This window comes from Gouania willdenowi, chromosome 12, assembly GCF_900634775.1.
Source record: "Gouania willdenowi chromosome 12, fGouWil2.1, whole genome shotgun sequence".
In the NCBI taxonomy this organism is placed as follows: domain Eukaryota; kingdom Metazoa; phylum Chordata; class Actinopteri; order Blenniiformes; family Gobiesocidae; genus Gouania; species Gouania willdenowi.
In genome coordinates this window covers 4773571-4887477 of record NC_041055.1, presented here as the reverse complement: position 1 = coordinate 4887477, position 113907 = coordinate 4773571, and the positions used below count along the sequence as shown (strand labels likewise).

At 37.7% G+C, this 113907-nt stretch overlaps 3 protein-coding genes and 1 long non-coding RNA gene across 4 annotated transcripts; 1 reads left to right on the top strand and 3 right to left on the bottom strand.

The window, feature by feature from the left end:
- Nucleotides 1-9485: 9485 nt before the first annotated feature.
- Nucleotides 9486-10075, bottom strand: pmchl (pro-melanin-concentrating hormone, like). Its single transcript, XM_028463153.1, has one exon. The coding sequence runs from the start codon at nt 10023-10025 to the stop codon at nt 9621-9623; it is 405 nt and encodes a 134-aa protein (XP_028318954.1). The 5' UTR covers nt 10026-10075; the 3' UTR covers nt 9486-9620.
- A 13517-nt stretch (nt 10076-23592) lies between these two features.
- On the top strand, nt 23593-37985 carry spag8 (sperm associated antigen 8). Its single transcript, XM_028463499.1, has 6 exons — nt 23593-23746; nt 25624-25783; nt 28417-28462; nt 31176-31296; nt 35759-35821; nt 37538-37985. The coding sequence occupies exons 1-6, from the start codon at nt 23675-23677 to the stop codon at nt 37619-37621; spliced, it is 546 nt and encodes a 181-aa protein (XP_028319300.1). The 5' UTR covers nt 23593-23674; the 3' UTR covers nt 37622-37985.
- A 6730-nt stretch (nt 37986-44715) lies between these two features.
- npr2 (natriuretic peptide receptor 2) lies at nt 44716-113438 on the bottom strand. Its single transcript, XM_028462698.1, has 22 exons — nt 112428-113438; nt 96382-96563; nt 91948-92061; nt 91719-91854; nt 91402-91496; nt 87957-88092; nt 87794-87878; nt 75692-75812; nt 73464-73538; nt 69933-70010; nt 66665-66769; nt 66204-66275; nt 64036-64195; nt 63781-63936; nt 60308-60476; nt 56767-56913; nt 52032-52155; nt 49430-49498; nt 49190-49364; nt 48758-48856; nt 46344-46435; nt 44716-45277 (listed from the first exon to the last, which is right to left on the bottom strand). Exons 1-22 carry the CDS (start codon nt 113188-113190, stop codon nt 45215-45217), a joined length of 3216 nt encoding a protein of 1071 aa, XP_028318499.1. The 5' UTR covers nt 113191-113438; the 3' UTR covers nt 44716-45214.
- Nucleotides 80648-82100, bottom strand: LOC114473221 (uncharacterized). Its single transcript, XR_003675232.1, has 3 exons — nt 81804-82100; nt 81681-81717; nt 80648-80718 (listed from the first exon to the last, which is right to left on the bottom strand). It is a non-coding gene; the product is annotated as an uncharacterized LOC114473221 (long non-coding RNA).
- Nucleotides 113439-113907: the final 469 nt, after the last annotated feature.

The window sequence follows — 113907 nt, the reverse complement described above, 5'->3', positions numbered from 1 at the left end:
GCCGTTTGAGGTTGTGACATCATCACACAAAGCTGTACATTTACAGTCTTGTACGGTTTTTAATTGCACCATTTCAAAATGTTCCAACTTTTTAGCTTGTGATTTTATTGTTGAGGGTTTTTTGAGGTGGCTGCTTATTAGCATGAATGCTAGCAATGCTAGCTAGTAGTAGCTATGCTGGTTCACACAGAGCAGGGGTGTCAAATTCATTTCAGTTCAGGGGCCAAATATGGACCAGTTTGATCTCAAGTGGGCCGCAGATTACAGGCGGGAAAACAATATATTTTTAAAGTAATTTGCCTTACTCTGCCCTTACACATTTAAATCATATGAAAAGTATGTAAGGCATCGTGAATATCCAAGCAATAAGTTACATATCGCCTAAATTTACTTAATTTTGTATTTATTTTGGGGAAAGTTTGTGGAAGAATTGAAGAAAACTTGGAGGATTTTGATCAAATTGACAGTTCTTTCAACAATTTGCCTTTAAAAATGACTGCCATCATGTGATATAAATATGTGAGCCCTTTGCAAATATTGTAAAGTTACATTGCATCTGTGTATTTTAATCGAATTAATTGATAATTTACATTTTACACATTGATTCTTATTTTTTTTCTGTAATGTGGTACTTTCTCCTGCGGGCCAAATCGGATGCTCTTAAGCAGGGTTTCTCAAATGGGGGTACGTGTACCCCTAGGGGTACACAATGGCACTACAGGGGGTACTTGAGCAAGAGAGAGAGGAAAATAACAAATGAAAGCATTGAAAATATGAAGTTTGATAATGTTTATTTTAGTTAAAAATGATAATCAAACTTAATATTACCATCAACTCACAAAACGATAAGAAAAACACACAAAATAAGAGAAAAAATATACTGAATAAAAAAAACAACAACAAAATACACAAAGTGACACACACACTAAGAGAGAAAAATATTCATTACCAGCAACACAACAACAAATACGCTCCAAATGAGAGAAAAATACACAAGATCATTACATAATACACAAAAATAACAGAAAAACATACACAACAACATAAGAAAAAACTAAACGACACCAAAAACAACACAAACACGCACGGAGATAGAATAATTTAAATAATACAAACAACACACAAAAACGACAACAAAAACACACATAATGAGAGAAAAATATACTGAATAATAAAAAGAACAGACAAACAACAACAAAATGACACGAAAAACACACAAAGTTATGATATAAATGATCTTGACGAGAACAGAAACTGAAAACACAGGTCAGTCTTAGTCCCACACCAGGCGGGAGTGACCAATCTGTTTCTTTCCACTTATTTACAAAATGTGATTCTTTAAAATGTGTGTTATCACTCATTCACTCCATCATTATGATCTATAGATGTTTTTAAACAGTTCTCTGAGCAAAATGTAGTCAGACAAAGTGGGTAGTTGGATGCAGAAATAAGAAAAAGGAGGTACTTGAGCCAAAAAATGTTAGAACTACTGATCTAAAGGGCCAGGATTGGCCCCCGGGCCTTCTGTTTGAAACACGTGACACAAAGGCTTTATTATTTATTGTGTAAATAAGACATTAGTGATAATTAACTAATGTGTGTTATTATGACTCTCCTATTCACGCTTCTGATCAGTTTGTCTGAGTTATCCCTGTGATGAACACGTTTTCATACTGCAGCTGATAGCTCTTCACTCAACCTAAAGACGTTAACAAACAAACGCAATTACGTTGATTTCTCATCGATGCTTTATTTCCTGCCGACATGTGCTCGTTGTTTACAGTGAATGATTTCCGGATCATGTGACTGTTGTCTCTGCGTGTGTTTAATGAGCGTTTTCCGGCGCGACTGGCCCATCATCTCACACAGATTACAATCTCCAGGGACGGGCACAGATATTGATTATATTAGTCAATAAAGGCTAGTTTCCTCCTCGACTATTATCCTAATGCACTTAGGGCAAATGTCCCAGCTAACATTGCATGCGGGCCAGGTTATAAAGTGTACCAGAGCTCCTAAATTATTCACAACGTCCTTCAGCAGCTCCACACCTACATTAGAGACAGCAGATGATGATGACGATGACCTCATCCAGCCCCTCTGAGCCATGCAGGGGCATCTGGAGACTGAATGATGGAGGACAACATCTCTGCCGGAAGAGTGAGTCCTAGCGCTCGGCCTCCGCGGGTCACTTCAGCTGCAGAGCCTGATGATTAAGAGAGACCTGGGAATAAAAAGCTTATGTAAGCACAGTTCATGGTGATGTCTGCTGTGAGAGAGCAGCCAGCAAATACAAGGGTTTCTCACAATAAGGAAACTTCAGGTCAATACCACTGTACAGTATCGCAGAGCAAAAAAGATGCTAAAGGAATCGCTAATATACGGGCTAGACGATTTCATATTTTTTCTCCGAATAAAGTTTTACCAGGTCAAAGTCACTGCTGCAAATATCAACACAGACACTTTTATTACCAACCAACAGCACAATAATAACAAGTGGATACTTTTCTATCTGGTGAAAAATTATTGTCTCCAGCAGCTTTAAAGCTGCAGTTTGTAAGGTGTTTTTTTTTTTTTGTTAATTTGGTCAAATCCACACTAACCGTTGAGCATATTGTAATCCAAAGTGATCTTAGAGGGCACTGGACCTCTGCTCCTTCTCTTGGCTCTGTATTTAAGCTTTAGAAACCCAGGAGCATGACGCAACTTTTCAGCCAATCAGAGATCTTTTTACAAACAGAGTGCTCCATGAGCTATTTTGGGGCGTTGCTATGCCACATGACCTCACAGATCACGTGATGTACGGCCCTGCACCATGATGAAAGAACAAGCCATCGCAGCAAACGTTTTGAAACCATAGGCTGTATATACTGTAGCGAGGCAGAGCGCCCACAGCGATGGTAAACTTTTGCGTGCAGATCTATTTTTCACACAATTTTATGTCATCAATAAAATAGCTCAGACTCTGAAAAACCAGCGTTGCACACTCATATTATCATGTTACAGATCAATTATGAAAAATTAGCCTTCTTACCCTGGATTTAACCACATGGAGTCCATTATGAATAAAAGCAGCTACTTCACAAATCCAGCCACCAACAAACTGGTTGTAAGCTTCCAGTCACTTGAAACTTCTAATTTGTTTCAATGTGTATGAGCTCGATGTAAAGACGAGGTAGTTCACAATGTCAGGATAACTTACTCGCGGGAAATAAGAGACATCTTCATTCCATTTGTCAACAGGAACGTTGTAGGGGCCATTCCCACTGATCAGATCCAGTTTCTCCTTCTACCGACTTCTCTCAGCTTCTGGTAGAGTGTGAAAATAATTCGTGGCCTCCGACATATTGAGGTCAAACGGAGACTGCTTTCAATAAGTCAAAATATAACACTATTATTCAAGTAAACACACCCACGGAGGTGCATCCGTATAGGGCCGCAATCTTCCAAGATGGCGCTGGGTCAATGTGCCGTCACGCCAATCGCAAGGGTCTATTGGCTGCCCAACTAAAGTTGATGCGCATTCAAGATAAAAATGTTGATAGGATTCCTGTGTTTACCTGGAAGTTTTCTTCTTCTTCTTCTTCTTCTTCTTCTTCTTCTTCTTCTTCTTCTTCTTAAGTATAATTTCTTGGAGTGACACCAGACCATAAGATCAATCTGGAAACCTCACATCCAGCAGGGACAGACATTACAGTAACACATGCTTGATTATTAACTTTTACATATTATATAGTGTTCTCTTATATAAGCACATATGTCTGATGAAAAATCCTTTCCATGACTCAGTAAATCGCAAGAGTGCAATGTTCCACAGATATTCCAGTACTGACATTAAACTTTGTGCCAGGGATCTGAAGAACTTTCCAGGTGAAGCGTGTCGCTGAGTGACACAGGCAGATTGGAAGAAGTGTTGCTTTCATCATTTTTTTCAACAGCAGTTGCTATGTGTGTGTGTGTGTGTGTGTGTGTGAAGTGTGTGTGTGCGTGTGTTGACCTTTGTCTGTGTTTTAGTGTCCGTGCTACAATAAAGTGGAGGCTGAACTTCCCAGAAATGAGACAGATCAACAGCATAGTTTGGTCACGCTGCAGTGGAATCACAGCAGTATTTATTTTGGAATAACTGCAGGATATTTAGCTTCATGCTTAGTTTGGAGCCATGCTAACACACACTCTTGCTGACAGGAACTTGCATGTTCTCCCTTGGTCTGTACATCACACGCAAATACAATTACTACAACTCCCACAATCCCTTGCTCATATTGTGCTTCTGAGCTGTTAGTGTTAGAGTTGTGTATCAAAACGATGATTTTCATCCACCTAGTCCAATTGTACTTGACAGGTCCAAAAAATTGGATTATTGTGAACATTATTGCAATTTTCTCATATAGAATGTAAATTTAAACACTCCTCCAAGCCCAAAGGTGGCAGATGCTAACACAACAAGACTGGTGTAATGTTTGAAATAGTCAGACCTTTTACCAGGAGTACAATGAGAAATACAGCTCTACATTTTAGCTCTACATTTTAAGAACTGTTGCTACTGTAGCAGGCTATTAAATGGGATTATATTAAGTCAATAATGCCACATGCAGTGGCTTCATGTGAATTGTATTATTATAATCACACTAGAAAATGAGTTAAGAGCCGCTGCTATCAACAATTGCCTGACAAAAAATGGGCTGAACAAATTTGAATGTTGTCCAGATTTTTGCCTGAATTGCAAACCACAAGCGCCTCCTTTCCTTCGATAACTTTCGACATTGTTCTCCCTGATTTGTTATAAATTTGTCAGTCAATAAAACTCCAAATGTTTTTGACGGTCTGACCGATGGTTACAGCCAAAAACACGGCGATAGTTTCTTTTCGTTCGACATTCGGGATTTGCTTTGTTTACCTGCTGAGTACCTCCAATATGGCGACTTCCAGTTTGATGATGCGCCGTGAAAACCCTGTACATGTACATAGATGATTTATGTGATGACACAGAGTGTTTAGCTAACACAGCTAATAGCATTTTGTCCAATGAGCTCTGTTTTTGTCTCTTTTCTGCCTATTTCTTTATGCCCTGAGCTTCTTGTGTTCAGACTTCACCATGTGGGACTGTTACGTCATTTAAAGTGTCTGTGAGTAATTTAATTAGCACCGTTTCACTAGTTTGGCCCCCATATGTCATGCCCCTGATTGACTTAAATGTTACAAGAATCCCGATCAAGTTCAACTAAATTACATTTTCAGATCAGGTTGCACTCATAAGGGGCATTAAGTCATTGTCGCTGCACCAAACGCTATAAAGATAAATATGACACACAAAGCATTCATGACATTAAACAAAACCGATTGATACCATGTTTATTTTATGAAAAAACAAAAAAAAATACATTTTAAAAATGATATATACAGTAAGCTTGTCTTGCTTAAACTGGCTTTAATCCTAAAACTCTTTTCAAACATCTAACGTTTACATTGCAATAAAATAATAATGCTGCAACAATGCCTTTAGGTCTCTTTGCCACACAAACATGCCGACTACAAAGTCCCACCAACCCAACCGTACATGTCTTAATGGCATGGCCCAACCACACAATGCAGAGATGTTATCTTCACAGCCCCAACAGCGCAATCACCAAAAATGTATCCAGATGTTGCCTTTACGGGTAAAAACGAGTCCTGATGAACAAACAAAAACCACCGGCGATCATTATCGACCTTTTGGTGTTTGTTATCTTCTGGCATCGGCTTCTTCAGCGACTGCAGACAATTGGAGACCTTCAATGACACAGCTGACATTCGATGCATTTAGCACCATGTTAAGTGTGAACTCTGGGCTCCAGTATCTGACCTGTGTCCGTAGAGAGACCTGAAAACACGCCGAGGTTTGGGATTTGGTCGTTAGCGTTCAGAGATGTAGACAGATGTAGACACTCGAAATGTCATACTCCGTACTATGCACTACAAACTCAATGAGTACATACTGTATAACATACTTTCCAGCAAAATCCATAGCTGTAATCAACAACATGAAAACTGTACTTGATAACAAATCTCTTCTACTACTATATAACTTACTTATTCTTTCTTACCTAAATTATGCCTTGGAAATATGGGGAAACAACTACTAATCCTTTTTTCCTACTCCAAAAAAAGGCAATAAGAATGACCACTAAAGCAGATTTCTATGCACCAACAAACCCTACATTTATTGAAAATCCATGATCTTGTTGACCTTAACACATTAGTAATGGTGTACGAGGCACATAATAATATTCTCTCTCCTCACATCCAGGAGCTATTTGAACACAGGAAAAGTCAGTATAACCTCAGAGGAACCGTCATGTTCAAAAAAGAGGTGAAAGATCAAATAAAACATTCCGGAACAGTCACAGCTTTCAAAACAATGGATAAATCTACTATAATTAAAAAATATATACCAGTAAGCTCAGGATAAATAAAGTAGCAACTAATGAAAAGACTTTAATAGATCCATAATGGATGAAATGAATTAAATGATGACATGATTCAGTTTTATAAAAAAAATAGCATAAAATAAAATGAAATTTACGTTATAATAACTATTCTATATACGTGTATTTCTCTTCTGTTGGACACTTGAAATTATTTATTATAAATCTTTGTGTTTTGTCTTGTAACCCTTGTAAACAGGGTTAGGAATAATAAGTTAGGAATAATAAGTTCAGCCTAAACCCTTTCGGTCATGCTGTGCACAAAATTATGGAAATGTTTTGTTTAATGTTTAATGGAATAAAATGAATAAAAACTACTACTATTACTACTTCTAATATAGAAGTATGATTGGGGTGATGAGCGTTCCCACTGAAGTATATGTCCAAGTTTCCCAAGATGCATTTCTAACCTACAACGACAAAAACCTGAAGCACACTGAGGCTAAATATCTTTTCTGAAATGGTGTGAAAATGCACTCTGAGTGTTTTCCTCCCTAAAGGATTGACATTCCCATCCTTATGTCTGGACACATTATCACACCCATACAGCCCCCATTCAGTCCTGAGAGGTTTCTTTTGTCCCTAATCGAAATGTTCACCACCGTACCGTTTGATAATGAAGTCAGAGACCTTCTCACTGGATATCTAACTGTTGCTCAGCTATAAATAGCTCCACACTGTCTTCCTCCGCAGGACACAAAGTGCTTTTTAATCCTTCAACTAACTGCAGCAGTTACAGTATGAGCTACAACGTCTCGGGGGAAGATATCAATAATTAAAAACTTCTACGATAGGCTTTTGAAAAATTTACAAGATTATTTCAGGTTTGATTTCAAATGTACTCTCACAGTTTTTAGTTTTTCAGCTGTGCTGGTTCTAAGCTAAGTAGAGCGTATATCAGCGTAGCAGAGCAGACATTGGCAACTGGCGGCTCAGGGGCCACATGTGGCCCTTGGTATAATTTTGTTTGGACCCCAAAACAAATACACAAAATGACTCGAAAAACACACAAATAAACTATTTTACTTTTTAAACACAGAAAACCGAAAACCACAAAAGCATATTGACTCAAAAAACACAAAATACATAAATACGACAAAAAAAAAAAACATACCAAAATGAAAACAAAATTACACAACATGACAGAAAATACACAAACCAACAACAGAAATTCAAAAATTAAATAAATTGACAACAAAAACACACAAAATGGATTAAAAAAACACATTACTGACAGTAAAATATCGGAAACAACAAACAAACAAACAAACTGTCATTTATTTTTAAAACACAGAAAACCGAAAACCACAAAAGCATATTAACTCAGAAAAACACAAAATACATAAAAATGACACCAAAAACACAAAATGAAAGAAGAAGAAAAAAGACAAAACAACAACATGATGGAAATTACACAAAACAAGAACCAAAATACTGAAAAAAATGACACCAAAAGCACCCAAAATTAGAATAAAATGACACAACAAGACAGAAAATCAAAAAATGATTCCAACAACACCTAAATCAACAACAGATACAGTATGCACAAATGGACACAAAACACATACAAAATGAATAAAAATAAATGAATAAATACCACATTAAAGAGAGTAAAATATCGGTAACGACAATAAACACAAATTGTTTGTTCTTTCCTGTGTTAATGCTCAAATTGGTCGTTATTCTTAATGCTGACATGAATGAGCACAATTTTGTGATAAATGTTTACTGTCACTTTAGTAGAGAGATTGTCGTATGCAAATAATCTGCTTATGATTTAAAAGTGATTAATCGTGCAGCTCTCGTGTAACGTCTGTTATTTACACTATATTGATTCCTGTAGCGTATTTGATGCAACTAGACTTAAAAGTCTCGCTTGTTTCCTTCTCTTCCATCAGACTTCTTCATGCTATATCTAACATTTTCATATCTAAACACAAGTTTCCTGTGACACCGTTGCTTTCTATGACTCGGTTTTTGAGAAAATGGCGTCCTTTACAAACTAGACACGCCCTCCAAAGAGCTCGCAACTTTATACAGGCCAACGAGAGACAGCAATCTGCATTTAGCTTATGATGCTAACAATTCCTACGTGAAAGGCTGCGTGTGATGTTAGACGATCGTAAAACTACCTTAAAACAGCTTTTAAGGCATTTTGTTTCATCAGTTTTGTTTGTGCCAAGCCTCGTGAAAAACAGTCACTTCAACAAAGAAGGTTATATTGAAGATTTTTAAAGACTACAAGCCAAAACATCTTGTCCGGGGACATTTTACAAAGTAATGAAATTGTCCGTTGAACGCATCTCGAGGAAGACCGTAACTCCGCTAATAATCTGAGAAATGCCACCAGTTAACCAGTTGTTAAGCTAAAGAGTTTTTCTTTAAAGCCAATATGGTTCATTATGGTGATTTTATTGACACATAACGGAAAATAATTAAAGATGCCGCTTCGTCACACACGAGAAAAAGTGAAAAAGGACCAAAGTCCAAGAGAAAAAGAGAGATTAAAAGACATATATATGTATATATATATAAATATAAATATAATACATATATATATAAAGATTATTTACTGTTCTGTAAGCCTTGAGTTTTCTGTTCTAGTTGTAATTTCTAGGAGGCAATGTTTCTCATTGAGATTTTAAGAAAGTTTAAGAAGGAGATTTTTAAGGACATATTGTTATAATGCATAATAAAGATGATTGACTGGAGTCACCACTGATTTCAGATTGTTTTTAAGTCTTTAAGTTATAAAGAGAGAAATATTTTCTTAAACCTTATTGACAATTACAAATTATTTATTTATTATGTTGTATTTTGCTGTTATAAAGTAGATTCAAGAAAATCCGGTCCAAGTTTCCTCTTTTTTGGAAATCAAAACATGGGCACCCTAGCTAAACCACGACCGTAACTTGTGAAGTGCTCTCCTTCACTCGGATTTCTGTGTTCAGGTTTTGAAAAGATGCAGATAGTTAAACTCTAAAGTGACCAAATATTAAAAAGACAAAAGCAAGGCTCAGGTTTTTTTTTATTTTCAGCAGTGAAATATATGTTAGTTATACAGCTTTGATGTTGTTTTACAGCTCAGCGTGAGACTGAAAAGGTTTTCAGCAGGTGTCCGTTGTTCAGAATCCTCTGGAAATCCACAAAACTGTCCTAGACTTCCCAGCAGGGCCGATAGACTCGTCCCACCATGCACCTCATGGTGTCCCTCTTCAGCATGGAGATGTTGAGCGCTTGTCCGGGCCCTCTGTGCTCGGTGACGTGGTCATTTTCGTTGGCCCTCCACTTGTAGAGGGGCTGTCCGGCTGAAAGCATCCGCAGGCCTCTCCACACGCTCGGATCGGTGGCGACGACGATGACCCTCGGCCCTTTCTCTTTCGTCGCCATGTCCCCGTATCCGTGGTCGTTCTCAGTTTCCTCTTCATTCAGCAGAGAGACGACGGCGTCCTGCTCCAGAGAGCCAATGTCGGTCAGGCCCATCGGCAAAGCCACCGACGGGGCAGAGTATTTGAAGAAAAGCGCAATGGCAAAAATCAGTGACACGAGCGACTGCCTCATGACTGCAATCTTGGAGAATGTGGAAGTGGATGTTGGCTCTTGTCTGAATGATGGTCTTCTCTGCTCCTCCACCTTCTCTGAGTTGGATTTATATCTTGTCAGATGTCTTTTCATATCACGTCAGATGTTGTATCATCCCTCTTTCCCCCGTTGTGCTCAGAAAATTAGTAATTACCTCTACAGATCCGTTAGTAGAGCTCTTGCAGTGTTGAAGTGTCATGTTTTGAGGCAAGTTTAATAAAAGAAAACTACAAAAATCTCCTCCACAATAGCTCCTATTGCAGACTTATCAATTAAAGAGTGGGAATTATTTGGAAAGCTACCATTGGAGAAAGCCAATAATCCTAAATGACTGCCCTTTAAAACAACATGGCCCCATGGGAAGCTTTTGTAGCGTTTGACACAGGAGAGTGGAAGCTGGAACATTGTGACGAAGATTTCCAAAAGGGTTTTAATACAAGGATTAAAGGAACGCAATGGCTAATAATGACTCTTAAGGTGTCTTTGTGGATGTGTTGGACATTAATTAAGTTGTGAATGTGGTTCCTGGGGAGAAGCAAAACAAACAATTGGATTTCAAGTGGTGAAACACAGCTGCAATCACCCCGAAATGAAAGATGTCCATCTTTTGGTTCCTGTGTATTTTGCTTTTGCAAGATCACAAAAAAGCTAAAATTGGAACAGTAGAATATGACGTGGCAGTCTTGGCCTTGACGCTCTCCGTAAAAAGATATTTGATATTTGCCAAATAAGACAAGACAAGAAAAACCCTGACAAGAGAAACTAAGATAAGATACGATAGAATAAAATACGATAAGATAATAATAAAAAACAGACAAGCTGTATTTACAGAGAAAAATGCAAATGAGAATACATACGCTGAAAATGCTATTAAATGCTTTACAGTGATCACACAATAAAATAGAATAAAATAGAATAAAGTGGTCCCACAACCCTGAAATAGAACAAGGCGATTAAATTAAATTAAATTAAATTAAATTAAATTAAATTAAATTAAATTAAATTAAATTAAATTAAATTCAATTCAATTAAATTATGCATCCATCTATCCATCGCAAGAGTGACTAAACATTTGCAGAAATTGATCAGTCAGTAATAAACTTTGAGAAATGCCAGTACAAAGCTGGATTGATTAATATTGGTATTATTATCATTTATAATAATAATAATAATAATAATAATAATAATAATAATAATAATAATAATAATAATAAATGAAAATTCAAGATTCATACAAAATCTTGTACAAAACAAGTGAACAGGTTTATATAAATTATACATAAAGGCACCTTGAATATGTTATTATTTTTTTTACAAGTGCATGGAGACACTACTGATGTTTCTTTGAACAGCAATGACTGACTCAATAATAAAGCAATTTGAAGTGCGTGAACACTTTGTTCTGGGTGTTCATAAAACAGGGTAATAATTTCCCTCACTCTCCAGTAAAAGCAGGAGTAAGGAACATTTTCCATGTTTGCCTTCACACGTTGAAAAAAAGCCCAGCGTCTAGCTGAAGGTGCCGCACAGACAGAGCTTTGTTGGAGTAAAGACGGATAGGCCGGGGCTCCTCAGAGCCAGAGTCTGAGATGTGCTGACCAGCTGACGGCGCCGGTGAACGCCAGCCCAAACAAAGCGCTTGGCTCTGGAGATGGAGGAGCAAGAGGTGAAGCGAGAGCCGCAGTTGGTAAAAAACAAACCAACGGGGACTCTCACGTCAAAGCAGCTCCCTCAGGCAAACAGCGGCGCCTCTCTTTATTACCGCATCAAGCAGCGGGGCCACATGGCACACGTGTTATTCCAGCTTGGCCAATGCCGACCCAAAATCTGACAGCGCTTAAAAGGTATTAACAAGCACAAATTGAACTATGCAGTTGGAATTCCAACATGCTTCCGACTGCCAAACAGTCCAGAGGTCTGAAAACGTAAAATCTAAAAGTGTAGGATCTCTTTACTGGAAAACACAAATATGCTTTGTTAACAAGGGCACTTATGACGCTAACTCAGAGAGCCCTGTTGTGCCAGGCCAAAGGTACGGTGGCTCTAAAAGCTCACAACGCAAAATAAAGAATCCCACAACAAAACACAAAATGCCCTGAGAACATAACACAGAATGAAGGACCCCACACTGCAACACGAAACAAAAGTACACACAAATACAAACCCCACAACACAACATGAAAACTCACAACACAATAAGAAAGTACATACAAATCAGACCCTCCAGGAAATTAAGATGTTGCGATCGCAACTATTAATGCGCGGCCCTGCAATTCTGTCCAATCTCCATGACTTTCCGCAATTTTAACCAATCTGACTAAAGATTCCGGTTAATTCGACGGCACAACGTGGCTGAGGTCCGTCTGCCTTGTGTAACTCAACTCAACTCAACTCAACTTTATTTATATAGCGCAAATTACAGCAAAGTCATCTCAGCGAAAGAAAGAAAGAACGCAACAAGATCCACATGAACAAGCATTTAGCGACAGTGGGAAGAAAAAACTTCCTCTTTTTATGGAAAGAAATCTCCAGAGGAACCAGGTTCAGAGGTGGCAGCCGTCCGCTTCGACTGGCTGGGTTAGTGAACAGAAGGGCGAACAGAAAAGGATCGGCCACACAAATGTCCCAGGCACGTTGAGCCGTGAACAATCGATCAGGAACTGCCAGCTCCAACATCAAGACACCTGAAACAGAACAAAGAGCGAGGCGGGCGAGGAGAAGGCACAGACTGCAGGAAAAACATAATACACTCGTTCCTAGTGGTTAGGTTCATATTAATATTAAACATCTGGAGGCCATCCACCAGTATGCAAGTATTACAAATGACATTTTGTCTTGTACTGGGCGCATGTAATGATCTCAGCGATCACTACAGTTGAGACACTTGCCCGCATTTAGATTATCGCAACTATACAATGTACGCTTCATTAAATGTGTAGGTTATGATGGTAACAATCTCTCGCATTGGTCTGAGATGTTGACCATTTATGTGTAATGGTCTGTGATTGTAACCCACATCAACTTCCGAAGCCGACAGCCTCCATCAGGCGCTGGGAGTCCCCCGGTGCGAGCGGAATCACCTTTTCGTCTGGTTACTGACTGTGTCACAACAGCCAAATAGCGGCAAACGTGTCTCACGAACTCTAGCGTTTAATGATCTCCTGCTGCTCTAGAAGGACTTTTAAAGAAAATAACCTGATTAAACCTCTACTATTATATATGATATTTGATAGAGCTTCATTACAGGTACCGTCTAAAACAGTAGCAGTGGCCAGTGATATTGGTGCTTGCGCCCCCTGGTGGTATCTCCACGCACACATTTACAAATTGCTGAACGCATGAGACTCTTCCGTAGCAAAAGTGTTAATAGCAAAAATCATTGATGAGATTCTCACAGGAAAAGTGTTTGTTTTTGTTTCAAAAAAATTAAACAAAATCCATATCTTGTTAAATTATTGTGAATCTGAGCTCTTTTCTGTGTTGTTCTGAAATAATTCAAAGGCAATCAGGTTTTTTTTGGCAAATTGACCAGTTTAGGCAAAGTTATAGAAAATAGTAAAGCCTCAGAATGCTGAAAATTTTACCCAGAATCAGGCATTTTATGCCGCAACAATTTCAGAAATTGTCTGCGAAATCCTGGATTAGCTGACAAATACTATGATCCTGCTAAGCCAGCGATGCTAAATGCTAAGCTAACCAAAACATGTGGGAGAGAAATTGCACCAATACGTTTACCCTTTGACCCTGTTATATGCCAGCGATGCTACATGCTAAGCTAACCAAAACATACAACAACAAATTAGCAAATTGTATATATAGTGTATATAAAGTACCGTATGTATGCGCTGTATGTATTGTGAAGAACTTTGTGACTCCTGTCTGTAAAAGGTGCTATATAAATAAATATTACTTACTTACTTACTTACTTACCGGTAAGTATGTTATTTATATGTTTACGATACTCCTTCGAATAATGCTTCGGGTTTTACTATTCTTTGTGGATTTTTACTTCCGTTGTTGGTGTTCACCAGGCTGTTTTCATGTTGTGTTGTGGCGTTTGTATTTGTGCGCACTTTTTTTTTGTGTTGCGTTGTGCCGTACGTCACTCTATGTTGTGTTGTGAGCTTCTAGGGGCACCGTACAAAAATCTCCCACTGCGATGAATAAATTAAAGTACTTTGCTCATCAGTGGATTTATATTAAGTACTCTTCCTTGGCAGTAGGTGGCAGTAGATAGCATAAAATTGAGCTGTAATCTGGGCCTTAAAAGTTAAACCCTAAAATACCCGAGCCCAACAGAATTCGGCCCGATCCATTTCAAACTCAAACCCGTTACAGCCATGGGCAAAGTTTAAGATTCTTGCCAGGGGGGGCAAAATAAAAGAAAAAAAAAATAAATATACAGACTGTCTCGAGATTCATGCCAACTGCAATGTTTGTAACATAGACAATGATTAGTAACATAATTGATAATGCTGACTTTAAAAATTTGCATTGAAGCGTTGTTTAATGTTGTAAATTCATGTAAAAATCACCTCCCTGCTTCATTTCTGCTGCAGTACCGTACAAGAACTGCTGGGTGCAGTGCCGCTTCACCATTTACATTGTGAAGAAGAATTGCGCAACAGAAGAAGAACCAACCTAAAGTGTCAGAAGTTTAGCACCATTTCACTGAAAACTTATACTACAGCAAATAGATTACACAATCTACAACAAATGAATTAATATATACTGTACATTGTGCAGTTATTTTCATAATTGTCCTTACCAGAGAATTTGCACTGCTAAGTTAACCTCTGACGCTGCAGTCGCCACCCATTTCACTAGAGCGCGCACATACGCCAGGCTGAAATCACCTGTCTTAAATGAACGTGTTGATATCCAGCCTCTTAGGACGAGGGCTCTCTGACAGACATTGTTTGGTTAAGTGACGCCTGCTAACGGAGATATCTAAGATACACTTATCCAGCTTCATAGTTTAGGATTTTAACTTAAAACACAATGATTCCTGCTTCAAGTTTGTTGTCCCTTACCTGAAAAGCTGCCATAAAAGTTACAAATTTGAAAGAAATATGAAATAGATGCTGCACAGACTGACAAAACAAGCCGTGAAAGATGATTAGGTCTACAAATTGGATTGTACTATACATCTATTAGCATGACTGCATGGACACGGATGATGAAGGCTTCTTGATGTCAGTCGTTAGAGGTGTTTTCTTTTTCTTTTTTCCAACAATGTCTTTATTATTTTTTGCTTTACAACACACAACAACAGTACAACCTCCCAGACACACACCCGTGCTTCTGCTTCTTCAAAAAGAATGTCATGTTACTGGAGTGTACAGAGACATCCATATTTCCAAGAAAAAAACAAAACAAAGGGTAACTAAAAAAATGAATATAAAACTCAAAAGGTATAGTCCCAAGTCCAATTAGTCTCATGAGTCCTCATTACGATCCACGGATAGATTCAAACGTTCCACGTAGGTGATAAATGGCCTCCATATGGATTCAAACAAGTCTCTTTACCCTTTCAGAAGATATGTAATCCGTTCCAGTGGTAGAATTGTCAACATCTGTTTGGCCCATTGACCAATACTGGGAACCCTACAGCTTTTCCAGTTCAGTGCAATCAGAAGCTTGGCTTGTAGTAAACCAATGTCAATAAGAATCCGTTCACATTTAGCGTATTTAGGATAGTTTGATAAATTCCTAAAATGAAAAAAGCAGGTTCTTGAGTGAAGCTTTTTGAGATGATGTCTTTTAAAGTTTGTGTAACTGCATTCCAAAAAGACTGAACTACCCTACATTCCCAAATGCAGTGAAAAAGTGTACCCTTTTCTTCATTACACTTTGTACAAGTATCTGGAATGTCAGGGTTGTATTTATTCAATTTAACTGGAGTGATGTAAACTCTCATTAACCACTTATATTGCATATATTCCTTAACCTTGAGTTAATAGTTTGTTTTTGGGCTTTTATACAAACAGAACGCCATTCTTCAAGAGATAGATTAATTTCTAGGTCCTTTCTCCATGCCTCTAGTTTAATAGTTGAGTTCTCTGAAGAATTTGACGCCAATAAATTATAAAATTGTGAGATTGCTCCTTTTTTCGAACTGTCTTCAGTAACTAAGACCTCTAATTTAGATTTAAATGATTTTAAAAGATTGCTTTGTTTTTTCTGAATAAAGTTTCTAAGTTGAAGATATTTAAAAAAGTATTTCCTATGTATATTATATTTATATTGAAGAGTTTCAAATGACATCATATCATCTGACCCTGCAGTGTATAAATCCTGAATTTTACCCAAACCATTTAGTGCCCATTGTTTAAACACTGCATCTGCTCTGCCTGGTTTAAATTCTTGGTTTGCCCATATCGGGCTCAGCTGTGACAGAGCAACTGGTTCTTTCATAAATTTTTTAGTATTGTACCATACTTTAACCATATTCTTAACAATTGGATTTGTGGTTTTTTTAAGTAAGTTAGCTTCTGAATCAGATAAAATATATAGAGGTAAAGATGGGCTTAAGACCCTATTTTCCATTTCTGTCCACTGGGGAGCATCCGTTGTACTGAAATAATACCTGATGGACCTAAGTTGCGCTGCCCAGTAATACCACATTATATTTGGACATTTCAGTCCTCCCTCGCCATGAGATAAATGAAGTAGGGACAGCCTTATCCTAGCTCTTTGGCTTTTCCCTATGAAGCTTAGTATTAATGTTTTAATCTTCTTAAACCAAACATTTGGAGGTGGTAAGGGAATATTCTGAAAGATGTACAGCAATTTGGGGAGTATATTCATTTTGTAAATGTTGATTCGACCAACCAGAGACATGGGTAGAGACATCCAGTTATTTCTTTAGTTACAGATTCATAATTATTTTGAACTATTAGATCCAAACTTGGGAGTATTTTAATTTCTAAATACGTAAACTGGTGGACTGAATGAAACTGTGAGGTTACTACAGGAGGTGTATCTCTCTTTTTCTTGTCCAGCAGGAGAATAGAGGATTTAGATCTATTTATAGTATAACTTGAGATATGACCAAACTCATCGATTAGTTGTAGCAAGGCGGGGATAGATTTATCTAATTGAGAGAGAAATAATATTATGTCATCCGCGTATAATGAGAGTCTATGTTCTACTTGATCAACTACAATTCCAGATATATGTGTATGTGCACGTACTGCTATGGCTAGTGGTTCCAATGCTAGAGTGAACAGGAGAGGTGAGAGGGGGCAGCCCTGCCTACACCCACGCATTATTTTAATTGGAGTAGACACATTTTTGTTTGTCAGAATTTCTGCCGTGGGATTTATATAGAGTAACTGAACCCACCTGCGGAATGTTTCTCCATATCCAAATCGTGACAATACATTGAAAAGATAAGGCCACTCAACCCTATCGAATGCCTTCTCAGCATCAAGAGAGAGGAGCGCCCCATCTGCAGCATCGTCAGAGCCATGAATAACGTTAAGGACCCTATGTACATTGTGCAGACCTTGGCGACCCAAAACAAAACCATTTTGATCTCTATGGATAACTGTCGGAAGGGAGTCTTGTAAACGCATTGCCAGCAATTTACAGAGTATTTTTAAATCTGAGTTAAGCAAACTTATTGGCCTCATATTACCACATCTATCATTAGGTTTCCCTGGTTTAGGTAAGAGAACAATTAATGCGCGAGTCATCAAGTCAGGAAGGCTACCATTATTAAATGCTTCTAGATACATTTCTAGCATCAGCTTTATTATTTCATTTAAGAATTTCTTATAAAAGTCAATTGGGAACCCATCAGGACCACCTTTCTTTCCAAGTCGCATATTGTCAATCACCCTTTTTATTTCTTCTTCACTAATATCGGCTTCCAACTGTTCATTAAAATCATCTGTAATAGTGGGAATAGATAATTTATCCAGAAATGCATTATGTAGACTAAAGTCTACACCTTCCTTAGAATCATACAGTTTTCCAAAATAATTTTTAAACTCAATATTTATTTCCTTTGGGTCCACTACAGTCATTCCATTTACATTTATTATTGAGGTAATGTTTTTTTGGGCCTCCAGTTGTCTAATTTGCCAAGCTAAGATTTTGCCAGGCTTCTCTCCTTGCTCATAAAAAGTTTGATTGAGCCTTATGATATTAGAGGTCGCCCAGTCTGCAGATTCTTTATTATACTCGGCTTCTAACAGTAACAATTCTTTTTCTGCCAATGGATTTTTATTTTTGAAAACCTGTTCCTCTAATGTTTTTATTTTCTCTTCCAATTGAATTCTTTTTTTTCGTGAATCCTTAGACTTTGATGATGTAAAAAAAATTATTTTCCCCCTTAGAACGGCCTTAAAGTGTTCATGTCAAAATCGATTTTATCTCCTACGTATTTAAGGAATTCCTTATCCTTAAGCCATTTTAGGTGCAGGCACCATCTAGGGGGGTCCGACCTAAGATCCTTATGGGAATATACAATACTACAGGGAGAGTGGTCTGATACTGTTATACTGTCGTAGTAACAGTTAATTATATTAGGTAATAACTCTGCTGAAATTAGAAAGTAATCTATGCGAGAATATGAGTTAAAAGTTTTAGAATGGCAAGAATACATTATGTCAATGGGTTTACGATGACGCCAAATATCTAGCATATTTAAGTCCTTCATAAAGTCCTGGATGACATCCCTACTTTTATGATGAGTTAAGTCAGTCCCAGTTAATCTATCTAAAGTAGGGTTCAAAACACAGTTCCAATCCCCACCAATGATGGTTTTTCCTGAGAGAGATGAAATGGTTAGAAAGAGATTTGTGAAAAATTGATCATCATCTATATTAGGCCCATAAACATTTACCAAATTGATTTTTTCATGTAAAATAAGTCCTTGAATTACTAAATATCTACCAAATTTATCCTTAATAACATTTGTGACCTGGAAAGGAACCGATTTATGAATTAAAATAATAACACCTCTTGCCCTTGACGTAAATGAGGCTGCATACAGACTTCCCTGCCACCTTCTGCTTCGTCTTCTAAAGTATGGGTCTCTTGTAAAATAAACTATTTTAGACTCCATATCTTTCAACTTGTTCATGACCTGTTTGATTTTTTTTACACCATTCAAGCCTCTGCAATTCCAGGAAGTACATTTAACTTGTGTCATTTAAACATAACGTAAACAACATGACACAAAGGAAGTGTCTGAGAGGTAAAACACACAGAACGATGGTTTGAACTAACCACACACGTAAAAAACAAACAAAACCTTTCATCCCTCATCCCAGAAAACTGGGCAACCCGTGAAAAGCGTAGCTTCCGACCACAAAAATTTCAGATCTCCGATCTGTTAAAGTAACTTTATAACGTGTAACCACCCCTCCTCCCCTGCTGCTATTAATACAATGTATCCTTTAGAGAACTTGAACTGCTCCATTAAGCTAATACAAACATATTATTACTATTATCCTAAATGTAATAAATCTAATAATTATAGACTGTAATTTTTATAAAAAATTTTGCCTGCGTGAAAGTTTCCCTGTGTGTTAACACCAGTGTTGCTGGGGGAATGATGCCGTGACTCAGCCCGAGCTGGCGCACGGTGTCAAACTGTTTGCGCTGTTTGTGCACCTCCGCAGCGACATCGTTGTAGAATCTCACCCTCTGGTTTTTGTACAATATTTCCTTCTTTATTCTTGCGGCTCTGGACACCATATCTTTCTGGCGATAATCGAGAAACCTCATAACCACTGTTCTCGGCGGTGCGTCGGCGTCTCTCTTCGGTCCCACCCGGTGACCTCTCTCCAACGCCAAAGGATTCCGGTTTAAAGTCATATCCAGCACCTCGGGTAGCCAGCTCTCCAAAAATGCACACGCGTCCGGACTCTCGGCGCCCTCAGGTAGATTCACCAGTCGGAGGTTGTTAAGTCGGGACCTCGTTTCCAAGTCAACCATTTTCTCCTCCAGCTGCTTGTTTCTTTTCCCCAGCCTTTCGACCTCGGTCTTTAACCCACTGCTATTGTCCTCCACAGCAGACAGACGTATTTCCGCGTCGTCCATTCTCTCCATACATTCAGTCATCTTCTTTTGTACATAACGTTATCAAACCTTCCCAAAACCTCTGACCCCATCTTGCGTATCTCCCCCAATATTTCTTCCTTAAACAGGTACATGGATGGGATCAGTGGGTGACGAAGTCGCCCCAGGTGCTTCACTGGTTTCTGCGTGAGTGTCGGCCCTCTCTTTAGCGGAGCTAGCTTCCTTGCTAGCGTTAGCCTTTGGCTCCGTACCTTGTGGTCCAAAGTCCGTTAATTTGGACTGTGTGGAAGACTTTGTCTTGTCTTTACTTGCCTTCGAGGTGCCAGGCATCTTAATAAATCCGAGTTGGCGTAATATAATCTAAAATGAAAGGATTTCTCAGGAGTTTTTCAGAGAGCAGGGATAAACGTGACCGTTCAGCTCGTGGCCATAACCGGAACCCTCTAGAGGTGTTTTCTGAATGTGAGATGATTGGTGTGTTGACAGAGGGAGAAGATGAAAGCCGTCACAGAAGGATTTGGGCACCACATTCATTAAGGCTCCAGTAAAAAGACGTCTCCTAAGTGGCTGCCTGCATGAGCCGTATTAAAAAGCCAACACTATTGTACCGCATCGATGTATCTGCAGAGTTGCTGGTCGTCATGGAGACGGCCAGTCAACACGTAATCACACGGCGGTGCAGAAATAGCTGCTCTGTGTGTGGCTGAGGGACAGAGGAGGTGAAAGCCCTGTGAGGAACTTCTCACTGCATCATGTCTGCACTGGACCAAAATGGAAAAGTGAATGATTTAGAGAATCTGAGTCTCATCCAGTGCAGACCACACATATGAACCACAATCCCACAGCAGGAATGACAGGAATCCTTTACTAAGGACGGACAATACACCAACCACACTCCGTAGTAATGTAATCCTTTAGGACACAGATTCCCAACAAGGCAGAGATCACAATGGGTGACCCAAGGGCCGTGTTATCAAAACTCATGTCAGACTCAGCATTAACAATAATACAAAAAAATGTTGTGTCAAGTGTTGTCTTTTTGTTTGTTTTTGGAGTTCTTTTGTGTATTTATGTTGTAATTTTGTATGTTTTCTGAGTCATATTGTGTATTTTTGGCCATTTTGTGTGTATTTCTTTTGTCATTTTGCATGTCTTCTGAGTCATATTATGTTTTTTTTTTCTCATTTGATTTAGTTTTTCATTTTGTTTTGGAGATAATTAGGCATTTTTCATGACATTCTTTATGTTTTGGAAGAGTTTTGTGTTTTTTCATCCCATTTTGAGTATTTAGGGTTTTTTGTGTCTTTTTTCTGCCAGTTTGTGTATTTTTGTTGTCGTTTTCTATGTTTTCTGAGTCATATTGTGTATTATGTATGTATTTCTTTCTTTGTTTTTTTTACATTATTGGCGTTATTGACATTGTTTATTATGTTTTTGTCTTGTCATTTCAATAATTTTTCTTTTATGTAGTGTTTTTTCTTGTCATTATTAGTGTTTGTATTTCTTTTTGTGTTTTTTTTGTGTTCTTTTCTGTCTTTGTTGTCATTTTCTATGTTTTCTGAGTCATATTGTGTATTATGTATGTATTTCTTTCTTGGTTGTTTTACATTATTGGCGTTATTGACATTGTTTATTATGTTTTTATCTTGTCATTTCAATAATTTTTCTTTTATGTAGTGTTTTTTCTTGTCATTATTAGTGTTTGTATTTCTTTTTGTGTTTTTTTTGTGTTCTTTTCTGTCTTTGTTGTCATTTTGTATGTTTTCGGAGTCATATTGTGTATTGTTGGTCATTTTATGTGTATTTCGTACTTATATGTTATCTTAGTCATATTATATCTTTTTTGGTCACTTGGTATATTTTTGTAGATGTTTAGTGTGTCTTTTGAGTCAATGGTGTATTTTTCTTGACGCTCTATGTTTTGGAAGCATGTTGTGTCTTCGTCTTGTCATTTTAAGTATTTTTATTTTATGTTGTGTTTTTACTTTGCTATTTTGAGTATTTATTTTTGTTTTTGTGTTTTTTCTGTCATTGTGTAGACTTTTGCTGTTTTGCGTGTTTTTGGAGTTATTTTGTGTAATTGTTCTGTCATTTTGTGTATTTTGTTTTGTGTTTTTCAGAGACATTTTGTGTGTTTTGAGTATTTTTTTTGTATTGTGTTGTTTTGTTTGTTTCTGGAGTCTTTTTTATATTGTATTGTTTTTTGAGACATTTTGTGTATTTTTCTTGACATTGTTTTGTGCTTTGGAGACATAATTATTATTTTTTTGTTAGTTTTTTGTGTACTTTTCTGTCATGTTGTGTATCTTGTTTTTTGTTTTGTCTGTTTTTTAAGACATTTTGTGTAATTCTTCTTGACTTTTTTATGCTTTGGATACATTTTTTGTGTATTTTGTTTTTGTTTTATTTTTTTTGAAGTCATTTTGTGAATTTGTTTGGTGGGCCGAACAAAATTAGACCGAGGGCTGCGTGTGGCTCACAGGCCAATGCCAATGCCGATGTCTGATCTAGATACTAAAGAGAATCTAGGAGAGCTTGCTGACACATATAAACAGCACATAACAGTCTATTGTGAGGCTCATACCTTTGGTGATGTTCTCACTATGTTTACAAAAGGTTCTTTGATTACAGTGAGTTTTTTCACACCCAATGCTGCTGCGTAATGATGAGTAGAGCCTTGTTCATTTCAACACCGTGACAAAGTCGACAGTTTTGCATCCAAAAAACACGGCGTGTGTTTCTGAGCGCTCTAAACCCTCTGGACGTCTGACAGAGAAAACTCAGTGTGTTTCTGTGGTTCACAACCACAGTAACAAGCACCAGGTGGTACATTTAGCAAGGCTTGCATTGATGTGAATAAATGTTATGTAATTCTTGACAAACAAGAAGTTCAACAAGGTTATTGGGCAAAGATAATAGATTTCTCTCTGCTGAATCATGTGGGCAGTATTTAAGCTCTCTTATGAACATGTGGAGTAGAAAAAAAAATTAAATTCTCTGTTTAGATAAAGAGCTGGTTGGATAATGGCTCAGTGAAAGTGTACAACTCAAAATAAATGAATAAATAAAGAGATTGAACTAATTTTACTTGACCCAAAGGTTGGCACTACATGGGGTACTTGAGAGAGAGTGGAAAAACAAAACAACACAAAAAAAAAACAAAAGAAAGCATTACAAATATGGTTGTTTTTTTTTTTAAGTTGAAAAAGATAATTCTCTATCTATCTATCTATCTATCTATCTATCTATCTAACTATCTATCTATCTATCTATCTATCTATCTATCTATCTATCTATCTATCTATCTATCTATCTATCTATCTATCTATCTATCTATCTATCTATCTATCTATCTATCTATCTATCTATCTATCTATCTATCTACCTATCTATCTATCTATCTTTTTGTCATTTAAATTAATAATGTATTTTATTTTTTTAACTTTCTTCCTGGTGTCATGGCAGCACTTCCGCCACCTCGCCCGTTGCTAGGCAACAGACAAACTCGGGGTCAGAGCGGCTGCTCTGGTTTCTCACGTTTTTTCCACCTCAGTGTTTAGTTGTGTTTTAGTTGCGTTTTTCTTGCCAAAACTATGGATGAACAACGGGCTGCTGTGGAAAACACAGCGGGAACACGTTTGTTGGTGAAAGTGGAAGCTTTAGAGGTAAGCTGGAGTGTTCAAAAACGGCAACACGTGACATAAGTAGCTAGCAACTGAGAAGCTAATAAATTACATAAGAATCTATTTAAACCAACAATAAAAATCCATTTACCTGTTTTTGTAGATTTTTCTATAGTTTTTTCATCTTTTGGGAGGCGTTTGAAATAAATAAATGAATAAATAATTAGTTTATTATTTTATGCATTTTTTACTTGAAGTTCATGGGGTTTTTTTTAAAATTCAGAAATCATTATTTATTTATTTATTTCACTTTTACTGTGCTGTACTGTATGAATTTATGGAGCCCCAGACATGAATTTTATATTTTGTGACTACAGAACACTAATTGGTGACCGCAAATTACCAATTTACAAAGTTTTGGCCACAAAATACTAATTTGCCCAAAATACTAATTTGTGGCCACGAAATACTACGGTAATTTGTGACTAGGGGTGGGAACAATAACGTTTATCTCACGATATGACGATACTGCGATTATTGATGCATTGGTCAGAAATCAATCTATGATAATCTATGACATAACAATAAAAAAAAAAAGATTAAGTGGAAAAATACAATTTTTTTTTTATATCTCTGAAAGACAATAAATTGAAAAAGTGTCCTATGAACAGTGACACTATTTTAGTGCAACATTTCTGTAAATAAGTGTCAACATACCAATGTAAATGAATAAGTATCTCCAATAGTGCTTTCTGTAAACAAAAAATAGGGTTTTTCTTACCAGTGACACCATTATAGTGCAATATTCCAGTAAACAATATATTGGTTCCTTCAACAAACAGTGACAACATTTATGTGAAGACGTAACTGCACATTTTAGTGAAAAAGCAGAAAAGGTTTTGGAAAAAAAAAATAGCGCGAGCATATCGATAATTGATCGTGCGAAAAAACATCGTGATATATCGCCGTATCAAGATATTGTCACACTCCTATTTGTGACCACGAATTAGTATTATTTTTTACCATGTCATGTCTGGGGCTCCGTATGAATTAATTTATTATTTTCATCCTTTTTTTTTTTTTTGTTCTACTGCGACGAGCAACAAAAATGTACTTGTATACCTAATATAGTGACAATACATTTTTTTTTTTTACTTCCTCTAGATGACAACTTCACTGGTTACTTTTTATTTTTAAATGCATTCATTTTAGTTATCCTGACTATTTGAAACAACATGTAATTCCTTTCAGATCTTCCTGTAATGTGAGACACACATCTTAAACATTCTTTATCGTTCCTAGGACCAGAAAAGGAATGATGGAATGATCTTCTTACCTCTATCCGCTCTATAACCGCCCTTAATGTGTTTAAAAATGCTCTTGTGCAATACCTTCAAAATGCATGTAACTGTTTTTGAGTTTTCTTGCTCATACCTTACATTTGTTAGTTTATTTCTTAAATGTTGTTGAAACTTATATGACCTTTGACAGTTGAGGGCCCTGTGTGTTTGTGTGTATGGGATTAGTGTTTCTGTGTGTGAGAGGTATGTAACATACTGTAATGTTTGCCTCTATGTATTATTGTTTGTATTGTGTGAAATGCATGTACAGCTGCTTCTGTCTCGTGCATCTCTCTTTTGTTTGTGGACCCCTTGAAAACGAGATGGTTCATCCTATAATTTCATAAAGAACTGTTGGAATTATGTGCAGTTAAAAACCCACCTATTCACACAGGCACTTAACTAAAATGCCTTCTTTGAGTTATTTCAAAAAGTGCTACATAAAACTGATGTATTATTATTATTGTTATTATTATTATTATTATTATTATTTAGTTGTTATGTTTCCTTTGTGTGCTTTTCATAAAAAGTGGCTAGGAAGCTGTGTCTCCTGTAACAAATGAACTCTTTTCTGCCTAGAAAACGCATTCATCTGCTGATGAGGAGGACAAGCAGCGTCACATCCAGAGACACGAGCACAAAGGGATCTTCACGTTTGATCCCGAGTCAAAAATGGAGAATCTCACTACGACGAGGGAAGATTTTGCTGCTCCTAAAAAGCTGGGGGTGAGGACTCGAGGTAAAGAACCAAGTGTAGTTTTGAAATGATTTTTGTTGACAAAGCCACATTGGACCTAAATTAACGTGGACTGCTGCTGTCATGATGAGGTTGTATATCCCAGGGATTCTCAACCTTGGGGTCGTGACACACTGGTAGGGGGTCGCCAGATGCCTTCAGGAAACTTAAAATATAAATTGAATAACAATTTGAGCACATTTTTGCTTATTTTGACCGTTTTTCTACAACTACACCAAACTGGCCATATTTTAAATTGCCCATGTTACGCTAAATCAACTCTTCTATGCGTTAAACATAATAAAGTTCTATTAGGGCTTCATACACATGCCCTAAGTGTTTTTTTAGTGATTCCATCAATGGTTAGTTAGAGGATGATTTGCTCCTTTCTTACTGCAGGGTGAGCACAAACACCTCGCTCCAATTTGATGACGCATTCCCACTTTGATGACAAATTTGACTCGGCACTGAGCTGGAGAAGCCGCGCCTCCAGGAAGCTCTCTGCCGTGATTGACATGTAAACAGACACGCCTACGACTGTGAGCATTTCAGCGTCCTTCACGCAGTGCTATATATGTATTTTCTACAGTCTTTGTATGTACCGGCGAACGCCCCGCCCCCACGCTCTGTCTCGTGTTTATTAAGCAGCATGAGCTCAGCTACGGAGTGGGTGGGAGGAGGGCGGGCCATCCTTTTTTCCCTGTTTCATGTGTATTTTTGCCAATTTAACCACATTCACGATTTGTCTAGCCCATTATTTGCCAGTTTAATCTAATTGTTCCTACTTTTTTATGTCTCTTATTAACACCTTGAACCCTTTTTACCACTTTTTCTGTCCATTTTTGTTCGCTCTAATTTAGGGCTGGGCGATATGGCCTTTTATAAATACCGCGATATTTTTAGGCCATGTCACGATACACGATATATATCTCGATATTTTGCATTACCCTTGAATTAACACTTTGATGCACAAAATCACACCAGTATGATGATTCTATATGTCTACATTAAAACATTCTTGATCATACTGCATTAATATATGCCAATTTTAAACTTTCATGCAAAAAAGGGGAAATCACAACTAAGTCAAAGTTGACATAACTGTATTTATTAAACAGTGAGTGGCTCAAACATAAAATTGTCAACACGTTCTGTGCAAAATTGTCACAGAGACATTTCAAAACAAGACATTAGTGCAGGATGCAACTCACATGGCATTTCAAAACACAAAATTAAGTGCACTTTTTGTACATAATGCCACTACAATAATTTAAAACAAATAGTGCCCTTTTGTGCATGTTGTCATTAAGATGACATTTCAAAACAACACTAAATTTAAGTGCACCTTTTGTGCATAATGCCACTAAGATATTTAAAAAAAAAAAAAGTCCGCGAGTTTAACGGTATGGTCATTTTCAACACCGCACAGACTACAAGCTGCGATATATCGAGTATATTCGATATATCGCCCAGCCCTACTCTAATTTGCCACTTTTAACCAATGTCTGAGGTTTTCAGGCCGGTGTCATAGTCTGAGTTTGTAATCATCCTAAGATTGTAAAACAATCTAAGTACGCAGCAGTCACGTCCTGGGATTGTACCCGTGCTGGAATTGCCATGCGTAAATTGTCATACTGAGATACAATGATATCTTAGTTGTAGTTCAGAATGATATTGTGTTTTAAGAAGTGTAATAATGTTTTTTAAATATGTCAGCAATTTATTTGTCAGTGAAGTGCATTTTATGCCAAAAATTTACTTTGAACATTTACTTTGAAATTGAATGAACAATCTCAGCACAGCAGAAGTAGCAAAAATTCTTTTTCCGGTAGTGCGTGTCAGTACGTGACACCGAGCTACTGGACTCACTTTGTTGTTGTTGTGTGTACACTAGTTAAAAACACTGTGATGTGCCACCCCTAAATGTGCAGAGATTGACTCCAGTTTTGGTAACAGATGCTTACAATGTCAATGTGAACAAGGCAAAAAGCGATCTGGCAAAATCTGATGAAAATTAATTTTGTGAACCACTTCAACGTGTATTTGGAGCACTTCTACAGCACAGAAATATGAAATAATTAACAATCGCCAACTCGATTAACCATATTAAGAATGTTTGGCATGAGTTTTGTGAAGTTTTTCAGATGAAATAGAGAAAGGTAAACTAAGGCGGAATAAATAAACTCTGAAACGGATTTGGGAAATTTTAAAACCCAAATTTGGAGGCTCCAGGAAAACTAGTTAGAGCCAGAATATCAACTAAAACCATATTAAATATCATTTTCGGATATACCCATTTCTGTGTTATTGGTTTTCCCTGATTGAATATGAATTACTGACAAACTAAACGTCCTAAAATCATGCCAAAAACTCATAATCGGGATTAATTAAGACAATGTTTGTAGATTGAAGGTGATATCCATGATTCCCATCCATTTTTATTTGTTTTGGGTCACTTACCCATGGAATAATGTGGCGATGTCAACAAAAAGTGTAGTCTTGTAAAATGAGATATTTTAATATACTATCACCTTATTAACATTTTGTTATTCACAATACATGTCTTAAATTTGGGATGTTTTTTTGCCATTCATTCTAAGTTTGTCTCATTTTTTTCTTCTGATTTCACGTTCCAGGCATCAGAGCAGAGCTTCTGGAAAAACAGATGGCCCAGATTAGTTGGTAAATCAAGGAGGAACTCTCCGAGTGGTTTGCTTATGGAAACATCGTTATCCCATCATGCCTTTGAGGGAATTGGTGGAAAAACTGTTTTGGTTTACTGGGAAGTCCGTTTAACTGCAGCATTACGGCTCCTATTTGGGGATCTTTAGGTGTATAACAGCGTACATGGTCACTTTTTGTTGTTTTTGATTGACAGATCAGATTGTTGTTCAATATTGGAAGATTTTCTGTATCCGTGTAAGACGAACAATCCTGCTTACATATATTTTTGACGTGGTGCAAAAAGGATCGTGTCTGCTTATGGTGACTAGGTTTCTCAGTAAATACACAAATCATGGCACAGATTTTCTGTTGCATCAGTGATAGGAGCTAAAGAGTGATGTTTTGCAGATCTCTCATGTAGTATATATGAAATAAGAGTTATCAATTATCATGAAATTGTTTAATCTATCCAGAAGGTGGCAGTACAACGCATTCAAGTCTAATAAACAGCTGGTTGAGGTTGTATGCAGCTGTGATATTTGTTTAGTTTAAATACAAAAGGCTGATTAATATTGGCCAGATTTTGACCAGTTTATGGCAAACATGTCAAACTTAAAGCTTAGGGCCAAATCCGGCCCTTTAGAGGATCCTGTTTGGCCCACAGGAGAAAGTAAAAATGACAGAGAAAACATGAATCCTTGTGTAAATTACCAAACCAATCTGTTGTAGATATCTCAGCTTCTTCAAATACACACATTCAAAGAAACCTGTGCTTATATCACATGATGGCAAACATCTTTAATCTTAAATTGTTAAAATAAATCTGAAAGTTCTCCTCAAATAATTCCTGAAATAGTTCCTAAATTGAATCGAAATGGAAGTGCACGTTCATGTGGGAATTCTTTTATGTTTTTCTGTATCCTTTGTGTGTCTTTTTTCTGTCATTTTGTGTAGTTTTTGTATTTGTTTTTGTGTTATTTTGGAGTCATTTTGTGTATTTTATTTTGTTTTGTGTGAGGCATTTTGTGTGTATAGAGAGTTTTTTTGTATTTTGTTTGTTTCTGGGGTTACTAAAAGTATTTTTCTGTCATGTTGTGTATTTAGTTTTTGTTTTGTGTGATTTTAGAGACATTGTGTGTTTTTTTTCATGTAATTTTGTATCTTTTGTTTTTTTTTGGTGAAAAACAGGGTTTTTATTCATGAGGAAGGGTGTGCCCCCTAGCAACTGTGGTTGATCACACCCGAGTTCAAGTTGTGTAGCCACACCCAGCCACACCTGTTCTCAATCTAGAAATCACTTAAATAGGACAAAGTGAAGTAGACCAAAAGATCCTAAAAAGCTATAGACATCATGCCGAGATCCAAAGACATTCAGGAACAAAAGAGAAAAAAAGTAATATAAATCTATCAGTCTGGGAAAGGTTATGAAGCCATTTCTAAAGTTTTGGACTCCAGTGAACCACCGTGAGAGACATTATCCACAAATGGTGAAAACACGGAACAGTAGTGAACTTTCCCAGGAGTGGCCGGCCAAAATCCCCCAAGAGCACAGCGACGACTCATCCAAGAGGTGACAAAAGACCCCCCAACAACATCTAAAGAACTGCAGGCACCACTTGCCTCAGTTAAGGTTAGTGTTCATGACTCCACCATAACAAAGAGACAGGACAGAGTTCCACGACCAAAACCACTGCTGAGCAAAAAGAACATTAAGGCTCGTCTCATTTTTGCCAGAAAACATCTTGGTGATCACCAAAACTTTTGGGAAAATTTTCTGTGGACTGACGAGACAAAAGTTGAACTTTTTGGAAGGTCTGTGTCCCATTACATAACACCGAGTTTTAGAAAAAGACGTCATACCACCAGTAAAATATGGTGGTAGCAGTGTGATGGTGTTGGGCTGTTTTTCTGCTTCAGAACCAGGAAGACTTGCTGTGATCAATGGAAGCATGAATTCTGCTTCTACCAAAAATCCTGAAGGAGAATGTCCAAATGTCCATCTGTTTGTGACCTCAAGCTGAAGCAAACTTGGGTTCTACAACAGGACAATGATCCAAAACACACCAGCAAGTCCACCTCTGAATGGCTGAAGAAAAACTAAATGAAGACTTTGTAGTGGTCTAGTCAAAGTCCTGACCTCAATCCTATTGAGATGCTGTGGCATGACCTTAAAAATGTGGTTCATGCTGGAAAAGCCTCCAATGTGGCTGAATTACAACAATTCTGCAAAGATGAGTGGGTCAGAATTCCTTCACAGCGTTGGAAAACAGTCATTACAACTTATCGCAAACGCATGATTACAGTAGTTGCTGCTAAGGGGGGTCCACCAGTTATTTGTTTTAGGGGGCAAACACTTATTCACACAGGGCCATGTAGCTTTGGATTTTTTTCTTCCTCATTAATAAAACCCTTCATTTAAAAACTACGTTTTGTGTTTACTTGTGTTATCTTTCACTAATGTTTAAATGTGGTTGATCTGTAACATTTAAGTGTGGAAAATATGCAAGTAAGAAATCAGGAAGGAGGCAAACACTTTTTCACACCACTGTATGTGTATATATATATATATATATATATATATATATTTGGAAATTCTTCTCAATTTAATTCCTAAAAATAGTCACAAAATCAAAATGGAAGTGCACATTATTGTGGGAATTGGTTGTGAGCATGTGAGTAGTTTAATGTATTTTTTATTAGCTGGGCTAAGTTTCTTCTTTCTTTTTTACAGTGAGAAGATGAAGGCTGACACGTACCCTACGACGCCTGAAAGCGTCTACCGCACCACAACTCAGGAGGATTTCTCTGCCCAAGGATTTGTGCCTCACGCAGCTGAAACAACAACACTTCATGTAAGTGTACCGAGCGTTCTCAGTGCGGTAAACCAATGAGGCAGGTTCACAAACACTCCTCTGCTTCAGGCCAGGCACTTTAAATGTGTTTCACCCACGTCATGATGAAGGTGCTAGATGTAGCTGTGCCTTAGGTCTAATACACGTATTTAAATTCATCAACATGTAGCTGATTGCTGCCATTCAAATGGGGCTGAATTCAACCAGATTATAAAAATGTGGATTAAAACGTCCCACAGTGAAGCAGGTCATTAGCTCACCACTCATTAGTCCAGTGATAACCAACCTTTTTTGGTTCGTGACCCCATCACAAATTTCTGGCGAACCAAGAGACAATTTTCTAGAATAAGTTTGTGATCATGTTTGTTATAGTGTATTATAAATGCATACAATTTGATAAAGTTTAAGTATAGAATACAGTTGTTTGATATTGTGTGAGACGTGTTAATTTGAAAAGGAATAATTGAAAATATAATTTTAATTTGACTATTTACTAGACATATCAGGCGACCCCACATGGGGTCACAACCCAGAGGTTGAAAAACACCGGGTTACCACTACATGTAAGTCATTCTTTTCTTGATAAATATGCATGTTTTTATTACCAAACTGAAGTAATGGAAAACTTTATGAGAAGAAAATACTGCAGGAAAGTTTTTTTTTTTATGCATCTATATATATATAGATGCATAAAAAACAGACATGTTAAAAATGAATCTGATACTTTCTCTGTCACTCAATGAACTTGAGTGATGATTATACATTTTGGAATTCATAACTCTCTGAGGGCCAAATTTTGTGAAGTAAAGCTAAAGTTGTTGTGTCAAACTTCAGGCCCAGGGGCCAAATCCGGCCATTTTAGAGCATCCAATTCGGCCCACTGGAAAAATTAAAAATGAAAACATGAATTACTGCGTAAATTACCAAATAATTCAGTTGTAGATATTTAAAATTCACCAATTTATTCACACGAGTGCAATGTCTGTATGGAACAGTGCAGAGCATAACATACTGTAATATTATACATCAATTTTTATATAGCACTTTTCTGGGTACTCAAAGTCGCTTTACAATGTAGGGAGCAGTGTTGGGGTTTGGTGTCTTGCTCAAGGGCACCTAGCTGGCATACATCTGCCGTTTTCTGAGAGAGACACATTTATGTATATATACAGTAGTCTGCCCATGCATGTATGAATATATTCATATGTAGTTGTTTGTGTACATGTACTGTATGTATATATGTATGTACTTGTACAATTGGATGCATATGTGTATATTGATATACAGTATGTAAAATTCTGTACATAACCTTTTCTTCTTTTACAATTTAATTGTAAGTTTTGTTCTACATATATATAGTGAAAGCCTGTTTTTATTTTTTATTATTTTATTTTATCTTATTGTTTTCCACATCACAAATGTAGCAAATTTTTTAACATTTAATCTTTTCGTGTTTGAATGTAAACTGACCGTACAACATTTGTTAAATATTTTAATAATACACATTTAAGTATGTGACTGTTTTGTGGTGTTTTTGATTTTATATATATATATATATATATATATATATATATATATATATATATATATAAATGGATAAATACACAACATTGACCATCAAAAACCAAACAGAAAATAAGATGAAAACCAAAAGTAATTGGAATTCACTCAAAACATACATTTGTAATTATTTTTAACGAGCCGGGTTTCAACCTAAATAGTACACAAACTGCCGTGAAATAAGCCCAGCGGATGGAGACAGGTTGCGGTCATGTGTTGAAAGGATCCGGTCTGTGAAAGGATTGGGTAGTGACACCGCTGGCTACATAACGCTCCAGCTCGCGTTGCCGCCGCAGGTACAAAACCGCGGTCAAGTGGGGGTGGGCTCTCCAGTGATTGGAGCTGGTGCGCACGTGTGTTGGCTTCGGTTTTTATGAAATAATTGATTAACAGTATCATTGCAGTCCAAACAAATTTGACGTTGCACACCTTTGAACCAAGCAGCAGCCATGTTGAAAGTCTCATGGCAGTCTGATCCTGATACACAGAGATATTTGAAACAGACACTTTTATAGAGCGATACACAGTATTTTTAGGGGCTTGCATTTTTCATTTGTTTATATCACATAAATGCAGTTATTTTTAATTGCAAATTGTGGAAAGAACTCTCAATTCTTCCACAAATCTTGCAATTTCTCAAACAATTCCACAAACTTCCTTTAAATTACACAAAAAAGTTCACAAAAGCAAGAATTTTTGAAGTGAATTGAACTGATATTGAAAACTCGGGCACAATGATGTTAAAATTGTTCTATTTATAATCTGCAGCCCACTTGAGCTCAAACTGGTCCGTGTTTGGCCCCTGAACTAAAATCAGTCTGACACCCCTGATTTAAAGGAATGCTTCCACCAGAAGGGTTGGGTTATGGTAGATTTTCACAGTAGTTTTCTAGTCTGTACTGGATAGAAATTGATGGATGTTGTGGAACCATTGATGAAATCTCGTTTTTACCGATTGGTTGAGATCAACGAGCACAGTCCGTGCTCCTCACGGCTCAGGCTTGTGTTGTCCAGCTCTCCAATGCCTCCACACACAAATCCATTCAATCTCAGAGCTCGTCACGATGGAGAAACTGAAAAACAGGTTGGCGGTGCATTGTACAGCTGGGTGGTTACCATGGTGATCTGTCTCAGGTTAACGTGGGTTGGTTGGTAACATCAGGAAAACTCTGACACACTGTATCTGTCTTTCTCAGCGTGTGCAGTGCTAACCACCTTCTATTAAGGTCTATTGCATATAAACTGAGGTTATAAGAAGGTTCGATTTGTAAAAAAAATATATATATACATATTTAAATTTTGTGTCTATTACCTGTTACACTCTTTTAATCATGTAAAGCACATTGAATTGCCTCATATATGAAATGTACTATACACAGATTTTTCTTGCCTTTTATGCTTTTATTTTTTATTTTTCAAAAAAAGAAAAAGGCATCTGCTGACATGGAGGACAACTTAAGTTTAATTTTCACACAAACAAGTATTTGACTAATAAAATAAAAATATCCAAAACAGTAGATGTTTACTAATCCAACAGTCCATCACAAATTAGAATAGAATAGTTTATTGCCATATATACAAGTTAAAAAGAACAGCTACAAACAACAAATTACAAACAACAACAAATAAGCCAAGACCGTATAAGTAAAGGTGCAAAAACAAGGAAAGAACAGAAGTACAGTATACTCTACAAACATACCAGCATGGGGGATTTATTTTTCAGTTTCTCAATGGGTGGAGTGCTGAGGTGTTTGCCCTCTTTTTTCATTAATTAATATAATATTTTAATTCATATAATTTATCTATCCTAAATATTATAAACTTAAATGGCACTGTCTCAAAATGGTGTTTGAATTTAGAAGGTGTCATAATTACTTGGTATAACATAGCTACGAGTCGCAAAATTGCCGTACAGTAGAACGATCAGCCCCGTTGCTGACACAATTTGAGTTTTACGTAAATTTCAAGTCGATTATAAACAGTAAAAAAAAAAAAACCTGTTTGAAAATCTGATATTAATTTGAAAAATGTATCTGCCCAAATAAAGTGATGGACCAGTAGAGGTTGTTCGAGGACCACCAGTGGTTCACGGACCACTCTTTGGGAAATACTTTTCTAGAGCATTAGCTGCAATCTATTGCAACAAAAGGTTTGCATTAATGATTGCAAATATGAATAATAACTAGAAGATTTGCATTTGCAGGTGCTGCTTGCCCGCACCATTGAACCCTGTGTTAGCACCAACATTAGTATTAGCATGAGACTAGCGTTAGCCTAACATATCGTTATCTTTAGCTTAGCATTAGCCAAGCATCAATATTAACTAAACATTAGATTAGCATTAACATGAGCTAAGCATTAACCTAGCATTAGTTTAGCTTTCGCGTATAATTAGCATTAACCTGGCATTATCCTATAACAAAGTTAGCATTAATATTAGATTAGCATAGGCTTAGCATGAGCTTAGCAATAACCTAGCATTAGCACTAGCCTAGCATTAACCTAGCCAATAAACCCTTTGTGAAATAATGCAGAACTTGATGAAAATGATAATAATAATGATAATAGTAGTAATAAAATACAATATGAAATAAATACATTTTTTAGAGAAATACAGTTATTATTTCTACTGTGGCTGTTTTTGCACAAGCCACCAAAACCATTTCCTTGTATTGTGATGAAACTTTCCGTATTCTGAAAATAAAATAAAAACGTAGTAGTGATGATAATTATTCAGAAATTTAACAAATAAAGAAAAACATACTGTATAAGAAATAAACGTAATTTCTATTATAATTAATTTTTATTATTATGGATAATAAAAATAACGGCACCATCTGACCTGAATTGTAATTTTCACAGAGCTCACCTGATGATCACTCATGCTGCGTCTCATTCCCAGGTTCCTGATTACAGGAGCAATGAGGCGATAACATTCTGGAGTGAAAGCCGTCAGCGGGTACAGGTACGTGTGTGTGTGTGTGTGTGTGTGTGATCACATACAGATATCCTCTCATCTTAGCTTAGAAACGGCTTCTGTTCAGTGCCTCTGTTTGTAAATTCTACTTGTTTGCATGTCTTGTTTATCTTTTTTCTTCTTTCTGTAAACACAAGAAGCAACAAACCAAACGGTGAAGCTGTAACACATCAACCTTTGTTTCTCTCTTTCTTTCCTCTGATCATCTAAAAAGCCGTTTTAATGTCATTGTACATGACTTTTTATTGTTGAATCATTAAAGAATCTGAAATTAAAAAAAAAAATTAATATCTCGGTTCATAATTGATCATCTTTATGAAATTTATCTGTTATGTCAGGTCAATTCCGCAATCATCCCAATGATCGGATCCAGATTTTTCTGTTTTTCACATTTATTTAGTTATGAATTTTTCTTTGTTTATTTGAGCGGGACAGTGTGTAATAATGTATAGCCGAAACTGTGAATACACCAGATTTAGCAAAATGCTAATTTCCATCCATGGTCCCATGGTGCAGGGGGTAGAAGTAGAAACTGTGTAGCAGAGGCATGCGCAGCACGCACATGCACCCATGACGTAGTGGGCGGGCCCGTCGGTCATCTCACAGCAGAAGGGGACAGTGGCTGACTTTATGACCCACTTTAAGACCTTTACAGTAGAGGTAGAAAAGATTGGTTTCATATGCAAGGATTGGCCGATCGGCCAAAATGAGGGTGCATTCTAAGTAGATATAATATATGAGGCTAAACCGTGAACCACTGCCAACATTGTAGTTTCATTGAGATTGTGACAAATTCAGTGAAAGTCCACTTGAATAATTATAAAGTCTCTCTTGTTTGAATATTGCCAAAACTCCTAAGCTTAAGTTCCCGTGGAAAATTGCCAGATATTTTACTCTCCTTTACAACCCAACTGAGATATCCACAACTCAATTATTTGGTCATTCTCAGCCATTTTTCCTTTCTCCTGATGGCCGATTTGGATGTTTTATAGGACCGGATTTGATTTTGACGTGTCATAATTGATCTTTTATAGAGTTTCTCAATTGGCTTTAATTACATTCAGTTAAATTCAATATTATTCATATAGTGCAAATTTCAACAAAGCCAGCTCAAAGCGCTTAACAAAATATAGAGTCCATAGTAAGAAAGAAAGAACCCAACAAGATCCACATGAACAAGCATTTAGTGCAGTAACGCCAGCAAACGACCACACTGTCAAACAGTAATCAATATGAGATAAAATCATACAGTGGAGGGAGGGCTTTGCTGGCTCTATTATAACAAAAGGTCAAATCTGTTTGAAGTTTTGCATGTTAAGTTTAACTGTATTAGTTGCCTTTTTAATGTGTTTCTTGAAAGACAGTTTGGAGTCTATTACAAGTACAACCCCAAGATATTAAACTGAGTCATCAACTCCAGTTCCTCTTCATCCAAAAACACAAATCGACCTTGTTTGAATCACAGTTTTTTACTGATAGTCATGCATATATTGCTTTGGACAGTAATGGTCAGCACATAATGTTATTAAAGTTCAAAACTATTCATTAAAACAGGGAAGTGTACGCTACCATGGCAACCATTGGATGTCTTTAGTTGGAATTAGATGTACATATTGCATTAGCATGCTAATATTGAGCTAATGCTAATATTGTATTGTCAGACAACCATGTAATGATGTGTTGTGGTGTGGTTTTGTGTCACAGGGCGTGACCTCCAACTCTTCCTTCAGGAAGTCAGCTGGGTTCAGCACGCCCATCACGGAGCGGTTGGATGAAGTAGACGATTGAGGCAGTACGTCCGACCATCACTGTTCTCGCTGCAAGTCTGACTGAAACTCACATATGTTTAAAAGCACACCTCGGTGAAGTCCCTCAGGGCCTATACTACAAAGCTAGATAATTACATCCTGGATGTATCTGTTAGCAGGCTTCACCTAACCAAACCTCCATAAGACAGAAGCTGTACTATGAGTTTTAAAATCAACTCGCTAAATTAAATGAGGTGATTTCCGCCTAGCTACGTGCGCGCTCTTGTGACACAGGAGGAGATTACAGCGTCAGACCAGTCACAATCACTGAGGAACTGTGTAGAGCAATTTACGTCACAATTAAAGAATAATTCTTTTAAGTAAGAATATCTCAAATCCATAATTCAGACCAAAAACAACACTGTTGCTGCAGAAATAGTAGCAAGGAATGAATGCAAGAATTAATGTGTGTTAATGCTTAAATTAGTGATATTATAAACGGAGAATAAACAGACAATCAGTTTCACTTTTACCTTGTCTGTGTCTGATGCTGCGTTCATACGGATCAGCTTACATCATAAGGTGGAATATATTTATATGTTATCTTACAGGACTGAAGCTCTCTGCATCACCACAAAATACATTTAATTAATTAATTTATGGGATCAGCCCATCAGATAGAAATCTGTTTTCTTTAGGATGTCATCGGGTAAATGAAAGGATAAATATTCTCTCTCCAGTCAGCGTCACATCAGATCCACACAGAGGCATGTTCACAATGATCCTCATTTCATTGGACGGGGTGTTTTTTAAGAGATCTGATTGGTCAGAAGCCGGGACTTTAGTACTCGCTCACATCCTAGCCAGAACAAAACCTGGTCCTGACCAGGTTAGTCGTTCAGCCTAAGTTACCATGGTGATTTTGCCCCATAAGACGTTAGCCAGCTTTGTAGGACAGCACACACTGATTACATCCCGGAAGTTAGAGCGATAAGAGGAAATCCAGCTTCTTAGTATAGGCTTTTAACTCACACACAGTCACACACACGCTCCGTACACAGTGACGTGGAACACAAAGAGCAGCAAACTAACAAATTGGTTGTTTTCCAAGTTATTTTTGGGTTGTTTGGTGTATTTACTGGGACAACATGTTGAAAACAAGTCGGTGACAAAGTGGATAACACACATGGAGTAACTTGGGCGATGATGGGACATCAAAATGAGTGCTTTCTTTATTGACGTCTTGTTTTTTTAAATGGGAAAGTCACCGATTTCTCAAAGGTTTCCAACGAATCAAATAATGACAACAATGCACTGGATTTCCATGTTTTGATTTATTCTGCACTGTTTATATGCTTCATCATCTTCACCCTCATCTAAAAAGACACAGCAGTCATCCGGTTGTAATTATTGATTGATTAAATACAATTTTATTGGATCAGATAATACAATAAATTTTTTTTTTTGAACAAAATTAACACGAGTACAATGTATTTTTGTGGTAGAGCTTAGCTAGAGTCACAGGTGATTTTCACATGATATTTAATTTTATAGTAAGATGAGTCATAAATTATAAAATAATCATTACTGTGTGATAATAATCTGTTTAAATATGTTTGAATTCTCTTAACATCAGAGTTTAAATGTAACTATAATAAATGAATGAAATATACATAATTAATATTACATAGATGAGAGTGAGGGCAAATAAATGTGATTAATTGATCTGAGGGAATTTTCTATTTTGGCGATTTAGAAAATTACAATATTGCCTATATTGATTTTTTTATTTTATTTTATAGCTTTTTTTGTATTTAAATACTCGTTTTAGAAGTCACTGCTTTCACTACTTCTCGTAATTTAAAAAGTAGGAACAATTAGTTTTAATTGGCAAATAATGGTCATGACAAAATCATGAATGAAGTTAAATTGGCAAAAATAATCATGAAATATGGTGAAAATAGGCTAAAAGTGGTGGAAAGGGTTTAGAAGTGTCGACAATGTCTTGAAAGAGAAAAAAAAATGTGCAGAACAGCCATTTAAATTTGATGTGGAATTGTCAGAAATGGGAGTAATTTAGCAAAAATGCATTAAAATGAGCAAAAATATGGCAAGAAAAAGTGATGAAAACGGGTTAAAATATGACAAGTCTGGTGTTGTTGCAGATAAAGGGTAAAAATAGGCAAGCATGGGCTCAAATTGTTCCAAAAATATTCTTAGTTTCATTGAAGGCATCTGGCGACCCGAACTCTAACCCAAATGGGGTCCTGACCCCAAGGTTGAGAACCCCTGCCTTGTTAATAAATGTGTTGCATTTTTTCATCAGGAAATTTAACCTATAACTGTCTTTCTGGTAAGACTTTATTGCGTTCAAAATATTGAGATTTATATCTTATATTGCCCTAGTCAGTATTTAGAATAACAATTATTCTGAGCATTAACACGAAGAACTAAGGACTTGTGTGTTTTTGTTGTTTATTTATTTTTTTGTTGTGTATTTTTGTGTGCAGTAATGTTGTTCTTTTGTCACGCAGTTTGTCATATCTGATATATTTATTTATTTAATTATTTAGTTCTCACTTGTCTATTTATATTTTTATTTTGTGTAAGAAGTTTAGTTTGGCCCTTTTGGCAAAAACTTGGTTATTTCGACTTTACGAAAACTGATTAATGGTTCAGTTTTGATGCTTTTGTGCATTCATTAGTGAAGGGGTTGACATAGAGACTGATGGAATGATCTGTGGTTATTCAGCCTCATTACAAACTGTTAACACTGTGTTTTCACAGAAAAATCAGGATTGTGGCTGGTTTTTCCATCCATTTAATAGTTTTTTTTTTGATGAATGCTGATCCAAATTGGACATAGTGAGGCAGCAAATCATTCCTCCTCAGGTGATGCATCAAAAATAATTATCCTTGGTGGTGGTTTGTGCTCCATATACATCACATCCTTTGGTTTTGCAGTCATTCTTTTTTTTTTCTTTTTTTTTTTTCTGTACCATTCTGAGCTGTCAAACTTTTTTAATCACCAGCAGAAGTTTATTTGCTCCTTTCTGTCAGTGTGGCATTTTCTCAGAATCATCATCAGGCTGGTTTGACCCTGGATGTTTCTTTCTAAATCATTAGAGCAGGAAAAGCTCTTCAATAGAAGAGTCCAGCAAAAGCTTTTTTCTTTTTTTTTAAGAAAAACTGGGAGCCAAATCTTTCTCTGTATTCATCAGTCTAGCATAAGATAAGAAGTGAAGCTAGTGAATGATTGATAATTTTCCTATATTAAATATGCAAACTAAGAATACAGAAGACAAGAAAAATAAAAGCTGGACAGTACGGCAACAAATTAACACGTAAGTTATTCAGTTTTTAACGAACAAAGGTTTGACATATTGGAAAAGGAGATAAAAAAAAAATCACTCATTAATTCTGACCACACTGAGCAGCAGCACATCAGCCTCGTGCCAAAAAAAAAGCTCCACGGAGGTGATATCTGATGGAGAAGCACATAAAAGATCAGAAAAGTGAGGTAAGAAGTCTGTGAAGTACATCCGAGTGGAACAGGACATGAATGAGGCAGGTCTGACAGCAGCGAGGTGTGCTGTGATGATACTGTATAACACAGACGGAAAATAAAAATACAAAAGTCACTTCCTTAAACAGAAATGACGAGGAATATATATTCACAGGCATCTTTTGGGACAATAACACACATTTATGGGCTATGTTTTGATGGAAATGTCAAACTGTTGCCAAAATATCAATACGGAATCTTGTGATCCAAATTTGACCTCATGATATACAGTATAATCATATACATATTTTGGGACAATATCACACTTTTTGACTTTTTTCCCTGGTAAAATATGTCTAGCACAGTGAACTTTTTTGGCTGAAGTCCCTCCTTTCTTTTATTTCTAAATCCAAGTACCCCCTTTGTCCATTTTTACTGATAATTCTGTGAAAAAACAACAAAAGAGCATAATGATGGAATGAATGAGTGATAAGACACATTTTAAAGAATTGTTGGGGTGCTGGCATCTGTGCTGGGGTTTGGGCACCGTTGCTTGGCGCTTCGAGATGTTTGCTGAGGGGCGGTGCGAGCTGTTCCGGTGGTTGAGGTCTCTGTCGGCCGCCTGGTAGGTCTGTCCTGCTATCTGCGGACCAGTGGGTGGGTCCAAGGCGTCCTTGGCTGGGGGGCTGCTGTTCCACACCGGATGTGCCTCCTTTCCGCGGTGGCGGCCGGTGGGGGGCATTGCACCGTGGTTTGCGCTGGTCAGTGAGGCCTGGGCTGCTGTCCTTGCGCAGTCTGGGGCTGTGCGGTCCTGCTGGATTGTGGCCGGTTTGTGGGCTGGAATGGGGGGTTCCCCCTTGGGGGTTTCTGGGGGGTGCTCTTGGGGTCCGGCTGGCTGGCCCGATCCTGGCGGGGGTCTTCCGGGGCCACTGGAAAATTGGGCTTAGAGCGTCGATGCTTACACATCCATATATTATATCTAGAAAATTTCAGCCCGATCCGTTCACGAATAACAGGCGTAGCCCAGCCTAAAAAAAACAAAAAAACAGGAGTTAAAGTGTACTTGAGGGTGAAGATGATGCAAAGAATAAGAAGCTTAAGTAAAGGTTGAAAAGACATCCACTAGTGTCTCAGTAATTGTAAGCTTTAGAAGCATCTTTGTTGTTGTGTTGTTTTTGTTTGAAGGGACACTTAATGCGTTCCTGTGGTTTATGTGTAAAGGTTAAAGCTGTGAGGGGAGTAGAAAAACACCTGGCCTACAGACAGCTCAGCAGAGACCTACTTTTCAGCTGCTCTGAAGGCACAGGTCGCTGGGAGGAAGTGGGTGGTAATTACAAGCCCGCGGGAGGGAAAGATGTTCTCCTGCTGAGATAAAAACACACACATGCACACACGATCCTCGCACAACTGATAACAAGCATCTAATGAGCGGTGATGTCATCACAATGCAGTGCTGACCTCTTATCTGAGCACATTACGCACATCACAGTTAATTAGGTGACAAATATCTGATAATTTGCAATGCATGGATGCACCAATCAGTCATAATAATAGAGCACAGATGGAGGGAAAAACAGATTCATTACTTTGGTCTCTGTGACTGCCAGGGAGAAGAGTGATCCCCCCCTTAGTGTTTGTGTCTGCGAAGCACAGGAAATGATTTTTATTACCTTAAAATGTAAAATTTCTGACTGTGACATCAAACTGACCTCTTATTCACAACATTTAATCGGAAACTTTGAAGTGTTCTTTTCCCAGCGGGTCGTTTAAGGCTGCTTTAACATGATTCTGTGTCGTCTTTGCCTTTGATGGACTTAAGACCAATCTCAACGTGATGAGTAAGAACGTCAAAGTGAAGGAAAATGTTCGACCCATATTCCAAACATAACCATTTCACCACAGTTACAGTCCTATGTTTAAAGCTGCTTCACCACATAATAGATCATATTTTTTAAATTGTACCTGAATGAGAATTGTCATCCCCTACTGATGCCAGTGTGGCCCCGAAAACACTGACAGTGACATTTATGATGTTTTTTTACGACTGAAAGTTGTTGTAAAAACAAAAATGGCAATGCTGATCATGTGTCTTCCACGGAAATAACCAAATCCGGCCGAAATTGGAATGACATCGTATCACAGGAACAAACAAGCACAGAAATGCCAAAGAATCGCAAGAATTCACGGTAAGAATTAAGTTAAAAAAAACTTGTTAAAGAAGCATTATGCAAAAAAAACAAACTTTATACTAATTTTGCTACAGCGATATACAATCCTTTAGCCTCATTCAGAGGGCCAAAGTTGAAAATGTTCTGTCCCTTGCTATTCCACATTTTGTAAAAAAATCAGCTCCAAATGGGCCAGTTGGATTTTTCTTGCCTTATGACTCATAAGGGGAAACTCCTCCTCCTGAACATCCTGGCTCCTCAAATTATAACATATTTGCCTTACTTAAATAGAAATGCGTCATAAAATCTAGGAAATTTAAAGTGAAGATCCTGTTGGGCCTGATACTCGTCACTTATTTATTGGATATGGTCAGTTTCTTATATATTTTGTATTTCATGTATACGTAGAAGTGCGAACTTGGGCACAATAATGTTGAAATTACTAATGTTCTTGCATAAAATCTGTGGCCCACTTGAGATCAATCTGCTCTGTATTTGGCCCCTGAACTAAAATGAGTTTGACAACCCTGATATAGATAATCCAGTATATAGATAAACCGAAGAGCGCTCACAATCAGTTTCACTTTTAGCAGCCGTATACCGCCTTGTATCGCCTTTATGGGATGATCTGACGTGTTTGTGACCCAATGCGACGCAGCGGTCAGACAAATCAAAGGACTATCATCATAAATGGACTATTTCTGTGGTCAGAAGAGGTGACGATGAGAAGGAAGACTTAGTGATTTACTGCTGCTCAAATACGATGTTTTTGGGGTTCTCTAAAACAATTGGAGAAGGGTGAGAAATAGCATAATACTGGACCTTTAAAGGGATCCTCCACTGTTTTTACAAATGTGGCCTTTAATCTTTGAAAAGTACTTATTAGACAAACACATTATTTTGCACCATATTCGTTTTATTCACTTTTAAAAATGGGTCTACTTTACCGTTTTAGAGTCTGTGTTCCACCATCTTTAAATCACGTGATTGAAGACATCACACAGCCTCATTTGCCTGAAAACAAGCCATTGTTTTATGTTGAAGTGAAACATTCAACCTGCTTTTTAGATCATTTAGCAGCTTTTTCAGTTAAATTGTCAATTTGTAATGCTTTTGGTTGCTCTAAATAATCAGGAAAAGTTAAAAATGTCAATGTAGCCCTCTTTTGTTAAAGAAAAGGGGATAAAAACAGACCTGAAAAAGTAATTTATGACTGCAGGGGGCAAAGAGCACATATTAAAAAATCTGTCATTGTTTTGTTGCAACTTTCCGTCTGTGAAAACACCAGAAATCACAGTCAGTTGGCATCCAATGGATAAACATCCATTCAGTGTTAATGCTGCTGCATTTTATATTTGTAAGTACCAAGAAACATCAGTGAGGATTCCAACCAGTTGGACAATATTAGTATGACTGGACGTTTCATCACCTTAAAATAAAGGAATCACTCTGGGGACGATAAATGTAAAAATAGCGTTTGACTTGGTTTATTGAACAAAATATCTTACAGTATCTTGGATATACATATATACATATTATCTCGTGTTGGTCACATGGTTAAAAAACCCCTGCAGTGACATCAATGGCAAGGCTCTGCCTCCAAACTTTAACGGACATTTCAAGGAAACAGTGACACATTGCTGACTTCAAAACACATCTTACAAATTTTAATATAGAAAGCACAAAATATAAGAATTTATCAATATATGTACCCACTCTGAGGACAGAATTCTTCATACAAAACAACTCTCTCAAAACCCTTTTTGTACTCTATATATATTTTTGCTTGTACAGTTCTCAGGTAGTAAATATACCTGGAATCCCACTGGATTTTTGCCGTGTGATGTCGTTAACTTTTTCCTCCTGTGGGAAATCAGCGTTAGGGACTTATTCTAGAACAAATAAAGTAGCGGCTCGGCCAGCTGGAGCTTCTGCTGCTGCCTCGTGACCACAGAGCGTCTCAGATAACGTACACATCAGTCTTCTCCCCGAGTAGCCAATACGTTCTCATTTTACCTTTGCCCTGGAAAAACACAGAAATCAATAGGTTCATCGACGGGATGCTAATGTGTGTTTGTGTGTAATAAAAGAAGCAGACAAACTGGGAAAGTCAGGCCGTTTCTCGCTATGCGCTGTATTCAACTGGCATGATACAATCAGAATCTGTGTGCTGTTAGTACTTCGGTTATTCCGTTTTAAAACCAAATCCAAATAACAAACTGTGTTTATTTTGCTTTTCTGACTTGAAACTAAAACAGAAATACGGAAAAATCCAAAACCAGACAAGCAGTGTTTTCCTGTTTTAAAATTAAATCTTGTTCTGTTTGTGTGATATTTGGACATTTACTGGAAAACTATGGACGAGAGCTTCATATTTTAAGCTCACTACGCAGAGGGGACCCACAGAGGAGGTGGACTTTTACTCCAGAACAAAATGAGCAATGCACAAGTCACATTACTGATTAAATGGTGAATTAAAACGTTATTTTTTTTTTTAAAAAAAAGGGATGTTACGAAAACTATGCGCATAATTGATGTGATTAAAGGAACCAGAGCTGGTGTAATGAATCTACTGGTGCTCCTCATTTCTTGTGATCCACTTCAGTGTGTGTTGACGGCTGCCGTTAGTGGCTAGCAATATTATAACGTGCAAAAAAAATATATCGGTGTAATTGGTTTTGCAAAAGTATCAAATCGTAGAAGTTCTAACATCTATTGTTCCTTAATCAATCCTCAGTCAATAGTCAGTCACCAGTTTTTTTGGATACCCCATTGTGGGCGGAGACCTGTTCCAGGACCTGTGGAGGGAAACCTGGTGTAGCAGACTTCTGTTCTGGTACTGTTCGCTATGACAAAATGTGACGTGCTTAAGCTCTCGCTCTAATTTGCCCGGAAATATCCAAATATCTCACAAACAGAACAAGATTTATTATTTTCATTTTAAAAGAGAAAACAATGCTGCTTATCTAGTTTTTGATGTTTCTGTTTAGGTTTTAGGTCAGTAAAACATAACCACAATGTTTATTTGTTATTTTGATTTGGTTTTAAAAAGTACACGGATTGATCAGAAGCCAAACAAAAGTGCTTACCTTCATTTCTACATCTCCTCGTAGCTGCAGGTCAAAGTAGCCAAACTCATCCAGCACTTCTTTGGTTGCTGAGGACAGGTGGATCTTTAAGGCTGTAGAACAGAGAACACGCACAGAGAAGAACAGTCAGGTTCTGTTTGCTCTGATCAATGGACGTGAGACACGGCTGCAGCTTCCCGTCAACCTTCAGGCTGAACAGTTCATCGTGGGCCGCTGTAAGTGCCATCAATTATTCACCAGAGGAGGAACAAGGCAGGAAGCAGCAGGTCAATAATCTGATGATGCAGCGCTCCAACATCCAACCGCAGCCTTGAGCTGCAGCTTCTGTCAGACGCCATTAGGAGCAGAAATCTGAGCTTAGCTGGAGTTGTCAGTGAACGTCTCATCTGTATGAGGTCATTTATCGCAGAATGATGCAGCGAAAAACAGGATTGTTTAACTGGATGTTGCATCTTTAATCTTCAGTCATTTCATTTTCAAGAGTGGAAATTAAATTAAAGACAATTTTCATTGCAACTTTTTAGGAGCTTCAAACTGTTACGTATAATGCATATAATCTGTTATGAAAATTAGCATTAATACCACAATAACACATGGGCTCTCTTGGAGTTTATACTGTCGACAATATACTATTAGTTTTGATTTTTTATTGTTATGTTCTCCCTTAGATTTCTTGTCTTTTCTTGTGTATTGAAATTGTTGAAGGTTTCCCTCTTGTTTCCACTCAGGTGTTTCTCATCCCATGATTACTTTCCCTGCACTATTCAATGACTGTGTTCGAAATGGCACACTGCACTACACTCTAAAAACGAGCATATAGTGTCTACTGTATACTACAAGTATTGTTCGGAAGATAAGCGTTCCCACTCAAGTAAACTTCCAAGTTTCCCAAGATGCATTTGGAACCTACAACGACAAAAACCTGAATCATACTGAGGCTAAATATCTCCGTTGATTCTCCACCTTCGAAAGTTCTGAAAACATTTTAAGTGAGAAAGTGACCAAGAAAAATATCAACATGTGCTCATTTGATCCATAAAACCCCCGTGTACTCATTTCACGCTGACATTTTGGAGATTTTCAAAGACCCTCCATTGTGCTACGGACAAAACTTCCAGTTAACTTCAAAACAAGAGCCCTATTTACAAAAGTGTTAAGAACTAATGGAAGACAAGAAGCGATGCTTTTATTTTGAAAAGGGGTTGTTTGATTTTTAGCTTGAAGCCTGTCCCGGGATGATTTTACATTCCGCTCGCAATGCATCATAATGGGGCGGTTGAGTATGACTAGTGTGCCCACTGTGCATACTTCAAAAATCTCCCCTTATTGTATACATCTGGGTATTTCTCATACACTCAATCTTTTTATAGTATCACACGTTGGTATGCCATTTCAATAGGGATGTAACGATTAATCGTAAGGCAGTTAAAAATCGATTCATAGGTATCACGGTTGATATCGATTTTCTGAAAATTGAATCGCAGTACTCTTTTTTTCCCACAAGTGTAGGCAGCGGGCGGAGTCTGCTAATACTTTCTTTCTGGCTGCCTTCTACTCTTAAATATGTTAATAAATGATTCATTACCCCTTTAGCGCCGAAAGAATATCTGTAATATTACTTGAATATCTGTAAAAGTCACGTTTTTCTATTAGCTCTGTCTGCTAGCATAGCTTCTCTTCTTCACTGCAAGATATCTGCATGCCAACCGACCACTGTGTTACCAGCGCCCTCTGCTGGTCCAAACAAATATGACGTAATTTTTTTTTAAAAGTCCAATTGTTAAGGCACAAAATACATTTTCAGTTGCACTTTTAAAAAGAAAAAGAACTATTATGCAGTTTTGCATTGTTTATTATAGAACCAGAATTTAAATTAATAGGCTTCATTTTCATTTGTATATTCCTTTATTTATTTCATTCAAGATTTATTTTTAGTTAAATTGCATCGTTTTGAATAGTTTATCAAGGAATTCTTTTGACAATGAAAAATAGTACCGTATTTTCTAGTTTTTTTCCCAAAAAAAAAATTTGTCTACAGTCCTATTTTGTAAAATAAATCGTGAGAGAATCGTATCGTGAACCCAGTATCGTGAATCGAATCGTATCGGGAGTTGAGTGAATCGTTACATCCCTACATTTCAAACATGGCCAAGTCCATCAGTCGACCTGTTGCATATTAAAACATGATCCTGACTCACTGCTGTAGCCTTCACAGTTTTTCTTCTACAATACAAGATGTTAGTGGGTATAAACAAAGAAATACTTTAAATGCTTCAATGAAAATTCAGATTTAAGAACTATAAAATACATTTAAAAAACAAAGGGAGATGCCAAAGGCTTTTTAGACATTCCTGATTAGTGTACAGTTTGATATTTTGTCTAAAAGAAAGAGTTTGTTGTAAAAGAAGACTCACCCTCTCCATTGGACTCCATACGGGATGCTGTGTTCACCGTATCTCCGAACAAACAGTATCTCGGCATTTTCAACCCAACCACGCCGGCACACACCGGACCTGCACAACACATGACCAACACAGTCCTGTGATTTCCTCCTCACATTCAAATTTTTTTAATGAAAAGATGGTGCATTTGAACCTTTGCAATTAAAATCAAGACATGCATCTTCGGAAAAGAGAGACAACTCAGTTATTCCAAAAAAGTAAGAACCTACTGGTGTAAATAAAAGGAAATAAATGGTTGAAGAAACCTATTGTTTTGGGATTATCTCATGAATGAGTTGAAAAGACAAAAAATTAAGTTCATAACCTACTTTAGGGTCTCAGGCTAAAGATGGGAACTTATGACTAGTCAACATTACTCAGGTCGGCTGTGAGTGTGGGACGTACCCGTGTGTATTCCTATCCTGAGTCGCAGTTGGTCATTGGGTCTGTGCCGGATCTTGAACGTTTTGACCTGCTCCAGCAAAGCCAACGACATTCCTGCGATCTCTCTGGCGTGCAGTTTCCCATTCCGCACTGGTAGCCCGGACACCACCATGTAGGCGTCACCAATGGTCTCCACCTGAGCAACCAATCGTGTTAGATGACGTGAGAGAGGACATTCCCTGTACAGGAAGAAAAACCTACCTTGTATACGTCGAAGTTATCAATGATGGCGTCAAAGCACGTGTACAGATCGTTGAGCAACGTGACGACCTGCAGAGAGAAAGAGTCTGTGACGGCCTGGAGATCCAAACTGAAGGGTTGTCAGTTTGTTTGTTTTGAAAACTGACAGTCTGTGATTTTAAAGCTGAAAGGGCAGTAGGCGTCAGATCACTACGGAAGCAGATAAGGACCAACTTTGATGAAGAAAATAACTTTGGGCAAATCAAGAACAAAGTCAAAATGTCGAGATTAAAATTGAAATATCTCAAGATTAAAGTCGAAGGTTTGCTATTAAAGTTAAATCTACGGAAGCAGACTAGAACCAATTCACCATATACAACATTAGTCTCCATCAAAACTGTTTTGATGGAAATCAAAACTTGACTTTTTTTTCCTTCCGAACAGATGAACTTTTTGGCAATATTGCTTTAAATTCCTTAGAGATTACAACGCTGTGTTTATGAGCTAAAAAGAAAGAATATCTTTGTTATTTAACCCCACTTTGAAGTATAGTTTAACGCATTCATCGTTACACGGCATTTTGTAAACTGCCACGATCCGCTGTTTGTCATTTGGTAAATTGGCCCTCGTCAGCTTCTGTAGATTTGACTTCATGAGCAGACCTTCGACTTTTATCACAAATATATTCTATTTTAAGTTTATTTCTGAAATTTTGACTTTAATCTTGACATATTTAAACTTTATTCTCAAAATGTTAACTTTAATTTCGACAATTTGACTTTATTCTTGTTTTATTCAAATGTATTTTCTCCATCAAAATTGGCCCTAATCCGATTCCGTAGATCACAATCCATAATTAGAGAGAAATTAAGTTTGAAGCTAAATCCCAATCTACAAGGTCTCCCTAAGGTCTATTACAACTATTAATGGCTTAAATGCTCATTAACTAATTATATGTAGGCCATAGAACTGTAATGTGGTTCCCCAGTTTTGCATTTATTTAAATTGTAAATGACAGTTTTTGCAGATTGTTCATGCCAATTACAATAACAGTCAATGATCTGAACTCAATTACAATTGAAATACGATTACAACAGCAACATATCATAATTACATCATAACTGTAAGTAATTACCAATTACGCAATTACAATTATAGCCAATTTGAACCCAACCCTGGTGTGTGTGAATGTGTACTTGCGATCTGTATTTTGTTGTTGTATTGGTTTTTTTGATGTGAAGGTGTGTCATCAATTCATGATTCAACAGTGCTATATTTAGTAGCATCGTGTAGGAACCACACACACACACACACACACACACACACACACTCTGAGACCTGGTGAGCAGTGAATGTGGTGATGACGATCATTGATGTGAAAGTAGTTTGAGAGCAGAGATGTTATGTAATGAAGTATAAATGCTTTTTTTTTTTTTTTTTTTACTATATCTGCGTCGGTTTTTCCATAATCTGACATTTTTAGTTACTTTTATGAAATTGTCTCCTTATTGTCTTGGATTACGTGGATGAAAAACACGACTGTTTGTAAGAGAGGAAGGTCAGCCACTGTAGAAGCTGTGTTGCCAGGTTGGAATGCATGTGGATTAAATCAGAGGTGAAAGAAATGGAATACAAGTACTCACATTACTGTAATTGAGTTGCTTTTATGGGTACTTGTACTTTTTTGAGTATATTTCTAAATCACTAATTTTATTTAAGTACATTTTAAAAGAAGTAAGGCAAGGCCAGGCAAATGTATTTGTATAGCACATTTCATACACCAGGCAACTCAATGTGCTTTACATGATAAAACATTCAACTGTTTAAAATCAATAAGAACATTTAAAATCATCAACAAACACATTACATCAACAACATAACCAAAAATCTCCCTCTCAATCATATGCAGTAGAGAAAAAAGTGCCTTTAGCTTTGATTCAAAAATGTTCACATGTGATGCTGACTTCAGCTAAAGTAAAGTAATTTGTTAATTTCTACCCCCAGCCATAAATTATTGTTTTATTATTTGTTTTATTGTTTATTTTCGTTTCATGGCACATGGTATATCGTCCATATGTTCTTATTTTTATTTTGAATTGAATTAATTGCTGTTATTTTATTTAAAAAAATAATTGTACATTTTGAATCTTGACAAACCTTTTATTTTATACACGTCTTTGTGGAAAATAAATGAAGTTCCAATTACGCAGGATTTCATTGCTTCCTTTTTTAGCTTATACATGAGATTTATTACCAAAAAAAATGTGGGCGGTGAAAGTAACTCGTAACATTTACTTTGAGTACTATTTAATTAAGCTACTTTTTACTTGTACTTGAGTATTTTATGTATTTCTTACTTGTGCTTGAGTATAATTTCAATCAAGTAACAGTACTTCTACTTGCGTAGGATATGTCAGTACTCTTTACACCTCTGGATGGAATCATCAGCTGCAAAGGCCAAGTTAATTTTGATGATTTTTGCTTCTTTGTACAGTATACGTTTTTCACAGCAGCATTTTTCAGAGTGCTTAAAAACAACGTGTGCCGTCAAAGTTGAAAATACACTTTTTACGTTCGTACTCATGCCGTCTCTGAGTTTGAGAGTTGAACCCTCGCTGCGTACCTGTAGCGGCGTGCTCTCAGCAGACATGGACGTGAAGCCGACGATGTCGCTGAAGTAAATGGTGACGCTGTCGAAAGCCTCGGCCTGCACCGTCTCCCCTCGTTTGAGTTGCTCGGCCACTGAGCTGCAAACAACACAAAGACGCTGAGGTCACACAGCGGCGTGGGACTGGAGGAAAACAAGCATTTTATCAGCTCTGTCTTCACTCTGCTTCCTCGGTTGAGTCTGCACAGACGTGTGACATTTGGCTCTTTGTATTATTCTGAATCAGCCTTTCTGTCACAGACACCTCCTCCAGGGGGGAGAAATGAACATAAATATTATTGACGTTTAAACATCTCGAGCCTCCGATTTTCCGTTTCAGTTTTGACCCAGTTCCATGTCACATCCTCGTCATTTCACCCATTTTCGTTTTTTTTTCTGTTTCATCGTCTTTCCCTGTTTAAATGACTTCACTGGCTATTAAACTTCCCAAAATTGTACCAAACATGCAAAATAGGGTTAATAGAGTCAAATACTGTTATTAATTTGACATGTATATGCTTCAGATGGACTTTTGGAATCCGGGGGCGTTGTGCTAGAACTATGCCAGATTGCATCGCAAGAACTTTAAAGATATCCTCCACTATTTTTACAAACGTAGCCTAAAACCTTTGAAATGTACTTATTAAAAGATCTATGCCAAAAAAAAAAAAAAAAAAAAAAATGCATTATCTGACACCATATTTGTTTTTATCAACTTTTAAAAATGGGACTGTTGAAGACACACAGTCTTTTTGGGTGGGAGTCCTTCAACGATCCTGTTTAAGGGAGAGTAAAGGTCCCTTAGGAGAGCTCTTCTTCTCTGCTGTTTTTAACCTCTTTCAGTAAACAAAAGAGGGTCACATCGAAATATTTAACTCTTCCTGATTATTTAGAGCAACCAAAAGCGAATGAGCATTTTGACTGAAAAAACTGCTAAATTATCTAAAAAGCAGGCTGAATAGAAAACAATGGGATGTTTACAGGCAAGATGGTGGAACAAAGGCTCTAAAACATAAAGTAGCCTGAATTTCAGAAGTTAACTAAATGAATATGGTGCAAAATAATGCGTTTTGTTAAGCATGGATCTTCTAATAAGGACATTTCAAAGATTTTAGGCTCCCTTTAAAATGTTCGTTTACGACACTTTTGACCCTCAGCCACTCAATTAACAGGAAAAATCCCATGGAAATGTGTGATATGATCCCAAAACATTATTTGCACCACCAACTGTTGAGTCACCCTCATGTTTTGCACGAAATCCCGTGCAGCTGATTGATTGGAGATGCTTCTGCCGTGACGTGTCACCAGGTAAACTCTTTGTATCGGTGCCTTTTCAGATTTGAATGCAGTCCTAATTATCTGAACCACTTGTTCATCACAACACATTTCAGATGAAGCTCTGCATTGATTTTCAATCACAGGATAATGATCACTAGACGTACCGTAACATGTAGCGCAAGATTTTGAACGGGATTATCGGCGGAATTAGACATATTTGTCTGTTTGTCTCACTTTCGAGACATTCAATCACCTGCTTTATAAATAACAAATAGTGTGTAAATGTGTGATATTGTCCCAGAGATTGCATGTTAGGCATTTCTGTGTCATGTTGGGGCCCAATAAAGAGAGAGGAAAATAAAAAAGGATCAGATACATTTTTCCATTTTAGAATGTGAATTCTGTTTTTTCCATTTGTTTTCCATGATCACAGAAAATCAGAGGCCCTAATAATTCGTGTATCATTCGTTCATTTGTTTTTCATTATGTAACAAAAACATGAAAAACGAAAAAACACACTCGTGATTTGATATTTGTTTCCAAAACCAAAATGAAAAAACAAAAAACGGCTTGTTTTTCAAATTCAAGCTCTTTTGCTTCGGTACAGAAAACGGAAAACATTTATTCGTTTTCTCCATTACCGATTGGCCAAAGTACGTGACCCGGAAGTGTACTCTCATCCGACGCTAACGGCTATGCTAACGGCAGTTCGGCATGACAAGATCGCTGCTTCCAACTGTGCATCCGAAACGTGTCCTTTTCGCTTTAGCTGGTGTTGGGCACAGAACCTCCTCACAGACATTTCGGAGGATCTAGAAGACTCCTAAGTGTTGCAGAGCTAACGATATCTCGGAATGTGTAATGCGTCACTTCCGGGTCACGTACTTTGGCAAATCAGTAATGGAGAAAACGAATGAAGGTTGTTTGTTTTCCGTTTTTCGTTTTCTGTACCGAAGCAAAAGAGCTTGAATTTGAAAAACAAGGCGTTTTCCATTTTTTCATTTTGGTTTTGGAAACAAATATCAAATCGAATGATACACGAATTCCTAATCATCACACCTTTACTTACACGCCCGCCCCATTCACTGCTTTCCATCTGCAGATAGTAAGGGTGAAAGAAAAATATATTCGGCGATATATCGCAATATTTCACCACGCGATTATTGTGTCAATCCAAAAAATGTCCAAATCAATTCTTTTTTATCATGTTTTTTAATGAAAAAACATCTCTATGCATTTTAGCTGGAAGTTGATTGTGCTTTATTTTCATAAAACATACTGGGCACTTCTATAGATTCATGTGGTTACTTTTTTAAAAAGAATTTAAGAACTTAATAGAATCAGAATCTGTTGGAGAAGCAAAAGTTTAACTTTTTTGAAATATGTAATTTGACAGTCTCACAAGTTTCAAAAAAATTAAATAAATTGTATTTCATCCCATTTTGTACTTATATTACTTATGTAATTATAGATATCGCAATATATCGTGATGTATATCTTTGTCTAGTATCGGAATATATTGTATCCTGACATGCAAATTGTGAATGGTATCGTATCCTCTGATACATTGCAATGCACACCCTTACAGATGAGCCATTATTAATGTTTTTTTGTCTTGTGCTGCAGCTGTAGCTGTCAGTCAGCTGTAGGTCAGACGTGTTAATTTGATTCCACACACTGAGAGAACAGTAGGGAAGTTTAAAGCAAAGGGTAAAAAGTGGCAGAGGTCCTGTCAGAGCAGCCAGGAAGCCTCAGCATTCCCTCTGCAGGGCCTCTCTTCCAGCCTGGCTTTGATTTAAATGTGGGAAATGGAAAAAGGAGAAAAAAATGAGGGGATCTGCTACAGACATCTCTGAGCAGTTGGTCTGTCAGCTCGCTCAGTCCTGTTACTGTTAGTGAGGCTCTGCTCCTCGGCCTTCTCTGACTGGATGTGCTTTTGGAGCCATGTGTGGATGTGGATGGATGCAGGATGGATGGTATGTTGGTTTACGGTGTCTGACTGATAGAATGTACAGTGTGACAGAGCCGAGGGTCCAATCACTTGAGTTTTGCGTGTATGTGGGAGTATGGGGTACCTAATGACCTTTTTCTAGCTGATATCATTTCAATATTTAGCTCATTTTGCTCACATTTAAGATAAAACTTCATGTAAAACAACATGTTTTATGTAATTGTCAATATTGTGTTGATATATTAAAAAATAAATATTAGATTGAAATCAAAATGCTAAATTTAAATCTAAATTTTAAAGTTAAATGTTGAATTTAAACAAATGCATATATAAATTTAAATCTAAATGCAAAATTTAAACTTAAATATAAAATTTAAATCTAATATTAAATATAATTTTTATGTTAAATTTAAACCTCCAATATTAAATGACATTTTTTTATGTTAAATTTAAATCTAAATGCTAAATTTAAACTTAAATATTAAATTTAAACTTAAATATTAAATTTAAACTTAAATATTAAATTTAAACTTAAATATTAAATTTAAACTTAAATTTAAACCTAATTATGAAATTCAAATGTAAATGTTCAATTTAAATCTAAGTGCAAAATGTAAACCTAACTGGTATATTTAGATTTAAATGTAGAATTTAAATATAAATGCTAAATTTCAATCTAAATGTTAAATTTAAACCTATAAATTAAAATTAAAATTTTTATGTTAAATTTAAACCTACAAATTTAAATGATTTTTATGTTAAATTTAAACCTACAAATTAAAATGTTTGTTAAATTTAAGCTTAATTGCTAAATTTAAACTTAATTATTAAATCTATATGCTAAATTCAAACCTAATTGTTATATTTAAATTTAAATGTTTCATTTAAATGTAAATGTTAAATTTCAATCTAAATGTAAATTTGAAAGCTTAAAATGTATTTAAATGTAAGCGTTCAATCTAAATGCTCAATTTGATCTAAAAGTTTAATTTAAACCTAAATAGTAATTGTATAGGTTAAATTTAAATGTACATGCTAAATGTCTCTCCGAATCTAAAGCTAACTACTTATAAAATACTGAAATTACCAAGGAAGACACGCCCATTCCAGAGCCCTCCAACCAAGAGGCCCCGCCCACACCTCTAAACCAAGCAATGACTAAACGTTTTTTCGCTGCACACAAACTGTTGAAAACTAATGTGTGGACACAAAGACGGACAGCGTTTGCCTCTGTGTGCTTATATTTATGTAAACCACGTCATATCTGAATCTAACCTGCATTCCTTTTTTGTCTTTTACTTATTTGCTTTTTCGATTTAATTTAGCTAACATTGATTTACCTTCTTAGTTTTCCATTATCAACTAATCGTGATGTCATTTTTCTCCTTGTGTGGAGTTTATTTGCTTTGCTTAGGATTGAGGCCGTCCCACCTGATCGATCTCACTGGTGTGGATGTGGGTGCAGCCGTTTATTTTTCTTACTGTGGTAAAATCTGGTACAGGAGGTTTTCAGCTTTGCGTTTCTCCTCCAGATAAGCCTGCGTTCGCTCCTCCACCAGGTTCTCCAGGTTGTTGGCGTACTGCTCCATCCGGGACAGCAGGTTGTTCAGGATGCTGGTGCTGCCTTCCCTGTGGAGAACAAACGCTGTCAACAACACTCCAATCACATTAATATTCTTCATTTATCCATTATTCAGGATCACTAGGCCAATGAATCCACATGTACTTACAAAAGCCTTACTGAAACCAAGAATATCACCAACGCGCTTTAAAATCCAGTGAAAACAGGCAGCGACAGAATCAATAAAGTACAGAAAGAGGCGTCAACTAATTTTAGTTCAGGGGCCAAATACGGAGCAGCTTGATGTCAAGTGGGCCACAGTTTTTATGTGGGAAAATTGGTATTTTCAACATTATTGTGCCCTAGTTTGCACTTCTACCTCTACATAAAATACAAAATATGCAAGAAACCGACAATATCCAAGCAATAAGTGACAAATATCAGTCGCAACAGGGTCTTCACTTTAAATTTTCTAGATTTTGTGAACAATTTCTATTTAAATATGGGAAATATGTAACAATTAAAGGAAAATGTTAGTTTTTTCAACAGTTTAACATTAGAAATGACTGCAATCATGCAATTAAAGCACCAGGAAAACTGTGTTCATGTTTTTTTGTCATTTTTACTTTCTCCTTGGATTCTCCAAAGGGCCGGATTTGACGCCCGGGCGATGAGTTTGACACGTGTTCTAAGTGCTTTAGAATCCAGGAATCCAAGTATTGAAGAACAATAAAATAAAAATACTTTTTACCTCCTGATATCCCATGATAATGAATGGACTTTGTATATGGTGAATAACTCATTTAATAAATATATTTGACTTTTCTATCCCATTTCAATCTAAATTTGACTTTCATATCATAATTTTACCTTTTCATCTCTAGAATATGATGTTTTATCACATAATTTGAAGTTTATTTCTCATAATGATGACTGTATATTTCATGACGCTTTGTATTTCATATTGATGATTTTTATACTCACACTTTGTAATTTTTCTATCACATAATCATGATTTTGATATCATAATTATGAGTTTTGTATTGTAACATTACATCATAGGCTAAATACCATTCAGAAAGTTAGATTAATGGATTTCTAGATGTTATGGATAAAAAATGATGTTTGATTTAAAATGAACAGTCTCAGGTTTCCTTTGTGAGGTAAACTGAGCCGTAAACTCCTGACCAGCCTTTGTTTTTCTACTCGTCCTTCAAAACCAACACACACCAAATTACGAGTCCATCCATCAGGTCCCGTCAACAGCCTACTTTTACCTAATGAAAACAAGCGTGCATCACCAACGTGCCTCTGAGCTGGACTCTCAGCACACTGCTTGGCAGGGTTATCAATCAAAGTGAGCTCTGTTCTTCCAGCCTTTCCAAATGGAAAGCTATCCATCAGCGAGCTCATCCTGCACTGGATTACAGAGCGGACAGAAGGAAAAAACACACAAGTGCTTCCTGAACTCAGGCTAATTTAAATCACCACAGCAGCACTTTAACACACTGTAGGGCCAACGCACGTCCACCATGGATAGACAGCTTTTATCACAAAAATGTGATCTGTATCTGATCCAAGGGCCACATTAACAACATTCATGTCAGCATTCAAAATTATGTTCACATGAATGAGCATTAATACAGGAAGGAAGAGAAGTTCTTATTTGGTTAATTTGTGTGGTCATTTTGTCTGTTTTATTGTCGTTTGGTGTGGTTTTTGAGTTGTTTTGTATTTTATTTGTGGATTTAAATAATAATGTTTGTGTTTTTTAAGTGTCTTGAGTCATTTTGTGTATTTTCATTGTTTTTTGTTTTGTTTGTTATAATATGTTATTGTCTTGTGTGTTTCAGGAATCCTTTTGTGTATTTTTAATCATCATTTTGGGGGAATCTAGGTAATTATATCCTGGATTTATCTCAGTTAGCGGGCTTCACCTAACCACACATTCCCTATCAGAGAAAATCTGTCCTATGAAGGTCGATAACAACATGCTAATTTAGGCCAAGTGATTTAAGCCTGCTACGTGCGCACTCCTATAAAAGGGGTGGAGATTGCAGCCTCTGACCAATCACTGCATTGGAGAAACCTGACAGAGCGAGTGTTTTTACAATGGAGAAACAGTTTATGACCTTACACAAATAAAACTAATTCAAAACAATGATGACGGCAAAGTGCAACAGTGTTAGTGCAGTGCAAACTAGGAGGGACTGGTTAGAAGGCGGAGCTTTTATAGTCGCTCAGATCTGATCCACTTCATAACTTGGTCCCGACCAGGTTAGGTGTTAAGTTTAAAATTATGAATAATTAGAATCCATAATTCAGACCAAAAACCACACTGTTACAGAAAAGGCAGGAATGACAGAACCTAGGCAGGAAGTTGCTGACACTGTTAATGCGTAAAAGCATGAGATTATATGATATTAATCCACTGAATAATAAACGGACAGTGCTCTGATCAGTTAAACTTTATTGCAGCACACACGTGTTTCCATTCAGGTTGACCTCTATTTATCACACACACTGGGATGAGATCACATTGTTTCACTGTAGTATGTTCCTGCTGATGCTGTCAGCCTCACTATAGCGTATGAGTGAATGAATGACTCGTCCGCGCATACAGAGACAGGCTTCATCAGCTGACTGGAGATCAGTCTATTAGATGTAAATCTATATCTTTCTAATGGATGTCATCGGTAAATGAAAGGATTGCATGTATCCATTAATAATCTTTCTTTCCTAAATGCAGCTGTCAGATCTGCACCAACCACTATCTAATAACAATGGGCAGGTCGTTTTCTAAGAAAACTGATTGGTCAGGAGGTGGGGCTTTAATACTCGCTAAGATCCTAGCCAGAACAAAACCTGGTCCCGACCAGGCTAGTCGTTCAGCCTAAGTTACCATGGAGATTTAGCTCTGTAAGACGTTAGCGAGGTTTGTTGGACAGCACACTGATTAAATCCCGGAAGTTAAGGCGATAAGAGGTAATCTAGCTTTGTAGCATACCCCTCTTTGTGAGAGTTATTTTATCTATATTTGGTGGGATTTTATGTGCTTTTATTGTCATTTTGTTTATTTTTGTTCTTGTTTTGCACTTCTGTTTTCATTTTGTCTATTTTTGTGTTTTAATTGTAATGGTGTGTATTTTGTTGTTGTTTTGCATGTTTTTGTTGTCATTTTGGCTATATTAGTTGTTGTTTTGTGCATTTCTCTTGCCATTTTGCCTACTTTAATGTGTTTTTGTTGTTGTTTTGTGTGTTTCTGGAGTCATTTTGTGTATGCATCATTCAGCCCTGGGGCCACCAGTTGTATGATTTAGATATTTTCCCTCCTTTAGACACAAATCCTATTTTCCTTCTTTTTAAATGATTGCTCTGTGTGTAAACACGTGAAGAAAAGAGGGAGGGGCTTCTTTCTAATGAATCATGTGATCAGTAATGGGTGATGGGTGTGGCTCTCACTTGTTGAGCTTGGCCATGTAGATCTTGATGTGGCTGAAGTCGGCCCTCTCTGCGGGGTCTTCGGCCCAGCATCCTTCCATCAGGATGGTCAGCTCCTCAGAGTGACATCGGTTGTCCGTTGTCGGACGAAAGTACGGCTTCTGGCCATTTCTCACCTTCTGTACGATCTCTGTGGCAGAGAGGACACCAAAGGATTTATGGGGAGGAAGTCATGTTGTTATAAAATTATAATTGCTCCTGTTAGTAGATGGAAACATCAGGTGAATATGTTGTCCTCAATGTCAGTGTCTTTCTTCAAGGTTGCTCATAAAGCAGTTTGACTGGGTTTCATTGGTTTATTGGTTATATATATATACTGTATATAGACCAAAAACATGTATGTTAGTTAGTTGGTTAGGCTAGTGCGTCGCTCGAGTTTCGGTAAGTCAACTCACAGTTAGTGACAGTTTTTTAGTTAATTCCATGATTTTCTGTGATTAACTCTCGACTAAAGTCACGTGCAACTAAACGGTTTTGTGCAAAACTAAATATAAAAGTCATGTATAATGTCAAACTTTATTGAAAAAGTTTGCAATGTAAATAAATGCGCAATCCTGTGGGTAGGGGCCTATAAATAAGAATCACAAGCAGTAAAACTACAATACATTTTATAAATTTCAACATAAAATGTAGTTCAGAGGGGCCCACAGAAATGTGATGTATCTGATCCGAGGGCCACATTCATTTCAGTATTTAGAATAATGTCCAATCTAAGCATTGATACTGTACATAAAAGAGAACTAATAGTTATCGTCTGCTTCTGGAGTCATCTTGTGTGATTTTGAAGTCATTTTTGCGCATTTTTGTTTTTGATACATTTACGAGTGTCATTTTTGTCCTTTTGTGTATTTTTGGAGTACATTTTGTGTATTTGTTTTCCTTTTATTTTTTCTGCATTGATTTTGTGCCTTTACATTGGGATTAGACCAAGCGACATATGTGGCCTATTGGCCGCCAGTTGCTCATGTCTGAACTGGGTAATTAGAATTAAAAATAAAGCTGTTATATGGCAATGATAAGCAAAAGTACTTGAAATGGTTGTTGTATTAATATGTTGCCTAGTAGTAAAAGTAGTTAAAGAGCATGTGGATCTGCTAATCATTTTAATTCTCAAGGTGTGACATGGCTCGCCAAAACCAAACTTAAACAACCACTAACTAACTGTCTGTGAGGCACCAGTTCATTAACTGGATGAAAGGAAAGGTTCAGTGTTTGGCGTCACTAGAAGCTTGTGATCCCATGTAGGATTACTATTAGATTACTGATAAATACGTAATCTCTTCTCCAGCAGGTTCACATGTGTGTGTCTAGATAATGAGCGGTTCATTGGTGTAAAGTGTGCACAGACCGGAGAACATCTGCAGAGCAGGCGGCGCCATGGGGCACAGCTGGAACCCAACGTTATGTTTCCTCGTTCTTTCCTGTGATCACACACTTAGAGCAACTCTAGTCAGGAACTCATTGCAACATAATGCAGCCCAAAGGTTTTGAACTTCAGAGTGGAGTCTCGGACCGATTGTTGCTTTTATTTTGAAGGGAGAATGCTCGCGACGAACGACTAAAAATAAGAACTTATTTCATTTTCGTGCATCCATTTGTTGACGTTTAAATGCATTGCATTGTGGGATGTGGAGATCCGTAGACGGATGCATGGAAGTGTTTTTACTTCATTCTGATATCAAAGGGAATACAGGGAACAAAAATGGTGTCAAACTATGATTCTATGAATCTGTTTATGGGACTCCACATCCCACAATGCAATGTGTGAAAATGTCAGCAAAGGAGTGTTAATGGTGGAGATGAAAACAAATTTTCAAGCGGCAGTTCCAACCTTTTACATCTTTGATTTAGTGCTCTATGAGGTCTACACCGTTTCTTTATCTAGGGATGGGTAGCTTTCACATTTGAACCAATACTAGTTTTCTGTGAATCGGTATCGGTACTCAACGGTAGCAGTTTTTGGTACTTTTGTGTGGTAATAAATGATAAAATCTTAAAATGTTTCAATTTATCATATTTATTTCTCATATTGATAGTAATAATAACAACAAACAACTTTAACACATATATAAAAATTATCTTTGTTTCACAAATGTCTTCATCGTGAAATCCCTTATCTACAACTACCCATCTATAATGCACAAATTAAAATGTGACAGGGCTCTATATTGTGAATATTTCACTTGCATTTGTGCACAAAGGTGGAATCCTATGAAAGAACAGCAAAAATGAGCTTATCTATAGCTTGGTTGAAGCAGAGCAGCTGTGGCCCGTCTGCTTCCTGAGTCTACGGCTCTGAAAGCGGAGTCAGCATCTCCGCTGACCCGTTTTCGGCCAAAAGAACAGAGTTTTTGTTCAGTTTTATTGCTCGTGTCAGAGCTTAGTTGTTTCTAATCCTGTTTATCCTAAGAACCTTGTGTGCCGTGTGGTGAAGCGAGAGTCTGACTAAAGAGCGAAGCGACGCGCTTTCTCTTTAATACCAGACATTTCTGTCTGTTCGAGTGGGTTGTTGGACACCAGAGCGTGTTGTGTGTGCGCGCTCGCGTCACAGAACCGAGAAATATATCTGCGCTTCACTTCAGACATAGCTCTGAAGCTCTTCGCCGCTCGATCTCCAGCTCTCCTGTCGCCGTACAGCACGCTGTTCAGGAGTGAAGCTACATTTACACCTGTCATTTTCTGCGTGGAGCTGGGGTTCGGCAGGTCCTCGGTCTGCATTGTATTTTAAAAAGCGGAACCATACTGAAGCTTCTGCCGTCATGTGCGTGCAATGTTGTGTTCATCTACTGTATGGGAAATTGCCTACTCGTTCTTTCCTTTACAGTCACAAGGATGCATTTAGGTTTAGCTTTGACTTTTGATTTTTCGCCAAAAGTCAAAGACTTCGTAAAAAGTGGTGCACATACCGATCAGACTAGTAAATGGGGAAGTAGTCGTTAAGCCAGTACTCTCCATTAAGTAAGTGTCTTCTAAATAAAAGCCAAAATTTCAACTTTTGACCTGTGAGGCCGACACTATGCCTATATTGGATAAGAAATGATCGTTTCCAGCAGCTTTAAGCGACATGCCAAAATGTTTGGCTGCTTCTAATTGGCTCAGTTTACATTCAGTCATGCTCTTTTCTTGCTGTTCGTAACATTCAACTGTCCACCAAGCGGCTATCGGTGGTCATAATGTAATGACTGGTCACTGTGTGTGTTAGGGGTTAACATCTGCTCAGCGTGTGTGTGTTTCTGCCAGGAAATCAACATGAAGCGTGACCTCATGAAGAAATGTTCTGGAATTTTTGGTGTTTCACATAAAGTCTGATTTATTTTCATTAGTCTTGAAACTCTAATTAATCACTCTCATCTCTGTTTGCTTGTTGGTCTGCTGCATCTGATAAACAGTAGAGGATGCTGGTCATGTGATGCTACAAAGTGGCCTGTGTTTACCTTTGGGGCTGAGGTCCATGCCCTCTACGTAGAAAGGTCCATTCCTCAGAGCTATTTCCTGGAGAATGATGCCAAAACTGTACACGTCCCCTTTCTGCGTCCCCTGGGGAGGATGGCGGTCATATATGAGCAGCTCAGGCGCCGTCCAGAGCTTCACTGAGGAAAGAGGAAAAAACACTGAGTCAATGAAAAACAACAGAGGTGAAATATTTTGGTTTTTTCTTTGGTTCTTTATGATTGAAAAACTCAGCTTACTTGCATAAAGCGAATGCGAGTCATCATTTTCGCAGGACGAACGGAAGCTGGCCAAGCCATAATCCGTAATTTTCAAAACAAATCGACTGTCCACCACGCAGTTAGATGACTTCAGATTTCCATGGCAGCCGAAGTAGCTGTTGTGGAGATAGTTCATCCCCTGTCGAAGAAGAACGTGAAGAAGTTGAGCATTAAAAGAACGTCCCTCACTGGAATCCACACATGTGGGAATAATGTGTTCTGACAAGTGGAGGGTTTGGAAAGGAGGCCGTGTTTCAAGGGCGCGCGCTGTCACAGGGGAATTTCCTGTGAAAATTATGGTTAATTCCTGGAGGAAGGGGTACTGAATGTACTGGTGTTCAATACTGTGTGGAAACGGTGAGTCAAAGATCCCTCAAACACTGCTGTCTGTGTGGATGGTTTCAGCCGCAGCACTTCCCCAGATATGGGATCCCCGAGTGGATCCTCTGACAAAAAGCCTCAGTGTGGACCCGTTGAAAGAAATCACTTTAATTATGCATGAAATTACTGTTGATGCACTGAGGACGTCCTGCTTTGGAAACTCACTACCTTCAGTGTTTCAAAGCTCATTTTATTTGGTGCTTTTCTTTTCTTGCTGACATAGACTTATGGGTCATTTCAACACATTTTCAGGACATCCGATGTACCTCGATCTCAAAAAATTCATAAACATTTCATCAATTGTTCAATGATAATTCAATTGGTCTAAATTTTTAGATTGTGCCGTACTTTTTGAGATATGGACAATTTCGTGAAGGGCTTTGTGTCGATTGTTGTGCATCCTTATTCTCCCATTTTCAGCTTCCAATATCTCAGGAACTACATCACATAGGAAACTGAAATGTGGTATAGTAATACAGCTTCACCTACTCTCTCTGAATATACAGAAATATCTGCTATACATCCTATATGGTGGATATGCCAGCCCTTCAAAATCAGATACAAGTTTGTCCGGGTTTGGGTCTGCAACATGTTTGGGTCTTCAGTAAACAACTTAGCATATGTCTCAGCTCCCTGTAATTTGATCAGTTTAGAGCTATGTACATAGACTGTTCACATCACTAATGATTAGTCACATATATACATTGGTTCTTGGGTGACAGTCTCTGAAATCTGAAAAGATACTTTTTTTACTAGTTTCATTGGCCCATAAATGGAAAAAAGGTATACAAGGTTTAAATAAGATACACAAAGTAAACTAAAATTAATCTAAACCAAGCCATAATAAGATCAAATAAACTCAACAAGATCAACAAACCTAAGCTAAGGAAAACAAAGATACACTAAACAAAGCTAAAAAATAAAATAAAAAATTAAGTAAAATAAGATGTGATTTTCTAATTGAGACTAAACTAAACTGAACCAAGCAAACTAAGTTAAACTAAGATAAATAAATAAGCAAAAATAATCTATGCTAAACTAATGTAAACTAAGTTTTATGTCCACTTTGGGCTTTAGTTTTATAAAATGTTAAGGTTTCATTTATCCAGACAGCTGTTTTTCAGGAATTTTACTTTGATCTCCTGACGTGTTTCGACTGTCAACTGGCAGTCTTCCGCAGAAGTGTCTGCTGATCGCTTTGATGTTTCTTTTTTTTTTTTTTTCCTCTTGTCTGCACAGCTGTCAAAGGTCTACACTACAAGAAGTCCAATCATTATGAGACAGCAATGCATGTTTTGTTATTGAAATAAAAATAAATTGATTTATTTTATTGCTTAATTGTGATAATCATCAGCCCTCCCTAAGGAAGGGTAAGAAATCTTTTATTTTAGGGAGGATATAAAAAGGGAGAGCAGTGTTACACCTTTGATGTTTCCTTGACTTCTGCGTAAAAATTCCAGCAAGTTCTATTTGGCTTCTTATTGAATAATATGATTAAGGTTTCATTGATTTATTGCTGGAATTATTATGCAAAAGTCAAAGAAACATCAAAGCAATCAGCAGACACCTCTGAAGAAGACTGGCAGTTGACAGTCGAAACATGTCAGGAGATCAAAGTAAATTTCCTGAAAAATAGTTCAAAAAAGAAAGTTGCTAGTTTTAAACTTTCTTTTTCTCTTCTCAACATTGTTTTGACATTTTTAATGAGACAAATATTTTCGCATGTAACCAAACAATGTACTTTATTCCTTCAGTTGGCTACGTACCTTCACGATGTCATTGATCAGAGAGTAGCGAAACATCCAGTCCAGGTTGATGCTCTCATTCTCCAAAATATCCTGGAAGATTTAAATGAGATTTCAAAAGAGAAACACGAGTTTGACTGTAAGAAGAAATCAAGGGGTTGTATGTGATTTCCTGTTGGAAACAGCCCCTTCCTCGTTTAAACACTTCCATTTTTTTTCCCTGAGTATGACTGATGTGTTCCCAGTTTATTTGTCTCAGAGTTTTAAGTGCAGGCCATTAAAAACCTATTTTTATCCTTCTTAGAATAAACCAAATAATCCATAAATGTCAGCATTTCTTATGGATATCAGACTTCAAAGACGAGAAAGATAAGATCTCCAGCCCTTGAAGGGAAACAAACATATTGCTCATCCCTAAGTAACATACATCTCAAACATGCAGGACCGTGACTCTTCAGTAGAACAGTGAACAGTGAGGTTACCTGCAGACTTCCTCTGGGACAGTATTCTGTCACAATGCAGATGTTGGGAGGGTCGATGCACGCTCCAATGAATCTGGTCAGATGGTTAAACTGAATGTCTCTCATCTGTAAACACACGCGCACACACACACACACACACACACACACACACACACAAAGGAAGCATGTGAGTGCAACACTTTCCACATAATGGTTATTTCATTGGTTTAACGGGACGGAGCTCAATTTTTTTAAACAACATGAAGCTTGTAAAACCGGAAAACATTGTTGAAGCTGCAGTGTTTAAAGTATGGGACAAAAGTAGCGGCTTATAGTCCGGAAATGACGGTAATAGAGGTAAGACGATACACTATGTTCAATATACGATACATGATATTGAGTTAATGGGATCAACCAAAAAACGAAATCAAAAAATAGATATTTGACTTTAAACTCTGTGTGAGCTTTTCAAGTTTCAAACTGAATAAAAAATGACATAAAAAACAAAAAAATAAATCAAAATATGTGATGCAACAATAAAACTTTGATCTTCGACAAGACATATTGTGACATTTTATCAATGCTAGATCTCATCGCACAATATCTTTTCCCTCCCCTAGTAAATAACATGTTTAACCTCGCTGAACAATCAGAAAAACGCAGTGAATTAAAGCAGATGACGTGTGAATAAGCTTCTGTTTTCATGTGTATGTAAATCCTCACCAGCCGTGAACCTCGCTGCACGTCACTCGACTGATGTTGCATTTTTCTACAATGTTTGGAACACTACGCTGCCAGGGGCTCAGGATGATCTATTTGCAGTCGACTCACTGGCACTGGGTCTTATTCGACGTGTCGAGGCACATTCCTGCTCCGGGCACGCAGTTAAACCGTGCACAAACTGCCCTTGGAGGTAATGAATGAGGCAGTGTGTAAGGCAGAGGTGTTGAGAGGACTTATGAGCAGAAATATCAGAGCGAAGGAGGCAGAAACGGCTCAACATGGGAAAATATCAGCCATCACACCAATTTTATGACGGCCAAAGTCTCCTTAAGCGTGACTCATATTTATAAAAAGGATAAAAACCGAGTCTTTAAGGCTGACAAGGCCTTTTGTCAGAAAATGAGATAGAATGACAAATTAGGTTTATTGACTGGTCGTGTGTGAAACATCCAAAGTGCTGTTCATAATTTCAACAGTTCTGTCTTTGACTGCGGTGAGTGACGGCGGCTCTCAGACGAGGAGAAAGACGTCGGCCCACCCTTTGGCCTACATACAGTAAGTTCTCCTGCTGCAAACCACTGATTGGGGGAAGCAGAGAGGGAGGTGTAGAGGGAGAGGGCGGGGGAGGGTCCTGGAAGACAACTGGTTAAGTTTCCACTGGCAGGCCCGTCTCCTCTCCCCTCATCTGGATGGTTTTCTTAGCGAGCTGAGGTTTGATGGTCGGTCAGCTCCCGGGGCTTCTGGAAAGCAGCCAGCTCACCCTGTGTGTGAGGCCGCAGAAGAACCAAACCTCCGACCGTAGAGCAGCAGGACGCAGCGTGCAGCGCAGAAACAGAATGAAGGCGTCAAAATGAAGAAAGAAATCCATCATCACCTTGTGTTATGATGATTAAACGGCCACGACCGTCAGAAACGTTTTTTGCTTGTTTTCCACTAAGCCCACTCTTTTATATACATCAATCCACAGCAGGCCCAAGATACATATTAGGAAACAGCAAGCTGGACACGTGCACATTGACAACCAACACTGCACTAATAACCTTTTTAGGGCAGCCTCTACCTTTTAATGGGCCATTAGACCCATGCTTTATCATGGCCTCCGATTTTCAGTGATCACGAAAAACAGACTGAAATTACAGAATTAATTTTCTGAAATGGGGCACGGTGGCTTAGTAGTTAGCACGTCCATTTCACAGCAAGAAGGTCCTGGGTTCAAGCCCTAAGGTGGACATTATCACACGTGGGTCTTTTCTGTGTGGAGTTTGCATGTTCTCCCCGTGCTGCACGGGTTTCCTCTGGGTACTCCGGCTTCCTCTCACAACCAAAATACATGACTGTTATTTTGATTGGAGTCTTTTAATTGTCCATATGAGAGAATATGAGTGTGAGTGGTTGTGTGTCTGTCTGTGTGTTGCTCTGCGATACACTGGCGCCCTGTCCAGGGTGTACCCCTGTCCAGGGTGTACCCCCACGACAAAAGCAGAAACAAGCACGTCAGAAAATGGATGGATGGAATTTCCTGAAATGTAAATATTTCTATGACACAGATTAGAGCTTTAATGGGGCCAAAAAAAGAAGACCCGAACCCGGCCTGAGCCAGACAGAACACGGCCCTGACCCGAATAGAGCCGATGTCTTTTTGAGCCCAAACCTGTTTCAACCCAACACTATTCACATCCGTGCATGCGCATGTAGAATGATCCGAGGCGAGTTCCTTCACTAACTCGGCTATATTTTCTAGTCACTCGTTCTTCATACGACTATAAACATGACGTTGTGCCGCTATAGTAAGTATGGGTTTACTTCTGCTGTAAAGCATCTGGTAACATTGCTGTAACACAGCTCAGAGCTGCTTTCTATGTGACAGCACACAGTCCACAATGAGTCAGCATCCATTTGTGGGTATTTCTCACGCTAATTGAAACACATCACCTGACCGTTTGTTTACCGCATAGCATGCGGACCCGGCCTCAGACTGTGGCATAACGTTTGAAATGAAGCCGGAACTTGATCCTGACAAATGGACTGGGCTGGGTTCAGGAAAAGAATTCAAGCTCTAACACTGACATTTTTTGGGAGAAAATCACAGATTTTCACCAAATTTGACCAAATTAACGATAAACAAACTTTTAATATGTGGTACAAAATCTTGCAATACAAAAACTCCGTGATCTCGCTTGATCTTGTGAGATTTTGTGCAATTTGAGCGTACCTTTTCAACTTCTGAAGATTTCACTCAATATTTAGTATTTTCAGCATGATTTGTAGACATTCAGAATGTCAGCAAGCTGATAAAACAGAAATAATACACAAATGCATATCCTAAAACGGAATTTGAGAAAATGTTAAAATTAAGAATTAGAGGCCCTTCATAACACCACTTCAGTTAAGAGTTACGAACAAAGGACACAACAACTGTGATCATCTGTTTTGCAATGTCCACTAATGCCATGGTGTCATTGTTGGACACATAAAGTTCTGCACATGATTTCATAATCAAGAACATAATAACCAAAATTAAAGCTAATGCATTTGACTTCCCCTCAGATACTGAGCTCATACTCACATGTTTGAGTTCCAGTAAAACTTGTCTGGTCAGCTCGATCCTTTTCTTGTTGACGTGCTTGATGGCCACCAGGTTTCCCTGTAAGCAACACAGAAACAGCTAATGCTAACACAGCTAAAATACAAGCAGCAACAGAAAGAGCAGCATCTCATGGTCCATTTATGGCCTTTTTAAGTCCCACTGTTGTAGAAAACATGAGTATTGGCTGTTCAGAATCAGGAAATGAAAGAAGCGAGGTGATTTATGGAAAACCTGTCACACATTGTGACAATGAAGTATCTACAAAGCAAGAACAAACTCAACTTCATTCTCCTTTCTTGCTTTGAAATCATTGTTTTTAATGTAGATCGGATAGCGTCTTGACACATTACATCTGGTTACGTTTGCGTACAAAAGAAACCCCATAACAACTTATTTAACAACCTCATTATGAAAAGAAATGACATAAACCAACGAAGATGTTACTGTTTGGGATCCTGTGGTCAGTGCATGTTTTAGGCTTTAAAGTTCAAATTATTACTCGTAACAAGCAGCAGTGAGTGGCTGTTGTAAGTGGACGACATTGTCCGGGTGTGAAAGTTGTAGAAAGTAGGCTTTACACGATTTTTGGGGCGATCACCGAACAGTTTTAAAAAAAAAATGATCACCGATCCGATCATATGAATTCAGGTTGTTTTTTTAAGTACCGACCATTTCTGAATTCCGAATTCCTTTGGTACTACCTGATACAAATTCACGGAAAATCAAACGGGACCTAAATGCAGCCTTGTGACTTTGAGGGGGTGCGTGGCCCTTTAACTGTGAATGAATGCCCTAGTCGCTGGACCAGTGTGTGGAGTGAGGGAACGTGTGACCGGAGCAGATTGATTATAAGCTGTATGCCGTTGTTAGTGAGTGGCAAAATAAACACTGCAGCTGTTGAATCAAACCAGAGTCCCGTGTCATACTCAATGACTGCTGTGAAGCAACTACAGAGAGTTGGAGATGCAGCTGTGGAGGCAGACCACACTGGAACTATGTGAAGCCTCCATTAGCATTAGCATTAGGAGCAAATACATATTTACTGACTGTGGCATCGCAAAACCTGCTGTTGTTTATGGTCCGTATTCACAGGTGCACGGCGGGGGTGGGGCGCACGCACGCACACGCGCTTCTGTGTCCACCACTGCCCTGAAACAGACAGAAGTGTCCGCTATGAAAGCAAAAGTAAACCGGAGCGCATCGCTCTGCTTTAGGACTCTCACTTTTAACATGCTCAGGCTGAATAAACAAAACAAACGTGCACACACGCGCAGGAGCTAACAGCAGACGCTGCGATAAAAAAATGCAATGGGAGCATCTACAAAAATCACGACAATGACGCCATTGATCGGATCGGCAAATTAAGACATTACAGCCGATCACATTAATTGCATAAAATGCTAAATATCCGTCGATTCGATATAGCCGATCAGATCGGTGTAAAGATTAGTAGAAAGTTTGTTTTGTTAAAAACGAGAGCTAAATCATACCACAAACATACCAACATTTCTCTGCACAAGCTGGACAGATTTAAGGTATATTTCCTGATAGAACAATAATTAATATTTTATATTGTATTGTTGTTGTATTGTGGATATCCTGTACGATTACCGCTTTTGGCTCGCAATCTAATTTTTTGTTGTTTTGATCAAGCTGATTTGATCAGGAGATCCCTAATGAAAACTTTCAGTTTCTGTTTATCTTTACAATCTCTGTTCACTTTGTGCTAAAGTTCTACGCAACTATAAGGCCTGTTTTATTTCATTGTATTACGTACCATCAGGTAAATGTGGTAAAACCAGGAAAAAACACCTGGTTCATTCACAGAGAAGTGCTGTATGAAATACAGCACTTCTCTGTATGTATAGTAATATGTCCAATGATATTGTTTGGACATGTATAGTAATATGTCCAATGATATTGTTTTTTCTGAATTTTAGTGGTAATATTTTATTTGTTTCAAATGCAGGATATTTGTAGTATTTTGAGAGTCAATGATTGTTTGGTCTTTTCCCACTGCTGTTTTGTACTGGTTATTTCATTGTTTCTGATTGTCTTTTATACTTTAATTTTGCGTAACTGTAACTAGATTTCCACCACTACGATGAAACGTTATATGAAGTCTTGTCTCTTATTTCTTCCCACTTCTTTTTTAATATTCAACAATTATCTATAATATGTGGTTCCTTTGTCGTGTCCAATGGAGTTCTGAGTACGTTTGACATCATGGGGATCTTTCCAATGCAGGGCTTTGTTTTGCTTCAATCATGCATAGTCTTAGTTCCTGACTTCTTTGGTTCTGAATCAGTTTTATCTTTTTTTCCCCATAGTTTTGTTCTCCCCCAGTCTCTTTGTCTGTTCTTGTGTATTACAATCCCCTGTCTGTCTGGTCTCTGTGCAAGTGCAGAGAAATTGTTGAAGATTTTCCTCTTGTCTGAACTCAAGTGTTTCTCATCCCATGATTCATTTCTCTGCACTATTCAATGGCCATGTTTTAAATGAGTACACTACAAACCCAATGAGTATACTATTATATCATGTATGGTTAGGATAATGACTGTTCCCACTGAAGTATACTTCCAAGTTTCCCAAGATGCATTTAGAACCTGAATCACACTGAGGCTAAATATCTTTGTTGATTCTCCACCTTTGAAAGTTCTGAAAACATTTTAAGCAAGAAAGCGGAATATCAACATGTGCTCATTTGATTCATAAAACTTGCAGAAACACATTTCATAACAACAGTTCAGAGATTTTTGGAGACCCGCCATTGTGCTACTGACTAAACTTTGTTACCTTTGTTAAAACAAGAGCGTTAAAAGAACTAGAAGAGATGCTTTTCTTTTGAAATGGGGATGTTGCATTATTAGCTTGAAGTTGGTCCCAGGACGATTTTACGTTGCATTTGCAATGTATCATTAGGTGGTTGAGTATGACTAGTATGCCCACCTTACAAAAACGTCCCGATATTGTACACATATTTCTCACGTACTCTTATCTAATGTGAACACACTATACTATTTTTTGACATCGGTATGAGTAGTACGTTAGTATGCCATTTCGAACACAGCCAATGATTGCTTGGTCACAATGTCTTTTCTGGTGGATCATCTTCGATGTCATTTATGAGTTGCCTCTTTGTCCTTCTGCATTTGGATCCTCAACACTTCAACACCTTACCCCTGTTTTCTTTGACTGCTTTTGGAAAATGTAATAGCCTTTCATTCATCGAATCACTCTGCAGCTTTTTCTCACTCCTTATTCAAAGGATTACAAGGATAAATCTGCACCAACAAGCTGTCGATCGTGTCAAGACTGTGAGAAAACAGGAAAGAGAAGCAGAAAACTGAAGCCTTCTACTGCTCGCATTAAAAGACGACTACCTAAATTCGCCCACACGCTCTTTCTCTCCGCTTTCCAGCGCTCCGGCTTTGTTTTGCGAGTGTACACACGTGTGGGCGGGAAAGGAGAGCGCAGGAGTTGAAAATGTCAGAACTCACCAAGACTTACCTTAAAATAGCCTGTTTTTGCAAATAGCTGATATTTTCCATGGGCAGTTATCAAGGAGCCGTAGCTGGAGCCTCTCTGTGAAGGTGGAAACCAGGGAAAAAACATGTCAGCGTGCACAGTTTGTGCCACACACACACATTCCAGTAACACTCTCACTGCTGACATTACAATTCAAAAACATTTCCAAGCTAATTAAACTGTCTTTTACAATATTTAAGAAATGATTGTGTTGTTTACAGCTTGTCTCGAGGCGAATATCGAGTGTGATTTAAAAGAAATTAAAACCAGCCAGCAGTCGACTACACGTTCATACATAATGCAAATATTGGCAACACATGCACGGCGTACTGGAAAATACACAAGCTTGGAAAATTACTGAGGCTAACACACATTATCCCTGGAACTAGACCGAAAACCAGTAATGAAAAAGGTGTGTGTGCGATGCATGTGCTGCTCATGAACGCTTGCACATGTGGCTCGAAATGCAAGCCGAGGTAGACGCATTAAGTCTTCAGCCGACAGAAGCTGATCTTTGGAGAACGTGACGAGGTATTAAAAGGGTCTATCCCACAGCGAAACCAGCCACCTTCAATTAACCGCTGGGAATGCTTTAAGGAATGTGCAAACTCCAAAATTACTCTGTCTCGCTCGGGGTCGCAACAGACAGAGTTTTAATAGACAGAAGAGTGTGTAAACGGTGTGAAACTCTGAATGATGATGAATACAATGAGCCTCTTCCCCACAGGGATGTGAGCAAAAACCACAGCGTTACCTAGCTGCACAACCGCTAACTAGCTAAATTGAAACACTAGCCAATTCTGCCAACTATTAATGATGGAAAGGAGCAATATTTGTCATAAAATGGAAATGGATCACGCCATGTGCTAATTAGTATAACCTTAAAGTGATAGCATTTAAGCGAAAAACGCTATTAGCATGTAGCTAATACAAAGTTAAGTCGTACCGTCTTGTTAGAAGTATATAAGATGATGTTCCCGCATTTCTATTTAATAAATGCCTGTTGTAGTAAAGGGCCTGTTTATCACCTGTTGCAGGTGATTTACTAAGATTGCCTGTGCAAATGACATCAGGTGCAAAAGTGGTGGAGATCGCCCAATATTGAGGGTTTTGCTCATGCTATGTTATGAGGGTGGGCATTGCCATGAATCTGATGATATGTTACAATTCGCGATTTACATGTCACAATACGATATATCCCGATACTAAATAACAGGATATACAGTACATCGTGATATCAGTAATTACAAATTTCGTCGTTACAAGAACAAAATGGTGATATACAATTTATTTCATTTCTTTTAAACTTGCGAGAAGTAAATGTTAACTAAATATCAAAAACAAGTGGTTTGATTATCAAATGTCAAATTCCATTTTTCAAAAAAGTTTAACTTTTGCTTCTACAACAGATTCTGATTCAGATTTTTTTTTTAAAGTAACTTCCAGACTAAATGCATTGAGGAGTCAGATTGTTTAACAAGGTCTGATGTGGTTCACTAGTGACCGAGCGTTTACATGCTGTGCATGTTAGCACAATTTATTGTTTTTTTTTTAGTTAAAAAAAATTATTAAAAAATTGATTTGGACATTTTTTGGCATCGATACGTTAACCGTGCAGTGAATTATCTCGATATATTGCCGAAACAATTTCTTGTACACCCTTATCATGTTATGTTAATGTGGAGAATGTTAGATGAAAAGATCACAAGCGCTAAATGAAATGTTGGATGCATTAGTGGAAGAGGTAAATAAAAATATTCTTGAATTACAGCAAACAAATGTGAATAAAAGCAGGAGAAACATAAGAGGATAACAGAAACAACGTCTGAATTTCAGTTAAAATTTGTAATGCATGATTTTATCGGCACGTTATCGGTATTGGCCGATTTATTGGCCATTCCACCAACATAATTAACCAATAAAATAACAGGCTTCTCTTCCTTTAACAAGCTATAGACATCACATACTGCACGTAGAAAACATTTTCATGACTAAAAATGACATGTTTTCATAACATAAGTTCAACTATTTTTCTTATTATTGATGTTGCATCATTTTCAGCATTTGCCAGTGGACCAACATGATAAATAATCTGCAGAATAAATCTGTATGTTAACTACACGTAAAGAAACTAGATGATCTCTGCAACTAGGTGAAGGCGAAAACTAGCGGTATCCGTTTTTGGTCTTTTTGGTAAGAGCTGTGTCTACCTGAGAGAGGGTAAGTCGACTTCCAGCCCTTTTGTGGTATTTATTGGGGCTCTCAAACTGAAGGTCCTCCCACCGTATCCTCCATAGCATTCCAGCCAGTTCTTTCTCCAGCTTCAGTTTCCTGCACCGGCAAGGATAAAAAATAGAGTTAACATCAACTTGGACGGCGTGGTACAAATTACAGGCGAAACATTTCACAAACAAAAAGTCTATCGGGGTTGGGGAGCAGCTCCCATGGTGGAGGGCTGATGTTTCTACCGCCAGGCTGATAACGATAAGGAAAAATCCCAAAGAGACCTGCCAAGTCCGGGCTCTGTGTGTGGGTTTTGAGGAAACAGATTTATTGTATCTAACAAGAAAACTAAAAGCTCTCCATTCGCTACGACATGTTTGCTATAATTTTCCTGAGCTCGAGGCTCACAAAGCATATCTCTCTAGCGTCTGCGTGCTAGTACTTTCCGGTCCTCATGCTATACTCATCACAGTTTGGCAAAATGGAAAAAACACTTTTTCTTCAAGGTTTCATTCTTGTGTCAGACAAAGAAGTCATTCTTTCAAGCAAAACTGGAAACAAGGAACAATATTCGACAGCCAGGATCAGATCTATACAGAAACTTTGGGTTCCCTATAAAGAAAACAAGGTTAAAGCAATGGCTTTATATGTAATATAGAGAATCTCATGCTTTAACAAGCATTAAACAAAGGCAATCCAGATATTTATCAACGCATTTTTAAAGAACTTTTCCTGAAACTCTTTGAGCAAAACGCTCATTTAAATAGGGGCGGTCTGCACCAGTTCTGCTCGTGCACTAATGATTAATGCAATCATAGTGAATTCCGCACAGCAGGTGAGGAAACTGCGTCACCAAAGGATTTAGGGAAGCAACTGAATTACCACCCTTTATTTCAGATCTTTGTGAATCTGGCCCTTTGTGTTTCAACCGCTGGAACCACATGTCAATGTTTTGTCCCGTGTGGATTTATCAGGGCCAAGGATTTTGCAGACCATAACAGCGGCTGGATAGCGTCACTCTAGCTTCACAATGATCAGTGTATTTTCTGTGAACACTCGTAAAAGTTGACCTGCCACAAGATCACCTGATCTCTTTCTACAGACGCTTGATTGAGGGTGTCCTTTGTCACTGGATTCTCATTCGGTTCAGCAGTAAAACAGAAGACTCTCCAAAGAGCCATAAAGACATCATAGTCGGCACAAACCTACCCACGCTGGAGGCCATCATCCCTTCACAAAAAACCCCAAAAGTCAGAATGATCATGAGGCCCTGCTTTCACGATCTATATCTATACTGGAAATCAAAACTCAGCGAGCTTTTGCTTTTCTGCATTGGGGGACATTTCTGTCTACCCTGAGCTTGTCTTTGGACCACTTCATAGACTGTTTGAACTTCTTCCATACGGAAGACGATACAGATGCATTAGAGCAAGGACAACAATACTGGCAAACAGCTTTTATTCAAGAATGATCACCATTTTTAACTCTGAGAACTTTGAAAAATATGTTTATATTATCGTGCTTACATGTACTTTTTTTTTTTTTACCAACTTGTGTAAAGATGTTGTTGATCTTTTATTGGAATATTATATTTAATGCTTTTAGAACTTTACACTTGAGCACCAATAAATACTGGGCATTTTAACTTTCTTGTGTATACCTTCATATGATATGGCAAATGATCTATTCATCTATTTTGCTTCCTCTCTCTGCCTAACAATCTGAAATACAACGTATATGCTGATGATAATGTCATTTTCATGCCTCGATTACAGGCGGGGGCTCTTGGAGTCTATACTCAAAATTCTCCAAAGAACAATCTACGCTATGCTAACTACCATCTCAATGCTCACTATACCTTTCTATTCACAATTCTTTCAAATCCAACTAACTCGCCACAGATCGCAGAGTCGACAGATGCTAGTTTTTATAGGAAGGGCGGTGGTAACAGTGACATAAAAAGCCACCAAAATGTCACAAACCACTATTCTAAGCCAATAGAAAAAATTCAATTGTAATAGCCCAGTTTTAACCCATAGAAGTCAGTCACTCCTACATTTTTACAACAAAAAATGTGAAATTTAAATTCTGTGACTAAAATGTCAAGAGTTGGACAAGAATCAAGCAACAACACTACTTCATACCAGATACATTTGTTTTGGGGTTTAGTTATTTGAAGACATTCTGCTGCTGCTAAATGATTAAAAATAACTTTCCATAAGTTTCTGATATGCTTTGAAGTTTGTTTGAAAACATCAAAATGACTGACCAAAGTGGAAGGACATTACTCAGGATGAGTAAATGGTAAACGTACTTGTTTGGTGTATGTAGTGCTAAATTACCACAAAGGTAATCCCAAAGTGCTTTACACTATCAGCCACATTCACCCATTCACATAATGATTTACACAGCAATGGAGACAGAGCAGCCATGCAATTCACTCATTTACCATTGGGAGAAACTTGGAACGACCCCGACCGCTCGATTGGAAGACGACCCCTCCACTCCCTGACAATTTATAAGCTTTTATACATTGGACATTCTCTTTATCATCCAACAATTCAAAAGAGATAACAAGAAGATGAACAAGTACATAAAAGCATATGTTATACATAATCTACAGTATTTAACGAAGGTGAATGTTGAAACTGATATATATGCCGATGACGTTTTGGTTTTCAGTAAAGAATAAAGTGACATTTCTTTATCCTGAACTGAACCACCTTTCAAAGTCTTCTCAAACTATTGTTTTTTTCTGCTCGGACACAGATGAATATCACATGTATATATTCTGAGAACTTCTTCTCGTACAGTCCAGGAAAACCCCATAAATCTGCAGTTATGAAGCTTTGTATATTTTTCAATGGTACGTTTGGCTGCAGCTGAATGGTAAAAAGCTCTCCATGTGTCTGTGACATGCTTCCAGTTTTATTTTCGAACATCAGACTGACTGACAGACAACACAGAGGTGGAGGCATTCCAACAAAACAATCTAAAAGCTAAAAAAAAAAAAAAGACTTGTTAAAGAAAAGTGTTGATTTTCAGTTAGTTTTATCTGTATTTGGTCAAAGGGGGTGTTGGGGGATTGATTTTCAGTTTAAAGTAGTTGGAAATGAAAAACGAGCAGAGCCCACACATTCCAGACCAATCTTAAAGGTGTAAAACACTTCCAGATGCTGGGAGGAAATTATTGCAGCGTTTGCATATCGCCAGGTTCTAGGCTTCCCCTTTACATCCCTGTTGGCCCCATAAGATTTATTTTATTCACTCCTTTAGCTACTTTTTCCACCAGGATAAACTTTGACACTGGAGTAGTTTTGGTGCGTATTTGTGTCGGTGAGAAACACCAGTAAAGCACAGGTGCCCTCCATCCCTACTGGGAAAAAAGAGACTTTTCTATTTAAAGAGTGCGGCTTGGAGACCTCTGGCAGCCAGAAGGGCACAGTGTGGAGCTCCACACTGAGCCTATTGTTTCATAAATCCCATTTGTGAATACCTCAGCTGGACCAACCCCATCCGTTAAAATAACAGAGCGGTTGTAGCTTTGCCTAAGGTCCACTCACACCGCCGCAGCTTACTCAAAAACCAACGTTCAGTGGACGGAGATGCTGTTGGTCAAATATAAACATGTTTGCGTTTCTAAGCTGAGAGAGATTAGTGTTTATATGATAGGGAAATGACAAAAGTCTATTTGATTGGTGTGATCTAGGGCAAACGTGGACCAACTGGCGGCCCTCGAACTAATTTTGCGTGGCCCCCAAAGTAAACGCAAACAAAGCAAACTTTGTAAAAACAGAAAAAATTATCAAAAAATACACAATATAACAACAAAAATATACAAAAGATAATTCCAAAACCCACAAAGATGACAACTAAAATAACAGCAAAGGATACAAAACAACAAAAGACACAAAATGAGAAGACATACACAAAATAAAAATGAATTATGCAAAACGGCAACAAACATACACAAAATGACTCAAAAAACACACAAAACAACCACAAAAACACACAAACTGTGTTCCTCCTGTATTCTTCCGCAGATTAGTGATTATTCTAAATGCTGACATTAATGTTGATAATGTGACCCCAGATCAGATACAATCACATTTTTGTGGCCCACGCTGTGATGAAAAAAGTGAACAAAAATAAGAACAAAAGACAACTACAATAATCAAAATAATGCCAAAAACACACAATATGACAACAAAAATTACAGAAAAGGATACAAAACCACAACAAAAGACACAAAATTAGAACACAGCACACAAAACAACAATAAATTATGCAAAATGGCAACAAACACACACAAAATGAGAAAGAATATACAGTACATAACAATAAAAACACAAACACTGTAATCTTCCTCTGATTGGTCATTTTTCTAAAATGCTGAAATTAATGTTGACAATGTGGCCCTCAGATCAAATACAATCACATTACTGTGGTCCCCGTTATTGTTTACTTTTAAAAAAACACTTTGTTGTTGTTATTCAAGACAGCTAACCATTAATTTATGATACATTATCCTTTATTTAATATTAACATTTGGTAAACAATGTTGTCTGGAATAGTTCTGTGAGAATCAATGCTCCATGATAAACTAAAAAACCTCATTTTTAATTTATCATTAAAACCCTGACCGTAGCAGCTGGAAAGAAAGAGATAAATGTGAGAGAAAAGCACTTTGTGGGCACATTTTATTTGTGTTTTGTCAGGTGTGCACTTCCTTCAGTACGAGAAAAATGCATTGTGTCATTATTTAGATTCTTGTGTATTTTGCACAGCTGGATTAGGATTTCATTATTATATATTCTCTGATAGGCAATAACAACAAACAGCAGCAAATATATAGCCTTTAAAATGATATTTTCTAATGAAATCTGGCTGAACTGTGGGATGTGTGGACTGGCCACATTGTGACACACTTTGCATGTTCTCAGTAAAAGTGGAGGCTTGTAAGCAGCTGCCGTCCTTTCCTCCTCCCCATCCATCAGCAAAGCTCCACTGGTGGCTGCGAAAACAGGAAGTGATTTGTTAGTCTTTGCTATCAAACAGAGCCGGCAGTGAAAAAGTCTATTGAAGGCGAGTGTTTCACAGCTTGAAGGTTTATATCCCCACTTTCAACGCTAAAGTGCAACTACAGGCCACGTGCACCGCTCGGGCCCGTGCACAACGAGCTTAAAACACCGACTGTATGTGTGTAAATCTAAGTTTAGTTTATGGAACAGTTTTCCCGTTAGCTTGTACATAAATAGATAGAAGGGGATTGAAATGGGATTCTTTCTATGATGAATTACGATGCACCTGTTAACAACCAAGTTTGTTTAGAGGAGGGACTTCACACAGTAGAGAGAGATTTAGAAACCAAACCAAAATGACTCCAAACATGACATAAAATGACAACAAGATGCCACAAAGTGAGTCCAAAAACACAAAATGACAGAATTACAACACAAACTCACAAAATGACAACAATTATTTGCAAAATGACTCTAAAAACACATGAATTTTTCATATTCAAAAATGTTAAAATTAAAAATTACTAAAAAAAAAACATATAAAAGGACAAAAGAAATACAAAATATGACAAAAATTGCATAAAATGACAGCAGAAATTTACAAAGTGAATCCAATAACACACAAAACATGCAAAATGTCTCTAAAAACACATAAAAGGACAAAAAATACAAAATATGACAAATTACACAAAAGACAACAAAAATTAACAAAATGAATCCAAAAACACACAAAATGACAGATAATACAATAAAGAAAACAAAAAGTCACAGAATGACTCCAAAAACACAAAAACAATATTGTTTTCTCAATCATTGCCATTGCATTGTTTAATTGGATTGAGTTTATTCTCATGTGGGACCAAAAAATCCTGGCATTTTCATCAAAAAGCTGAATTAGACTTTAAATCTACATTTCAAAAATCCAAACAGAAATTTACCACATGACAGAACTCACCTTTTAAAAGTCCACACGAACAACTTCAAGCTCGAGGCTAAAAAAGACAGAAAGAAAGAAAAATGTTGACGCTGATTTTTATTAAAGATCTGCACTTGTCAGATATTGTCAGCTCAGAGTTACCTTGGTTGGATGGTTGGATGGTTGGATGTCTCCTCCTCCGTCTGCTCTCACTCACTGGTGATTAACACTGGTTTGTGTAACTGCTGAGTCATTGCAGTGTTTGAATGGCACTTTGGTTGTTCAACAGGAAAAGAAAAACTTCAGACGTCTTCCGTTCTTTCGTTGTATTTAGTGAGTGTTCCTGACATTCAGCAGGTCCTCCGTCTACTTCCACGCTTCCGTGCTTGATCTAATTCTTCTGTAATTAAATGAGGTTTCACGCTGAAACCGGAACACGCGACCTGTGTCAAATGTAACCATTTAAAATCCGTATGTTTTCACAGCTGAATGCAGAACCTGCGGACTGTTTATTCTTAAACACACGGCTGAAGGAAACACTGTGAGCAGGACGGGAATTAATGATTACACAGGCGCGCTTTTAACTGCTGAGCACATTGGTTTAAGGTCTGCTTATTTTTAGCTCCAGACCCTAAGTGAAGTTTAAACACAGCGCTGAATGTGGGTATGGTTCGAGACTTGGACAGAAAATGAGCATTGATACTTCTTTCAAGATGGTTCTGGTTTGAATGGAATATAGAGATAGAAACAAACCACGGTTTGACCAACAGTGATCTAGTTATTTGAAACTCTTTATTGTCTCATTTCACCCTTTTAGAACATATATGTCAAACTCAAGGCTCGGGGAAAAATCCAGCCCATTAAAATATACAATTTGGCCTGCAGAGGGAAGTAAAAATGGCTGAGAAACCAGTGTAAATGACCAATAATATAGTTGTGGACATCTCAGTAGGGTTGCTAAGGGGAGTAAAATATCTGCCAAATTTCCTCTGGAACTTAAGATCAGGAATTTTGGCAATTACAGTAGTCCCTCGCTATAACGCGGTTCACCTTTCGCGGCCTCTGTGTTTCGCAGATTTTTTTTACAGTTCAATTTTGGATGCATTTTTTTTTACAGCGTATGAACGCGCATTGTGTTCTGCATCCTGATTGGCTAATGCTCCGTTCACCCACCAGCGACACATCCATCTTGGTGAGTTTCACTGTCTGCTGAAGCGAGGAGCTGCGCTCCTTTTTCTCCTCTCATAAACATAAACCACCAGTGAAAAAAGCCGGTGTGATTAGGGGCTAACACCAGCCTGTCATTGCCCGATCCCGTTAGATCTCGGAAGCTAAGCAGGTCTGGGCCTGGTTAGTAGGTGGATGGAGACCACTGAGAATTCCAGGTGCCACAGTGGGGTGGCAGTCACCCCAGTGGTATCTGTCATTGTGTCCTTGAGCAAGGCACTTCACTTACATTGCCTAGTATGAATGTAGTGTGTGAGTGAGTGTTGGTGGTGGTCGGAGGGGCCGATGGCACACTATGGCAGCCTCGCTTTCGTCAGTCTGCCCCAGGGCAGCCGTGGCTACAATAGTAGCTTACCACCACTAAGTGTGGAGTGAAAGAATAATGCCTTAATTCTGTAAAGCGATTTTGAGTGTCTATGATAAAGCGCTATATAAAATTGATGCATTATTATTAATGCTATGCTAGCTCAGTGCTACAGAGAGAACTTTTACCTGCTATTACCACCTCCTCGCTGATTCTCCTCCTCTAGTCCGGTCCCGGTTATAAAGGCCATGTCATACAGCTCCAGGTGGTCACACACAGCTTCTACTCCATGGTTGAATGGATGAACAGACCAGTGTCGGTGTTGACGACCTGACGTCATCGTCAACAAAGACTCTGATTGCGTTCGGCATCAATGTCTGATCACTAGCAGTGTGACTCTGATGTGCTGTATGTTTGAAAACAGGTTTATGTTTTAAAATCTACAAAAAAAATAAAAATAAAATCTACAAAGATTTGAACTTTGAGAGTGTTTAAACAAGAGAAACATGTTAATTCCTGTGTGTTGAGGGGTTTTACAGCCTTAAAACATGTATAATAATTGTAAAAAATAAAGCTGAATACTTTGCAGATTTCACCTATTGCGAGTTATTTTTAGAATGTAACCCTCGCGATAAACGAGGGACTACTGTATTCAGAATAGAAACTTTTTATGGGAATTATTGATCGAAATTAAGCAGAAATTGGGAGTAATTTTAAATCACTGTATCATATCCAAACATAAATATTGCCTCCACGCAAAATAGTACATGAAATATACAAAAAAACACAACATTTCAACAGATTTATTTGGAATCAGAACTTTACAATTATTCAAGTCGAGTTTTATTGAATTTGTCAGAAATTCAATGAAACGCTACAATATTTGCAGGGGTTCATGGTTTTTTCCCCCATGCTTGTATAACACGATGGAAGTCATTTCTACTCTCAAATTGTTAAATAAACCTAATTTTTCCCAAATCTTCCTCAATCCTCAAAATATTTGACAGAGTTTCCCCAAAATTAAATAAATATAGTCACTACTTGTCACCCATTTCTTGGATGTTGACGGTGTCTTATATATACTACATACTTTTATGTCATTTATACATGGAAATGCAAAGTACCACTAACGTTGAAAGTGTTCAATTCCCCACCTCCTGGGTTAAAACGTATCCATATTTGACCTCTGAAATAAAATAAATCTTTAGAAGAAAGGTTTGGACACAATGTTTAAATATGTGTGAAGAAATGAAAAATCCAAAAAGTATTCTACTGTTTTCTCAAATGACTTCAGAGCTTTAATTTAGTCTAAACAAGAGCAAATCTCGGCCAAGTACCAAATCTCGTCTTTGCCAGACATTGGTAGTGATCTGCATCATGGTTCAATGATAATTCACACTTTAAAGATCATGGAATTAATTTCCAGCGCGTGGGTGTGCTATCGTATGCTCCAAACAGGAAGTGCGCAAAGTCACCAGCAATTGTAAAGATGAGAACTGTAAGTAAAACGGATGTTTCTGAAACTGGGGCTGTGTTTGAAATGGCATACTTCATACTATATACTACACACTCATTGAGTATGTACGGTACTGTCTACAGGGTTGGGGTCAATTACATTTTTCAGTTACAATTACGTCTTCAATTATCCATGTTCAATTACGATTACGTTGGCCAGCATTTTTTTAATTACAAATTACAATTAAATTACGGTTATTTTTATCCACCTGAAAGTCAATTACAATTACGCTCTCAATTACTAAATGATTTAACCATGTCTTAAATCAGCTGTAAATAACACTAAAACAATGATCTGGCATCTAATTTGTTTCTCAAGCTATAACCCTTGATTTATTTTATTTTTTTTAATGGTAAAATGATCTTCATAATATAGCTCATAACAGCCAATCCAGAATATTAAAAAAAACCCACAGCAGACCATGATTCATGCTGAAGTACTAATACCTACTACCTGTATAGGTGTGAAGATTCACAAGGTATTATGCACCATGGCATCTGAGGAATGCACACCTACAGAATCAAATGTTGGGATTAACCCACCTTTATGAGATAGAGCAGACAAGGATTCCAGTTGAACAATTGAGAAAATAAAGAAATACATGACTTTGAGGGTGTAGTCACAATGGCAGCCCAGGTCGTGCACGTGTCAAACCATTGGGGTCCCATTGTGAGGCTTGTGTAAGTGTGAACTTCCAACCAGTCTTTTTTGACCTGGTTGGTCACACATGTACGGTGGCTGGGAAGTGTCAGGTGAATGCATTTACAGAAACGAACACAAATGCAAACAGTTCACAACACGAATGCAAACCGGCCACAACGGAAGTGTTTTTGACGGACGGGTATTATGATATGATAGCCTGACATGAAAAATATAAGCGTATCCTGATCAACTTTCACTTACTTTCATACGCGTTTCGATGTCTTCTCCTTGTTCTTCTCTGTTCTGGCGGGTTAAAAACATCCGCCAGAAACGTGTCCGTCTGTAACACTTCCGTTGTGGCCATTTTGCATTGGTGTTGTGACCTTTTTGCATTGGTGTTCATTTCTTTAAATGCGTTCACCTGACACTTCCCAGCCACCGTACACATGTATTTTGTAGACAAGGACAAAGCTGGCCTAGAGCAGTGAGTGCTATGTGATGTGTAGACATAGAGTTTCAGTTGAATTTTCATGCTATTTACAATTACAAAGTCAATTATCTAAACTCCAATTATAATTGGAAGTAGAATTCCAATTATAATCACACCGTAATTGTAATTAATTATCAATTATACAATTACAATTATAATTGACCCCGACCCCGCTGTCTCCTATATACTATAAGTATGATTAGGATGGTGAGCGTTCCCACTGAAATATACTTCCAAGTTTCCCAAGATGCATTTGGAACCTACAACAACAAAAACCTGAATCACACTGAGGCTAAACATCTCTGTTGATTCTCCACCTTTACTTTGAAAGTTCTGAAAACATTTGAAGTGAGAAAGTGACCAAGCAGAATATCAACATGTGCTCATTTGATCCATAAAACTCACGGAAACACATTTCATGCTGACATTTTGGTGATTTTCAGAGACCCTCCATTCTGCTACTGACAAAACTTCTGGTTAACTTCAAAACAAGAGCCCTATTTACAAAAGAGTTAAAAAAAAACTAATGGAGGACAAGAAGAGATGCTTTTATTTTGAAAAGTGAATGTTTGACTTTCAGCTTGAAGCTGGTCCCAAGATGATTTTAAGTTCCGCTTGCAATGCATCATGGGGCGGTGAGTTTGACTAGTGTGTCAACTGTGCATACTTAAAAAAAATGTCCCCATATAGTATACATTCTGGTATTTCTCAAGTATTCAATCTTTCTATACTATGAAATGTGAACGCACTACATACTCCGTTTAACGTCAAACTTAGTGTGAGTAGTACGTTAGTATGAGATTTCAAACAAGGCCAGGTAAAGCTCTCTCTGTGCAGGAGCTCTTTCATATTCCAAAGTCCCAAAATGCCTGAATTTGTTCATGACGGTCTAACGATCAACCCTAGGTTGAACCCAGTCGAGATTGATAATGACTTCACTGCAGTTTTTATAAGTTTGTAAAGGAAAGAGGCCTTTTTTAAAAGCTTCTTTCTACAGGATTTCACACAGGTTAGAACCAGAGGTTTAAAGAGTACTGATGTATTCTACTCTAGTAGAAGTACTGTTACTTTGATTGAAATTGTTCTCAAGTACAAGTAAGTCATACATAAACTACTTGAGTACAAGTAAAAAAAGTAGTTCAATTAAATAGCTATCAAAGTAAAAGTTACGAGTTACGTTCACCCCTCACGTTTATTTTTGGTCATAAAGCTTGCATACAGTAAACATCTCATGTATAAACATAAAAATGAAAAGACACAATCTTGCACAATTGGAACTTAATTTATTTTCCACAAAGGCATCTGTATAAAATAAAAGGTTTGTCAAAATGTACAATTAGTTTTTAATTAAAACAACACCAATGAATTAAATTCAAAATACAACAAATACTCTGAGTGGAGCTACATTTATGAACGCAAACGAAGAAAATAACCTCCATTCAATGCTGTTACGTTTAATCTGATTGGTCGGCTATGATGTGATTGTTGTCTGGTCATTTCATATTTTTTTTAGTTTCACAATGTTCGTTGATCATTTTAAAACAAAAAAATTGTAATTTACTCAGTAACAGTTGGGTGTACAGACGTGATGAATTACTTTCCTTCTTTTGAAACGTACTCAAGTAGTTCATTACTTTCACCTCTCTGTGTGTGTGTGTGTGCGTGTGTGCGTGTGTGTGTGTGTGAATTATTAAAATAGACCCATTAAGCTTTAATCCAGCGCAAAGACAACAAAGCTAATAAAGTCGATAATGATCATTAGCAGCAGTCGCCGCGCTCGGAGCCACTCATGAGCTGACTTGGCAGCTTAAGCACGCTTCACCTCTGGTTTAAAGCCCATCGCCCGCTGAGCTGTTGCCGTGGCAATGATCTACAGCAGCTCCAGAGATATATATATATACATCCTCAGATATAGTTTCACACGTGTCCACCTCTGACAGTGAGCGAAGTTTTGTTAAAAGCTCTGGACTCACCTGTAGATGAGGAAGCTGGAGATCCCAAAGATGATGAGCGCTAAGCCAGAACCGACCGCCACGATCCCCAGGACGGGCAGGTGACCTGGAAACACACGCAGACACTCATTTATCTCTAATTCTCTCATTATTTAAGATAAAAACTACATTTCAAGAGTCGTACCATCGTTACACGACGGGTCATCTGATGAAAATACACAGGGGGGGTTATCCAGCGGAGGGCCGCCACTGGGCCAGTGAATCTTCTCCATCTGGGACCAAATGATCTCTTTGGTAGTTCCATTGTAATAGGCGACAAGCTGTGAACACATGGACAGAGAACATTTTTGACTAACTCAGAAAGAGACTTTTTATACTTCCACAAAAACACGTAAAGTGGTGTCGATGTTTCACATTTTGTGTGAAAATTCTGCGACGAGAAACAAAGCGAGGCACGCTGACTGCCCTGCGATGCTGTACTGCATGCTATTAAATTAGAGCGAGTTGCAGGTTGTCCGTATGCCACCAATATTATGTTTTGTAAACAATTTTAAATCATACGCACATAGTGTTGAACGTGTATATATTCTAAATGTGAATTATTCAGTCTTGTACAAAGTGAGGAGGGCAGTACTCTTGCCTCCTGTAGGGGGCTCTTGTAAGACCGTAGATTCTTCTTCTACTCAGAGGGAGCGACAGCAAGCAACAATATTAGGCTGTGTTCGAAATGTCATACTAACGTAAAACTCATACTAAGTCTGACGTAAAAATGATTATGAGTAAAAAGATTGAGTACGCAAGAAATACCTTGATGTATGCTGTATGGGGACATATTTTAAGTACGCACAGTGGGCACACTAGTCATACTCAACCGTCCCATGATGCATTGCGAGCACAATGTAAAATCATCCTGGGACCTGTTTCAAGCTAAAAATCAAACATCCCCTTTTCAAAATAAAAGCATCTCTTCTTGCCTTCCGTTAGTTTTTAACCCTTTTGTAAATAGGACTCTTATTTTGAAATTAAAGTCTGTGTAAGGCAAACTCAGCCATTTTCATCTAAACACATTAAATAGGTCATAAATGTATTCCTTAAAACATGTGAAAAAAACATTCAACCATTTATAACGTCATTTGCAGCCAGCATTTCTTTTTTTTTATAACATTTTTGTTGAAACAGACATTAATTGAGTTTTTCCTCCTTGCAAAGGAAGGTAATTTCCAGTATTTCTACAGGAACTTAAGCTCTGGAATTTTGTGAATAATCAAAAATATTGACTTTTCATTGGAATTATTTATTAGCCAGAAATTGAGAGTAATGTTAAATAACTGTATCATATCCAAGCATGAATATTAGCATCCATTCAAAATAACACAATAAAACAATACATAATATTTCAACTAGGGTTGCAAAATTCTAGGAATTATAAAAAATTGGAAACTTTCCATGGGATTTAACAAGAAAAATATGGGAATTTACAAAATTGAAGGTTGGCCCTTAACAGGGATGATAAATATAGTTGGGAATACTCTATATATTTTATCATCATCCAAAATATCTGCATCGGTCATTAAAAAATTCTCCAATTTCTGTTTAATTCCAATAATTAATTACAATGAAAAGTTTATATTTATGAATACTGTATTCGCAAAAATTCCCCTGTTTTAATTTTCTGGAAAATTTCTTTCCCTTTGCATTTTACGTATGTCTGTTCTTTTCTTCTCTTGTGTAATTATTATTATTTTTGTGCAGCACTTAGACAAAACATTGTTGTTTTAAATGTACTCCATAAATAAATTGACGTTACTGATAATTAGGACCCCGCGACCCTGAAAAACAGGAACAAGCGGGTCTGAAGATGGATGGATGGATGGATGGATGGATGATAATTAGGAAGTAACAGGACAACAAAGCAAAAAGAAACAACAGCTACACAAGCAGCACAGGACACTGATGACAGTTATGTTAAGAATGAAAATCCTTCAGCGTGTCTGTTGTAATGCTGTGAAACAGGATACCCGTGTTAGTGGAGAGGAGCGGAGCGCAGAGGCCTTTAATGTATTCCAGTCGTCTCCACTACATGTGGGAAATACATCATATCGTCATCAAAAACAATGCAGACTGTGGAGGCTGAACGTCAAAAATAGCTGCTGTGTTTCGGCTCCGTACATGTGTTACATGCACTCAAAGTTAGTCAACTAAAAAAAGCACAGTTTTAAAGCCTAAAGACTCAAATAATTCCTAATAAAATAGCTAACATGATTATTTGCACAAATCTTGCTATGTTGTGTTAGCATTGTAACAGCAACAGTTATATTTTTCTTTATGAAGTGAAGGATAAAGATTCAATCCCTTTATCACCATAACGACATTGTCTTCTATAGAATAACAAACGTTATTACGCTAACTGCTAATCCTACATCCAGAAGCATGATTATGTTAGACATGGGAATAGTTGAAACTCTTGAAAAGATAGCTTGAAAAATAGCTTTTAGCATGTAGCTAATTCAACATTTAGTAAACATTGCTATTTTATGTAATGTCTCCATCAGTATATCAATGTTGTCATCACATCTATAACTATTAATGTACTTCTTAAGCTGTAGCGTGAAGTTATATGTCTTATATAATGATTGCTTCAAAACAGGTTAAGTAATGTGACACATGCAAGGGATTATGGGAGTTGTAGTTTTAATTTTAGTTACAGCTCGTTCCTTGCTCTGAATCGCTACAAAAAACACTGAAAAATTGGCTACATCTCAATGCAAATTAACGTAGTTTACGCTTGATTTGGAAGTACTTATATTTTAACCCTCCTATTATCATTGGAGTCAATTTGACCCTATGTAATGTTTATCATTCAAAAATTAATAGTTTACTTTGTTTTTCCTTCATATTTCATGATTTTTCCTAATTTGATGGGTACAATTGATTATCAAGATGATGTTTTTTTAATGTACTGAACACATGAACATATTGCATGCATTGGTGCTGCTCTAGGGTTAATTTAATAATATCCTTATTTTGGAACAGCTCTTTCACAGTGAAAAGTGACGTAAAGGAGGATGTGTCTGACACAGCGAATTTTATAATGAATAACCCCAAATATGTTACAGAAAGGAGATTAAAAACAAGTAAATAAATATATATGATAGGAAAGGGGGGGGGGTGTCACCAACATCAATCACTATGGTTTATTCTGCGAGAGTCATCAATGTGCACCCCAAATTAGAAAAGATTTGAATGAAAGATTTTCAAGATACACTAACTTTAAAACTGAAAGCTTGGCCTGACGGTGGCGCTAGAGAACAAGGGCTTATATATGTATTCATCAAATAAACAAAACAATTTTCTGAAAATCATTTTCTGGAGGCAAATATCCCTGGGGTCAGATTGACCCCAAGGGTAAAATGTGTCAATATTTTAAGATAGATATGCATTTTGGTACGGTTACATAGTTTTGAACGTTAACAACATACGTCACTAAATTTAACAAAATAAAAATACAAAATAATTAGACACAGCATTAAAACCAGCTGAGAAATTGACAAATATTGTCTAAGTCCCTCTTTTGCATCCACACAAGCACCAAAGTGCATATTCGATGATTGTGCTCAATCATTGCTCACCCCGTACTCTCCCGTCTCCTGATTGGTCATCGCCCACAAGTCGACATCTATGTTTCTGGCATTTTTCTCATCAGTGGAAAAAAGTCCTGTCACCCCTGAAAACAGATAAAAAAATAGAATATATTTAAATGTTATGAAACGTTTCTCCTGCTGAAAAGTCAGATAAATTATTACATTTCAGTTCAGGTCTCTGTTGTGTTTAAGTTTGGAAAACATTCGAACTGGAGAAGAAGAAAAATTGACTTCTTCTAAGAACGATAGCTACAAATATAAATACAGGAAACACTAATGCATTTGAAAACAAGATATTCTCTTACCCCAGAAATTGCGGTTCTGTGTCCTCATTGTGATGTTAATGCCATCATTCTGGGCTCCGCCTTCTGCTAACGTCTCCTGCAAGGCCATGGCGTAGAGCACAAAGCCGTCGTAGAAGCTGCCAGCGATGTAATCCATCTGCAAGGTCGTCAGTGCTCCCCGTTACAGCTCAGCTGGACATTTAAAGTACAGAACGCCCTGTGTTGTGTTGCTTCAGTGGTGTTTACTTACCAATGATGGCTCCAAGTGAACGCCAAACTCCTTCATCGCTCTGGTGTGAAGCTTCCTCTGAAAGTCTTTGTATTCTGGGTTATCAGGCGGTCGGTAGGTTATGACGAAAACAGACTAGAAAGGGAACAGAGATGGGAAAATACTCAAATGTAACATGGCAATATGAGGATTGAAAAAAGGACTTCAAAAAAATGTGATAAACATGCTTCAAATCTATTTAGGTTATGTCGGCTTTCCCTAACGTGTTTCCAATGACCTGGACATTAGTCAATATCTTTCTGTCATCACCTAGATTTATTAACGTAATCAATAACCCTGATACTTGTAAAGTTACAAGCTCAATCAAGGTTCTCTGTTTCCTTCACAGCAGACTGTTCCGGAAGCCAAACATATCTTTCTCTATCTGACTTTCTTGTTCTTTTCGTGCTTTTCCATCTACAGTTTATTTCTTCATCATTTGCTGGTCTTGTGGTAACCCACACCATGACTTCCTGGGTCTTGTTTTTCCCCCAATAATGACTCTACACAAACATTCAGGTTAGAAGCTAACATTCTGACAATATCTAAGCTTAGCTTGTAAAATCATCCCCAACATCATGCCTAAAATGCTTAATAGGGATTCATTGATTTAACACTTGCTACAAATTCAACCACTCGTTTATTTTCTGTTTCGGGAAGGGAAATCCATGTTTTCTGTCTGTTTTCTTGCTTGGTCCCAGTGTGTTTGCAGCTAGGTTGCCTTTGACGTCTTGGATTGCCCTTGTGTCCATATTCCCAGTTCAGCTCAAACTGTTGGTTTCATTGTGTTCGTCCTTGTGAATACTTTAGTTCCTGGACTCGGTTAATTTTTTTTACTTGGTTGGTTTCAGAGTTTCAGGATTGGAAACCCTGTTTAAGGCACTGAAAATACTGCTCAGTGTTCATAATGTTATGACTGATTGTGTATCGACTACATTTTAGGCAAATGCACCATATGCTGGACCCATTAGGCCCATGCAGCTACATTTCTATTCAATAAAACCTCTTTCCCTCATGACTTTATAAACAAGGTGAATTAGAAGAAGCCCTGAGTGTCATTAGCAAAGCTGAAGTAAACGTCCACGCCTGTTAAAACTCTCCCTCATATGGTAATGCCATGCAGGACTTTCTCTCCATTAAGTGCTGCGAGGAGTTTGGGCTCATCAGAGTGTGTCCAATAAATGTCTGTCATTTCCCTAAAAGCTTCACCTGCTTTTACTTTCCTGTGCCAAGCTTTGGCTAATATTTACCCATGGCACTGGATGGTTCAATGGCACATTAATAATACAGCTGTTAGACACAGGTCTGTGCTCTCTGAATGTGTTGGAGCTTTACTGCTAGTATTGCATGGTTGAAAGAGAACAACTTCTGAGTTACTCACCATAAATTTAATGTTTAAAAGTCACAAAGTTTACTTTTTTACCATCCTGATTGACCGGTGGATAAAAAACACCTAAAACCCTTAAATCACCTCTAATGGGCTGTTTCACCAAACCTAATGGAGAAGATAAGACTTTATTTATGACCTGAGGACAGTGGCTACCTTTGATAAACACTTGGTTAAAGAGATAATACTTAATTTATGAGTTCATTAACTCAACGGGAGTGTGTGAGTGGTTGTCTGTCTGTTTTGTGTTTGCCCCATGATGGACTATGTACACGGGTCAGAAGATGAATGAATGAACAAATGAACTTAATGGTAGGTTACTAAGATGATGCACTTTATCAGGCGTGGACAATTCTGGACCTCCAGCAAGTTTTCTCTTTGATCCTCTCGCCTTCCGCCTGCATTATTAGCACAATTATTGGAAAGAGGTGTGAATGCAGGGACACCTCTAAAACCGACGAGGGCAACTGGCGACACAAGGGCCGCCGCTCTACAACCTGCATCACCTCGACTCCCCAGGGACCTACGCTAGGATCCTGTTTGTGGATTTCAGCTCTGCGTTCGACACCATCATCCCGGACATCCTTCACCAGAATCTCACCCAGCTCACAGTGCCGGCCTCCACCTGTCAGTGGATCACCAACTTCCTGTCTGACAGGAAGCAGCAAGTAAGGCTGGGAAGCATCACATCCAGCACCCGGTCACTCAGCACTGGCGCCCCCCAGGGGTGTGTTCTCTCCCCACTTCTAGTCTCCCTCTACACCAATGACTGTACCTCAGGGGACCCCTCTGTGAAACTCCTGAAGTTTGCAGACGACACCACCGTCATCGGTCTGATCAGGGATGGGGACGAGTCTGCCTTCAGAGGTGGAACAGCTGGCTCTCTGGTGCAGTCAGAAACATCTGGAACTGAACCCGCTCAATACTGTGGAGATGACAGTGGACTTCAGGAGAAATCCCCCCCCCTTTACCATTCTGAATAGCAAAGTGGCTACCGTGGACTCTTTCAGGTTTCTGGGATCCACAATCTCAGTTCAACCTGCCCCAGGAGCTGCTGATAATGTTCTACACCTCCATCATTCAGTCTGTTCTGTGCACCTCCATCACTGTCTGGTTTGAATCTACAACCAAACTAGACAAACACAGACTACAAAGGATAATCAGGACTGGAGAAAAGATCATTGGTGTTGATCTGCCCTCCATCCAAGACTTATACCTGTCCAGGGTCAGGAAACGGGCAGGTAGCATCACTGCAGACCCCTCACACCCTGCATACAATCTGTTTAAACTCCTCCCCTCCGGCAGACGCTACAGATCAATGTACGCCAAAACTACCCGCCATAAAAACAGTTTCTTCCCCCAGGCTGTCACTGATCAACACTAAACAGTCATAGAGTGTCAGACCTGGTTCTGTGAAATAACCCTGGAACTAAACATAACAACCCTGGATCAACCTGTCACTGAGAATATTCATGTACATAATATTTAATTTAAATGTTCACCTGCACTACTCATCAATGCACGACTGCACTATTATCTTATTATTATTATTATTATTATTATTATTATTATTATTATTATTATCTTATCTTGTTATTGTTATCTTGTTATTTTATTTAGTTTTGCACATATTAGTCTAACTACTGTTTATATTTATGTTTATATTTATTTATTTTATTTTTTCTAGTTGATTATTATTTAATGTTTACACTATTAGAGAGAACACAGTTCACCAAGACAAATTCCCAATAAAGTTGATTCTGATTCTCTAGTTTTGTACTGCCCACGAGACAAATACACAAAATGACTCCAAGCACACACAAAACAAAAACAAAAATGCACAAAACATCAAAAATACAACAAACTGACGAGAAAAACACAGAAAAAAAACAAAAATGCACAAAATTACAGACAAATACAACATATATAGATATGTATATCAAAATGACACAAAATAACGAGACAAAAACTCAAAATAAACAAAAAACGACAGGGCAGTGGTGGTGGTTGAAGAAGCAGACTTGTGACCGGAGCATTATTGGTTGGAATCCCTTGTGGTCCTTACTAATAAAATACCGTACAATATTATTATTAAAAGTACAAGTAAAAGTAAAAAATGTTAAAAAAAAAAAATAACAAAAAACACACAAAATAACTACAAATACATCAAATAACCAAAAAAGGTACACAATATGACTCAGAAAAAACACAAAATAACGAAAATAAACAAAATGACTCCAAAAACACAACAAAACATAACACAACTTTTCTATGTCAATGTTGCATGAATTTTGGTAATGTGGCCTTGGGGTTGGACACTATAATATTCTGGGAACCCACTGTGGTAAGAGTTGCCCATCTCTGCTCTAAAACAGATAGAATGGAGGACCTGGATTGGCCACAACTGTTGATTATTATACATAGTTTCAATCAGACCTTGTGTCTCTATTCACAAACTGTTATGGTACACAGAAGGGAGATACCAGGACAACATTACTGACTGTTTTTACTGACTGTGATATGTAATTAGGAAGTTTGGTGGAGGAGGGATGATGGTACAAGGCTCTTTGTAAGGGTTATCTCTAGAATAGGTAAAGCATACCAAGACATAACAGAGGATGTGATGCTTCCAACTTTGTGTTTGGGAAAGACTCTTTGTTTTTCCAACAAGATCGTGTCCCAGTGCACCAAGCCAGGACCAGAAAGACTAGGACAACCCCGTCGAAGAACTAGACCAAAGTTATTTGTCAATCTAATCCAAATATCATCTTTTAAAATGTCAGAAATCTTTGACTGAATAGTTCATTTGAGTAGATTGTGACCTGTTAAACGATAGATCAATACCTGGCCAAAAACGGGTTTGACACCGGGAGAAAAATAAACACACAAGCATGAGGAAAACATGCAAACTCCACTCAAGATTATCCCACGGTGTTCATATCCACTGAGGTAATTATCTGAGAAACCGTGAGTAGAAATATTTAAAAACTTCCAATCAGTCAGAGCCGAGCACGCGTCCATCATCGTACCTTAAACACCTGGATGGCATCGGCCCAGTCGGAGTCTGGGTTCGTCCATGGTTTGCGATCCGTCAAGCTCTCGGCGAACACGTCCAGGTAGAAGATGGCGTAGTTCTCTGGGTCCTGAATCTCAGTGTAAAACAGTTTCATGATGTTCAGGAACGTCTCCAAAGGACCGCAGATGTACACGACTGTAAGAAGAACACAAATACCAAACACAATGTTTACCTGCGTCACCATGTTCTTAACAATATACCAGAGTGTCACTGTGTCACACGGCTAAGAACCTTCAGATAATTCAGTTAGAAGATGAGCTTATTTTCTATAAACACCAAAGAAAAGAGATAGGACGTCCCACTACAAAGGATAGACAGCGTAGAGTGGAAAATAATGAAGGAAAAAGACAGAAACCATTGCAACCTAGAGCTAAAGCTGCTGTTAGCTTCGCTAAATAGCAAACAGTGCACCTTTAGCTATCTAGCTAAGGTAATATCTCTGATTCTTCAAAAACTAATTTAGCAACTTGATTCCTATATTTAGCAATATTTTTAGAGACCTCCAAAAACTTTCTTTTGTAAATTAAGCCACAACAACTCTAGCAACACTTTCTTGTGTTATTGGAGACTTTTGGAAACCAAAAGCATCAGTCGCTTTGCTGTTAAAAACCGTCAGTCTCAGTAACACGTTTCCGTTTCAGAGTACAACCATTTTCATTTTATTTTCCCTAATTCAGTGTAATAATAGAGAAACTTGGGATTATTAGCGAACACCATGGGACCAAGAAGTCACATGGTGATTTCGTAGAGCAAGATTTTGCGATATGTATGAAAAGTCCATGTGTTTATCTGTTTCAAACACTTCTACCACCCATTTAATGGGAAAATTTGGTGGAAAATCTGCAATATTCCCCTCCGATTTCAGATTACTGGAAATCTGAGGCCGGTTAATAGTTTAACACAGACGCTGAATCGCCCTCACTTACATGTTTTGCAGAGACGACTTGATAACGAATACGGACGTGGATGAAAACCAGTTCTTTCTAAAGGTTGGAGCTTCACTAATCAAACTACAAAACACAAATGAAAGCATTTTTCTAAGAATAAAAATCATGGAATGTGATTTTAATTTCTATTTCATCCTCAAAAAAATTTCCATCTATAGCCCGAAAAAAAGTCTACTTTTGAATAACTGAAAGATGGAGGACTTTAGCATTAGTATTTTAAGCTATTAGATGCCATTTCTTTCTTTCAGCTCCTGACACAGTATCTCGTCTTCCTGCTGTTATCCATGAATAAAAGAGTGTAGCATTATTTCCACCCTCTGCGTATGTGTTAGAGCAGCTGTCAGCTTCGACGCAGCGGCTACCGTTAGCAGACGTTTCCTCGTGTTAGTCTGACGATAACTCGCCTCTGCTGGACCTGCCACGATGTAAAATGTGCTGCTCAGTGAAAAATGTCCTTCTGTGCTGTAGCAGTCTCACTTTATACTGTAATAATCTATTTGTTTTTCTTACGCAGTCAGGAATGCATATACGTAGGTGATTCATTTCTGTTTATTTGAACGTGATTTAACAACATATGTGAAGCACAATGTTTTTTACGATTCTGATCCAAATCTGTTGTTATTTGCTCTGTTTTCTTCAGACTGCTGTGGGTTCAAAGGCTTCCCTCACACGTGTGAGAGAAATTGTCGTAATGACATCATATCGACTTTAAAGTGCAACATGTTAGCTTCCTGAAAATGTCTATATTGATTTTCACAGAAAGGCTGGAATAAGTGCATTATGAGTTTAATAAGCCAGTGGTTCTCAACCTGTAGTATATAGTCATCTTAAAGGTGTAAATCCTTCTTTAAATCAGAAATAAAATGGGTTAAAAGTGACCAAAAATGGTGGAAAAGAGATTTTAAAAACCACAGAAATTGGTTAAAAGTTTCAACTTAGAGGATCCAAAAAACGGACAGAAAAAGTGGTAAAATGGGTCATATTGGAGCAATTAGTGGGAACAATTAGTTTAAACTGGCAAATAATGGTTATTTACTTATTTAATAGGGACAAGTGTGAACAATCAACATGTACCACACTAAGACATTTATAGCCAAGGTTACTTTGCAATGTCCGTCCCTAGAAGGGCTTTTGAAATGCACACAGAAAATACAGAATAAAGAAAATACATTTACAGTAACAATAATTCTGTCATTACACAAAGAAAGGGCATTTGAGTGTAATCTAAAAATGACTGGGCACTTGGTCTTTTTTTAAAACACGCTTTAGTTCAAGGAGTTCCAGAGTTTAGCGCTGTGGACAGCAAAGGCTGTTCAAAGGCACTTTCACATTTCCATTAGCAGCTCCTCGTGCGATGGAGCCCACAGATCGAAGTGGGACTATGAGCCGTCTGAGAACATCAGGGGCTTGGTTGTACAAACACTTCTACATTCATTGGAAATTACAAAATTTTATAACATTTTCAAAGTTAAGGAAGTTTAACCTCTGCAATACTCCACAATGGTGCATTCGGACAGTTGATGTTCCGATGTTTTATCTAGTATTTTGAATGCTGAATGCTGAATGTTGTAAATCAGTCTAAAGGCCCAGTCGCACAGGATAAGTTATATCTGGGGACCCCATGTAATAAATAAATGACCCCCCCAAAGTCTGCTTTTTATGTGGCGCATTCACACGGGATAACCGAAGCCTGAGATTTAGCTGAAATTTACGCACATCTCCCGGATATGATGCCAACGCGCTGCGTATTGCGTAACATTCGCTCACATTGTTTTCAACATGGCAGTCGCTAAGAAGAAAAGTAGGCACTGGACACGAGATGAAACGTTAAAATTCACCAAAAGTAAATAACATGCGTCCCGGAGACAAAACAATGTGTAATCACCCATCAGATCCCGCCCATTTCTGTCCAAATCACAGAGATGCCTATTCGCATTGGATTAGTTTCATCACAGGAGCTCGGAGTTCAGCAAAATATAGTAGGTCATTTGCGGGAGAATTTTTACTTTACAAATGACTGACATTTGGTAATAGTGTCACAGTTGTAAATGGGGTTAGGCAGTATAAGTCCTGATTTCAGCCTAAACTCCTTTGGTCAAGTATTATTTAGCTCTTAAAATACTTAAAGTACATGTTTTCTTATTGTAATGTACAAGATCTCTGAAAACATGTGACGTCGTGTTCTAAATGTTTATAATGACCGAAGAAATAAACTAACTAACTAACTAACATGGCCGATTTGCACTGGATTAACATCACAGACATTCTCCGCTATTATTACAAATCGCATGTGGTACCTAGTTAAAACTAATCCCGCGCGAATACGACTTAAGGCCTGATTGTTGTGGTAGTTGCCTGTGACCAGGAGGTTAAACAGTAACTGAGATGAGAGAAAATCATTGCATGTATAAATACATTTGCCACATGAAATAGAAAACAGTCCCGTATGATTCTAAAGCTGTACAAGTTTGCCTTTGGCTGTTCTTGTGATTTTTTTTACATGACTTTCAAACGATAAATGGGAGTCCAAGAATAGGCCCAGATATTTAACTTGGTTGACCTGGGCAATGTTTTGACCATGAATTGTCAGACGAAGTTCTTCCAGGGGATGTGATCTGGAAGCAAAACAAACTGACACTGTCTGGCTCACATTTAGGGTTAGTTACAGAGTTATGGTGTTGCTGCAGCTGTGCAGTAATAGTTTCAACACTTTTGCCACTTACATAGACAAATATGGTGAAAAGAAGTTAAATCATGGGTCAACATATGCAACATAACATGGTGGAAAGGCTTTCTTCAAAGCTGCTATCCGGAGTTTCTGAGAAACGTCTCAATGTCCCGCCCTAAACTGCCCCACTTCCTCCCCCTGCCTCTGCCAATCTACCAGAAGCCACGCCTCTACTTTTCTGCACGTGCATCGCGGAACATAACAAGGTTGCATCTGGTCGCATTGATGTAGGTCTATGGATCAGGTGTTTGCTGTTGTGACGCACAGCCTTGTTTCCGTGCTCAGTTCCTCATTCACTTTGATTGACAGTCTCAAATACAGGAAGTCGAAGCCTATTGGCTGTGCACAGTCAGCGATTTCCATTTGTATAGGGGTCTATAGGATGAAGGAGGGACTTATATACATGAATGTATATGAATGACCACCGACAGTAGACCATAGTAAAAGACTAGTTACAGTAGGTCTTTTTTTGCATTTCAAAAGATTTATACATAAACATAGATTTCTCTGAAACTCCAGATATCAGCTTTAAGGAAAAAGAAATGTGCAGAAAAATAATTGAAATTTGATGGAGAAGTGGCAGAAATGGGAGAAATGCATGGCAATTTAAAGTGATGAAAATAGGTTAAAATGTGGCAAGGTTGCAGAAAAAGGGTAAAAATAAGCAAAAATGGGCTCATTTTCTTTCTGTTAAAAAGAATATTCTTAGTTTCTTGAAGGCATCTGGCGACCCAAATGCGTTCCTGACCCCAAGGTTGAGAACCCCTGTAATAACCAACTGGTTGTTTTATGATTAAATATGGAGAAATTCTATTTTTTAGGCAACTTTTGGCAAAGCTTCTTGTTTGCGTCTTCATCACAAATCGCGCTACGTGTTCAAGTTTTAGGTAAGAATGAGTCGGTAACTGATAAATCAGTAACTTGTCTTTGTAACTGATCGTTCCTTCACGTTTCACAATAAGAACTCTCAGCTTTAGAGACACAGGAAAACCGGAGACGCAGTCAAAAAACATCCACATATGAAAGTTTCTCATAGCAGAGAAAAACATCCTATTATGGAGAATAGTAAAAGCAGTCATTGTGTCCACATAATGAGCTCTTTCGCTCTTTGTGTGAGTTTCTTTCAGAAAACTCAACTGACACACTTCAGATTCACGATAACGCACGTGTCTATTTTGTATTATGCACCTATAACTGCTTTGATTATTGAAATAATATTGGACATAATGTCTGAATGAAACTAAAGAACTATTTATCTAATATGTGCAGAAAAAAAACCTCATTCATGCTTCGTTCACTTTCATTTTGTAACTAATAACCACTGTATATATTCTGGATTCTTTATTAGGTAAATATAACGTCATTGCTTGTTAGTCTGTCGCTAATTATTGGATCACATGGTAGCTCATTGTATTTAAGCGTCTATACATAAGTTAAATCCACACAAAATCTCTTTTTCTTTGGTTGTAATAGAGAAGAGAACTGTGTGAACTTCAAGTTGGTAATAAAATATAAAATAAGTGCACAGTAGTTTGCCCTAATACATTTTCTGTTTGGGCCAGAACAAAATAAATATGAATAAAGCTCAAACATTTCAATTTGTTACTATAGCTACTATAAATTGGAAAAATATTGTAAATGGTTAAAAAAAAAAAAAACATTAATTAAATGAAAAAATATATGAATTATTCAGTGCAAAAGCTACAGAAACAAGCTATATAATATAAACATATAAATATGTAAATCTTTTTGTCATTTTTAAAAAATTGATATAAATATAAACATTTGGGAAAATCTATCAATTATTTGAAAAAATATCAAATATTTTGGAAAAATTATAAGTTAGTTAAGAAACATATAAATACTTTAGAAATGCTATAAATTATTTTGAAGAACTACAAAAATATGAAAAATATTTGAGAAAAATATCTAAATATTTTTGGAAAACTGCAAATTAGTTTAAAATAATATGTAAATATTTTGGGAAAAACTATAAAATTAGTTAAGAAATATATAAATACTTTAAAAATGCTATACGGTATATTGTTATGAAAACCTACATGAGCAGACGAACTATAAATTTTTTAAAAAGACTGAATTATTTTTGAAAAACTAACAAACGAATGCATAACAGAAATGCATTTTCTACTTTTTAATTTTTTAATTAATTTTTTTATTATTTATAACAAAGGCTGACAAACGAAATCTACAAACTACAACCAAACGCTCCAATGAGGCACATTTGACCTGCAGCTGTTTAACCCTAGAACACTAGTGATTTTCACCCAAACAAACGTATTTACATTATTTTCGTGAAGTTGTGTTTTTCAGAGTGTGTTGGGTTCTGGGGAAGCTTCAGCATCATCTCTGATGTGTTAGAAGGTGTGGATGTTCTCCTACTCCAAAGCCCACTTTTTCCTACAGACACATGTTCAGGTGATCTTCACCTGGCAACAGTGATAGTGACCCGTTATTACGACACTGTATGTAGTGACTGCATCTAAAAAATAAAGTCAGTAAAGGTGGTCCTAAAGTTTCCATGCTATCTTTATTTAGTCCAGTAGTTGAGTATATGCTATTTAGTTGACATACTGGTTCAAATTGTCTTCAGACTATTTATCGGCAACACTCGTATTGTTTTACACACTGTGGCGGTCAATCATTAAAACGCTAATGCTCGATATTCCACGGAAACCTGAACATAAACACATTCCTCCTGCTTTTACGCTGCTTTTCAGCTCTCGTTGTAAAGAGAAGGGCTGCCAACTTTGGTCGTTTCGTCGACTAATTGGTCGATGTCGCCGTGGTCGACCAACATTTTCATTGACTGACCAGCAACGGTATCAGTTTCAAATGCAATGCACTTATATAGGAGATAAAGATTAAATATCAAATATAATTTAATTTAGGGCTCTATTCTCTCATCTGGACTTAAGCGTTTTTTTACGCGTTTCTCTCCTATATTCTCCAGTCCAGGTTCCTGACACGCCCACCGCGAGTAAGTAGAGCAAAACCACGATGTCTGTGAATGAAGGCGGGCTGAAGGAAAGGAGGCGGTGATGTCATTTTTTTTGGGTTGTCTAGAAATCACGGAACATGGAGTTTTCCCAACGCTTGTAAATGTCATTGAAATCAGTGAAAATGATAAAATTCACTTTTAATTTGAAACGCCTTCATTGATAAACAATGTAACAGGTTGATTTGATCAGATCATTGATCAGATTATTGTAGAGTGACTGAGGCACAGTTAAAATATCTCTCCTTGATCGTCATCATCATCGCTGTAAAGCGTGACAGAGTTCGATGATGGAGATAAGAGGAAATAACCTGGCCTCAGAGCACCCTGCTTTAATACAGAGGGATGTTTGCAGTGAAACAGAACTATTGGCTTCCATAATACGCAGTTTTAAATATAAATTCTTTAAAACGACCTGAGCTGAGTCTCATTAAAATATGTGTGGGAACAGTTTCTGGTCCATCCTCATCTGCATATGACAACTTGTTTTACTCTGTAGTGGATCAAACTGTGACTTTACGTTGGACATAGTATGAAAATAGTTGAATCACTGTGACCAATGTGGACAGAAGTCTGCGTCTGTCAGAGTTTTAATTAATCAGGCAGCAGCAGCTGTGATTACTCAGCTGCTGCTGCGCGACAAACAAATCCGTGTGGCTTCAAATGTAATTGTCTATATTTCTAGTGCAATATAATGTTTCACCTTATCAGGGCACTGCACTTATTCCAGGGTTAGAAGCGCATAAGAGGAAAAGGACTTACGCTCACCGGAGAATGCGCGTAAAGCCAGATTTGATGGGGAACACCCACATTTCAGGGCTGCTCCACCCACAGTGCGTAACTGGGGTGAAGGCACGCAGCGACTGACTTAAGTACAGGGGGAGAATAGCACACAGTCAAAAACTGCACCTGCTCATTCATTCTGTTTTTTTTTTTTTTTTTTTTTTTACGTGTGCCATAGTCTTGGTCGACCAACCATTTCCTTGGTTGACTACAGTCCTGGTAAAGTGTAGCTTCATCTTGCTCTTGGCCTATTTTTGGATGTCTATTTTATTCACTCCTCTTGTTCTACGGGTGCTCGGCTTCGTTCTCTGTCGTATCGATCGTCAGAGAAACTTAAAGGAATGACGACGTGTGTGGATCAAAGTAAAAATGTAGCTTCAGATCTAACACTGGCCATGTTTTCCTAAACCCTTTGTTACATTTCTTGCGATGTACGCATGTTGTTGAAGCTCTGGTAACAACACACAGCGACACAAACACAGTGTCACACACAGTGTAATAGGGCTTCTTTGTGAGGACATATTCTGTTCTTCTCTCAGGGAAGAAGAAAAACCAGAGGATGAAAAGCTTGAATAGAAATGGGACACAAAGAGAGGGATGAATGAAAGTTATTCACTCTGATAGTTGAAATTCATCGCCATGGTTACCATGATGGACATTAATTTGCTTTGATTTACTTCAGGGTCAATCAAGTATTTGATGAAGTAATATCTCATGCTGTCTTTTCCTGTCCTAACTTGTCTTAGTTTATCTTATTCTGTCTTGGTTTGCTGTGTCTTTTCTTATCTTATGCTATCATGTCTTATCATGTCTTATCATGTCTTATCATGTCTTTTCACATCTTGTCTTGTCTTAACTTATTTTTTCTTGTCTTGTCTTATCCTGTACTTTCTTATACTATCTTATTGTATCCTGATTTGTCTTATCCTGTCTTGTCTCATATTGTGTGTTTTTCAGCCTTGAGGTTGGGACCCCATTTGGGGTCGGCTGGAGTTTAAATGTGGTCGCCAAAAATGTCTAGTAATGAATGAAATTTTTTTAAAAACTACTGAATTAAATTAATCCCAAATTAACCATTTTCTAATCGCAAAGGCTGCAATTTTTATTTTTATTTTTATTTTTCTGGTCCCGTCTTGTCTTGTTAAGTTCAGAGTGTTTATGAAGTACAGTCCACATGTTTCATGGAACGTTAAAGTTAGTTAGATATGTTGAAGAGGTAACGCCACAGATTTGTTGGCTTTATTGTTGTAATCTGTGCTTTAAAATGTATATTTTTATATTTATTTAAAGTTTAAAAAAATCTGAAATTGTTTATTATGAAACAAATTAATTTATTGCTTGTGTTCGTTGAAAAATACATGACAAGAGGCCCTTGAAAAAATAATTGCATATTAAATTGCAATCGCGCTATTGAGGAAAAAAAGTCACAATTAGATTATTTTCCAAAATCGTTCAGCCCTAATTTAAATGTATTTTTGAATTTTTTGAATTATTATTCTTTTACAAATGAAAACCCAAAAAATGACTGACTTTTTCAAATACAAATCTAGTTATTATTATTATTATTATTATTATAATAATAATAATAATAATAATAATAATAATAATAATAATAACAATGCAGTACAAAAATATATGAGGTGGCACAACCATAATATCACTACAGTATAATGAACTTGATCAAAATCTAATGTCTAATAAATCAAAATGGGGTCACGATCCAAAAAAGGTTGGGAACTACTGTCTTTTCTTGTCTTTTCCTGTCCTGTCTCGTCTGGTCTTGTCATAGACATCACGGTGAGAGCATCACTGAGCGTCAAAAACTGAAAAATATTCAAATTAAATTATCATAAACCTTAAACAATGTTTTTGTAATACAGTCATTACATAGAGGGTTTGAGTCCTGCCAACATATACATATACATATGCACAATATAATCGCCCAACATCCCACGCACTTCGGTCTCAAAAAAATGTACCAATTGTTCCTTAATAATTTAATTGGCACAATGTAAATATTTAATACTTTTTGAGATATGGCCATGTGCCAAATTTTTGTGCGTCTTTATTTTTCTTCAATGTTCAGCTTTCAATATCTCAGGAACTACATCACATCGGAGAGTGAAACTTGATATAACACAGCTCCACCTACTCACTCAGAATATATAAAAAGATCTGCTATACATCCTGTGGAATGACAAACTTTTTTCCAATTTTGAGGGGCTGACATAATCCCCAGATAAGATGTATAACAGATGTGATGTAGTTCTTGAAATATTGAAGGCTGATAATGGAACCGACCCCCCCCCCCCCCTCAAAAAGTATCTATCCGTGTGCCTATTGAATAATCATAGAACAATTGGTAAAAATTTCAGAATTTTTTGGGACTGAAATGTGTGGCTCATTTATGCATTGACAATATCTTCATTTTATTTTGATTAAGACACAACAAATAATTGATATGTTGTCTGAAGACATTGCATACAGAGGATATAATTGTTGTTTTAGGTGAATTTTGGATGCTCAATGCTGCTAGAAATGGTAAAAACTGATATTAAGGCAGATGTATGTACTGTATGGATTCGTTGCTGTATAATCCACCTTTAGAGGTTAGCGTGTATCACTGTAGCTCATCATAAAGGATTCTAGGCCACATCGTCCTTGCTGGTTTCCATTAGGCCTTTGTCCTTGGAGCAGCTATAGAACATCCAAACGTTGTGTTGGTCTCATTGTGGGCTGGGACACCCATGCACACGGCAGAAAAGCCCGATTTTTCACACCAATCAAATCAAACGCATTGATTTCATTCCTTTTTTCTGTCGGATGGAGTAAATGAGCCAATAGATCGCTTTGATTTCCATGGCAATGGTTTAAAGTCAACAACTCGTGCATTTGACCCTGTTACTATTTAATGTATATACCGGTTGTCTCATTGGTTGGTTCCAGTGTGTGCAGCATTCCTCAAGGGAGGAAATGAGGAATTCTGGGAACCGGAGAAGCAGAAGACTGTAACTATGTGTGACATCAGGCTAAAGACTTGTTAAACTCAGTGGGCAACAATCAAATGATCAAAGCCTCAGTTCAGTGTGTGGACAAGCCCTGACAAAACCATTAGCTTCCTGTTGGCCCAGTAATAAAAGTGGGTCGAGGGAGGAGAGGCGTGTCCTACACCTTTTAACTTCATTTCACTCCATTATTTGTTGATGCTGTTAGCGGAACAACTAACTGAGATGTTACACTTTGTGTATTTCTGTGGTTTTCTGATTCATTCTGTGTATTTTTTGTTGTTTTTGAAGTTATTTTGTGTATTTTTTATATTTATGGAGTCATTTTGTGTATTTCTGTTGTTTTTGGAGTGTTTTTGTTGTTTTTGAAGGTATTTTGTGTATTTTTGATGTTTTTCAAGTTATTTTGTGTATTTTTGATGTTTATGGAGTAATTTCTTGTATTTTCGTTGTTTTTGGAGTTGTTTTGTGTATTTTTGTTGTTTCTGAACTAATTTTGTGTAGTTTTGATGTTTTTGGAGTCATTTTGTGTATTTTCGTTGTTTTTGAACTCGTTTTATGTATTTCTATTGATTTTGGAGTCATTTTGTGTATTTTCGTAGATTTGGAGTCATTTTGTGACCCTGCGCCACCAGTTGCCTATTTTTGTATCACATATTTTCTATTGATGTAAAACTGATCAAACTGTAAGACTTTAATGTCAAACATGAGGTGCTTCTGAGGAGTAACATTCCCTCTCGTAAACATTGGATTATTTGCATCTATCAACTGAAACTTTGTAGTTTTTCCTTTATTTCTTCATCCCTGTTCATCCTAAAGTGAGACTTTGTGTCTTGAAGAAGCTTTGGAGCGTCTGTTTCTAGTTTTCTCTGTCGTTAAAAATCTCAGGCGGTGGTCGTCCACAGGCCGTAAACCGACAGCAGACACCCACAGCCTAAACATTCCTGTCTAATAACTCTGGAATAAACAGGCTTTCCCTTTGCACCCATCGCTCCACCACCTGTGTGTTCCTGCTGCAGGCTGATGAATCCTAATACCATCCTATTCCCTCACTTTCCCTTTGTACCTGTTCAAGTCTTTGCTTCACATCTGCATTCTCTGGTGTGGGACACTTGAACTAAATGGTTTCCCTCTTAGATCATCTGGCATTCAGGAGTTTCTTTCTCACTGACATTATCTTTATCGTAGCCAGCTGCTGCACTTCCAGATAGGATCAGACGCCTGCAGCCACTGGTGTAAACATGCAGCCTGTGGGCCAGAGGAATCACGTGACACCACTTTACAACGTCTACCAAAATGTCAGTGGAATGCATCGTTTACTTCAAAATAACCAACAATATGTTTGTGCTTTTGGACTGCGACATAATACATTTATTTAGCTATTTTAGGTTGTTTCTTTTTGTTAGTCCTTTTGTGTATTCTCGTTGTTTTCTGAGTAATTTTGTATATTTTTGTTGTTTTTGGAGTAATTTTGTCTGACTTTTGTTTTTGAAGATATTTTGAGTATTTGTGTGGTTTTCTGAGTAATTATCTGTATTTCCGTTGTTTCTGGAGTCATTTTCTGTATTTTTGTTGTTTTCTGAGTATTTTTGTGTATTTCTTTAGTTTTCGGAGACATTTTGTGTATTTTCTTTGTTTTTTGTCATTTTGTTTATTTTTGTTTGATTTCGCAGTCATTTTGGGGGTATGCTACGAAGCTAGATTACCTCTTATTGCACTAACTTCCAGGATTTAATCAGTATGTGCTGGACTACGAAGCTTGCTAACGTCTTAAGGGGCTAAATCACCATGGTAACTTAGGCTGAACGACTAGCCTGGTCAGGACCAGGTTTTGTTCTGGCTAGGATCTTAGCGAGTATTAAAGCCCCACCTCCTGACCAATCAGTTTTCTTAGAAAACGACCTGCCCATTGTTATTAGATAGTGGTTGGTGCAGATCTGACAGCTGCATTTAGGAAAGAAAGATTATTAATGGATACATGCAATCCTTTCATTTACCGATGACATCCATTAGAAAGATATAGATTTACATCTAATGGACTGATCTACAGTCAGCTGATGAAGCCTGTCTCCGTATGCGCGGACGAGTCATTCATTCATAATCTCAGGCTTTTACGCATTAACAGTGTCAGCAACTTCCTGCCTGAGTTCTTTCATTTCTGTCTCTTCTGTAACAACACAATTGTTTTTGGTCTGAATTATGGATTTTAATTCTTCATAATTTTAAACTAAACCTGGTCGGGACCAAGTTATGAAGTGGATCAGATCTGAGGGAGTATAAAAGATCCGCCTCCTGCTACGCGCTACGCTAACAGTGTTGCTCTTTGCTGTCATCATGAATTTATATTCATTTTATTTGTTTAAGATCATAAGCTGTTCCTTCATCGTAAAGACACTCGCTCTGTCAGGTTTGGTCAGACGCTGCAATCTTCACCCCTTTTATAGGAGCGCGCACGTAGCAAGGCTGAAAACATTGACTTAAATTAGCGTGTTGTTATGGACCTTCATAGGACAGCTTCTCTCTGACAGAGAATGTTTGGTTAGGTGAATCCTGCTAATGGAGATAAATCCAGGATATAATTATCTAGATTCGTAGCATAGGCCCTTTGTGACCGTTTTTGTATCACATACTTTCTATCGATGTAAAATTGATCAAACTCTAAGAATTTAGTGCAACAATTAAGTACTTCTGAGACACAAAACATTCATTTTGCTATTTTAAGTTCCCCTTTTAATTAGGGCTGAACGATTAATTGCATTTCCGATATTATCGCGATATAAAACGCAATTTTATAATCGCAAAGGCTGCAATTTAAAAAAATAATAATAATTCTTGTCCTGTCCTGTTACGTTCAGAGTGTTTACGAAGTTCAGTCCACATGTTTACATGTTTCATGAAATGTGAAGTTAGTTGGATATGTTGAAGAGGTAACGCCACAGATTTGTTTGCTTTATTGTTGTAATCTGTGCTTTAAAATGCATATTTTTATATTTATTTAAAGTTTAAATAAATCTGAAATGGTTTATTATGAAACAGATTGATTTATTGCTCGTGTTCATTGAAAAATACATGACAAGAGGCCCTTGAAAAATATTAAATCGCACTATAGAGGAAAAAAAAAATCGCAATTAGATTATTTTCCAAAATCGTTCAGCTCTACTTTTAGTGGTTTGAAGTTTAACGTGTGTGGGAACTTTGGTTGGTTACCAGGTGAAACCATTGTTGTGCTACATGTTGCCAGTGGGTTGACAAACAGTGACCCACGTGAGGTCCTGCAACATGAGAACCTGAGAAGTTTAAGTCAAAGAATCTGCAACAAGGATTTGAACTCCAACACAGCCACGAGTGCAGTTAATGAGGTCGGTTTCTGTATTTGTTTTAAAGTTTATTTCTTACATTTAAACTAAAGTATATACTTTGTACCCACACACAAACAATATTGGATACGTTCATGTTTATTCTACATTCTTGCTTCTTTTTCGCTGTTATTTATTTGTATGTTTCTTCTCTTGTCTCTTATTGAGGGATGTAACGATTAATCGTAAGGCAGTTAAAAATCGATTCATAGGTATCGCGGTTGATATCGATTTTCTGAAAATTGAATCGCAGTACTTTTTTTAACCAGCAGAGGGCGCTATCCACAAGTGTAGGCGGCGGGCGGAGTCTGCTAATACTTTCTTTCTGGCTGCCTTCTACTCTTAAATATGTTAATAATTGATTCATTACCCCTTTAGCAGCGAAAGAATATCTGTAATATTACTTGAATATCTGTATAAGTCACGTTTTTCTATTAGCTCTGTCTGCTAGCATAGCTTCTCTTCTTCACTGCAAGATATCTGCATGTCAACCAACCACTGTGTTACCAGCGCCCTCTGCTGGTCCAAACAAATATGGCGTAAATCAGTGTAATCACGGTTTTTTTTTTTTAAAGTCCAATTGTTAAGGCACAAAATACATTTTCAGTTGCACTTTTAAAAAGAAAAATAACTATTATGCAGTTTTGCATTGTTTATTATAGAACCAGAATTTAAATTAATAGGCTTCATTTTCATTTGTATTATTCCTTTATTTATTTCATTCAAGATTTATTTTTAGTTAAATTGCATTGTTTTGAATAGTTTATCAAGGAATTCTTTTGACAATGAAAAATAAAAGGAAAATAATACAGTATTTTCTAGTTTTTTTCCCAAAAAAAAAATTTGTCTACAGTCCCATTTTGTAAAATAAATCGTGAGAGAATCGTATCGTGAACCCAGTATCATGAATCGAATCGGATCGGGAGTTGAGTGAATCGTTACATCCCTACTCTTATTTATTGCTGCTGTAGTGAATGACATCATTCTATGTGTTATAGTTTTTGATGGATTATCATGAATTTGTTGCTACACTTTAGGTCGATTTTTAAAATATGTGTCACTCAGGATTTCAAAAAGTCTGTTAAAGCATCACGTGAATACTTTAGATCAGAGATACAGTATAGGCAACTGGTGGCCTGGGGGCCACATGCGGCCCTCTGTCTAATTTTGTGCGGACTCCAAAACAAAATCGTAACTCAAGAGTTTGGAAGTTATACATGAAGCCCAACATAAAACATAAAACTCCAGAAACACAGAAAACGACAGCAAAACGCACAGGATGTCAACAAAAGTACACAAAATAGAAGTTGTGAATCTCTGCTTTACTCAGATTTATTCATTTTAGGCCTCAAACACACATAACATCCCTTTACATGTGGGCGTCACCATTTTTGGAGATTTCAGCCAATCAGAGTTCACGTGTTGTCGTCACACCAGGATTACTCCTGGTACGTCTACTCCCGTAGAGAATCTATGTAGAAATAACATTTGAATCTGACGCTTTAGAGCTGAGGATTCTATTCAACAGTCTGTGATTTCAAATGTTTTGGTTTCATTTATTCAGACATCTGGTTTTTAGGAAATCGTCTTTGATCTCCTGACGTGTTTCCACCGTCAACTGCCAGTCTTCTTCAAAGGCATCTGCTGACCCCTTTGATATGTCCTTGACTTCTATGTAAAAATCCTATAGCTTCTTCTTCTTCTTCTTCTTCTTTGTTTTAAAGAATTTAACTTTATGAGCAAAAGTTTTGTTTGTTTGTTTTTGAAAAATGTAATTTGACAGTTTGATGAACAAACCACTTGTTGTCGCACGTCAAAAAACAATAAAAAATGAAATAATTTGTATTTCATATTTTGTACTTGGAAAGGTGAAATGTGTATTTATTGATATCGCGATACATAATGAATTGTTCAGCATCGTGATATATCATAGAGTGACTTGCAAATTGTGAATCGTATCGTGGATCAGCTCTGAACTGGACACAGTGTCTTTCTTTTTTCATCCCATTCTGTTGCAGAAGTAAAGACGCTTCTTGGATGAAACATGAAACTTCTTTAGGAAAAACTTTATTAACGGATCTGTCTCTTGGTTACACAAATAGTGTACTTATGAATATGTATTTATGATCTTGGGTGTGTGTGTGTGTTTGTGTGTTTTTCTTACTTCTGCCGCGCTCCTTCATGAAGGTGATGAGGTCTTTGTAGTACTTGTGGTCGTCCTCGTAGGGCTGCGCCTCCACCGTGATGTTCATGTCCTCCTTCAGGTTCTGGTAAATTCCCTCGGACAGAAAGTAGTGCGGCCGGTCGTCGTGCCGCAGGTCGTGGAAGATCACCACGGCACGGTTGGTCCAGTTAAAGTGCGTGTGCAGCGCGTTGGCGAAGTCTCCCAGTTTGGTGGTGGACGGCCCGCTGCGCACGATGGTCCGGTACTCGTCCCGTTTATCGAAGCCGTACGCGGGGCCGCCGGCGGTGAACAGCGGGAGCCTCCAGTGGGACGCGAACCGACCCACGGAAGCCAGTGGGTACACGCACCCGGGTCCGAAAAACACGTCCGGGTGCATGTACAGCTTCGCGTCCATGGCCACCACCTGCGCGCGGCTCTCCGCGCACGAGCCGGCGGCCGCGTCCTCCGTGCTGTAGCGGACGATGTTGAAGGAGCGGCCGAGCAGCAGCTGGTGCTTCCCGTGCAGGTCCTCGTGCGCCATGAGGATGGCGGGGAAGACGCGGGGCAGAGCCCACGGGTACTTGTGGTGATTGTCCGGGAGCATCACGGCCACGGTGATGTTGTTCCCTCGGACCCCGGGCTGGAGGACGCAGACGCAGGAGGACAGCGCGATGATCAGGCAGAAGCACCGCAGTGCGCCACCGCTGCCCATAGCCACGGGACGCGCAACTGGCGCACGGTTCGGGTGCCGACACCTCAACATCAACCCCCCCTCACTAGTTTAAATCTCAAAAGTCACAAAGAGTGGAAGAATTCATCCTCTGCGGTGGCTCCGGCCCGAGCGCGCCGTGCGTAAAATGCGCGTAAAAGGCGGATACTGTGAGCCCGGTGCGCTCTCCTCCTCAGCAGACACACGGACAGATCCAGTGGTGATCCAGTAGTGATCCAGTCCATCACATGAGTGCAAGTTAAAGGGGAGCAGCCCAGCGCGTCACAGCCTCCATTTATCACCGGAGCTGATCCATCATTACAACAAATCACCACAGGAGAGAATAACGGCGCGCGCGCACACACAATATGTCACCACGTTTTTTTTTTTAAAGTATATCTGTGTTTTATGGAAGGCCATTCCCGCCAGTCAGGAAAAAAAAAAAGACAAGTAAAAAATGAATTAAAAAAAAATCTAAGTCATGATTATGAGAACTTTTCCTAGTTTTTTTACTGACAGGAATGGGCTTCTATAGTGTGTGAGTTCGGTTTTTTATTTTTTTCTGATGACTTTTTATTTAAATTCTTACCTTTTTTTTACTCAAATATTTGTACTTTTTCTTGAACTCAAAAGAAAAATAAGAAAGAAACGTACTGATAAGAGCAATAATACAAAGAAAAACAAAAGCTGTAGAAGCTAAGTTGTGTTGCCATGTTGAGCGTGTATTAAGTATAGGCGGGTTAAGAGGCATTTTAGCGGTTTCTGTGAGGA

Coding starts and splice junctions, on each gene's coding strand:
- pmchl (XM_028463153.1), bottom strand. CDS start 10,025: ATGAGGCAGTCGCTCGTGTCACTGATTTTTGCCATTGCGCTTTTCTTC.
- spag8 (XM_028463499.1), top strand. CDS start 23,675: ATGGATGAACAACGGGCTGCTGTGGAAAACACAGCGGGAACACGTTTG. Junction 23,747..25,623: donor TGAAAGTGGAAGCTTTAGAG/GTAAGCTGGAGT, acceptor TTTTCTGCCTAG/AAAACGCATTCATCTGCTGA. Junction 28,463..31,175: donor CAGATGGCCCAGATTAGTTG/GTAAATCAAGGA, acceptor TCTTTTTTACAG/TGAGAAGATGAAGGCTGACA.
- npr2 (XM_028462698.1), bottom strand. CDS start 113,190: ATGTTGAGGTGTCGGCACCCGAACCGTGCGCCAGTTGCGCGTCCCGTG. Junction 64,196..66,203: donor TGATCAATGACATCGTGAAG/GTACGTAGCCAA, acceptor CTTCTTCGACAG/GGGATGAACTATCTCCACAA. Junction 63,937..64,035: donor CTCGCATTCGCTTTATGCAA/GTAAGCTGAGTT, acceptor CTCTTTCCTCAG/TGAAGCTCTGGACGGCGCCT.